The sequence below is a fragment of the Hydra viridissima genome, unplaced genomic scaffold (genome assembly GCF_058129835.1).
Source record: "Hydra viridissima isolate aposymbiotic clone 2 unplaced genomic scaffold, HvirCarnegie_v1 scaffold_7, whole genome shotgun sequence".
Taxonomy (NCBI): Eukaryota; Metazoa; Cnidaria; class Hydrozoa; order Anthoathecata; family Hydridae; genus Hydra; species Hydra viridissima.
Window position 1 is genome coordinate 1145904 of NW_028324306.1, and position 144179 is coordinate 1290082.

At 29.5% G+C, this 144179-nt stretch overlaps 13 protein-coding genes and 2 long non-coding RNA genes across 28 annotated transcripts; 7 read left to right on the top strand and 8 right to left on the bottom strand.

The window, feature by feature from the left end:
• Positions 1 to 249: 249 nt before the first annotated feature.
• LOC145184301 (protein sidekick-1-like) lies at positions 250 to 35095 on the bottom strand. 2 transcript variants are annotated; one of them, XM_090092165.1, is made up of 36 exons: positions 34922 to 35095; positions 34254 to 34366; positions 33853 to 34146; positions 33369 to 33671; positions 33141 to 33249; positions 31654 to 31868; positions 31224 to 31493; positions 30831 to 30967; positions 26779 to 26914; positions 26419 to 26697; positions 26237 to 26338; positions 25246 to 25440; positions 25015 to 25085; positions 21820 to 22051; positions 20987 to 21102; positions 19010 to 19208; positions 17542 to 17653; positions 14144 to 14319; positions 13588 to 13911; positions 13321 to 13391; positions 12640 to 12877; positions 12268 to 12383; positions 11687 to 11873; positions 11309 to 11602; positions 10284 to 10604; positions 10135 to 10205; positions 8467 to 8695; positions 6902 to 7017; positions 6406 to 6652; positions 6001 to 6285; positions 5346 to 5471; positions 3319 to 3498; positions 3103 to 3237; positions 2892 to 3003; positions 2176 to 2415; positions 250 to 1849 (listed from the first exon to the last, which is right to left on the bottom strand). In XM_090092165.1, exons 2-36 carry the CDS (start codon positions 34297 to 34299, stop codon positions 1042 to 1044), a joined length of 7092 nt encoding a protein of 2363 aa, XP_089948291.1. In that variant the 5' UTR covers positions 34300 to 34366; positions 34922 to 35095; the 3' UTR covers positions 250 to 1041. The 2 variants fall into 2 exon arrangements, with proteins under 2 accessions (XP_089948291.1, XP_089948290.1); XM_090092164.1 differs by lacking the exon at positions 34922 to 35095 and having other exon boundaries at positions 34254 to 34390.
• On the top strand, positions 34947 to 38312 carry LOC149885524 (AP-3 complex subunit sigma-1-like). Its single transcript, XM_090092166.1, has 6 exons — positions 34947 to 35274; positions 36291 to 36382; positions 36564 to 36675; positions 37231 to 37302; positions 37401 to 37508; positions 37594 to 38312. Exons 1-6 carry the CDS (start codon positions 35206 to 35208, stop codon positions 37711 to 37713), a joined length of 573 nt encoding a protein of 190 aa, XP_089948292.1. The 5' UTR covers positions 34947 to 35205; the 3' UTR covers positions 37714 to 38312.
• Positions 38313 to 42851: 4539 nt separating this feature from the next.
• Positions 42852 to 46188, bottom strand: LOC149885525 (uncharacterized). 3 transcript variants are annotated; one of them, XM_090093878.1, is made up of 7 exons: positions 46125 to 46188; positions 45492 to 45791; positions 45076 to 45111; positions 44152 to 44825; positions 43629 to 43950; positions 43385 to 43536; positions 42852 to 43159 (listed from the first exon to the last, which is right to left on the bottom strand). In XM_090093878.1, the coding sequence occupies exons 2-7, from the start codon at positions 45787 to 45789 to the stop codon at positions 42962 to 42964; spliced, it is 1680 nt and encodes a 559-aa protein (XP_089950004.1). In that variant the 5' UTR covers positions 45790 to 45791; positions 46125 to 46188; the 3' UTR covers positions 42852 to 42961. The 3 variants fall into 3 exon arrangements, with proteins under 3 accessions (XP_089950004.1, XP_089950003.1, XP_089950002.1); XM_090093877.1 differs by lacking the exon at positions 46125 to 46188 and adding an exon at positions 45880 to 46122; XM_090093876.1 differs by lacking the exon at positions 46125 to 46188 and having other exon boundaries at positions 45492 to 46094.
• A 10559-nt stretch (positions 46189 to 56747) lies between these two features.
• On the top strand, positions 56748 to 57221 carry LOC149885526 (uncharacterized). Its single transcript, XM_090093347.1, has one exon. The coding sequence runs from the start codon at positions 56748 to 56750 to the stop codon at positions 57219 to 57221; it is 474 nt and encodes a 157-aa protein (XP_089949473.1).
• Positions 57222 to 59481: 2260 nt separating this feature from the next.
• LOC145189486 (uncharacterized) lies at positions 59482 to 62268 on the top strand. The gene is made up of 3 exons (XM_090094012.1): positions 59482 to 59682; positions 59981 to 61988; positions 62073 to 62268. The coding sequence occupies exons 2-3, from the start codon at positions 60720 to 60722 to the stop codon at positions 62193 to 62195; spliced, it is 1392 nt and encodes a 463-aa protein (XP_089950138.1). The 5' UTR covers positions 59482 to 59682; positions 59981 to 60719; the 3' UTR covers positions 62196 to 62268.
• Positions 62269 to 65054: 2786 nt separating this feature from the next.
• On the bottom strand, positions 65055 to 74196 carry LOC145184461 (uncharacterized). Of its 4 annotated transcripts, none has more exons than XM_090092537.1 (7): positions 74181 to 74196; positions 72790 to 73089; positions 70397 to 70432; positions 69447 to 70120; positions 69053 to 69374; positions 68814 to 68959; positions 65055 to 67199 (listed from the first exon to the last, which is right to left on the bottom strand). In XM_090092537.1, exons 2-7 carry the CDS (start codon positions 73085 to 73087, stop codon positions 66978 to 66980), a joined length of 1698 nt encoding a protein of 565 aa, XP_089948663.1. In that variant the 5' UTR covers positions 73088 to 73089; positions 74181 to 74196; the 3' UTR covers positions 65055 to 66977. The 4 variants fall into 4 exon arrangements, with proteins under 4 accessions (XP_089948663.1, XP_089948660.1, XP_089948661.1 ...); XM_090092534.1 differs by lacking the exon at positions 74181 to 74196 and adding an exon at positions 73579 to 73722; XM_090092535.1 differs by lacking the exon at positions 74181 to 74196 and adding an exon at positions 73502 to 73628.
• Positions 74197 to 75256: 1060 nt separating this feature from the next.
• Positions 75257 to 78582, top strand: LOC149885527 (uncharacterized). The gene is made up of 2 exons (XR_016453990.1): positions 75257 to 75411; positions 78308 to 78582. It is a non-coding gene; the product is annotated as an uncharacterized LOC149885527 (long non-coding RNA).
• An 827-nt stretch (positions 78583 to 79409) lies between these two features.
• Positions 79410 to 80449, bottom strand: LOC149885528 (uncharacterized). Its single transcript, XM_090093744.1, has 2 exons — positions 79673 to 80449; positions 79410 to 79581 (listed from the first exon to the last, which is right to left on the bottom strand). Exons 1-2 carry the CDS (start codon positions 80406 to 80408, stop codon positions 79433 to 79435), a joined length of 885 nt encoding a protein of 294 aa, XP_089949870.1. The 5' UTR covers positions 80409 to 80449; the 3' UTR covers positions 79410 to 79432.
• Positions 80450 to 80621: 172 nt separating this feature from the next.
• LOC149885529 (uncharacterized) lies at positions 80622 to 81658 on the top strand. Its single transcript, XM_090093736.1, has 2 exons — positions 80622 to 81395; positions 81487 to 81658. Exons 1-2 carry the CDS (start codon positions 80660 to 80662, stop codon positions 81633 to 81635), a joined length of 885 nt encoding a protein of 294 aa, XP_089949862.1. The 5' UTR covers positions 80622 to 80659; the 3' UTR covers positions 81636 to 81658.
• Positions 81659 to 85447: 3789 nt separating this feature from the next.
• Positions 85448 to 95169, bottom strand: LOC145184007 (intraflagellar transport protein 56-like). 2 transcript variants are annotated; one of them, XM_090092539.1, is made up of 21 exons: positions 94358 to 95169; positions 94116 to 94184; positions 93424 to 93555; positions 92633 to 92725; positions 91746 to 91860; positions 91086 to 91135; positions 90938 to 91000; positions 90295 to 90377; positions 89963 to 90032; positions 89762 to 89799; positions 89434 to 89497; positions 88964 to 89038; positions 88709 to 88789; positions 88573 to 88594; positions 88378 to 88487; positions 88224 to 88287; positions 87191 to 87363; positions 86701 to 86770; positions 86316 to 86422; positions 86028 to 86161; positions 85448 to 85890 (listed from the first exon to the last, which is right to left on the bottom strand). In XM_090092539.1, exons 2-21 carry the CDS (start codon positions 94116 to 94118, stop codon positions 85776 to 85778), a joined length of 1662 nt encoding a protein of 553 aa, XP_089948665.1. In that variant the 5' UTR covers positions 94119 to 94184; positions 94358 to 95169; the 3' UTR covers positions 85448 to 85775. The 2 variants fall into 2 exon arrangements, with proteins under 2 accessions (XP_089948665.1, XP_089948664.1); XM_090092538.1 differs by lacking the exon at positions 94358 to 95169 and having other exon boundaries at positions 94116 to 94191.
• On the bottom strand, positions 94283 to 95154 carry LOC145184008 (AN1-type zinc finger protein 1-like). Its single transcript, XM_080059542.2, has one exon. It carries the CDS (start codon positions 95152 to 95154, stop codon positions 94399 to 94401), a length of 756 nt encoding a protein of 251 aa, XP_079915668.2. The 3' UTR covers positions 94283 to 94398.
• An 11962-nt stretch (positions 95170 to 107131) lies between the features above and the next one.
• LOC145183895 (uncharacterized) lies at positions 107132 to 121272 on the top strand. Of its 6 annotated transcripts, none has more exons than XM_090092801.1 (10): positions 109940 to 110023; positions 110211 to 110423; positions 113137 to 113463; positions 117923 to 117976; positions 118120 to 118213; positions 118339 to 118428; positions 118532 to 118700; positions 119312 to 119694; positions 120249 to 120472; positions 120606 to 121272. In XM_090092801.1, exons 3-10 carry the CDS (start codon positions 113296 to 113298, stop codon positions 120852 to 120854), a joined length of 1431 nt encoding a protein of 476 aa, XP_089948927.1. In that variant the 5' UTR covers positions 109940 to 110023; positions 110211 to 110423; positions 113137 to 113295; the 3' UTR covers positions 120855 to 121272. The 6 variants fall into 6 exon arrangements, with proteins under 6 accessions (XP_089948928.1, XP_089948927.1, XP_089948926.1 ...); XM_090092800.1 differs by having other exon boundaries at positions 109940 to 109977; XM_090092799.1 differs by having other exon boundaries at positions 109951 to 110155; positions 110287 to 110423.
• LOC149885530 (uncharacterized) lies at positions 116467 to 117037 on the bottom strand. Of its 2 annotated transcripts, none has more exons than XR_016454060.1 (2): positions 116909 to 117037; positions 116467 to 116612 (listed from the first exon to the last, which is right to left on the bottom strand). It is a non-coding gene; the product is annotated as an uncharacterized LOC149885530 (long non-coding RNA). The 2 variants fall into 2 exon arrangements; XR_016454061.1 differs by having other exon boundaries at positions 116846 to 116970.
• Positions 121273 to 122874: 1602 nt separating the features above from the next.
• On the bottom strand, positions 122875 to 132602 carry LOC145184709 (cytokine receptor-like factor 3). Its single transcript, XM_090093151.1, has 8 exons — positions 132405 to 132602; positions 132139 to 132200; positions 131684 to 131928; positions 129387 to 129471; positions 128999 to 129170; positions 127192 to 127453; positions 123927 to 124081; positions 122875 to 123829 (listed from the first exon to the last, which is right to left on the bottom strand). The coding sequence occupies exons 2-8, from the start codon at positions 132198 to 132200 to the stop codon at positions 123485 to 123487; spliced, it is 1326 nt and encodes a 441-aa protein (XP_089949277.1). The 5' UTR covers positions 132405 to 132602; the 3' UTR covers positions 122875 to 123484.
• Positions 132603 to 132674: 72 nt separating this feature from the next.
• Positions 132675 to 135585, top strand: LOC149885531 (uncharacterized). The gene has a single exon (XM_090093150.1). It carries the CDS (start codon positions 132820 to 132822, stop codon positions 135277 to 135279), a length of 2460 nt encoding a protein of 819 aa, XP_089949276.1. The 5' UTR covers positions 132675 to 132819; the 3' UTR covers positions 135280 to 135585.
• The last annotated feature ends 8594 nt before the right edge of the window (positions 135586 to 144179 follow it).

Here is a 144179-nt window from a genome sequence, read left to right on the forward strand (position 1 = left end):
ATTAACTGGTAAAATCATCCAAAAGCACGAATATTGAAAAAGTGACACGTGAAAGACAGAAAAGGTTAAATAAGGAATAGGGCACTGTTTTGTGGACAGATAAATTTTAATATGATTTTTTGGGTCTAACCACGTTCATCACCAGCGTTATCGAATATTTTATTTCGTTGTTACCCAGGAGTATATTGAGGCAGAGCAATTACGAATTCATTAAGGTGACGCAAAATTTCAGTGAAGACACATTTACAATTTTAATCACTCGTTTGTATTTCAATTTTAATTGTATTTCGACATAAAGAAAAAGAATGTAAAAGAGATAATTGATAATTAAAAAAATATCATTATACAGGTTTTTCCCAGAACTTTTTCGTTAAAAACAGGAAAATGTTTTTAAATACAGACAAAAAAAAGCTCTCGAGCATCAAATAAATACGAAATAAAAGCTTTAAAAATACTTTACAAAAATAAAACAACACCCAGTTTAAGACGTTGCAAAAATATTATGACATATTTGTTAAATAAAATATAGTAAAAATTATCTGCCTCCAAAATATGAAATATAAAAATAACCCCCACAAATCGTCTTAAAAACTACCGACAGAAAGATAATAGGCAAGAGAAAAAAATCTATTTATTTGCAATTGGGTATTTATAATAGTAAAAAAATAATTCTAAATTTATATCCGTAAAAAAAAATTATCAATATGAAAATCACGTTATAAAAATAAAATAGAAAATCATTAATCAAACAACCGATCAATTAATAAAATGTCAGTTAAAGGGTTCGAAATAAAGTTTGATCAAAACTCTTGAGATAGTTAATGCCTTCTCTAGAGATTTCTAACATCTAGAAAATAGCATGAAGCACTTGAGCGCGAAATAAATTCTTAGTTAATTTGATGTACCTCAGAAAACTTATCTACATGACCAACGAGGTATTAAGTTTTTGATTTTTTTATCTCTTGTAACTCTAAGACATAACTCGTACATCACAACGTTCGTCATTATCAATCAACAAGGATCAATTCAATATAATAGACTCTAGACTAGCGTGGTATCAGGTGAAACTCCGTCCATTTCATCTTCTGGTAATTCATTGTTGAATCTGTTTTGAGGCATTGAATTCCCTGAACTATATGAACGAGATGCAGGGGAAAATCGGGGTTCAGGAGAAAACCGAGTATCATTATGTTTATCGTTTAAAGGATACCCCCTGTCAGGATTAACTTGAGAGTTCTTTTGGCTAGGTTGATAATTTTCAGGATAACCTCTGCTAGGCCCATTGTATGGAGGAGTATTAACATTGGAAGATAGAGTATGGTTTGAACTACTTGAACGATCACTCCATCTGAACGGTTTAGGTAAAACAGGGGGCTTTACGGGATAACCCATCTCAGAAGCAAACTCGTCTTCGTCTACTTGAGAAGGTGTATATGCAGGAGGCGCTGAATTGAAATCATACGGCGGAGGAGCATTACTAGGATAAGACGAATCTAATTTTGAGTCCAACTCCATTGCAAGCTCACGTTTTGTTTTCTCACGTTCAAATACATCTTGGAAACTCTCCTTATCGTCAGAACCACCTAATGTAGCCCTCAAAAAACTTGATTGTCTAGTAATAGGATTCTCAGGACTCCTAGGATTTCCATGGATGTCAGGTTGAGATCTACTTAATTCTGGTTCAAACGGTTTTTTTGCAGGTCTTCGAGTTCTAGCTGTATCAGGTTGGTAAATTGGATTGTTTTCCTCAGCTAACATTGGTTCAGAACGAGCAAGTTTTTTTTGTTCGGTTAAGTCTGGTCGTCCAGGACGCCCTCTAGGTCGATTTAAAACCTCTTCTGATCCCCTTCTAAATGATAAATTAATTTAGCAACTAACTTCAATTAAAGGTTTATTTATATGAAGAAAGGCTAACCTTCCATATTAAAACTACAGCATTTGAACTATTTATTTAGAAAAAAAAGTGTTATAAACTCACTGTAACCGACAGGAAAACATAAGTAAGGCATTTTATACGAACTATCGTATAAAATGCCTTATTTAAACTTAAAGAATGGAGGCATAAAATTTTGAGACATTTTAAGAGTGTAGCAAATTTATTCTAAAAAATTTTTATAAACTCATTTTTTAGTTTTATTATTCGTTGGATTATTTACTTATTTTATTAACTAATACCGATTTTTTCCTTTTGACGCGTTTTCCTTGGGTCTGTTATTGAATTCTGATAGAATTTGTTTTTTTGTCATCTTGTCCATAGAATCACTCCAGTTTTTGTGATTTGGATCATTGGAGTAATGATTTGCTATTGAAGTGTCAGGATGAGGAGATTGAAGAGGCTGTTGTGAATCACTGTCACTATCTTGAGATTTGTGAACAGACTTTGCAATACTATTCATTGATGATCTCATAGTATCACTGAAAAATTAAACAGTAGAGTCAATTTATACAATAGTAATTAAAGTAAAATAATTGACTAAAATGAACACTACCTACTTTTTAATAAGCCTCAATGTTTGATTTTTGGTTTTTAACAAACAATTACAAATAATAACCATCTTCTATATCAGTCTTTAGAGATAACTTGAATTTTCTGAAACTTATCATGCGTTTAAAACTACAAAGCTTTTTGTTGAGGCTTGTTACAAAAAATAACTTAAATGGTTTTAAACAATAAGCTATTCTACACAATGTTTAAGGGTAGAAACAGCATAACATAAAGTATGTGCGATTTAGCTTTTTTTCTGGATTTTTATAGCTTTGATTGTCTATATATATAAATTATTTTAAGTTAAATTTATTTCGAATGACTAATATAGAAACTTTTTTTTATTCTTTTCTACTCAATAAAAACTTACAAATTCAGAATTAAAACTATAACAAATATTTTAAACCTTTTTTTGGATGGTACCAAAGTACTAGGTGTATTTAAGAGCCTCTGGTTGCTCTCATCTTGAACTAAAGACATCTCAAAACTGCTCATTTTCTGACCAGATTTGGATGTTTCTAAATTTATTATGAATTAGCATTAAAAAAGAAATATAGAAAAAGAATTAAAATATTACTCAAAATTATATATACATATATTTCATAATTCATACTTACTGTATTTTTTTCGGTTTTTGCGACAGAAACAACAACAAATAGTAATAAGAATTATTACAAGCAACACAAAGATTACAATTACGAATATGAACCAGATTTCTTTGTAGAACGGCTTGTTTCCCCCTAGGCTTTTAACTAAAACATAAATTTATAGAATTTACTAAAAAAATTAATGTTGATAAAATATTGTAAAAAAAATATGCATTTTTTTCTAACCTATAGTTATTGGTTTTGATGGGTCGCTGAAAGGTGAAGTACCCAGAGAGGTGGTAGACTGGACACGAAATCTGTATATCTTTTCCTGCTTTAGACCAATCATAGAATATACTACAGCTGTTCCATCATATCGCAACTGATCAGGTGTAACTTGTTTAAAGTCAGTCCACTCTCCATTATCTAAAAAAAAAAAAAAAGATAAATAAATAAAAAAGTACATCAATTTATAAAATCATAAATTTTAAATAACATTACTCTTAAGCTGTTTTCCACAAGAAATTTTGAGTCCACCTAAAGCCATTTTTATCAGATATACTAAGGATTATAAAACTTTGAGTAACAAGCAATTTTCAAATTATGAAAAAAGAAATATAAAGCCATCTAGAGAAACTTTTGTTTTGTTGAAGGTGAGCTTTATGATCACATGATCTAATTACAATCATGATTACAGTTAGAATATTTCATAACAAAAAAAATTCAAAGAAACCCATAGTAAGGACAGGAAATTAGATAGAGATGCCATAGATTTTTCATTACACATTAAAATTAGAGGTGATATAGATTTTTCAATGTGGCTTAGAAAATGTTATCTAAATTAAGAGTTATATACAAAGCAAGCTTAAGTCAGAGGTAGGGGAGAACCTTAATAAATGGGACGATTATTGAATGGGACAAACTCAGATTCTTATACAAGCATCGATGTAAGGATATTCAAATTCCTGTAACAAAGAGTGATAGAAACAAGAACTCAACTGACAGACTCATTCATCCTATTGCTCTATGACCATAATGACAATGGATGTTATTGTGTTTTCGAATGTAAAAAGTAATTTTTAAAAATGTTTTTTTTTTCTGATTTTGCAGCAATTTTTGAAATTATGGAAAATAAAATTCCATGCTTAAATAGATAGCAGTCTCTAGTACTACAGTGAGTAAAACATTCAAGCTTAATTAATGGTGTTTTTGGTGTGACTAATCATTTTTGGATAAAGTGATGCGCATATTGAATGGGACAAAATACTACCTATTGAAAGAATTTAACAAAGTATTATTTACAGCTCAGCAGAGGGATGCTGCAGTCCCTTACTTTTATCCCCATATGTAATGGGTATTATTTACACACTTTTATACTGCAACATTTTACTTAAATAAAAATAACTAAATATAATATTCTAAAATGAGAAAGTTCTGCTTTGATTGAAATTTAATTAGAGTTAAAATGTTTAAAGTTAAAAATATTTTTTGTGTAGTCTTTATGTATGTATCTATATATTTAACTACATTTACAATTAATAAACTAATTTGAAAAATGATTGAATTAAATACCTTTATTTTTAATTCTTTTATGTTTGTCCCATGCAATGAGACATACTTAATGAATGGGACAAATGTCATGCTCCAATAAAACTCTCTTTTTACCAATAGCCAAATGCAAATCCAATTTTTTTGTTTTACTATATCATTGAGCAAGAGTCGGTGGTTATCAAACATATTTAAATATATATATTAAACAATTTTATCTACGTTTAAAAAGCATTTTGCAAAAACTGTCCCATTCATTGAGGTTTTCCCCTAGATATATTGTGATCAAAGTATGGCTGGATATTCTAATAAGAGCCGATTCGCCTAGACTGGTGTTGTAACCATTGTCCATCTTTTATCAATGATAACAACTGGCCATCCATCCTGAACTGATCTCTTTTCCTTGGAATTAACGTATTAAAGAAACTTTAGAACAAAAACACCAAACAACAGTTGTTTGCTTGTGAGGCCTTATTCTTACTTAAGATATTTGTTTGATGCAAGTGGTAAGAAATTTAAACTATTATTTTCACACACACACTTTTTTCTTTCTTAATCAGTAAAACTTATTTCTAAATTCTGAATTTTTTAAGCAAAAAAATTGTGAAAAATTTTATCAGTAATCTTCCTTTTTTTTTTAAACTCTTTAAGAACATTTTTATAGTTTTACAGTTCTTTTTTACTAAAATAATTATGCAACAAAGGTAACAAACATCACTGCAAACCTAAGCTGTACTGAAGATTAAATCTGTCAACCGGCAAATTTCCACTGTCTCCTTCTTGCCATTTCAGTATCAACAGCCCTGGTTCATTTTTATAAACTTCAGGAGCATCAGGAGCTTTTGGAGGACCTTGTTAAAAATCAAAAAAATTTAAATAAAATAAAAACAATTTATCAGGAAGTTTTAGACATTAAGAAAACCTTGAAAGAGATTTAATGTGTATGGCAAATAAATAAGAAACTATTTTTTTAATAAGTGAACTAGGTTTTTTTTTCATTCCAGTAATTATTTGGTAAAGAAGTTAATTCCTTTGACCAAAAATTCTTAGATAACTTTTTTTCCCTGTGAAAACTCAAAGATAAAAATTTATTATCAAAACTAACTGCTCAGCCTGATTTTAAATCAAAATTTAAAAATCAAAATAAAAGTAAAAGCCTTTAATCAAATCATTATAAGTTTTTTTTTTTCAGAAAAAAATTTTAAAAGCCATTTTTAAAAATAAAAATATCAGCCTTTTTTTGGTTGCTACCAACAACAGGTTCAAAGCAATAGAATAACTAATAAATAATAAACAGTTTTGAATATAACTAATATACTTAGATAAAAAACATAAATGTAATTAATTTAAAAAAAAATTATTTGGATTTTTGATACTCACTAGGAGAGCCTTTTGTATAAAACTCGATTGTTGCTTTCTGACCATAACCAACTTCTGTCTTAGCAGATAATGACAAAAGATAAGGGGTCAATGAACGTAAATTTGAAATACGAATTCGTCTAGTCTCTTTTGAATACTCAATTGGGGGCAAAGCAAGTCCATATTTCTCCTTGTATTCTACTCGATAGCTAAGCACTCTGCCGTTTGGCTCACAGGGTGAAGCAAAATCAACATCAACCAAACTTGTGTATATTCTTTGAGACAAGAGGTATGGAGGTCCAGGAACTAATTTGAAACCATATCACTTTACTTAATATGTGTGTTGTGCTGTGTGTATTTGCATGTGCATGTGTAAACATAAGTAAGTATATTAAATGTAATTTTTAAATACTTGATAACTCTTACCATCAGCAGGAGTTGTAAACTGGATAGAATTACTTTTAGGACCATCTCCAAATGAATTATATACTCGAACTGTCAAAGCATAATTAGTGTACTTTCGCAAATTTTTAATTGTGGCTTCATTTGAGAAAGCTCCAACAAGATGTGTTATTACAACAGGAACATCTGTACATACTGCATCTAAAGACCGCTTTATACGCTGCTTTACACTTCTCCGACGACGCTTTGGATCAATTCGGACAGATTCAATCTAAATACAGAAAATTTTTCTTAATATTGAAATACATATTAAATAGAACAATTTAAAGTTTATGAGACTATAAGAAGTATTGATGACCAATAAATAAATATTTATAGACCAGTAAATACCAACAAATTTAAATAATTTAAACTGCAATCATTTTAGAGCAAGGAATATTTTAAAATGTAATATTTGAGTTTAATATTAATTCTATAAAAGAAAAATTTGAAAAACATCTAAATGATTAATATTCAGTACCTTGAAGCCTTGCAAAAAACCTCTGATTGAATCAGGTTCAGGAGGTTCCCATGTTACTCTAATTATACTAGCACCTTGAAAGCTTACTTTGACATTTCGAGGAGCTTCAGTAGGTGCTAAAGTGGAAATTGTTTTAAGTATTGCAAGTATACTAAAGATGTATTAAATTCTGCCTTACATCAATTGAAAACCTATGTCAGTTTAAAAAACTCATAAATTCTATAAATCCATTCTAATAAAAATAAAAATTTCAGAGCTTTTCCAAGCAACAATAATTTTCAAGAATAACAATTAACTAGTTAAAGGACAGAACTTTTGAAAAATTCACTTAACGCCAAAATGCATACTTAAATATCATATGCAGCAACAGCCTAGTTTGTTCTGTTTCTACATAATTAATTACTAAATAATTATTCTTAATTATGCAGTAACATCATAATTACCCACAAAAACTGTTGATCCTGTTTTAGTGCTAACATCATTTGATAGCAGCTGCCATTACAGAATACCCAAGACTAATATTTTATTTGTAACTTAAAATATGTAAATTCATCCTAATCATCAACGCTAATTCACTGGAAACTTAAACTTTTTTAAGTAAATACACCAAAGGAGCTCAATGCTCTGGTTATAAACCTTTTCATACGCCATTTTGCTTTTTCTGACAAAAAAATATGAGAAATAGAGGTAAGCGTCCAGTTATTTTTACCTAAATGTGACAACACTTTCAATTATTTCAGTAATGAAAATACTCTATGTTCTAGACAGTTATGTAATATAGGAGATTATATTCTCACTACATTTAGCTTTATAGCTTTTTATTTTATCACTTTTATATTGCAAGTTAGAATTAGGAGTTTGATCCCCAAAGCTTTCATTTTTAACAGTAAAACTACCATTCCTTACCATAACAATTTTTTTATTTTTGATATTTGTGAAAGATGCCAACATTATAAATATAAACTTGAAAGATGATAACACCATAGCAGTTTTTTTATTTTTGATATTTGTGAAAGATGCTAACACTGTAAATATAAACTTAAAAGATGATAACACCATAAATATATTTGTTATCATGTGTAATTAAAATGTAATTTTATGGCTTTAAAACAATAACAACAATAAAGGAGTAAAAAAGAAAACATTAACAACAACAACGAAAAAATCTGTGAGAAATTTTAGTTAAAAGATGCAAAACAAGCATGTAATTAGGAAGGTACAACCTTCAAGAAAAGTTAGTTTATTACTAGTTTAGAAAGAAGGTACAACTGTCAGGAAATGATAAGTTTTTTACTAGTTTATAAAAGTTTCCTAATCAATAGAGTGCTACTAATATAATAACAAAAAAGAAATTATATTATTAAGTCTTAACTTTTTTTATCAATAGATCACTGCAATACTAATACAATGACAAAAAAGAAATGCATTTATATTATTAAATCTTAACTTTTTTAAAAAAATCATTCATAACTTTCAATATTCAATTCAATCAGGTGATTGAATTCTTCTCATTTTAGTTTTACAGTGTAAAAGTAAGATTTCTATGTGAATAATTGAATTTTTACCAGCTTCTCCTGTTCTCCATTGATACACTGGTGTCCAAATTCCAGAATTTCGGTCTGTAAATGCACCAATACTTACATCATATGCTTGGAAGACTTTAAGATTACTTAACTTGGCATAAAGCTGTAAGCTGTTTACACCAATCTCTTTTGCTTCACCAACACCACCTACCTCATAGTATCGCACTCGATAACCACGTAACTCTTGCAATAAAGTTGATGAGGCTGGTGGCTAACAAAAAAAATCATATTAAATACAATACATTTAAAAAAATAACAAACAAAATAGTAATTTACAGTTTTAAAAAAATCTCTTTTAGATTAATTACAGGGGTTGGACAAAATAATAGCAACACCAGCTTAAAAAAAAGCAAAATTTTCAAATGTCTATGAAATCTTCAAAATTAAGAGTTTTTGTAGCTTACTAGTTAACTATTCATGAACTTTATCATGTTGTTTTAAAATCTTAGTTTATTTTCAAACATAACAAGTAATAAATAAAAAGTAGTTAGCATAATGAAAAAGTTGTTAGATTTAAAAAGAGGACAAATTGTTGGTGCTTGTATGGCAGGCACTAGTGCTACAGAAACAACAGAATTTCTTAGAGTTTCAAGAAGCACTATCTCAAGAGTAATGTCTACATTTAAACATGAGGAAAAAGCTTTCAGAATAGGACCATTGAACACGAACATGTGTTGTGAAAGAAAATCATTAAACAAGCTCCTAGAAAGCAAAGCTAAATGAATATCTTGAAAATCCAGTGTCTACCAAACCCTGTTTTCATAGAAGAGCTGTTATAAGAAAACTTTTGCTTTCAAAGTGGTGATAAAAGCTTCAAAATTGGTTATTAGAGAAAAGGAAGAATTACATTTTCTCTAATGAAGCATTCTTTATCTTATTTTCTACCATTATGTAAGTATGTGGAGACAACCAAAAGACATGTATAACCTAAATTGCCTTCTCCTAACTGCCATGGAGGAGAATCTGTGATGATTTGGTTCGCTATATCACAGATATTGGCCTGCCCAATAGTTTCTCTTCATAGGAGACTAAAAAGCTAAGATTATTTTAATATTTTATCAGACCACATTCATCCTATGGTCTTGGTACTGTTTCCAGAAGGAAATGCAATTTTTCAAGATGATAATGCCCCAATTCATACTGCTAAAATGATCACTACTTGGCATGAGGAGTATTCTGTGGAAGTTGAACATCCTGACCTTTATGATACATTTTAGAAAAGCAAGTAAGAAATATAATTGAACATTTATGGTGCATTTTAGAAAAACAAGTAAGAAGCCAGTTTCCACCACAATTGTCACTAAATGAATAAGGGCTGTTTTTTTAGAAGAATAAAATAAAAATTCCCGTGGAAAAATACCAAACTTGTATGAAAGCATACCAAGAGGAATTAAAGCTGTAATTGCTACCAATGGCAGACCAGTGTCCTGTTAAAATTAATTTTTTAAAAACTTTTCAGCATTTCTTATTACTTTGTCCAACCGCTGTATACAATCATAGAATATCCAACAAAAAAGAAAATAAAATCACTTCCCATACTCTATACAATGAAAATAACAGTTTATTAAGAAACTTTAGGAAAAAAAAAAAAGAGCTTCTCAACTAAGCAACTGCAGCATTTAACTGAATTATCGTAGAAATCATGATTACCTCCCATATTAGGTCAATAGATGTTGGTGTCTTCCCTATTACACGAACTTTAGTAGGACCACCAGGTGTATCTATAAAAAGTAAGGACTGTCATGCAAAACTGAGTAGTAAAAACTTCAGTTAAAACAGTGGTTAAAGAAAACACTTACCAGGATTTGGTGTATTGACTTGTTTTGAAACATCACTCCAAGGACTATCACCTACATCATTGATGGCTTTTACGCGAAATTGGTAAGAACTTGCTGGAGTTAATTTGTCAACATCAACATTAAAGATAGATGCTGGTAAATTTATGGTTGGTGGTATTCCAAACTGAAATGTCTTCCAAGTGCCAGAATCTTTCATGTATTGAAGATTGTAGGTCCTTATGGGTGAGTTTCCATCAAATCGTGGCTGCCAACTGACTGTAACTGATTCTGTACGCACATCAGATTGTGGTATATAAAGTATAACAGGGCTGTCAGGACTAACTAAGATAAAAGAAAAAAAATTTTCTCAAGAGAAAAATTATCAACAAAACAAAAAATTTGTTTCTTTTGGCTATGATTATATACGGCTGTGATTAAAGGCAAAAGGAGGACATAGTAGATATTAAGAGTTTTTTATGAAGTTTGACATTAAATAGTTTGTTATTGTTCCATATTTTTGTGTAAAATACATGTGTTTTAATAAGTTTATAATATAGAACTACAAACTTAAATATTAGAGAAGAATTCTCCGGGATTTTTTGAAAAAATGTAAGTGGTCTAAAACATATTCACAGTACAAACGAAAACTCATCACCAAAAAAAAACTAAAATGAAAACCCATCACCAAAAAAAAAACAACTAAAAAGACGATTTATTTTGTTCAAATCGATAACAACTATTGCTAACAACTAAACAACTAACAACAATATATTAAAAAAATATAATAAAATACAAACAATACAACATGTATATACGTTTTTGTTTCTTATCACTTTTTATTAAACTTATTATTATTGACATCTATTTTGTTAATAGTAATGAGAAATTTAATAAAAATAAATAAAAAATTTTATTCAAATATCAGATAAATAATTAAAAGTTTAAATTGTCCTAAAGTTTAAATTATTGTCTTTAACTTTTATAAACTAGTTTTCTTTAAAAAATAAAATGAATATTCACATATTATAAGTATATAAAAACCTTACATCGCTCTGCTGTAATAAGCACTTTTTCAACAGCAGGTTCACCCCACCCAACTGCAGTTCTTGCTTTGATTTCAAAAGTATAGTATGAATTGTAAATGAGTCCAGCAATCCGAGCTGTTCTTGGTGCCTCTTGTTGGTCATTTTTATATACTACCCATTTATCTTCTTTAATTTGGCGATATCTCACATCATAAGCAAGAATAATACCATTAGGACACAAAGGTTCTTCCCATGTTAATTGTGCAAAGTTGTAAGTAACCACTGGAAATCTGACATCACGTGGCTTACCAGGAACTACATATATCACATATTTAACAACAACAATTAGAATACCTTCTTATAAATAGTGCTTAGAAACTGAATGAAAATAGCTCTCACCCCCCTCTAGTGTTCGCACAGTAACAGGACTTCCTTTGAAATTTCCCCCAACTTTAGTATATGCCATTAACTGAAACTCATAATCAACAAACCCTATTAACTTATCAATAGTACCACTGAGAGTGAGGTTACCCGGAAAATCTTTAAAAAGTTCTGTCTCAGGTTGTTTTTTAAGCATGTAAAATACCTAGAAAAAAAAAAAGTTAATTTAAATACAAACCAAATACAAAAACAAAATACAAAAAACAAAATGAAAAAAGTTTCAACTAAGTCCTTAATAAACCAAGAGTTATTTACATTTTTAATATTACAAATATGCCTTTAAAATTTCAAAATTTTAGAATTGCTTTACTACTATATATGTTTTCTCTTTATTACTAAATAGAATATGAAATTCATTTTTCAAAATTTCAAAATTTTGATATTTTAAGGATATAATAATTGTGGATATTTCAGGATATGATAATTCTTTCATTTGATAAGTGATTTAAATTATTTCTACAAAATGCTTATTAAAGGCTTAAAGATTTACAATTATAGGTCTTTTTAATAAATTTATTGTCTAATTTTACAATACTTACTTTATACCCAAGTATATTTCCATTCCTTTGATATAGAGGGACAGGTTCCCATGTTAATTGTACAGTTGAAGAACTAATTGCTTTTGCAACAACATTACCAGGTGCTCCAGCAGGATCTAAAATCCTATCTCAACTTACAAATTAACATCAAAATTCATAAAGTTTAGAAACTATTAGCAAAAACAATGCTAAAAATTCTGCTGATAAAATACAGTTCCAAAAAAAGTATTTAAAGAAAATATAGAGGTTTAAAACAGCATGCTTTTAAAACAGCACATTTATTACTTTACTAATTTACAAACAGCTTGTTTTAAAAGAAGCACAAACTAAAAAATACCAAATTTTAAAAGCAGCACATTTTAAAGAACTTACAGTCTTCTGAAGTCATAAAAAAGACTGGAGTACTCCATGGTCCAAACCCTTTATCATTAAAAAGACGTATTGTGATATTGTACATAAGAAACTTCTGCAGCCCTTTAGCAATGTAGGATCTAGCTTGAGTGTCGTAATATTCAATTACTGGAAATTGTATTTCAGGCTCTATGAATTTTGGTTTGATGATAAACTGATACTTAATTGAGCCACTGTTCCACGATTCAGCTTCAGGTGGCTTTAAATAATTAAAAAGGTTTTAAAACAAAAAAAAGCTTAAAAATTCAATTTGAAATTGAATGAAATAATATTTATTTTTTGTTTATTTTTTCATGGTTAGTGTTTAAAGTTGAGTTTCATAAAGTTGAAAATTAAGAGAAGTTTACATAAAAAATTTTCATTTAGGTACAAATTGGTTTTGTGATGGTCAACATTTTCTCAACAAAATGTTAACAAAACTAGTTTATTTAACAAATAGGACCAAAGTTAAATACCTAGAAAGTTGTAAGAGGCAAAAATGCTTTGACCACTTGTGTCAGTATTTATTACTTTAATTTAATTATTTTACATATGACCATATTGTAAAATAATTAAAGTAATTAAAGAAATTAACATTAACTAAATACAATAATGTTTTAAATGATGTATTAGATAACTATAAACTAAATTGAAGACGCTTACATCCCACTCAATTAAAAGTGTTTGCCTTTCAGGGGCAGATGCCCATACTTTGGTTGGAGGCTTAGATGGAACTATATTAAAAAAAACAAACAAACCAAGAATGGTAGTTTAAAACTTTCCCAGAAAAAAAACCTATATTTATTTTCATTTTACAAAAAAGAAAAAAAAAAAATCATGAATATTTTCTAATTATAGATGGGTGCATTCAAAAATAAAATTTTAAAAAAGTGTGTAATGTATACATATCTAAACAGTTGTACAACTTACCACCTTCACTGGTTGTAATATCAGGAGATACATCACTATAAGCAGATGGCCCAACAATATTGAACCCCTGCATACGAAAACGATAAGTTGTACTGGGTTTAAGTCCTGGTATATTTGCAGGATTTTCAAGAATTTTTGTCAAATTACGTATTAAACGCCAAACAGGAGGAGAACTTGGATTGATATGATAAGCTGTGTCATTGTTATATTCAATCAAGTAGTATAAAAAAACAGCTCGACCACTGTCTCCAGGGGTCCATCCTAGTGATATGTTGTTTCCCCATATTCCATATGCTTTTAAATTTGAAGGAGCACTTGGTAGTGCTTAAAATTAAACAAATGAAAATTTACTTAATTACAACAGTTATGAGAGAAGAACTTGTTAGTTTTATTAAAAATATAAAAACTTAAAATTTTATTTAAACTTTTCTTCTACAATCAGGAAGAAATATATTTTTATATTATAAGGATATTACATATTTTTATACTATAAAGAAGAAACACTTTATTTTCTGTTCCTTAGAGAGAAAATAAAACAAGTACATCTTCCACACACCAGGTAATTCTATGGTTTCAACTGATGCGCTAACAAAACTTCCAATTCCTTGTGAGGTAAAAGCAGCAACGCTCACTTCATACCTTGTACGTGGAAGTAAAGGTCTTACAACTGCACCAAGTGCAATCGGCAGCTCATCAAATTCTGACCATTGTCCAAAGCCATACATTCGATACCTTTAAAAATTGAATTAATTTTTATAAGTTACCAAAAATCATTAAATCATTTCTAAGTTTTCTTATCAATGTCAATATAAAAAAAGCAATCATTTTAAGTCTCTTAACTTTGTACAAGGTGTGAAAACTTTGTACAAAGTTTTGATGCCGTTATCGCGACGTTATAACAACATCGTAATAAGTCGGTTGACATCGCCGATGAAAACCCAAAATGTAATGCTTAAGTTAAAAAGAAAATGAAGACTTCAGTGCTAAAGTTACTTAAAGGGTGCGTAAAAAGTCATAAGAAATTTTGTTTCAAATGCTCTTTTTTTTTTAAGCTTACAAAAAATGGAGAGCAGTGGGTTCCACCACCGCTAACCATTTTTTTTTTTTTTAAATGTTTTGTTCAACTACTCTAAATGTAAAAATGATCATTTTAAAAAAAAACTATTAAAAAGCTAATTTCCACAAGTATGAAGCCTGCAGATGTTGCAAATGTTTTAAGCAGTAGTTCAGCACATGTTTACATGCTGAAAAACAAGTTAGATGACAAATGTAGACCTCAGAAGCACCCTGGAGGATGCCCATGAACTACTTGAACTCCTGTTTTGATTAAAAGTATCAATTCAATAATAAAAAATGACCAGGAAAGCAGAAGTGAGGGTATCATCAGGAAAATCATCAAAAATAACCTTAAAGTAAAGTTAAGGGTAAGAACAAGACATCACCTGATTACAGACTCAATAAAATTTCAAGATTGCAAATATCAAAAACTTTTCAACCTGTTCATAACAGTGAAGAATAAGGTTCCTGACAATACTGCCAAAAAAGTTCAAAAGTTGCTATCAACAAATATGCATGGATTCTGGTCAAAAGAAAAGTGGCCTCCAAGCAGTCCTAACTTGAATCCCTTAGACTGTACCATATAGGACAAAATTGAGTCTAAGGTTTGTGCCATCTCTCATCCAAATTTTAAATCTCTGAAAGTTGCTATAAAGAAGCATTAGTCTAAAATGAAAGAGTCCTACATCAAAAAAATGTACTTTAGGTTCAGAAACTGCTTGGAGGCAAGAATTGCTGTCTAAGGTGGGCATATTAAATGATTGTCTTACTAAAGGATAAATAAAAATATTTTATTTATAAAAATTTTCCTTTTTATCATGTTTTAGAACAATAAAAAACTTGATTTTATAAAAGCCAAATATTTTTTTTATGAGCTTCTGCACACCCTGTAAGTCACAAAATACCTATTGAGATAATGAAAATTCAAACTAACACTGAAACCAGGCAGGTAAAACCATTTCAATTGAGTTGTTTGCTTTTGTATAAGTGGGTCTAATAAATATATATGGGCATATTTTAGCTATAAAGCCAAGAATTGTATAAAGGCTAGTTTATTTTTAGACTTAAGTATTTTTTGTCTTCATTCAGTACTTAGGTACTTTTTGCACCAAAATTCATCACTGGACTGAAGCAATTTTTCAATAACATCTTTCTTTTTGGGCATATCTGTAGCAGTTGGTTTTTTCTTTTAAATAATGTGGTTACTAGCATCATATTTGATATTCTTTAACTTTTTAAATCTAAATTAGTGTTGCAAAACAAAACACTGAATTCTTAATAACTTTATTCATATTCTGAATACAAATATAAAAAAACAACTTTTCAACAACCCCAGTGTCACTACTACCCTCAGGGTCTTTCCCTTTGATGTAATCATAAAATGTGGCTTCAACTTGCATATTTACATGATTTATAAGTTTTCTTATGTCATTAGCTTTCAGTCTTTACAGACAGGAAATTAACGTATGTCTTATTTTGCTTGATATATAAAATGGTAGACAGTTTCTTCCCCATTTCAATGTAGGCACTAAATCTGAAAAGTCATATATCATCATATTTCTGGTGAGGGGTTCCTTGATTCTTTCAGACTTAGCCCCCTCTGAATTCACCGATGCCAGTGATGGGTTTTAAGAGGGGATCAAATGCTTTTTTTAAAGTCAAGGATTTTAATAACAGGAGTCCTGTCTTCCATCATGGTGTGTGTACACAACATCAAAAGGGCTATATAGATCTGTCCCCTTAACAAGGCAAACTCACTGCAAAGAGAGAATGCTGTCGTATGGCATTCAGCAATGCATTTTATCTATAGTCATTACAAAATATGAAAAGCTATTCTTTATCTCTCATCTTCAACAAATTTTACCAAACATTTGCAACAACTTTCCACAACGAAAGGTTCATTTAATGGCCTTAACTTGTTACCATAAGATGTGTGGCCTTCTCTTGAAAAGATATAGTTTTTGTTATTATTAATTTTATAATTTTGAATTTAGTAATAAAAAATGTTAATAAAAAAAATATTAACAAATAATAAAGACAAAACTGCAATATGTAAAATCAAAATAATAATAATCATAAGTTAGGATAACTGTTATATGTTTTTTGATTAAACTTAATACTTTTACTAGATCTAATTTAATACTTAAATAATTTTAAAAAGAACTATAGACCTAATACTAATTAAGTAGCAAGATCTAAACAAGGCAAAAGTGCAATATTGTAATATAAAATCATGATACTAATAATCATGATGAGTTAGGATAATACTAAGTAACAAGATTTAAACATTAATTAAAAAATATATAAGATTATTACTAGCAGTCTAATAGTAGCCTAACAGTAACTGCCTAAATATCCTAGATCTAAAAGGTACTAATGATGTAGAAGATCTGTCGATGTAGAATAATGAAGAATGAATGATGTAGAAGATTTCTTTCTGATTGGACTTGTAGAAAACCTAGGTCTTTTTTTTTTTTTTTTTTTTAATTTAAATACAATAGCTTAAAACTAAAATTATAAATGAAACTAATTGTTTACCTCTAATTTTAGCATATTTGATTTGATTTCTTCTCCGTTTTGATTGATCAAATAGAGTAAAATGATTGGATTAGTGAATTTAAGAATTTTTAGCAATGAAACACAGGACTTAATTACATTTTGTTCACATAAGTTGGTGTTTCTATTTTTTGCCTTGCTTAGAAAGGGGACTTAGGTATGTAATTAAGCTTCCATATTTATACAGAAAAGTAATAATGCCTGTTTGGTTTGATTTTAACCAAAATGTGGCTTCAGTACTTTTAGCACTAAGGTCTTCAATTAAATCCAACATTTTTTTTTAAGGGGGCAAAAAATAATAAAAACAAATGTAAGAAATGATAATCATTAATAAACCCAGACTTGATCTTATATCCTTTGAGTTCGCCAGCTGACTCTTTAGGCAGCTTCCAGCTAACAGTGAAAGCATCAGAATAAATCCCTGACACCATGAGATCACGAACAGCATCTGGCACTAAAATTTAAAATAATCTATAATTAAGTAACATTTTCATAAGCTTGATTACTAATTTTTTGTGGCTAAAAATCTATTTATATCTATAAAGAAAATCCTTTTAAAGATAACAAGAGCTATTTTTGGACCTTTTAAGAGCGCTAACTAAGAAATTATTTAAATTTTTTTCCTCTTCATGTCAAATTCATGATTTTTTTGTTGAAAGTATGTAAAGAAAAAAAAACAGGTCGAGTAAATCGGTTTACTTATATTTCAACCTTGAAAGACTGCCTTTTGTCATCAACTGCAAAATTTTATGGAAGTGGGCAAATAAATTTTTTAAAAAGATGGAGCTTCGACACACACTGTGATTCTGTAAAAAAAAAAGGCTCACAAAAAAAAGGATAAACTTGATACCCTGCCAGATCATCAGATCTCAATCCAATTGAAAACATTTTTGGGGTTGGATGGATGTTCAAATGATCAAAAGTAAAATAGCCTGCGTGAAGCATTTAAATTTAAGCTTGTGGAAGTGGAAGTCTAAAACTTAGTACCAATTGAAATTTGCATGAAGCTAATCAAGCCAATGCAAAATAGAATGAGATCTGCTAGTGGTGACATTGATCGAGATGCTTTTGCTTAAAAGCAAATGGAGGATATTTTCATTACTAATTTTCTTTTTTTATCTTTAAAAACATTTAGTGCGCTTAAATTTATTTGTTATTTCTTTTATTTGGGATATTGCACCAGATTATCATTATAATCATTATTGTTGTATTTCTAAATTTTTTTTTGCCTTAGTTGTAAACATATCTTCTAAATAAAGAATTAAGAAAAAGTTAAAGAACTTTTAGTTTTTTATTTCATCTATCTATACCATATGTAAAAATTTGTCCTATTTTTTTTTTCATATTATTGCTTCAAAAAAAAAAAAAAAACACTAGGTGAAGCCAGACTTTTAACTTAACAAAAAAAGTATTTTTAAATACACAAAAATTACTTACTGAGCCCCTCATGGTAAGAGAAAAAATGTAGAAAACAAATTAAAATGAACTTTATTTTTTAAGTGTTGATGTCCTAAGGGTGTATTATATTAAGGGTGTCCTAAGGGTGTAATATATTAAGGGTGGTGAACTATACTGATTATGATTGTTTAGTTTTTTTTTTGTTTTTTTTTTTTGCATTTTTCAGGCCTTGACAGCTCTAATCAAGCTACTTAAATTGTCTTGGATGAACAATTGGAGTGACTCACTTTCATAATTACTATTACTGAAGCATATATTTGTATGTATTAATGAAACATCATATGTTTGGTCCACTGGCTGGCTTTTCAGACCAAGTTTTCATTACAGACCTTTATAGAAAAAAAAGACATACCTCCTTCACTTGTTTTAAACTGCACTGCTGAACTACCAGGGCTTGAGCCACCTGATGTGGCAACAGCAACAGCCAAAGTGTACTCAGTATTGGGTTTCAGATTTGGCAAGATAAAAGTTTGTTGGTATAAAGAAGACGGATCGTATGTTGTTTGATATTCTTGTAGGTCTTGCGGACGTCCAGGAGGCCAAGTTCTAGCCTAAAGTCAATAGTAAAACAAAAAAGGTGCGAAAAAGATTTTTAAAAGTAAATTTTACAATTTTTTTTAAAAAAATATTTGATTTGTGTAATTGTTTTCTCCATATTTAACCTTTTTATTATAACACTAATAAATTTATAAGAAGCAATATAACAACTATTTGGTCTAGGAACTAATTCATGCGCTTTTTAATTGAAAATTGAAGGTTTATTTCAAAAACTAAATGGATGAATACATTAATGAAAATAGTGTCCATCGCTAGCCACTACTTTTGCCCATCTTTCCGGCAATTTACAAATTCCGTGTCGAAAAAATGCTTCATCCTTAGAAGTGATCCAATCAGAGACCCATTTTTCGATATTTTCTGAAGAAGTGAAGCGCTGTCCAATCAAATTGTTATTCATGCAATCGAACAAGTAGTAGTCAGAAGGAGCAATGTCCGGAGAATACGGGGAGTGGGGTAACACTTCCCATCCAACATTTTCCAAATAGTTTTTGACAGGTTTTGCGACATGTGGTCAATTGTTATCATGCTGAAAAATGAGTTTATCATGTCTGTTACCCCAATCTGGTCATTTTATGACCAGAGCTTGCTTCAAATGCATTAATTGTCGTCGATAACATTCTTCATTAATAGTTTCACAGGTGTCAGAAGCTCATGGTACACCACACCTTTCGTATCCCACCATATACACAGCATAACCTTTGCACAGTGAATTTTCCGTTTGGGTTGAGATAGACCTGGTTCACCTGGCTTTACCCAGGCCTTTTTTCGTTTAGGATTCTTGTAATAAATCCATTTCTCATCACCAGTAACGATTCGATGCAAAAATCCCTTTCTTTTCTGTCTTTCAAGCAGCAATTCACAAATGGTCTTTCTTCTTTCCACGTCTCTGTCTTTCAATTCATGTGGAACCCAGTGAGACATTTTTTGAATCATACCCATGGCTTTGAGGCGTCTGGAAACTGTTGATTGTTCAACTCCTAACAATTTTGTAAGGCCCTCTTGCGTTTGACAAGAATCCTGATCAAGCAATGCTGCCAATTCTGCATCTTCAAATTTTTTCGGTTTGTCCTGGTCGCTCTTGGTCTTCCAAACAAAAATCACCACTTTTAAACCGTGCAAACCACTTCTGACACGTTCGCTCAGCTAGAGCATGGTCACCATAAACTTCAACCAAAATACGATGACTTTCGGTAGCACTTTTCTTCATGTTAAAGTAATGAAGAAGAATCCCCCGCAAAAACACTTTATCAGGAACAAAAATCGACATTATCAGTTAAATTAAAAATAGTGTTGTTTACGCTTAAATCAAATGATTTATAATGAAAATGATGCGCAATAACAGTGATCTTCGCACACATGCGTGGCTAAACGAAATGCTGAGACAATAAGCTAGTTTCGTAATCCCTTGTCAAACCGCACGAATTAATTCCTAGACCAAATAATAAACACTAATAAATTTATAAGAATATAATAACTAATATGTAGTTATTGAAAGATTATTTGTTTTTTATAAGCATAAACTTTATGTAAAAAGAACTTTTAAAAAAGTTTTAATCCAAAAAAAGAATTTTTAATTCAACATAAATATGTGCATTATCTACCTACTACAGATATATACTGAGTTGCAAATTACATTTGCATTTAAAAGCACATGATCAATAGAGACATACTTCTTTTTAAAAAAAAAAAAAAAAAATTTATTGTTTCCAAAAAAAAACTTTCCAAAAAACATCTGATTTGCTACTCATTACAGCTAGTAAAATCATCTTACATATATCACAGTCAATTGTCCATTCCATAGCTGCTGAGGAGGTGATGTAAAACTAACAGAAATGCTTGTAGCAGTTAATACAGATACTGAAACATTGGTAGGAGGAGCAGATGGAACTAAATACAAAAAAGTGCTGAAAAAACTTGCAATAGAAATAAAATGTCTTAGTTTTGTAAGACATATTCTTATTAATCCACATTTATAATGAAAAATCATATTAAAAAAAAAACAAACAAAAAACGATTAGAGTATTAATTAAAATTACTAAACTAATGAATTCTCTAACACTTATAAAAACTTTTTTGATGCAAGCATAAATAACTGGATCTAAGTTTATCCTATAATGTATTTAGGCAGTAATATAAAATCAATTATTGTAAGCTTAAATTTTAATTCTTTAATTTAAAAATATTTAAAAACAAAAAGCTCTCCTTTTGTAAATCAAAAATTTTTTGATCAACTTCTTCATAAAACTTGCTCAAGAGATTTTGTTTTTTTAGATGAAAAAAAAAGGTTTGTACTGAAAGACAAGGATAAAGCTTTTTGCTTTCACAACAATGTTATATGATGAAAAAAGAAACAACATTGAAAATCTGAGGTTAAGGTTTTATTAATTATCAAACTCATGCTTTTGCTACTTTTTGCTACGTTGTGAAAGAGTATAATACTTTCTTCCAGGAAATAAAATTTTCAAAGATTTTGGTGACAACGCCTTTATCCGCTCACTCTATCAGTTGTAATGAGCAGCCTTAAAAACCTTCTGCTTGAGGGAGTTTGAGGAAGAAGATAAAAAATTTTCTGAAAAAATTGTGATATCAAATTTTATTCCTTACTTCCTTGCTGTGTATCAACACTCAGAACAGCACTCCATGGTCCTGTACCAGCTCTATTATAAGCGGCTACTTTAAGTTCATAGCGTGTAAATAATGGTAGACCAGACATCGTATAAGTTATTGAAGTGCTACCTTTGACATCTATGTTGGTAAAATCCATGCCATAACCTGCCAGTCTGTAACCAATATAAAAACCTAACAGTTCTCCATTATGGGATGTTGGTGGTGGAATCTTAAACAAAACATTTGAAATAAAATTAAGCAGTTTAAAGTCTTTTCACTAAAACACATTTTAGTTCAAATGTGTTTCTGTATTTACAATTAGACAGAAACTTTTACAGAGAACTGCAAGTAGAAAAAGTAACATTTTTTTTCCCCCATAAAGACCTCAACACTTAAAGACATTTATAAAGTAAGAAAAATGTACCAGTGCCAAAGGTTAAATATAAAAATTTTAACAGCGCTAGAAGATATAAAATTTTAACTTAAATTTAATACTTACAGTTGGATTTGGCTTTTACAAGAATTGTTTAACATGTTTAATTGACTTTAGGCATGTTGCATATCCGTTACAAAACTTTGAGTAGCAGTATTTTACTATAAACTTATGTTTTGGTAATTGAATTTGACCCATTGGATTTTATTTGACCAATACTCTTCCTGATATGATATAGCCAACCCTTTTATACTGAGTAATCAAGGCAAGCAGAAACACTGAAAATATAGTTTTGATATGTGGTTGTTTCATGTCTCACATGTGTAAATGTTCAATATTTTTTCTTTAGATTCATAGAATATAAATGATTATCTTTGTGATGAACTTTTATGATTAAAATGATTATCTATTTAATGGATTTTTGTTTAAAATGCCAATAACTTTTATTTGCAATCCAAACAAAATTGTATAGCACAAGTTTGACTTTAATTATAAAACTCTTTGAGAGGATTGCAGCAGAAAAGAAGACAATATAAAATCAACACTGTTAACACTGAATTTCTACAAATGTGATGTACCATACCTATGTTTCATCACATTGTACACTATGTACTTATGTAACATACCTATATTGCTTTCAACAATAAAATCATATTCAATAAATTATAGATTATTCAAGCTCATTTAAGATAACTTCATTACAGGTTTGGTAACTTCAAAAAGCATTAAACCAAAATCATGAGTTCCAAACTTGTACAAGCCCACTTTTTGATAGTATATGAGTTATGGTCATATATCTACTCATGTACTTCTATGATACGAGAAGAAAAATTCTTAAACCTCTAACTGTAAACCATTTTTTCAAACCAATTAGAATGTGAATACTACAAATCCATTAGCTTTATTTAGACTTGTACTGCTTTAATTCTCAAATTTGTTTTCTATTTATCTTTAATTTTTTTTCTATTTATATTTAATTTGTTTTCTATTTATCTTGAACATCACTCATAATACAATAACCTGATAGGAAAATGTGGAAATTTCATTTGAAAAGTAAAATAAAGAATATGGAAATAAAGAGTGGGATTCTGCCTAAAACTTAAATATTTAACAAAAGTTTAACCTAAAACTTCTTACTAGTTAAAGGAAAACATAAAATGTTAATTATTTGTAATATACAACTTTCTTTATTAAATGTTAACACAATAAACTAATAAAAACATCTTGTTTTTGTATCTGTTAATACTAAATATGTAAGTTTAATATCATTGAAAAAGTAATTACTGAAAAGTTTAAAAGCAAAAGTAACATTTAAAGAAAAAAAATAATTGTAAAATGATGATGAAATCTTGTATCAAGATTGAAATAAAATGATTTTAATTTCTTATTAACTTTTTTAAAATCTTGTTTAGTTCCAAAATTACATCATTTTCAAAATGGTTCTCTACATAGAGACTTTAGATTTTAGTAGATATAGGAAATATTGGTTTCTTTCAACCTTTTTTTTATAGAAAAAGTTGTAGCAATACAGAATCCATTTTTTTCAGAGTTACAAAAATAAGAAAAAAATGTTTTTTCTTGAAATCTATCTTGATGGAGTTGTGCTGTTTTGGAATGCAAAGCTTCAATTGCTATCATTGTAATCATTTCAGAAAACTTCTCTTTAAGTTGTTAAAAATGACTGATATTTTGAATGCCTAACTCTTGACATTAATGACTCAAACTGTAATCTAAATTTTCAAAAGATAAGTTAAAAGAGAGCAATTATTTAAAGATTATAAATTTTCAAAAGATAAGTTAAAAGAGAGCAATTATTTAAAGATTATAAATTTTCAAAAGATAAGTTAAAAGAGAGCAATTATTTAAAGATTATAAATTTTCAAAAGATAAGTTAAAAGAGAGCAATTATTTAAAGATTATAAATTTTCAAAAGATAAGTTAAAAGAGAGCAATTATTTAAAGATTATAGGAAGTCGTATGAAAAAAATTTAACATGTGTATTTGTTAAAGCCCAAATGAAAATTAAGCTTCAATTGCTGTTAGGGATTAATTCCTTATATTCTACGAGGATTTTTTGACCCAGAAATAATGATACAAAGAACGCAATACTGTAATACCTTTTCTGTTCATTATTCATTTAAAAGTAAGAACACTGAACTTCTTTGTTGTTGTGTTTTGTATAACATTAGAAAACAACAAGCCAAAAACAAACAAAAAACCTTATTTTTTTAGAAAAGAAACCTGAATATATATGGGTAAAACTCATGCAGTAGTTTGTAAACATCTGTTTGTGTACTATCCAATTGTAAAAAAATATCATTGCCATCTTTTTATCATAATTTTAAATATTTCAAAGGTCTGCATCTGAAAACTTTCAAACCCAAATAAAAATTAAGTACTAAACACAAAATTAATAAACCCTATGTATAATATATGGGTAAAACTCATGCAGTAGTTTGTAAGCATCTGTTTGTGTACTATCCAACTGTAAAAAAACATTGCCATCCTTTTATCATAACTTTTAATATTTCAAAGGTCTGCATCTGAAAACTTTTAAATAAAATCCATTTAAGTCACATCAACAAAATAGTGAATACCTATTCAAATGTAGCTAGAGTGCACAAGGAAGTCATAAGCACACTTGGTACAAGAATTGGGTATATTGAATAATTAAAAAATAACAAAGTAAGATTAGACAAAAAGTGTTTATACAATTCTTCTCTTTTCTCTCTACAAAAATACTTTAGAAAAAAAATTACCATCCAAACTAGAGTTACAGAATCTGTCCCAATTGATAATACACGAAACCCATCCGGAGCCATTGAAGGAGCTAAAAATAAAAGATAATAAAGATTTTTATAGAAGGAAAATATTATTTTATTTTTTTTCCATAGATATAATTGTGATTAATTACATTTTTAAATTTTCAAATTAGAAATTTAAAATTTTCAAATGTTGAAATTTTCAAAGATAAAAAAGTAATAAATAACCAAGAGCTTGAGTTTCAATCCAGTTTGTTGGTTCACTGTCTTGACTTTTGCCAAATTTATTCAATGCTGCTATTTTAAACCTGTACTTTGCTCCAGCAAGCAAGCCATTAACTGTGAATGAAGTATTTGTTGCTTGCGGTTGAGCAACAAGAAAGAAATTATCCATGGTAAAATTTTTCATGAATAATTGATATCCTAAAAAAAACATTACTTAATCAAGCAACATTCTTTTAACAATTAAGCTGTTCTTAATTTTATAAACTTAACTTTTATGTTAATTATTGTAGCGCCAATAATTGTTGCCATGGTTGACTATGTAAAGGATATAATGAAAGGATTGATGTAATTAAATAATTATCTTAAAACTCATTTTAGTTTAGTTTAGATACACTACAGACTTTGTTGATGAATTTTTATACTGTTTTTCAGGTAAAACAAAAAAATTTAAAAAGACATTTAACCCTTTCATGCGCTGGGTTGTTTTATAACAACAAATTTAACTAAACTTCCCCAATTCAAATGGTGCATTCTAACCAATTGAAAACAATATTATTTTAAAAATGAGAGTTGAAAAAGGCTGCAGAAAAGTCTACTTAAACATTTCATAGCACCACTGTCATTTTGTAGATGATTTTTTATGGGTTATATTAGTTATGAAAAAATAATTGGTGCATGAAAGGGTTAAATCATTATTAGGATTGATCTAAAGCCATTTTTGAACAAAGCAATTAGAATAAAAAAAAATTAAATATTAATTAAATTTTGTTTCTATATAAATGGCTGAAGAGTAACAAATTAAGAAAGTATTTCTTAAAGACCTTTAACCTTGAAGAAAATATATTTTAATTTGTTATGCTGTTTTTACTAGATAATCCACAGTAAGATAAATTTATATAAAACTATGATAGAAATATGTTTAAAATACATAAATAGAACAAGAGGATTAAACACAAAGAACTATATATTTATATGCAAAGTATAAAATTATTACCTGTTAATGGACTTCCTCCATCTGATGGTGCATCCCAAGCTATTTTAATAAAATAAGGTTGCGTTTCCAGAACACGAGGTGATGAGGGCATATATGGAACATCTACAATAACAAAATTAATAAGTCTGACAAGAAATCTAAAAAGAAAAATTCTTGAAATAGTTTTTCAAAAAATTACTTACTCACAAGCACCAATGATGTAAACACACTTAGGTTTCCTCCAAGAGAAAATACATGGCAAGAGAAGATAATACCAGTATCAATGTCTTGTGCTAACGTGATCATCAGACTACCATCATCTCTAACAACATAGCGTGAACCTTTAACTATTAGATTATTGGACCGCCACTCACGAGTGTAGTTTATATTTGGGTCATGCACCACAGTGCATGGAAGACGCACATCTGCTCCTCTGATAGCATAAGTTTCCAAGGAAGGCTGTTCAGTAATTCTTGTTGGAACTAAAAAAAAAAAAAAATTTAAAATTATATTGGAGCATTTTTATTTTAAAAAAAAAAACCATTTTATATATTTGATCTTACCCATAACAATAACTCTACAAGACTTCCTGGATGAACCAGCTAAATTATCAGCGACACATGTATAAACATTACCATTCGAATCAAGCTTGTTTATGATTAATGAACCATTTGGTAGAAATGCATAATTTGAGTTTGGCTAAAAAATTATTAGCAGAAAAAAAAAAGGTTTTAAAACACTTTCACACTTTTAGGGCAGGGTTAAAACATTTAATCAACATACTCACAGCCAATAATATGTTGAATACCTAGACTGCATTTAATACCTGTTCATTAGGTAACTTAATTAGAGCAAGTAGAGTGGTGAGCAATATGGGTAACTTTTAAGTATTTTTCTCAATTGGTTTTTTTACTTAATTAGAGCTTTTATAGTTAAAATATACATCATTTGAATTATAAACTAATAGATTAAGTGAAAACAAACGCAGTATTGAACAGATATTTTATTACTAAATATTTAGATTTTCTGTTTGATAGAAATTATTTGTGCTAATAATTATCAAATCTTAACTAGCAATAAAAACTGAGTTCATAAGGTTAACTTTTACTGATAAACTGATTTGTTACTGATTTATTTATTGATAAATATTTATGATACACTGATTTTTATCAGAGATAAGATTCGTTTTATGAAACATTCTTGCACTGTGAGTTATTACTGATAAATATCAGACTAATAATATATATAATACAGCCAATTGATGGTTGGATATGTTGATATAAAAAAGATAAAATTCTGAAGACTATCTAAGAATTGCATCTAATTTAGTCACTCACTGATATGATTAATTCCTGATTCAAGAATGCATAAACAAACATTTTATAAAACTATAACTTTAAGCAATTTTATCAAAGTTTAAAATTTATTTATAATAGAGACAAAATTGAATTGTTTTGCTAATGAATGCCTATCAGAGAAAACTCCATTTAAAATCCAGAATTTGAAAGAAAAAAAGTCGAGCAAAGATTGCTTTTTAGGAATGGTAACTGTCAATACTATTGAGAAAAAGTTGCCATTGTGGTTATCTGTGAAACCAAGATGTATTAAAAATATTAGGCATTAACCATATTGAAACATCAAAAAAAAAGTAGGATGCTTTCTTATTTGAGCCAAAATGACCAAATAGTTCAAAACAATATCTTTCTACAGCTATATGTGGGGGATAAAACAGTGGCTAGGTAAATTAAATAGTGGCTAGGTAATTTAAATACAGCATTGTAATAGCTGGTCTGTTTCATACCCAGAGCTAGGGCGCCCTTTTGAATTGAGAGATCACTCATTTTCACGAGTTACTCAGACACTCTTTCGACTGCCTTTTCTGTCATAGCTGAGTGAGGCCGGCCCGATCTCTCTCGATCATGAACGCTGCCTGTTTCACTGAACTTGTCAACCAATTTTAGAATTGCCAGCTTGGAGGGTGGCTGCATGCCAAGCTGTTTTCTCCACTCTGGTTGAACTTGCTTAGAACTCTCGAATTTGGCATAGAAAAGAACAACTTTAATTCTCTCTTCAAGAGATAGTTGGTAGCTCATTTTTTTTCTGAAACTAAATTTCCTAGAATCAAGCTTTAAAACATATATTAATATTTAAATGGATAAATTATTACAATGAGGAGAAATATTTAATCAAAGACATAAACTGACTTAAAACCCTGTATTGGTATATGTTTGCTGAAACTCATTTATTTGAATGGTAAACAATGCCAAAATGGTAATTTGTTATTTTGATAAGACCTAATCTTGCTACTATTTAATTTCCAAAAACCCAGGTATGATTGACAAGATTTTCTGTTTGGATGAGAGCCAGTTTACTTTGAATGGAGTTATAAATTGTCACAATAGCTGCTACTGGGGCTACTCTAACCCATATGAAATATTCCAGGTCGGCACATCTAAAGAAGGACTTATGGTGGTGTGGAATGACTTCAGGTGGACTTATTGGACCATACTTCTTCAATGGTTCTGTCACTGACCAGTCCTATCTGGAAATGTTTAAGAAAAATGTATGGCTATAAGTTAAACAGCGTTGTCTCTACTTTCAACAGGATGGAGCACCTTCCCACTATTCACTTTTAGTGAGAAAGTGGCTCAATCAGAAGTTCACTGGTCATTGAATCGACAGACAAGGCCCTATTAAGTGGCCTGCGCATTCTCCTGACCTAACTTCTTCAGACTTTTTCCTCTGGGGCTACTTAAAGGATATAGTATATAGGGACAAACCCTCTACACTTGCTGAGCTACGCAGCTAAATTGAGCAAGCCTGTGTGGAGCTATAGCCATTAATGTGCGAGAAAGTATGCAGAAGGGTATCTGATCGATTGAAACTCTGCATAACGGCAGAAGGAGCTCATTTCAAAATTTTTCTCTAATTGTATATACTATTGATTCTATTCTACTTTAAAATAAAATACATACAAACCAATTATCTTATTTCTTTATTTAACTATATTTCATCAACCAACTTTACGAACACCCTGTATGTTAGAATTGATGGCTAAATCACACAGTTTCCTTATAAAGGGCTAAGAAGTCCTACAGATGAATAAACAGCACCATATAAGAATTTTAGGTTTGTACTTGATATTGTTTGATGTTGCTTTATGTTTATTAGTGCAGAAGCTGTCATTTTCACCCAAGTAACAATTGGCTAAAATAAACTATTTTGATAAATCATCCAAAACAATCTCTCTGGTTTTGGAAAAATGGAGACTCTTTCCAACATAAACCATGTATTTTCTCTCTCTGTCAGCATACTTAGAAAATTTTGTTTTTAGATTTATAAAATATTGTAATTGTTAATGGTATTAAATTTTTTTTTTTTTTTTTTTTTTTTTTTAAATTGTATTGAGAAGTCTCAATATGGATACTTTTTATTTAGTTTCACCCTGTGTTTCATTCACTTAATATTTTTTTTTAAAAAAAGTTTTCTAATAGAATTGCTGTTTCAATATTTTCTACAATGAAAGCTTACAACTTTTAATTAATGAGGAAATTAAAAAATTACTATTTTGTTTCCATATAAATAAAAATATACCAAAATATATATTTTTTACTTTTTTAAATAAATAAATCATAAATTCTTTAATTTTGGAATTTTTTTCAATGAATCTGTCATCTAGCATTTGTCCAAAACAAGAATTAACAATGCTTTTCAAGAGCCTGAAAGTTTCAACAAAGCCCATAGCTTGATATGCGCAGGATTTTTTAAATCTAAAGTATGTCACCTTTCTCCAACAGGTAGCTACACTCAGCCCCTGCAAATTGACAACCATTAAATGGTTGCATGTGAGTGTTTAGCTTTGTAGACCACTCCTCTTGCTTCACTGTAGAAGATCCTTGAAAAGATTGTTAATAGACTCTCAACTTACTCTGGACTTAATCCCGCCAGTTTTGCTTTATCTAGAAAGATAAAGCAAAACTGGCGGAATCAAGTCCAGAGTAAGTTGAGAGTCTTCAGCCATGATCAAAGAAGCTGGATCTTGTTATTTAACTCCTTGGCTTTTTTTTGATCCTAAAGCAAAAACCTGCTGTTTTCAAATATCCAAATGTTCTTGAGACTCCTCTGGTAGAAAGATTTTTTAAGTCAATGTCATACCAACAGCAAGGGAGTTTGTTTGAATGTAATTGAATTGCACACAAAAGGTTGGCAAATTTAAGAACATAAGAGTTTTACCTAACCTTGTTTGTGTTGATCAAATCCAGCAATGCATTAATGTTCTTAGCTGTGTTAGGCATTTTTGAACATTAGATTGTGAAAAACAAAATAAAAGTTAATTGCTTACAACAGATTTGTAAACAGATTTGAAAACAAACTGGATAATCCATTTTTAAAATTAATAAATTAATAAAAAGGGCATGAGATAAGAAGGGTTAAAATTGTAAATGTAATAATCATGTAGCAATACATTTTTTATTGAAATTTGAATATTTATTCAACTGCAAGTGGATGGTATTTTTTGCTTCATTTATATCTTTCACTTATAAAAATATTTATATAGATATTAGTAATAATAAAATTGCAAGTTATAAAGTTACTAAAACAAAAAAACACTTACAAAATTGATGCGAGAACTATTTATGAGCCAGTAAATTTCAGGCTTTGGGGCCCCAATAACAACACATGGAATCTCAATATTAGTATCAAACCCAATATAGATATCATTGAAACTGCTTATAATAGTTGCACTGAAATCTTTAAAAAAATAAATTAAAAACAACATAAGTGAAGTATATCTAATTTTTTCTTTTAATAGTAAAAAAATTACGTACTTATGCATCAGATTACTTTTATATTTGTCTGATGAAAAAATAAAAGTTTAAGACTTCATTTAGCACCAACAAAGAAAAATCATTTTCAAAGATCAACTACCTACATCTTTATTATAACTAGCATAATGAGTACAATAGTAAATTAAAAAACTGTTGTTAAGAAACGAAATGCTGTTTACTTTGCACATCAACTCGAGCTTGAGCAAACTCAATTCTTTTTATATTACTTGCTGCGCATTGGTACAAACCATTATCTTCCCAATTCAATTTGTTTAAAAGTAAAGTGTTATTAGGAAGTATGACATGCTTGCCAACAACAGAGATGGGAATCCCATTTCGATACCATGTATGATTGATACTTGGAAAGCCTTGACCAACACAATTTAGTGATGTTTGGTTGTCTGTATATGCAGTAACATCTAAAGGCCTAACTAAATACTCAGGAATGCCTGCAACAAAATAAAAATAACAAATATAACTAGCAGTTATTAGGAAATAAAATTGAAGTTTAAAATAGTTTAAAGATCTTTTCATTACTAAGCATTTAAATGTTTCCATTAAAACAGGATTTTTTTTTTTTCCTTCTCTTTTTTTCAATTTCAAACTTACTATAAACATCTAGAAAAATTTCTTTTTCATTTAGCATATTTAAGTTGTTAAAGATTGAGCATTTAAATTTTCCATTGTCATCTTTATATGTTGGAGACTTTATTGTCAGTCTTCTTCCAGAGTCAGTAAGTGTATACTTAGAACTAGTAGGAACTTGTTTGGATGTTCCATCTTCATTTACTTTACTCCAGATTAACTGTACACGTTCTAAAGGTCTAAAATTAGAAATACTGGCAATAGTGACATGAAATATCTTGCTTAAGGAACTAAACTATTACTAAATGATTTGAAAATGAAAATCTTTATTTTTAACTATGCAGCAGGTATATTAATAATCTCTGAAAATATTTCATTCATAAACAGTTATAACTTTGTTAAACTAAAAAATTGGTTAAAGCTTATTGTAAATATGACATGGAACTAGTTGTTCCGCAAAAAATATTTGTAGAAATAAAATTTTGCATTTTATTTTAACTGGTTTTCTTCAAAAAAATATAGCAATTAATGTGCACATTAATTTTGAAATAACAATATTTATAGCAAACGTTATTACTTAATAAGGTTTTCATTAAGTAAGGTTTAAAATTATTTAACATTCTAAATTAAAAGAACAGCTGCAAAAAACAAAAAATGATAAGCTTTTTTTTGTGTTTGTTTAAACTACTAATAAAATGCTGCATTATGTTAAATGTATCATAATTAGTAATGCGGAAAAAACTTTGCTGTTTAAGAATGAGCTCTTTACATGCTTTTTTTAAAAAAGAATGCTTATTTTACACTTTTAACACACAGGTGCACAGGTGCAATGCTTATTTTACACTTTTAACACACAGGTGTGAGCGGGTGCATATGTGTGCATGTCTTAAAATTTAGGTAGGGACAAACTATACAAGTTTAAAAAAAGTAACTAAACAGATGAAATGAGGTAGATTAAAACTTTATAAACATTTTCTTTTTGAACTATAAAAGAGATGCAAAAAGTAATTATTGTAATGATGGGGAAAACTAGGTTTATAAATTTGGAGATTCTGAGTCAGAATCTGAGAGCACATGATTTGAATTGGATTTCATTATGTTGGGGTTGAGTGAATGCCTAATCTCTATTAAATTGAGGCTCTTGGTCTGTCTAATGTAGTTTCAATTGATTAATATCACTATTAATGGATACTTCTTTAAGAAAATAACATATTTTGTTTCACAGAGGCATTTAAGATTGCCTGTCATATGAGCAAGTTCTGCATTTCAAATTAAACAAGTTTGCTTGCTTTCTTTTTTACTAAATGCAAATGTTTTTGCCCAATCTTCATAAAATCATTACTTGTCATCAACTTTTCCTTTAGCATTTATTTTATCCATTTAGAGACTATAAGTTTTGCAATAAATTTTAGATAAACTAAATATAATAACGCTTTTTATAAGAGTTGCATACAGCCTTAATTTGGTTATCCCTGTTATAGATTGAAAAACCCTCATAAAAAAACACCTACAATCCATTGATGAAACATTCAAGGGTGACTGAAGAAGTTTCACCTTCGACAGCATTTTGTTTTTTTGATACATAAACAATTTCTGCAGTATTTTTTGCAGTAGCTGCACCTATATAAAAAAAATTAATTTCATGTTGAACAGAAATACAACATTTTAAGATCGTTGTTAAAAAATACTTGACAAAAAAAATAATTTAATACTGAAAATAAGTCTAATTTTTTACTTACCAAATATATTCAATGCAACAGTTTTAACTAATTGACTGGCAAATTGTACATTCTGATTTTGCAGAAAAGTATTTTCTAAACTGATTGTGTATGTAGCACTATCAGAAAAATCAAGATTTGATATAAATAATTCACCATCATTACTTATGCTTATTCTTGATGATTCTGCCAATGCAGCACCATTTTTTCTCCAAATATACTTTGGTTTCGGTTGACAATCAACATTAGGTACAGCACCATAAAAATACTCATAGTTTTGTTTGGAAACACTTTCAATTGATGGATTAATGACTCTTTCAAAATCTTTAAAAAAAAAAAATTTTACAAAATTGCAAAAAAAAAAAAAAAAAAATGTAATATTCATTATTTTAATAAATGGTTACATTACGCAGATAAGGGTTAGAAACTAGAAGTAATTTTTATTCATTAATTTCTTTTCATCTGTTTTAACAAGAATAATTAAACAAATACAATCACCACTTACAAGCAATAATTATTTGGCGCTTCTGTGAAACTACACCTCCTAAATCATTCCTTGCAACACATTGGTAACTTCCAGCATCACTTTTTTGAGTACGACCAATTTGCAAATCACCATTTGATCGTAAAGTATTAACATCCAAATTGACAAGTTTATCATTAATTAACCAATTTACAATTTTGGGAGTTGGATTGCCTGTTGCACTACATGGTAGAAGAACTGAATCACCAAGTGCCACTGTAGTCTCCTCCTTTGGTAGAACAGTGAACACAGGAGGAGATAGCTGACTTTTAAAACCTTAAATTAAAAGGAACATAACTTCTATACACAAACTTGCACTAATGATGTGCACAAAAATATACACACAAACAAAAATAAACAATTGTAAAAAGCTTGTTAATGACCTTGGAAATTAATAAGTAATAGTAGCAAAGTTCCTTTGATTTGCATTTTGAAGAGAAAGTTATTGAATAGCTGTATATGAAATATAAATCCACATAGTTTGTTTCATTGAATTCTAAACAATGAAATGAAAAAGCTCTTTTTGAATTTATTGGAATAACTCAGAATTCTCATTTGATTTACTGAATTACTTTAGCAACAAAAGCGTATAAGAATGTAATTCATATTATACTATAATTCATTCATCTATTATATTAGTTTATATTATGATGTAAGATTTTCTATTACTTATATCATGTATAAATTATGATATTCTATGTGTTATTATTTATATAATTATTATTATTACATTCATTATTGTATATTTATTATTGTTTTATTTACACTGTTATCTACTCTAAGTATCATTATTTATATTAAACACAATAGACTATATAAAAGTTATTACTGTATTATCTTTAGTTCAAGTTATTCTTACTAAATAATATATCAATGAAAATTAATTGAATTATCTATGAAAAATAAAAAAATTGAGAGGTTAAATTAATTTATGCATAAACGTATAAAGCATAAACTGTTCAAAATATAATAATATAATATTTTGATCAAGCAAAGCGATTTCCCGTTTATCAGCAGATTCTTCGAAGGATCCCAACATTAAAATCATCACCTTGCGCATTTATAGACTACGATCCGCCAAAACAGGACTTAACATGTTCCGTACACAAAAAAAACCATTTAAGAATCAAACCTAAATAAAAAATTATGATGGGTTAAGAGTTAAAGAAAACTTTTGTGTGATGTGCTGGTTGCAACGAAACTCTGTTTTTTTGTTAAACTCTTTGAATTGACCGCACAACAAACTTGTTATCGCGTACAGTTATAATTTGAAAAAAGGTTGTAACTTTTAATTACCCGAGAAAATTTGTATCTAGCTATTTTAAATCATTACTGATGATTAAGGCAATCTTAGTTTTCAACAACCATGGAAAGCCAAGAATGATCAAGTTTTTTACGCATTATGTAAGCTTTTTTCTTGATTTGCCAATTAAATTTAAAGAAAGCATTGTCGTATCATAAATGCGATTCGATTTCAGTTTATTCTATCTTGTTTTAGGTAGTAAATAAAACAAAACTAAAATAAACTAATTGTTATCTTAGTTTAAAAAGCTTACAAATACAACCAAAGCATTTTGAAATTTTTGAAGATTAAATGTAAAATCTTACTGGAATTATGTATATATATATATAAATATATATAATATATATATATATATATATATATATATATATATATATATATATATATATATATAATTATTATTATTATTATTATTATTATTATTATTATTATTATTACATAAACTATATAATTAGCTTGGTTTATATTACATTACTTAAAGTTTCACGCAATAGCGATCATCAGATGTTATAACATATAACAAGATAACATCTGATGATCGCTATTGCATGAAACTTTAAGTAATGTAATATAAACCAAGCTAATTATATAGTTTATGTAATAATAATAATATATTCGCTCTACTTATTCTACGCTGTATTGAGCACTCTTACTGGAAGTATTAACATAATTTTTACAATACTATATATATATATATATATATATATATATATATATATATATATATATATATATATATATATATATATATATATATATATATATATATATATATATATATATATATATATATATATATATATATATATATATATATGTAAGAGATTGGTGTCTATAATCCTAGACGTTATGCTCATACATACATACATACATACATACATACATACATACATACATACATACATACATACATACATACATACATACATACATACATACATACACACACACACATACATACATACATACATACATACATACATACACACACACACACACACACACACACACACACACACACACACATACATACATACATACATACATACATACATACATACATACATACATACATACATCAATAGTATAAAAACTAATAATTAAATGTATATTTTAGAAAGAGGATGTTCAACAACAAATTATTCGAGAATCATTTCACTTAGTTTCAAGAAGAGATGATGCAGTTTGTAATTTTTTAGAAGGAGGAACGTAAGTTGCCTTTTTTTTTTTCTTTTTTTTTTTTTCATATTTTTAAGAGTTTAAATCTCACTGATCCTCTGTCAAATTTTTTTCTTCAAAAAAAAAAAAAAAGAAAAAAAAAAGAAAAAATTGATGCAAAATAAAAGAAATAATTAGATATAAAAGTAGTAAAGATCATGTATTGCTTTAGTGCTTTGGGTGGTTCTGATTCTCGCCTGATATATAGACATTATGCTACCTTGTATTTTGTTTTTTGTGTTGACTCCTCTGAAAGTGAGCTAGGAATACTGGATCTTATACAGGTAATATCTTAAGTATATATAAGTTGTGAAATATTTTTTTAGCAGTATGGTTACATTTATAATTGCACAATTGTAGTATTGTACCAAAAATGATGAATTGAAATACTAAGTCAGCTAGATCTTAAGCACCTAATCATCATAGTATGGTAATGTCCTTTCTTTACACATGCATTCAAATAAAATTTGTATGCTCAGCATATCGGTCAATGCTGCTGTTACAAAAATAGTTGGTTGATTTCATGTTCATGTTATCATGAGATGTTCATTTTTTATAGGATCAGCAATAATTTGGATCTTGATCAGCAATAATTTGGGGTTGTGAAATAAATTATGAGAATTATAGTCCTGTTTTTTTTGGTTTCAAATAAAAATAATTTATTGTTGCTTTAACTTAACCAATTAAAATTGTGTATTTCACAATACAATTTTTTTATTTATACAATATTTACATTAATATTTACATTAATATTTACTTATTATTCAATAAAGAAGAAAAAAATAACTTAACATAACTTTTTTTATTTGTCTGATTAAAAACAAAAACATTTTTTAAAGGTCTTTGTGGAAACACTCGATCGTTGTTTTGAAAATGTGTGTGAATTGGATTTAATTTTTCATGTTGACAAGGTGATGAATTTATTTTTGCGCTTTTTAGAACTGTGTGAGTTTGCACACATAAATAATTTCAATGTTTATTAAATACATTTTTAAATTTCTTTGTAAAGGTACAATACATCTTACAAGAGATTGTTATGGGAGGAATGGTGTTAGAAACAAATATGACAGAGATACTCAGTCACATAGAGGCACAAAACAAGTTAGAAAAGCAAGAGGTATTTTTTATATACTGGGCTTTTACTTGTAATAGTTGATTTTTATTTAATTCAACAATGTTAAATCTTGTTTTTCTTATTACAGGCAGGTTTATCAGGTGGTACAACAAAAGCTTTTAATGCTGTTAAAAATATGAGTCCTAACCTACCAAAAAATTTGAACCTACCGAATATATCATTACCTCACATATCATTCAATAGATAGCTAGTTTTTGAAGAATTATTTTGTATTTGTTGTTGTTATGTTGGCTGCTTTTTTAAGTTTTTTTATTTTGTTTTACTTTTTCATTTGAATTCAATGATTATAAACTGACATTAAAATTTTATTTTCTTTAAAAACACAAAAGTTGTTAGGCTAATAAATTATCAGTTAATTTCTGGAATTTTGATTTTGTAACAATTTTTACTATCTTTATGTTTGTTGATGAAGAATTGCTCTTCATAACCTAATATTTGACAAAAACTGCCTTTAAAGAGTTCAAACGGTAAAGTAAGTCGAATTTTTTTTTTCATCTTTCTTCGATTTGTTGGTTTCAGTAACATAATTGATCAAATTACCTATAAATCAGGTTGATGGTAAGGCGTTAACTCGCCAAGAAATTGAATACTTTGCAAGGACCTAAAGAAACAAAAAGAGATTTAATTTTTTCTTCGCTTTGCTTGACATTTTAGAAATGTCCACATTTGGCAACGTACACTATCAGGGGCTTGTATATGGTGGCTCTTGATTATTGGGAGCTTGTAAATCTATGATCTATATCAAAAAGAGTTTTATATTACGGAATAAATAGATATCAAATTTAATAGACACGTATTTCTTTGCGTGTTCATGTTTGACTTGGTTTTTTTCTACTCTGTTCGGGACTGGTTTTTATTGACAAAATTTGTCCCTTATAGAGCAGAAAAGCGCTTTATTTATGTCGGTAAGAAGCAGGCTGAAAATGGCGCTTACGCTCAACTAATACGTAATAACCATGCCGCAATAGAAAAAGCCAAAGAATCGAGGGTGTCAGAAACATAAGTTCCGTGAAACTTACTGTAACTTATTTTTAAAATTTAAATTTTCATACATGTTCGTAGTCTCGTATATCATGGTGTGGTCCTTTATAAAATATTATGGACAAGATCCTGAATGATAGCGCAGAGTAAACTTCCAAACAAAAAAAAAAGATGAGATCCTGATATTTGTTTTTGCCAACACGTTGTAGATTACAAAAAAACACGCACTTAATGCTCCGACGATATGCGACTTTGATTAAAATTTATATTGACTATTTCTCTATCGCAGGTGTAGCTTTTTCGAAAAACATTTCTATACGCAAGTAATCGTGTCATGCCTAGAGCACACACACACACACACACACACACACCCCAAATCGAGGAAAAAACGCGTTAAATGTTTTGCGGTTAAAATATAATCTTGATAAATTTATCTCATGTAAACACTTCCGAAAAAATCTTCTGTGAATGATTGGCTGATTATGCTATTAATTTTCTCAAAAGCGCCATCATGGACTTCAATTATTAACTATAGAATAGAATTTTATTGGTAATTTGCAACACAGAGTTTGTTTGTAAGAGAAGTTCAAGAGCATGGATTAAAAGTTCCAAAAAAATCATTGAATTAATAGAGGCTTATTTTTAGTTGGTTGTAACAAGCAAGGTTTCTTCAGGAACTTACTTCCCCATTTAGGAAAGGTTTTATTGGTAACATTTTTTTGCTTTGGTCTTGCTCTTGTTTTGTCATTGTTTGGTTTCTGTAAGAGTGTTCTGAGGAATATAGTTTAGGAACCTTCCCTAACCCCCTAATCTCCTTAGGGATTTTCTTTTTCATAATTGGAACAATTTCTTTTTCTTGTTGTATTGGTATGACATAACCATACATCATCTTTGCCAACCTGCTCCTCTGGCCTATATGTAAGAATTCTAGGCTTTGTATTCAAAGATTCAGTGTAAGCTAAACAATACCATGTTTATATTCCGGGTTTCAGTCTGCAAATACTGCAAACTTTGTATGAATTTATTAATGCTAGGCGGTGCATAGTAACCTGCTCTAAATCCTTTTAGCACATCCCCATTTTTTTTTTTTTAATTATCAGAAAATATTTCCTCATTCGAAAAACTTAAAAAACAACTTTTTTCTTTTGGGATCTGGAGTGAAATTACCTATTTTTAGGGACCTAGGAATTTTACTATTCATGATACCTATCTTGAGAAGCTAAGAGGCATGGAGCATACTTAAATTTTTAGTATGTTGAACTTGTATCAAATGACTTGTATCGATGACTTGGATAAAATTAGAATAATTTAAGCCAACCGTATCTCGCCCAAACCCCTCTGAACTACGTCTCATTAAAATCATAAATCTTTTTTTTTGTTGCTGTTGTTCTTTCATAAACATTGATCAAAATTCATTAAACAGATTTTAAATTTCATCCAAAGATCTCTTTTCGTTAAAGAATTAAGAACGCGTAAATTTTTAAAGTACCCATTTTACCCCCTAAAATAATTTTAATTGATCTTCAGTTTTTAACACCTGTTAATTCATTTCGATGCGTATTAAGTATTAAGAGATCAAAAAGAGGCAAAAAGAAAATGCTGGATGAACTAAAAAAAAAGGTTTGTGTTTTTGTAAGTAACAAAAAAATTTATTACTTTTACAGAAAAACACCAAGCAAACATAAGACATGTTTTTGACTTTGAAAAAGACCTACGGACGTCTAAATAACGTCTTGTTTAATATAGTACAAAAAAAAAGTGAAAACTTTAGAAACAATTTAAAGTTGTACTGACGCCTCCCTGCATTGTTCGATTTGATCATTTTTCAAGTTAAAATACTTTAAAAAAGGTCTCTCTAATACTGAAGTTTAAAGATTTGTAATTTTCCATGCAAATTATTTTTTTACTAAAGTAAAATACAATGAAAAGTTGCCTTTAGCTATCTACAATTAGCAACCGCTGGCCGTTAGCAAAAATATAGACCTGAATACCGGAGTTATCAAAGGTAGAAAATACAATTGTTTTGTAACTGAAAATGAAAAAATGGAAAAAAACATTGGCTCCGACGGTTGTCGGGCAAACCTGTTTACTTAGGATCTAAAGATATTTCGAACAAACCAGTAGAAAAAATTGTCATGATTTTATATGGATAAATGAAGCAAACTTCATTTAAAACTTTATACCAAATAAGATTTCGCTGCTTTAAAAAATTCTTCTGAAAAAAGTTTAAAGCAAGTTTTTTGATAAAATTTCTTCGTGATTTTCTAAGCAACGACAGTATTATTGAGATTACTTAGATTCGTAATATTAAAAAACGGTTACTACAAGCCCTTTTCAGCTTTTTTTTTTTATGTGTTATTAAAATAGATCAAAATACATCCACAGATTACAAATTTTATCAAAAAGATTTTTTTCATTTAAAAGTTACGATTATTGTGGGTGATTTTCAGGGAGCAAATGGGGAGAATCGCTATGAGTTATTTCAGGGGGCATGTAAAAACTTTATACGATCATAAATCTTGAACGATAAGAGATTTTTTGATGAAATTTGAAGTCTGTCGATAACTTTGATCGAGATTATGATAGAACAACAAAAAAAAAAAATTATGATTTTAGGAGACGTAGTTCTTGGAAAGGAGAACTATGGTCGGGGTGGGATTGAGTTAGCTCCAATTACCCTATTGAATATCAATTATCCTCATTTGACACCAGTGTCAACATACTAGAAGTTCGAGTATGCCTTTGTCATTTAGCTACCATGAACAACGAAACTCCTGGGCACTCCCCTTAAAATAAGTAGTTTTAACCCGAGCTCCCTATGAAAAAAAATTGCTTTTAGATTTTTTTGAATGAAGAAATATTTTCTGACGATAATAATAAAATTTGTTCCTATGCAATGTAAGTAAATGAAAAATAGACGCTCAATGAACAAACATGGTGCATTTGAAGTTATGATTTAAAGCAACTATAGGATGGTTGTTTATCTTTTATTCTTTACAAAAAAGCATGCTCAACATGGACTTCTTCCTATGCTTTATCCAGTAAAAAAAAAATCATTATGTTGTACTATACGTTGTTTACTGCTAAGTCGAACACCCAAAGAATGAGTCACATCGTGGAAGGTTCAAAAAGACCATACTGACTAAAAGATTTTTTTACTTCATCGTTTAGGATGATAATAAAGATAAAGATCCATTAGTTAAATTACGGCATCCATTATCGAGAAATCGTTTATAAGACTTACACTAAAAAATATTTATTGCATTTCGCCAGCATTCGTCAACTGCTATTGAAGTTCCTAATACCTAACTTGATTTACGGCGAGGACTAATTTTATTTTATCGGTCAACTTGGTCTTAAATGGTCCTTAAGAAGTCGCATATTTATTTTATCGGTCAACTCGGTCTTAAATGGTCCTTAAGAAGTCGCATACTCAATTTATTTGAAAAAATACCCATTCCACATGCTTTATTTAACTTTAAAATCATATAAATATTTTAAATAAACTTGTTGATAAAAAAAAAACATTATTATGTAAGAAATATTAAAAAACCTTTACAATTTCTTGCTACACATGTTTTTTTCTTTTTCCAACAACCTGAATAGGTGAGCTAATTAGAATTTAAACACTGATTTCAAGCTGGATTTACTACCTCTCCAATACGTCTAGTGATGATTGACAATTTCGGAAGTGTTGCAAAAAATGATACTGGTATGCAATAGAGTTTATTTCACATTAACCCCCCCCCCCCGCCCTTCCCAAGTTTTTCGTAATTTTGATAGGACTTGAAATGAAGTAAATTTTTCAAGTCTAAGAGACAGAAACATCAGCATTTTTCTTGTAAAATGTTTTTTTTTTTTAAAAAAAATTCTTTGTTCCTGGCTTAGATGTTTGTAGTATAAATATTAAAAAAAACACAGTATCATAGAGTTTGAGACAACTTTTGTTAAATAGTTGATAAACAGCACAATAAAAAGGGCAGAGAATATATAAAGAAGCTATATTTGCATCATTCCCCCCCCCCTTCCCCAGGCGACAGCCTTCTTATAACTTTTCCAGTCTCCACAAAAGATATGAAAAAAAAAAAAAAAAAAGTTTATGAAATTCAGCTGCATCAATATGAAGCAGCTGAATTTCATAAACTTTTATTATGTTCATCCTGCTTGAATAGGAAAGAGCAAAGATGAAAGTTTGTTGAGCATTGAATCTTTCTCTACATCCAACTCTCTCTCTCTCTCTCTCTCTCTCACTCTGTCTCTATCTCTGTCTCTATCTCTGTCTCTGTCTCTGTCTCTGTTTCTGTCTGTGTCTCTCTCTGTTATTCTTATATAATTTAAATTATATACTTTGCGTAGTTTATTATCTATCTATTATTACATACCATAATATATTAATTCATGTCATTCATATACTCATTAAATTGTTGACATTTATAAAAGATATTGTTTCTGGTTTAATAGCGTTCTAACTTTTTTTTGTTTAAATTTACAGTTCTTCGATTCGATGGATTTTCGTCAGTTTCATGATGCTCGTTGCTATTTAAAAATGCAGAATCAAACAAGGATATTGTCATCAGTGAGGCCGCTGCTGCCGATTGATGTTCCTGCAACATTTCATGTGGTTGAGCATGGTGTTTTTCTGAAGTAAGTTGCTGGCAAAGCAAGTTATTTAAAAAAGTAGTTTAAAAAAAAAACAAAAAAACTTTTCACTTAAAAGAAAATACGTTTAGAATGAAGTTACTAATTAAAAAAGTTAATGCTAAATTAATGCTACGTTTATGCTAATTTATGCTAATTAATGCTAAACTTTTAATTCTTTTCTTGATACAGACTTTTCTGATATTTTTTTTTTTTTTCTTTAAAATAATTTAATTTACCTCGGTGTTCACACTGGTTTTGCTTTCGATCTTTAGTTTCATGAGATTCTTTAGGAGATCTTCGGATTTGTCTTCAGATCTTCTGAACTCATTTGAAGATTTCAATGAACTAATTTCGATTAATTTTGCTTCTAATTCATCTCGGAGTTTTTCTTTGAAACGAGACAGAAGTCAATGCTTAAGTACTTCAATGATCAAATATATAAAAATGAGTTCTCACACTAATATATTTAAACTGTGATACCTAGTTCTCCGTTGAGATCTCTATTTTTTTTCTCATACTGAGTAGATATTTTAATCTGTCTTTGTACGATCTCTTCCTTCAAATCGTGTAGCTCTTTGTTATGTTTGCGCAACTCGTCTCTTTCTTCCTGCATTCGATCTCGATCGCTGATTGCCTGCTGACGCTCTGACAAAAAAAATGCTTTTTCATCTTTGTGCGTTTCAATTTCTTGATTAAGCCGATTTATCTTTCGTTCAAGACTGTTGATTTTGTTACTCTGCTCTTCGTTCGTTTGTTGCAAGTTCCTTACTTCATTTTCGAATTGATAATAGCTCATTAACACCTAAGAAGATTGACCCAGCTAACACAAAACGTTCAAGAAACGTTCGTAGAACGTTAGAAACGGTCGGGCACGTTCTAAGAACGTTCTAAGAACATTTCTAACGTTCTTCGAACGTACTTGAACGTTTTGTGTTAGCTGGGGATGCAAGAAAGCATAAGGGAGAGACTATCAAGTAGAATTTTGAAATTAAACGAAATTTACCTGGTCTTTCATTTCAGCTTCGCTAAATCTTTCTTTTTGAGCGATTTCCTGTTGCAACTTCAACTCTGACATCTTCATTGTCAATTCTTCCACTTTTTTTTCTGCTGCTTCTTTATCCTCAACGACTTGATAAAGTTTGAATTTAAGCGAATAGACCTCTCGCTTGCAATCTGCAGCAGCCTTTAAACCATCGCTGTTTTGATCCACTTGCAATGATAGACGCTTTGATTCTAAGCGTTTAAAGTCATATTTAATAGCGAGATCTCTAATTTGACTCATGAGATCTTCGTTCTTTTTCAGTAGTTCGTCGTTTTGACTCGAGGCTTGCTCGTTTTTTTCCATGATTGTAATTAAGCGTGCTTGCAACATTATTATTTCGTTACTTTTTTCAGCGTTTTCTTTTAATAAGTCTTGAAAATGATTTACATAAATTTGTGACAAATCAATGCTGAGTGGCCTTTTCTTTTGAGCAATTTGCTCCTTCAAATCGTGGATCATTTTTTCCTTTGAAAGCAATTGCTGTTTTAACTCGACAACTTGGGTCTCTAAAACGGATTTTTCTCTTATTGCTTTGGAAATCATGTATGCTCTAGTGCGACCTTTCTCTTCGAGATTTGTCACCTCTTTCAGAAGATAATCTCGATCATGATCAAGAAGAGCTCTGCTTGATAAAACTGAAAAAAAAGGGTTGACTTCTTAAATTAGGTCTAATATTAGTATGGAACCAATGTAAGTCTTTTTTTCTTGAGGCTTCTAAAGTAGTTTTGAAAATAATGTAGGCCTTGTGAAACATAAAACTTTAATTCGATGAACTCATTATAATGGTTATTATCTTTTCTCTTCACGTAGACACCCTGTATTTTTCCCAATCCCCCATGCTATTTTTCAATCAGATTGTATGTTAAAGCATAAAAACGTTCTTACCTGGCGTCATAGGAGACACACTTTCTGATGAAAACCCTAAAAGTTAAACCATGAAACTTATAAAAATCGAAAAAGAAACTTAACAAAATTTTTCTAGTGTAACGTGTTTACATCTATACAACTTTTGTTTCCTACATTGTAAAGATATGTATACAAATATATGTAATTTACTATTTTTATGCTGTTAAAAAAGGTGTTTTTGTTACTATGTTCTTATGAGGTATTAAGTCTCGGGTATCGTTTATGCTTGTTACTTCATTGTGCGATTGTTAAGATTTTTATCTAAATAATTTACTATATTTATTCTGTTAAAAAAGATGTTTTGTTACTATGTTCTTAGAGATATTAGGCCCCGGGTACCATTTATGCTCCTTACGTCATAAGTTTTTAAGCTTAACAGTGGTATTTTAACTTACGTTGCTTCAAAGGCTTTTTCCCGGTGAAGACTTCGTATAAGTGTTCGTGTTCGTATTCTAGTGCTTGAAGAAAGAATTGAAAAGCACGGGGACCTCGCGTTGCTAAAACGTCGAGAAACTTGGAGCATTTTTGTTGCCGACTCGGACCAGCATTTAGAATTATTTCGCAATCTTCGTCGTCAAGCACCGACTGACTTCGTAAGAAAGTAAATAAAAACTGCCGATCAAGATCCAGACATTGAATGGCTTCAACACGATGCTTTTCCAGCAGAAGCCTGTAATCTAATTCTTCATCCATGACTAAATAAGAAAAAGAGTTTGTTTTGTTTTTTTTATCTTTTTTGTTCATCACTTTGCAAATATCCCATGAAAAGAAATATAAAATAACTTTTATTTCTATATAAAACCATAAGCAGACACGTCAGCAGATATTTTCCAAGCGTAAAAAAGAATCAAAAGAGATCATTTAAATATTCGTAAAATCGTAGCGAGATTTCGTAGCGATGCCAGCAGTAAAATTCAATTTGAATTTTTCTTCCAGATTTTGTTTACGTTCTTGAAAAATACTTCGATATAAAGATGTAAGGAATAACGATACAAGTAATACAAGGAAATTAAAAATTCATGATTTACTCGCTTGACTTGTTTTACTGTAGGTAATTGATCGCCTTACTTATTTGTATAAATGGTGCTGGCCACGGGGATATAATCAACTCTTGTTTAATCCTAACAAACGTCGTGTTGTTTATTGTAACAAATCTCGATAAATGGTGTACATTGACATGTTAATCGTATTTGATTAAAAAAATAAACAAGTCGGTGTAAATGGAGACTTATTAACTTGTATTTGGTTACCGAATATTAATCATTAAAAACAAAACTTCTTCAATCCAAAAATAAATCTTGATTTTGTCAACTCAATTGATCCTTGTAGAATGGAAATAGTTTAAAATATTTAGTTAGTTAAGAGACTGGCAAGCAAAACCATATGGGACCCAAACTGGATGTCAAACGGGAACCGTTTGGGATTTGGCCGTGGGATTTACACGGGAACAATACGGGCAGAATAAAAAAAAAAACGAAAAATCTTTCGGCTGCTTTTTTCTTTTCCCCGTATTGACCCCAGATTTCTCCCGTTGTTTTATGTTTTAAATAGATTTAGTTTATAGATTTTTTTTTTAGTTTCATTATATGTAACTTTCATTTTAATGTTTATTTAAAAAGATTGTTTATAATGTAAAATTATAAACAATCTTTATAAATAAACATTAAAAATCAATGTTTATTTTTTTCATTTTAAATAAGTTAAATGAACATTTAAATTTTGGTATTGAAATATATTTTTATATTTGGTATTGAAAAGTACCACATCATCAGGTCAAAACTGAGCTTGCTCAATAAACGAAACGAGCTAACATCAAAGTGCCGCCATGAAAATAGATTTTTTATAAAAAACTTTAATCCTGTGAAACTTCAAGAAAAGTTATATAAACCAAACTAATTATTTAGTTTGAAGTATAATAATAATAATAATGATAATAATAATAATAATAGTAATAATAATAATAATAGTAGTAATAATAATAATAATAATAATAATAATAATAATAATAATAATAATAATAATAATAATAATAATAATAATAATAATAATAACAATAATAATAATAATAATAATAATAATAATAATAATAATAATAATAATAATAATAATAATAATAATAACAATAATAATAATAATAATAATAATAATAATAATAATAATAATAATAATAATAATAATAGTAATAATAATAATATAAAGTTTTATACAATTTAGTTTTTTACATATATCGGAAACTAAATTGTATAAAAACTTAAATGTTGTAGAACAATAGGTATATTATAAATTTTTTATTTCTTTTTTAACAACTTTAGTCACTTGAATTGAATACTTGTGATATTTTAACCATTGTCTTTTGATATTACAGTAGACATTACTGATAGTTTTATATACAAATTATATATACGAATTATATGTATAATATAAATATATGCATATGCACCTTTTTTTTACTCTGGGGAGAATCCAGAAGCGGATTTATGTTTTATTTCCTTGGAAAAGGTGGTGGGAAGGAGAGCTTACGAATTTTGGGGACGCCACCAAAGTTTGAGAAGCTAATAAAATTTAACTAATCTAAATAATTCAGTGGTTGCCGTCAGCCGGTAAATGGTACCGTCAGCCGGTAAATGGTACCGTCAGGTAAATATGAATGACGGTTTAACTTTACTTTTGTTATATACATTTAGATTCTTGCATGCAAAGCACCATATGATTTTTTTTTTTCAATTGACAAATTGTGTAATAGTAATCTATCAATAGGATATTTAAATAAAAATGGCATTAATAATATGGTATTTTTTTTTACGATATTTTATATGCTACTTTATATTATCTCTTTAACATGGAACTTATAAGTTCTAAATTAAAATGTTTAGTTGCAAATAAATTCTTTTGTGAGAAGGAAATCCCCCAATTCCTGGTTGCACTGTTGAAACAGAATTTATAATTATTTGGCAAATAAACTTCTTTCTTCGTGAAATCATTAAAGTAAAACGATTTGTTGATTTTAAATCAATGTATATAAAATCAATGTACGGATTGATGTAATATTCCATAAGGCCGGGACGATAGACAAGGAGAGGGTGACAAGGAGGGACAGGGCCCGGGCGATAAATAAGGAGGGACAGGCCCCAGGCGATAAACAGGGAAAGTTAGACAAGGAGAGCGTTGTCAACTATGCTGTTTATGAGAGGTAAGCCAAGCATGAGCGCCTTTATATCTTACGGCACCGAAGGCTAATGAATAGATGTGGGAAAGACCCCAAACCCATAAAGAACAAGTTGAACAAGAAACCCGTATTTTTCAAGAACCGAGTAGAACTAGATCTGTGAGTATCAAAAATCTTGAAAAAGCAAACCTAAAACTATAAAAATTTGAAATCATAAAAACTTAATAAAACTTAAGAGTTAACAACTTAACTGTACTTATTACTGCGATAACTAAGCTCCTAAATTTTTTACTTCACAAAATTGTTAATGTTTTTTATCATTCATTTAATCAGTTTATTGGTCTCTGAGCAAGTGGAAAGTTCTTTTCCGCAAAAAGTTTCTGTTATAAAACTGCACCAAACAATGCGCAGGCTACGGATTCATTTAGTAGGTAAAGAAACCAAGCTTTTACCTAAACTTAACCTACTTTTTTATATTTAACATTATAATTTTTTTTAAATTTTGCGGCGCAATTTTAACCTAGTCGGAGGGTTAGGCGGAGGGGGGAGGGTAACAACTACCAACCACATTTTTAGTTTTTATTTTGCTTTGTCATTTGCTCTTTGGTTATCAGGGTTCTATTCAAAAGACCAATTTTATTGACCAATCTTATTGTTTTAAAGGCGCAGCTAGAGGGGCAGAAGACATTTCTTGTATACTAAATTTAAGTGCTTTTATTGAAACAGAGGTTAAAACCTCTGTTGCAAAGTGATCTCATATCAAAACTAGTTTCTCTAATTTTCTTAGATAATCGAGCTCTCTTTTAGTATACTTTTGTCTGTTAAAGAAAGCGATAATATTCAGTCCTCAAAAACATTTGGATTGAAGAAGTGTTCTGGTTAAGCAAAAGCATGAAAGACATTTGCTAGAGTGGTTTTTTTTTAATACGTATTTAAAAAATAGCAAACTACTTGAAAAAGTGTCAAAACTCTTCCTGGAATCTGTCTAAGCATGTCTGAATCTCTTGATTATAATAAACTTATATTTCTTTGAAAAATCCAACAAGAAATGTTACAAAAACGATCTTTTGAGAATTTCTTATTAATTCCATTAACATCTGCTTTTCCCTAAGTGACTTTCTGTAGAAAATTACAAAAATCTATTAATTATTATTTGATTATTTTTTTTTTTTTTTTTTTTAATTTTTTCTTATCATATCATTTAATCTGGAATCTCCTGATGATGATCGGAGATGAGTTTTTATTTGTTTTAATGTTGAGAATGATCTTTCTGAAAGTGTGTTATCACTAAATAAATAAATGTACTTAAAATGGAAACATTCTTCAACTAATCTTCAATAAATACGTTCTTCAACTAATCTTGATTCTAAATCAAATTTTTGCATTGGATAATGCATTTTCTCAAATTATCGGTTCGTCGTAACTTTCCAAATCAAATAAAAAAACAGATTTCCTTTACTTTATTTCCGCTAAATGTATATTTACATTTAAATAAAAAATATTAGCACGAAACTCCTTTCTTCACAGTGTGCATATGAATATCACAATATATGTTGAAGTTCATAAATTGCTTATTCCTCATAATGATTTTTGTAAATTCAAAATTTTCCTTTAATATTTCTCCATCCGTTTAGTGATAATTAAATATTTCTATATCCAACGCTCCGTTTTCTTGTTAGTTGAAACACTAAAGTGTTGTTAAACACTAGTTTAACACGTTTTTAGAAGATTTGAAAATAAATATGTAAAATAATGCAATCAAGCATTTCTAATCGCTGAAAATAAAAATTAATGAGTTTCGTTACCACTTTCGTCTAAAGTTTCAAGTTTCCGCTTAGTAAAGAAACTGACAAAAAAGAAAAAAAAAAAAATAATGCATATAAAATGTAGAGTAAAATGGGGTCAAATGAAATAGTTAAGAATTTTAATGAATTTTTTTTTAAGAGAAAAAAGTTTTTAATTTTTTTTTTTTTCAAAGTTGTAGAGGAATTTGAGTTGTATTTAAATATATACAAATCAAGTAAAAAAAGTTTTTAGTTTTTTAAGAAACTTTATTTAATTGAAAAAAAAAAAATTATTTCATTCTACCCCACATTCGGGGAGAATGAAATACGCAAATCTATATGTAATTAAAACAACACTTGATTAAAAAAAAACAAAAAGCAACCAATAATAACAATTAAAAAAACAACCCATATTAACAATTAAAAAAACAACCTAATAAAAAAAACTTTATGCTTGTAATGATGTTGAGTCGTAGAGAGGTACTAGAGGCTGAGCTGAGTTGTCACTTTTGCAGCACTTTTTGGTGCAATAAAACTCAGCGCCTTTAACATATCGCTTTGATATGCATTTTTGACAAAGCCAAACCTTGCATTTAGAATTTTCACACTGGTACCATTCTATATTTTGACTTGTTGAAGCTTCGCCTAAAACTTTACGGCACTTTTTACACTTGACTTGGTTTGTAGCTATTAATGCTGTTGGAGTCGCTGTTGTTGCTTGGTTTACTTGCGGCTCGTCATTAAAGCTAAGCTTGCGTTGTTTTTTAGCTTGCTTTGCTGCTTTTTTGCTCTCAGCATCTTTCAATCTCTCGAGTATTTCAGGTTTATTGAGACACTCCCCTTCGAACCTTGGTGCGTCTACATTTTTTCGTTTTTTTGTGTCAACGAGTTGAATGCGAAACTTTTGTCTAGGCCACTTAAGCACCAATCTTTGTACAGACATTTTTTAGATTTTTTGGAGCAGGACGATTACCAGCACCATCGATGCAATTTCCAACTGTATAGTGGATTTTTTTCGAGCGGCTCTGAGTACTGAACCATTGCTTATGGCTCTAATGCTCAACTTATGACTCCACCAGTTTATAAAAAACTTATACCAATCTCTCCCTGGTGTACCATTAGAATACAAATAAGATTGACCTTGATGTTGCAAATAGTCGGTAACTAGTGTGATGATGTCATTATAAGTTCTTCCAAAGCCCCAATTGGATAATTTGATGAGCGTATCTACCAAATTGATTCAAGTTGATGCGACAATCTCGTGTTTGAACCAATCCCAATTGTTTCACCTATGCCGTGGACACGCCTGTGAAGAGTTGCTACTGGTATGTTGAATGATTGAGCAGTTTTGTTAAATGAAAATTCACTGCTTTGTACTTTGGCCAGAGCAAGCGTAACTTGCTCTTCGGTGTATGGTTTTTCTTTTTTCTTTGAGAGCAACTTGTTTTGAGGCATATTTTATATTAGAATAGATTTAATAATAATCGATTTAAAATTTATCCACAAAATTTACAGAGATTGATTGGTCACTTGAGATTTAATTAATAAAAGCCGCATTTAACAAGTGAGCAATTCGCGTATTTCATTTAACCCCACATGTATCCGTTTTCGTTTTTATCTCATAACTTTTTTCCCTGAATAGCAAATATAATTTTGAAAAAAGATTCTTGACCAGCTTAAAAAGTTTTACCAGAATACTTATTAAGTTCGATGATATCAAATTTAGTTTCCGAGAGTTTTATGTCCATTTTTCATATCATATCGCTTTTGAAGACTTAACAAATTATAAAAAAAACTTTTCTTTAAAAATTAAAGTTTAATATCATCTTATTCAGAAAAAAACTCTTTACAACAAAATCAAAAAATATTTGCAAAAAGTTTATTCAATAATTAATTAAGAGCAAAAGAATAAGCGTATTCATAACTATTTCATTCTGCCCTCTACTTCATTCTACCCTGTTTTACTATATACCATTGTAAACTTCTATATATTTTCATAAATACTTTTAATTATAAATTTTAGGTCTCTTCTATTAAAATAGATAAATCATTTAGGATATAATATGAGCAACTAAAGAATAGAGTTTAGAAAAAATGTTTGGTATGAAATAGAAAACAGCCAAAGAGGTATAAGGTAGACGTATAGCTCTACTAAATGCAGTCTACTACCGTAGCAATTGAAGTAACTAGTATGTCAAGCTAACGGGAAATCCGGGAATACCGCAATTAACGCAGTAATTCCGTCAGGGTAGGAAAACATGATACCGCCGGAACGGTAATTACGGGCATAATAGTACTGCGGTTAGAGAAAAACAGATCTTAGTTATTTCAACGGTAATGATATTCAACTTTACGCACAAATTTTGACGCGCCTTCTTATTAAATTGCTTTAACTAAACTCCAAGCCCCAAATATATATTTTGCGATCTTCATATAGCACGTTGACCGACGTGTCAGCTCCTGGTGGCCAGCACCAAGGTATTCCAATTGGGCCGCGTCGGCTACCATTGACCAACTAGACGTACCTGACTTTAGCTTCCCACTGTGCCCGTCGGGCATGCGTTATCTATAATACTTTAACATTGGCGCCACGTCGACCACCGGCGGCTGACGCATCAAAAATCCCACCTCAAAAATATCTCAAAACAAGTGAAATAATTGAAAAACAAGTGAAATAAAGAATAATAATTTCGACCTTTTTTTTTATAAATCATTTTAAATAAAATTTATTTTTTATAAAAACACATCAAACCTAAAAACGTGAAAACAATTTCTGGACATTTTAAGAAAATCCTTTTGGCGGTCTCTGTGTTAAATATTTAGTTTTATATCTTTGATAAAGTCTCCATTTTTATCATTTTTTATCTTTATTATTTTTTTACTTTCCGTCATAGGCGAAGGCAACGAGAGCTGTTTGCTGTTTTGTATTATTAAATTTGATAAGTTAGTATGTATATTTAGTTAGAACTTTTAACAATTTTTCTTTACATAAACAGGAAGACATATGAGTAAATTATCGTTAAGCAAACTTATTTCAAAAAACAATGACGGTATAAGTTACGTCGAGAATCCGGGAGCCAGCGATGTATGGCCGTCTTTCTTAAAAGTGAATGTGGACAACGCACAGTGACTCAAAACAACAAAAAAATGCCAATAAACCGCTTACAACTTTTTTGAAAATACCGTGTCCTTTTTTTAATAATGATAAATTACAATGATTATTTATTTAAAACAGTTTTTTTGTAAGACTTATATTTTGTATTTTATGGCTAAAAGAAGCTAAAAATTTTAATATTATTTTCAATGAAATCTGAAAAATGAGAGATTTTTACTTTGTAAAAATGGAGACTTTTTAATCTAAATAAAAATCTATATTTACTTTTTTGATAATATTTTAACTTTATATATTTCAAATACATTGAAAAAAAAAATATTAGAAGAATTCACCCAACAGTGATTGCAAAAGTAAACGGTGAAAAAGCAAGAATAATGTTGGATACGGGTGCTGGAAGTACCTATATATATACGAACTTGATAACAAAACTAAAACTGAAACCTACACGAAATGAATATAAAAGTATTGAACAGCTCTATGGAAGAGTGGACAAGCGTGTAGAAATATATAACTTTACGCTAGAATCAACAACGATACTGGAACTTCGCATCAAAGTCGAATGCACCAATGCAGAAAAGGAAACACTCACCTTTTTACCCAATCCGATGATCAAAGATGTTAAGAAGCATTTCGCAAACTTGAGGAGATTGAAATTTAGCGATGATGAAGGGAGTGACGAACTTCAACCTGTTCACATCATACTCGGTGCGGCTGATTATCAGCGAATAAAAACCACAGAACCGGTAGTTCTTGGAAAAAATCCGGATAAAGATCCAGGAGCCGAATTAACTATATTGGGATGAACTCTTTCTAGAAGACGAACGCAATTAAGTTCTGGTATTGAGAAAAGTTTCTTATTGAACACTGGTCGTGATGAGCTCGAGTAAATGTGTAGTTTAGAAGTACTTGGATTATCAGAAACAAGCAGCGAGTCAATGTTCCACCAAGACTTCAGTGAAAAACTGCATCAAACCGACGAAGGTTACTATGAAACCAAAATGCCATGAAAAAAGGGTTGTTGAACTGCCAAACAACAGAAATCTGGCTCTTAAAAGAATGGGAAGTGTAACGACTTGATTGAAAAAACTTAAAAATCTAGAATAGTACAATGATAACATGATGGAACAGATCTATGATGGAATATTGGAAATGGCACCAGAAAAATCTACGGGAGAAATTATTCACTATGTTTCTCATCAAGCGGTAATCAAAGAAAATGTCGAGTCAACGAAAATGAGAATTGTTTGGCTAGGAAAAGCTAGGAAAGACGCTCAACCACCTTCATTAAACGACTGTCTAGAAGTGGGACCAGCGCTGCCTTAATATTTGACATGCTCATTCGAAATCGGATGAATAAACTCTGCATTTTAGCTGACGTTTTAGCTGAGGCGTTTCTACAAGTTTTAATACACGAAATGGATAGAGACACACAACGCTTAATTTGATATAAGGACTTAAAGAAAATGGAATTAACGGAGTTTCGATTTGCAAGGTTGATTTTTGGTTCAAGTTCAAGTCCTTACATTCTCGGTGCCACCATTAAAAAGCATATATCAAAATACAAGGACATTTATCCAAAAACGGGGCTTGCTTTGGAAGAAGATACTCGATGATATACAAGCAGGTGGAGAAACAGAAGAGGAACTTATCAGGTTTAAAAATGAATCAACGCAAATCTTAATGGAAGCTGGTTTCTAGCTACACAAATGGCATAGCAACGTAAGCAAATTGGAAAGCGACGCTGAGGCTAAATCAACAAAATTACTTGGGATTCCTTGGAACAAAGAAACGGATCAACTATCGATTGACTTTACTGCTTGCATGAAAATGCTATCCGCTATCAACAGTATCTTTGACGTGGGATTTAGTGCACCTGTTTTAATCACTGGAAAAATACTATACAGTGGACTATGCTTGTTAAAACTCGGATGTGATCAACAAATTCCAAATGGACTTTCAGAAGAATGGAAGACCTGGATCAAGGCAATAAGAATTAAAAGAACTATTTCAATTCCGCGGAGCGTTCTGTCAATGAAAAAACAATTGAAATGGAGCTCCATGGATTTTAAGACACAAGTAAATCAGCAGTATGTGCATGCGTCTACATTAAAGTGACCCATCAATATTCAAAAACGAGCAACCTACTTGTAGCAAAAGCGCGGATTGCACCAAGGGATCTTAATATTCCTAGACTGGAGCTGGTAGCGGCGCATACCTTAAGCAAGTTAATGAATCATGTTAGGAAGACATTAAACAAGTATAATGTTATTGAAGTATATCATTGGGTTGACAGTACTGCGGTACTTTACTGGTTAAAAGAAAGGGGGAGTTGGTCACAGTTTGTCAAGAACCGAGTTAAACAGATCTTATTGAATGGAGAAGTAAAATGGTTTTATGTCCCAACAAAAGAAAACCCAAGTGATCTTGGAACAAGAAGAGTGAGTCTTGAGAAATTATTAAACTTATGGCTTAATGGACCTACATGGTTGAAACACAAAGAAAATTGGCCAATCCAACCAGAAATAATCGAAGCGCTGTACGCATCATGTGAAAATATTAGTGTGAAAAAGAATTTCAGTATGGCAACAAAAGAAATAGCGGGACATCACATATATAAAGAAATGTTGGGTAAACACAAGTATTGGAAGATCATATGAATATCATCTTTCATAAAAAGGTCTATTTACAATTGTCGGAATAAAGAAAAAGTAACAGGACCACTGAAAGCTGAAGAGATGATAGAAGCGGAGTTAATGAACATCAAATTACAACAAGAAGCTGTTGCAAAAAAGTCCGATGTGGAACTTAAACAGGATGAAAAACAGCTTCGGAGATGTCTCGGAAAAGTCTCTGGGTATAATCCAATATTTGTACCAAAAGGATTTCAACTAACTCTAAGAATTATTGAGCATCATCGCGCGAAAACGTTACACGGGGGAATAGGAGATATCATCAGTAGCATAAGAGAAAGATTTTGGATACCAAATTTGAGAGTTGCCGTAAAAAAGATCATTCGTGAATGCAATTATGTAAGAGATATAGAGTGAAACCGCTGTTACCGCCATCGAGAGCAATGTTAACACGCTTTAGCACTAAAGATAACGAACCGTTTACGATTACTGGTGTTGATTTTGCCGGTCCGCTAAAATATAAAGCGGCAGAAAAGTTGGTTGAAAAATGTTATGTTGCACTGTTTACTTGCGCATGTACAAGAGCTGTCTACCTTAGACTTTTTCATGATCTATCGGCAGGAGAATTTCAGAGAATTTTAAAGGAGTTTAAAATTCTCTGAAATTTAATATCAGAGAATTTTAAAGGAGTTAAAATTCTCTGATATTAAATTTTTTATTTCAGAGAATTTTAAAGGAGTTTAAAATTCTCTGAAATAAAATCTGCAAGAAAAGGACCACCACAAATGATGATTAGTGATAGTGCAAGGACATTTGTGGCGACGGAAAAGTGGTTACTTACACTTAGAAAGGATGAAAATCTCGCAAATTATCTTGCTACTCATACCATAAAATGGGAGTTTAATTTATCAAGAGCGCCGTGGTAGGGAGGTTTGTTTGAAAGACTAATCGGAATAATGAAGAAAAGTTTGTCAAAAACAATCGGTAAAAACATGCTAAGTTTCTTTGAATTGGAGGAAGTATTGTTGGATGTGGAAGGCGCAATTAAAAATAGGTTACTTTGTTACCAAGGTGACCAATTCGATAATCAAGTATTAAAGCCAAATGTATTAATGAGGGGAAGACCTGCATTTTTGCTTGAAGAAGATATTGATTTAATAGTATGGGGCGATTGCGCACAACGGAGAGTCAAGTTTGTAAAAACTTGTAAGAATCACTTAAGGAAAAGATGGATGAACGAGTACGTGCACGCGATGGAAGAACGACAACAAGCAAGGAAAAAGAGAGGCAATTTGAAACTCCCAGGTGTTGGAAGCATGGTGCTCATTAAAGACGATGTGAAGGACAAGACACTTCTCAACATCGGACGAATTGAAAACAACATTAAAGGGAAAGATGGAGTTATTCGTGGCTTTAAAATACGCCTGTGAAATGGTTATGTAATTGAATGACCAATTCAGTTGGTGTGTGACTTGGAAATGGATTGTGAGGCAGGAAGCGGAATCGAATCGGACGAGAATTTGGAAACCAGAGCTGAAGAGGACACCTTGAAAAAACAGAAAAGAGACTGGCGAAATTGGATGCAAGATAAAAGATCAATTGCATCATGGAAGACAAGATGGATGAAAGTTGATTAAACCCGAAGTCTCAGCTTTAGTCAGGAGGGTGTCGTGAATAACGTCTTCAAGATGTAATTAGCGTATATGAAGGTGTTCATGTTTGTAGGTGCTAATGTGTGTAGGTGTTAATGTTTATAGGTGCTAATGTGTGTAGGTGTTAATGTATGTAATTGTTAATGCATTAATTGTGTCAGAAAGACGCGATTGTAAAAATGTATAAAAAGAGAGTGTATTTTGTAAAATGCATGATTCGCAGTCAGATGAAAAAAATATTATCAATTTCATAAAGAAAAGTGGCTCTTTAGTGTCTCAGGGAAAGTCTAAAAAATTCCCCACAAGACAGACGATGATTGAAACGTTAATAAAGTTTAGAACTGAAGAATATAATATTTTAGGAAATGTTGTATATATGTGAAGCAGTATCTAAAAAGATATTGTAAATAATTGTTGTGCTTGATTTTTTCTCTGAAATTTAAAGTATTTTATGGACCGACAACTTTTGGCCTACAGGCCGGCTATTTGACAGCAGTGCTTTCATATATGTAGTAAAATTAAAGAATAGGTAGGTATCTTAGACGCTACTATACTTTCACACACACACAAACACACACACAGACACACACACATGAATTCACACTGGATAACTTGCTATAATTTAGATCCAAGTGAAAAAAGTGACTGAAAAGTAATCCAAAATCTTTTCACAGTAAGTAGGCCCCATGATTGCTTTTAATTTTGATTTCGCTCGACGCTATATTGCTTCCACATGGCTTGTAGTAACTCCTGTGTTAGGATAAACAAAAGTTCTACACTTGACGGTGTCATGCTCATATTCTAAGACTGGTAAGTTATTTTAAGTACCCCACGTGTCACTCCACACAATTGAACCAGGACGAATCCATCGTTGTATTATAGGAAGCAATGTAGCGGTATCACGATTCATAACAGGTTCCTTCCATCCAAATATTCAGTGTTGAGGAACTAATCGGGCAACTTCGTATTTCCTCCTAGAAAATAAAGTTAATCATTTTCTACAATACATTCTGGTCCACCAATTTGTTCTGGAATATTTATAAAATGTGACACACAAATGTCTTGGAAAAACTGAATCCAGTCAACAAACGAATGATTGCTGCCTTATCTCAGTTCGTGTTTGACATCTTCTGAAGACATTACTCGGCTTGAGCCAGCGCTTCTATACCATATATATAACCTGCCACAATTCCAAGTGTGAGCTTTCAAAAAAGCTCCCTAACTGATACCAAAAGTTCTTCGGTAACTCTTAATGGGACATCTCCAAACTACTTCATCCACTGCTCGCACATAATTTTGCTGTGTACGAGTGAGAGGGGAAAAAATGAGAAAAATTATAAACATCACCTTAAACGTCAATAAAATATTTTCTCTTACCCCCTCTAACTTCTTTTTGGACCACGTGGCCTGTAAAAACCATTTTCATTTTTAAAATCTTCTTTTTCTCTTTTACTCTTTTTTTCCAAGAATCTCTTTTTTTTTTGTTTTAAATCTTCCTCAATAAATTCTCTTTGTTTTCTCGTAAAATTCTTCTCATAAAATTCTCTGATAAATCTCCAAAAACTCTTCTCATAAACTTCTCCCTTTGACGAGATTCTCCTTAAAAATCTCCACTAATAAAATTCTCTCATCTGGAGAATTTCTCAAAATCTCTTAAAACTTTTTCCTAAAAAAAAAACCAGAATAAAAACTTTACTAATCAAACTAATATTGCTTTATCAGCGAAGTTACGATTTTACATTTCTCTTCGTTATTTTGCGAAAACAATATTAAACTTTTATAGTGTGACTTATTTATTTTTCACTTAACTGCACATGAGTTGTGCAGTAGGGCATCCCGTACTTTTCAAAAAACATATTTTTTCATTATAAAATCTTGGCCCCAAGTATTTTTTTGCCTGAACATATATATATTTTAGTTCAGTTTAAAAAAAGTTGATTTTAAAAAGTCTTCATTTGCAAAAATTGGTCTTTTGTTGACCAAAAATATAACTTAATACAAAAAGAGATTTTTTTGCGGAAACAACCAAAAGCCCAAGAAACTTCTTGATAAAATATCAAACACAAAGGAATGTTTCGGGAATATAAATTATTTTGAATATTTGTTTTAAAGCATTTTTCAATATTTTATTTTACTTTTCAGTCGTATTGTCATATAGTCGTGATATAAAATATATAATAAGCAATGAGTGGTATAAAAACAAGAAAAAAAGCAAGCACAGTAATGTCCGACTTAATAGGTAATAAAATTGTTGTGAATATAATATTTTCTATATATTATTAATATTATTTTAGTAATATTACTAAAATAATATTTGTAATACAAAGATAATATTATATTCACGACAATTATATCATATGTTATTAATTTATTTTCTTACTATTATCATTAGTATTGAATCATGAATATATTTTCTTGTATAAAGTTTTATCATCAACAACATTATGAACAGTAACCATTTTATCAACAATAATAATAAGAGTAACAATAATAATTAATTAAAAACTATATATAGTATGATAATATTTTATCTCCAGGAAAAGGAAGAGACTTTATTCCATCTGAGCTACCAACTCTTGGTGCTGTTCTTCGTAAAGCTATACTGCTTAAAGAGTTGTCAGAAAAGAAGATATATCTTGGATGATTTGATTAGGGAGACAAGATTGGAAGTTGTTAATCAATGGAAAAAAGCAAATTCAGATTTTTCTTCTCCAGTAATATTTACAGATAAGTCCATTGACAGAAAGATCAAAAAAAGTTATTGTGATGTTCAGGATATTTGCCGAAAAAGATTAACCAAAAAGGAAAAAATTAACAACATAATGGATTCTATGTCACGACTGTTTGATATAACTAAATGTAAATGTGAAATTCTTTACTGTAATGAATCAAGTTGTCTGGGATGTGAGAGAAAAGTTCATATTAACTGTAAATGTGAAAAATCAGCAAGGATTCCCTTGATAGAGTTAGAGTTTATTCAATCACAAAGAAACAAAAAGGGGGACAAAGCTCAAGTTATGATAGGATCAAAAGATTATAAAGAGGTTAAAAGGAAGCGAAAAGCAATAAAAGCGAGGATATTAAATTAAAGAGAAATTATATGAAGATACAAATACAGCTATTGCTGCAATTAGGTATGAAGTTTCAAACACTGCTGCTGCTGCTGCTATTGCTTCAGGGTTTTTAAAAGATTTGGTGGAGGCTAAAATTGTCCCAGAATCAGCTATTTATTTGTTATTAGACAAAAACAAAGTGCATAGAGCCAAAGATAAAGTTATGTCAGAGTGTCAGAATATTGGAGAAAATAGATTTAAGTGTGAAGATATTTCTTGCATTCTTTTTGATGGAAGAAGTGACAAAACAAATGTATTGACATTTAATGATGAAACTAAAAAATTTTATCCTTCAGTTCAAAAGGAAAATCACTATACTTTAACTGATGAATATGGTAAATATCTTCATCATTTAACCAAAGAAGAAATACCCAAAAAATCAAAAATTAAACCTGCTGAACATATTGCAAATAAAATATTTCAGTGGTGTAATTTGCATGGGGTAAAAGATAGCTTAAAATTCATTGGTTGTGATAGCACGGCGACAAATACAGGTCATATTGGAGGTGTTATCCATTATTTAGAAACTAGATTAGAAAGAAAATTAGGATGGCTAATATGTTCTCTTCACACAAATGAACTTTGTATTCGACATTTAATAGAAGAGCTTGATGGTAAGACAACCTCAAAGACAGGATTTTCTGGACCCTTTGGGAAGTTGCTTACAAAGATTACTGAAATGGAAAGAAATTACAGTTTTAAGCCAATATCCATAGGTCCTGGTCTAATTGAACTTCCTGAAGAATTAGTAAAAGAGTTATCTTCAGATCAGAAATATGCCTATAAAATATGCCAGACAGTAATTAATGGAACTCTTACTGAAGATTTGGCTAACCAAAAACCAGGTACTTTAGTCCATTCAAGGTGGCTCAATACAGGTTCTTCCTTGCTTTTATTGTGGGTAAGCAAGCATGGGTTAGAGGGGGATGACCTAAAAAATCTAGAGTTAATTGTTAAGTTTCTTGTATCAGTTTACTTCCCTATGTGGTTCCAAATTAAAGTGAAGCATAGTTGGATAGAAGGGCCACGACACATCTTGAACCAACTCACCCTAATAAAACTTCAAGATGAACTTGTACAAATGATTATTGAAAAGTGTGTGAGATCTTCTGCATGGAATTCTCATTCCGAAATTTTATTGCAAACATTACTCTGCAGCGAAAATAAAATTGAAAGAGAATTTGCTGTTAATAAAATTCTGGAAATTAGAAAAAATTTGGAAATGGGAAATCTAGCTACCAGAACATACAAGCTTCCTTATTTAAACTTGGATGCAACCATATTAACAGAGCTTATAACATGGGAAGAGGCTTATGAACCCATCTTAACCTGTAAAATGAACATAAGTGAGCTAGAAATGATTGTGGATTGTCCTATGGTAGTTCCGTATTTCCCTGTTCACACACAAGGAGTTGAGAGGGCAGTTAAAGAGGTAAAGGGTTTTTCCTTATACTTAATAATATGTTAATCAATAGAAACTTTCAAAAAATCTTCTTAAAACGTGTTTTTTTTTAAGGTAACTGCAGCTTCTGAAACAGTGTTTGGTTTTGAGAGGCGCGATGGATTTATTCAAGCTAGAGCAGAAAATAGAGCAATAATTCCTCGTTTTAACAGCAAGCAGGACCTCATTTTAGTTTAACTTATATTTTTTACCATTTTTAGTATCTCTGATGTAATATATTAGAAAGATAGAGTTATAAGTTTCATTTCAACTTTAACTTGTGTTCATTTGTGTTTTTGCTTTTATGGTGTAAAACAAGCACTTAAGAAATTTTTTATAGGCAAAGGAGGAGGGGGGGCGTGTGCATTACTTCTAAATTTTAAAACTGTTCTCTATTTACTTTAATGAAAAAATGTTAAAACATAAAAACAAAAATTTTCACCGTCTATATGGGATGTTCTTAGACATATGTGATTTTTGGTCCCCCTCCCCAGTTCAATCAAATTTTGAAAAATTAAGGTCTGTTTTTGCAAATGATGCATTTATTCTGGTAAAAAAAATTTTGTATTTTCTTAATATGTGTACCTAATGGCAAAAAAATCCTTAGGGCCAACTTTTTTAACAAATATTGAAAAGTACGGGATGCCCTATTGTGCAGTTGACCGTTTTTTTCTTTTATCGAATGCAACGTATATTCAACTTGAAATATATATTTAGCTTGATGTCTAACTTCACAAAAGTTCTATAAGAAAAATTAGAGCATGTTTTTTAAGTTTTTAATGCCGGTAGCCTTTTTATTTAAACTGACAATGATTTATTTTTGTTTTGCTTTTATTTATCATTGCGTCATTTCAGGCTGGCAAATCAAACCTGACTGGCAAAAAATTTGCTTCACTGCGGAAGCGCGAGTTAGAAATCTAGTTAATATATATCATTGATCGAATGTTATATTTTTGAGTCGGATAAAACTTAAAGGTGATTTTTTTAAGTTTTCTCATTATTCCTGCTCACACAAGGTACGAATCATACGTTAGAATTGATTGATACTAATAGCAAACTGCTTGCATCTCTCCTTGCATCAAAGTATTGTTGAGTTCAAGTTGTTCATGAATCGTGCTCCAATCTGTGCAAAAGAAATAGTGTCGTATTTATGCATAGTTGGTATTCGAGAAGGCATATTTTAAAGGAAAAAATAGTATGAAAAAGTCGTTCGACGTGGGAAATCATAAAGAAAGAACAGCAAGAGGAATATGCAGTATGCTTTTATTATGGATTTATTTGTAAATTATTTTGAAATTTTTTCTTTTATCTGTACGAACCAATAATCAATTTAAACTCATTAAAATAAATTAAATTACTTGATAGATAAAATATATTGAAAAATATATACATTTGTTTATAAGTTTTTTTGCTAAATTTACTTAAAATATTTATATATTGGGATAAGTGGGTTTTGAAAGATAGTCACAGTTTTTATTTTTTATTTTTTTGTTGATGTATGAACCGTGTCATTTTTGCTTAACGTTAAAAAAATCTTTTTATTAAAAAAAAAGGCGAGTATTTGTGTTTTAATGAGAATTTTTTCATCTTTCAACTGAGAATTAGAGTGCTTAGAATCGGTCAAAAATTCAAGTAGATACCATTTTCTTTCATTTTATACAACGAATTTTCACAATCTGCAATGTAAAAAAAAAAAAAGCAGGGGAGGGGTGAAAAAGTGCAGTGGCATCGTTTTTTTTTTGTGTGTCTAGTAGCTAGACAGCTTTTTTTCAGCTTTAGAAAGCCTGTTTGGCTTATTCCATGTACGATTTTTATCAGATTTTTTTCCAAGTCTTGTTTTCATATTGGCAATTTTTTTAGCCAATATCTTAACATCGCTGTTTATGCCTGTTGATTGAACAAAAGGTCTTACATACCCAAGTAGCAGCGCTCGTAGGGGTCAGTGCCGGCTACGCCAGTTCTGATGATCTATTTACGGGCCATTAAAGTTCTATGAATGGCATGCCGGAGCCGATATGAGCCATTGTTGTACCGTGAAAGATTCACCAGAGCTGGTTTTCCATATAGCAACTCCCATGTGGTCCGTTTGCGGCATCCCAGTCCTGGATATCCAATAACGGGCCGCTATATTTACACAGATGGAACGCCAGAGCTGGCTAGCCACAACTGAACCACTGCTCGAAAACATAACTGAATTGCGTTAACGGCAATTTTTTTGAAGCAAGTTTTGGACTCTCAAGATGGCGACGGAATCAAACGAACGCTTATTTGAAAATTATAAAACTGATTTTATTGAAGTTTTACATCTTGAGTTCAAATATTGATAAATATAAAAGTTTCAAATAAAAAAAATGTTTTTTTTTGTTTAACATAACATTTTTTTCGCAAAAATATTTACATAAATTCCAAATATAAATATATATTTTTTGGTTAACAAAACATATTCTTACAATAACTTGTTGCATGTTACCTTTTCTTTTTTTCGTTGTTTTTAATAAGTATGATAAAATAAGATACAAGTTCTCAGTAAGACTAAGTATATTTTTTATTTTTAGTTTGTTTAAATTTAATTTGTTAAATAGCAGTGAAGAAAAAGTCAAAATTTTAAATTTAGACCAAAGAAACCTAATTATTATATAGGTCTAAAATGATAATTGCTAACCAACTTACAACTGTTGGGAGCTGCCAACATAGTAATTTATTATATGCTTGTTCAAAAATCTTAAATTTCAAATAATAGTAAGTATAACAGTATATAATATTAATAAAAAAGTATAGTAGATGATTTAAATGTTTCTTTATTCAAAAATTTATTATATAATACATTATGAAAAAATTTAAGGTCTTCTTACATGCATTTATATCTTAAACTAGAAGGGATTATTCTTAAAATTTAAGGAATAGTTATTAACATTTAAAGATATAAACTTATATGTATCATACGTTTTTTGATAACATACATAATATATATTTTATTCTTAATATTATGTTTAGTAACAAGTAATGTGTTGTATTCAACTACAAAGGATGACATATATTCACAGGAGCATTAAAAGAAAATGGTCCAACCAAAGATACATCCGAAAGTGACATCCAAAAAGCTGTTGTTCACTATTTGGCAGGAGATACTGATTGTAACAGTGACAGAAAACAAAGAGCCATAGAAAGTCTGCTCAGATAAATAGCTTTAAACATTGTTAAATACCAATCGTTGTTAGTATGGTTGCTATAACTGCTACCTGGTATAAATTATGTACACGGATTGATTTTACATTTTAGGTCTAAATGTTTCTTAAAGGGATTTTGATGATGATGTAAATAATTTATCAATGATAATAAAAAAAATTGTAAAATAAGTAGCCCCTTATAAAACATTTCTGAAGAAATTTAAATCTATAAAAATCACATCTTTTTGATATTTTTATATAATAATCTATATTATATATTATAATAATGTCATATTTTATATTATACATATTATTAATAATTTACTTTATATATTACATAATAGTTTAGTCAAAAATAATTTGTTTTTGTTAACGAATTCTTCTTTATAAGATTTATAAATAGAATTTGTTTGTTGAATTAGGTTTTATTTTGATGAAGCAATTTATATTCATTTTGTTTTGAATTTACAAATCGAAAAGAGTGATTTAACTTAATGGTATTATCTCTATTCAATAAGGAACATTTAAATGGCAGGCTTTAATAATTTAATTAAAATAAATTAATAATCTAAAACTTTGTTTTCACATTTGAGTAATATGTACATGCAATATATAAAATTGATGAAGAGGAACGTTGTAATAATAGTGATTTACTGTTTTTGGCCCGTCACTGATTCGGCTCTGGTGAATCTATGGGCTTGCATAGGACCTTTTAGCTTTTACCAGTGATAGGCCGTTGAAACACCAGAGCCTGCAATGGCTAGCCAGCCCTGGGCCCCATAATTAAGCAAATGTGCATGGTGGCACTGCGCTAGGTCTGGCAAGCCAGGCCCGGCCCTGTTCCGCTGCCAGAACCGGACTGTTGTCGGGCCATACATACGTTGCTACTTGGGTAGTTTAACTACATAGTTTTAACTACTTTAACAGCTTTTCCTTTATTTTAAAATCAGCAACTTGACATTCTGAAAAAGCATCAGTAGTTCACATAAAATTTTGATAAACGATTCTTCTTCATTTTCTTTTACATCAGAGAAATCAGTTATAGCCATGTTTCAATTTCCCGCGAAAAAAATAAAAAAGGTTCCTATTGGTAGAAATGGAGCTTTTACTCAAAATCAAAAGAAATTATCGAAGAACTAAAGCAAGACTTAATTTGCAGATTTTTGAGCACTTGCTTTTGTTATGAGTGTTTACTAATAGGGTTTTACTTTTAGTTAGAACAAATGGTTTTGAGCAATTGCTTATTTTTTATTCACCCTGATTATCAACCACTAATTTTTTAAGTTGTTTTTACACTCCATCTCTGATGTTATGCATCCCATTTAGTGCGTCACTGTTGTTGCTTAGAATAATTTACAGAATAATTAGAGAACTACAATTAACCTACAAACTCTGATTTGTTTGGTTTAAGGTGGTTGGTTCGGGTAGCTAACATGGACTTAGTAAAAAACAGATGAATGTTTTTCAAGTAAAACATCTTCGGTTAGCGTAAAAATTGACCAGCAAAGGCTTCATGAGTAAAATCACCGCACGTTTTATTTTATAAATTTTAGTAATGTTTTTTTTTAAAAAAAAAAAAAGAACCAAAACTTAAAAAGTGGAAAACTCTCTCTGTGTGTCTCTCTCTCTGTCTCTCTCTATTCTCTCTCTCTCTCTCTCTCTCTCTCTGTTATTATAGTTAATATGTAATTTTTTTTTAATATATTGTGCCTAGTTTATGATCTTTCATTACATATCTTTCATAAACTATTTAAATGTTAACGTTTTTTTTAAAAAAATATTTCAGAAATCGTAAATGTTTCAGCTTCATTCTCTAAGAGCGTACCAACTTTTTCTTTGGACTCGATGAACTTTCTTTATCTTCATCATTGCCGTTGCTATTTAAAAATGTCAAATAAGAATGAAATAAGGAAATCGTCTTCAATGAGGTCTCTGCTGCTGATTTAAGTACCTTACTCGGTTGAGCGTATTCATTTTCTATAGAAGGTTGCTGGCAAAACTTTAAATGATTCAGAAATTTAACGCTCGCGGGTAACTGAAGAAAGTTCGGAAAGAAAGCTGTTATTAATATTACCCCTTCCCTCAAAAAAAAAAAAAAAAGTTTTCGTTCAAAAAATTAATTGCTGAAAATGAGCGTGTTTTGTTTATTACGTTAAAACTTTAATTCTTTTCTTGATGTGAGGGGTGTTTCATTTTGCGCGGATTTTTAACAATAAATAAAATATAGATGGTGCACTGAATTCGTCTGGGTTTTTTTACATTTAAGAAGTGTGATGTTTGACATTCATAAAAACGGCTTCCTACATGATGCAATAACGCGTTCAAAATGTTGAATAATTTTATGAAAATCAGCGGTCTGTCCATAGCGTTTTTAGAAACTTGTCAATTTTATAGTTTACGTAATCATTCATCAAAAAGCACTGTTTGTCGAATTAGCCCAGCAAGCACACAACGTTGAAACAACGTTGAAACAACGTTGAAATAACGTTAATCGACGTTGATCAAGGTTATTTCAACGTTGTTTCAACGTTGTGTGCTTGCTGGGATTAAAAAATTCAAGAGACCAGTTCGGCGTAAGATCAAAAAACAAAAAAATACAGTCACAGCTGTCGGTCACAAGAAAATTTGGTTCGTGAGAGTATTGCTGAGGACCATCATGTGTCTATTGTACGACATTCACAACAAGTTGAACTCAACAAAAATGGCGTGTTTTACACAAGATGTCCATAATGTGTCCATTGGACGATATTCACAACAAATGTATCAACGAAATGGCGCATTTTACACAAGAAATTAGCTCTGAAGGCATAGAAGGTTTAATAAGCACAGAAATTAAAGCCATTAGATCATTTCAAATGTCTTTCATTTGCCAATTTTATCAACGAACAAACAGCTAAAAAATATTTTCACGAAATCATGTTTTCCGATGAGGATGAGAATTCCGATGAGACTCCGATGAGAAACTTGGTGGCTTTGTTAACAAACAAAATTAACATATCTGGGGTGAGGAAAACCAACGAAAAATTCGTATGAAACCTATACATCCTAAACGAGTCACTACTTGGTATGCATTATGGTCTTGTGGTGTAATTGGACTCTTTGAAAATACTGCTGGCGAAGCTGTAACTGTAAAAGGTGATCGATATCGTTAGATGATACCCGAAGTTTTGTGACCTGAAGTAATGAATATTGATCTAGAGGACATTTGGTTTCAACAGGATGGCGTTACACCTTAGCTTGGTGATGAAATAATCACTTTATTGCATACCAAGTTTCCTGGACGTGTTATTAGCAGAAATGGTGATGTTAATTGGTCACCAAGATCATGTAAGTTATCACCGATCTGTAAGAATAATTTACAGCCGATTCCTGAACAGTGAGCCTCAATTTATGTCAAAATGTCACTAATAGTTTTAACAAAAGAATGGACAATTGAGAAGCTGTAAGAGGAGATTATTTGGCAGATATTACATTTCTTACACAATCGTCAAAACAGAAACTTTAATTACCAGTAAAAAGTTTTTGAAAATGATTAGAAGTTGTGTCTTAAAAAAAAAAAACGCGCAATTTGAAACACAAATTTTTTTCAATTTTCCAAGTTTTTTTTATCATTTTTTATTTTAATTTATTTATAAATATTTCATTTTACCTCACTATTCTCGCAATTTGAGCATTCGAACTTTTGTTGCAAGAGATTCTTTGGGAGATCTTCGGATTTGTCTTCAGATCTTCTGAACTCAGATTTCAATGAACTAATTTCGTTTAATTTTGCTTCTAATTCATCTCGGAGTTTTTCTTTAAAACGAGACAGAAATCAATATTTAAGTGCTTCAATGGTTAATTATTTAAAAATGAGTTCTCAAAACTAACATATTAAAACAGTGATACCTAATTCTCCATTGAGATCTCTATTATTTTTCTCATACTGAGTAGATATTTTAATCTGTCTTTGTACGATCTCTTCCTTCAAGTCATGAAGCTCTTTGTTATGTTTGCGTAACTCGTCTCTTTCTTCCTGCATTCGATCTCGATCGCTGATTGCCTGCTGACGCTCTGACAAAAAGTATGCTTTTTCTTCTTTGTGGGTTTCAATTTCTTGATTAAGCCGATTTATCTTTCGTTCTAGACTGTTGATTTTGTTACTCTGCTCTTCGTTCGTTTGTTGCAAGTTCCTTATTTCTTCGTTGAATCGATAATAGTTCATAGATACCTAAGAAGATTGATGCACGAAATCATGAGGAAGAGACTAATAAGTAGAATGTTGAAGTTAAACGAAATTTACCTGGTCTTTCATCTCAGCTTCGCTAAATCTTTCTTTTTGAGCGATTTCCTGTTGCAACTTCAACTCTGACATCTTCATTGTCAATTCTTCCACTTTTTTTTCTGCTGCTTCTTTATCCTCGACAATTTGATTAAGCTTGAATTTAAGCGAATAGACCTCTCGCTTGCAATCTGCAGCAGCCTTTAAACCATCACTGTTTTGATCCACTTGCAATGATAGACGCTTTGATTCTAAGCGTTTAAAGTCATATTTAATAGCGAGATCTCTAATTTGACTCATGAGATCTTCGTTCTTTTTCAGTAGTTCGTCGTTATGACTCGAGGCTTGCTCATTTTTTTCCATGATTGTAATTAAGCGTGCTTGCAACATTATTATTTCGTTACTTTTTTCAGCGTTTTCTCTTAATAAGTCTTGAAAATGATTTACATAAGTTTGTGACAAATCAACAGTGAGTGGCTTTTTCTTTTGCGCGATTTGCTCCTTCAAATCGTGGATTATTTTTTCCTTTGAAAGTAATTCCTGTTTTAACTCGACAACTTGGGTCTCTAAAACGAATTTTTCTGCCATTGCTTTGGAAATCATGTATGCTCTACTGCGACTTTGCTCTTCGAGTTTTGTCACCTCTTTCAGAAGATAATCTCGATCATGATCAAGAAGAGCTTTGTTTGATAAAACTGAAAAAAAAAAGGGTTGACTTCTTAAATTAGGTCTAATATTAGTATGGAACCAATGTAAGTCTTTATTTTCTTCCAAAGTAATTTTGAGTATAATTTTGGCTTTGTAAAATATAAACTTTATGAAGCTTTGTAAAATATAATCTTTATGAAGCTTTGTAGGGAAAAACTTTAATTCAATTAAATAATTATTAAGGAAAGTTATTTTTCTCTTCAGCCGTTAACCATGGCTGTTTTTAAATCAAACTGAATGTTAAAGCATAAAAAAGTTCTTACCTGGCGTCACAGGAGACATACTTTTTGATGAAAACCCTAAAAGTTTAACCATGAAACTTGTGAAAATCGGAAAAGAAACTTAAAGACAGAGTTTTTCTTGTGTAACGTGTTTACATCTATACATTTTGTTTCCTACACTTTTTAGATTTTTTAAATTGAGAGGTGGAGCCTTTAGTTTTTCTCTTTTTTTTTCTCTTAGTTTTTCTTCATTTGCAGCGGTTTCTTTACTGTCAGTCAACATAACCTAATTTTTCAGACTTTTGGCAAATATCAACTTTGATCATTTTTGAGGAATAATTTTGATTAATATATTAAAATGTATCAATAAATTCTCTCTATGTATTTTTGCAATTAAAGTTTGCAATTAAAAACATAAATTGAGTTTGCAATTAAAAACATAAATTGAGTTTGCAATTAAAAACAGTTGGATTAGCTTAAAAGGTTTTCACAACAAATTATATGTATATTTATATAGCAAATTATATAAATATAAATACATACATACATACATATATATATATATATATATATATATATATATATATATATATATATATATATATATATATATATATATATATATATATATGGAAAATTTTTTTTTTCTTCAAAATTATCTTTGAAACAAACAAATTAATAGGATTAAAAGCGTATTAAATGTCTTAATTAATTGATTCTTATCGATTGGTATATAATTAGAACTCGTTAGGTTAACCAGTCTTGAGTAATTATTAATTCAATTAGAACATACCTCTATTTGTAATGTAGCAAAAATATAGAGTCAACTAAAATTTAACGACTTAAGTTGAAATATCTCAACGAAATGTTTTCCGAGCGATCTAAAATTTGGTGGTTGATTTCTTCCGAACCATATTAACGTTCTTGCGAAAATAAAATTAAGTTATCAATTTTATATATTGAGTTATTCGCATTGGAAATTATTTGGTAAAGTAAAAAGACATAAATGGGCAGAAAAGCTGTTTCAGACAACGTGCGATGGCAAATTGTTGGTCTGCTAAAAGATAAAACAAAAAGCCAACGAGAAATAGTTCGAATGTGCAATCTTTCGCTTAAATGTGTACAGACAACGTTGAAAAACCACGAGCTACATAATGATGTCAAAGATTTACCAAGGCTTGGTAGGCCTTTAAAGCTAACTTCAAGAAACTAAAGTTATCTCTATCGAAAGGTTAGACAAGACCCTAAAATTTCTTACCGCGAACTTGCTGAAGGGTTCACAAATACGCCTGGTAACGTTAGTGTTAGTAGATGGACTGCACGAAGATGCCTAAATAAGAAAGACTTAGATTGCTATATCGCTGCTCGAAAACCACTTTTGCGTGTCTCAAATCGCCTAAAAAGATTTAAGTGGTGTAGAGTAAGACTTCACTGGTCTGTAGATGACTGGGTGAAAGTCAATTTAAGCGACGAATCTAATTTTGAGGTGATAAATCGCAAGTCAAGATTAATCATCAAGAGGCTGGCTGGTGAAAAGTTCAAAGAGCGTTTTTGTGTACCAAGGATACAAGGTGGAGGAGGATCAGTCGGAATATGCGGATGATTCTCCCATAAAGGAACAGAGTCATACAACATTTTTAACAGCAGAATTAACCAGTACAACTACAAAGAGACCCTCAAAACCTTTGCCAAAAGCCAGAGCTTTTTACGGAAGACGACAATAATGGATTTTTCAGCACGATGGCGCAACGGCTCACACTGCATCTCGGTTAAAGAGTGGCTTGATCGGAAAAACATTACAGTCATGCCTTGGCCAGCTCGTTCTCCAGATCTCAATCCCATCGAGAACATTTGGGGTTGGATAAACAAAGAGAGCATAGCCAGTGTTGCGCAATTACAGCAGGCCTTAGAAAAGCTTTAGAAAGAATTTCCAAGAGAATTATGCATCCGACTAGTTGAATCCTAAACGTGTTCCTGCATGTGTGATCCTAGACGTGTTCCTGCATGTGTGAAAGTTCGTGGTGCGCATACAAAATACTAAAATCCACCCTGACTCTATATTTTTGCTCTGTTTTTTGTTGTTTTTTTTAACGGTTGTATACATTTCTCATAAAAAAATATTAAAATTTTTTTTTTTGAAAAAATATTTTTTACTATTTTGTTTGTAATACCACTGTTAGCAAAATTTAAAAGAATTAAAATTATTAACTTTTTTGCTTGCTCTAAATTTTAAAAAAAAGCATTAAAAAAATCATATTAAAAATCAACTGACTCTAAATTTATGCAACCCACTGTATACATATAAATAATTTACTATTTTTATGTTGTTAAAAAAGATGTTTTGTTACTATGTTCTTAAAATTATTAGGCCCCGGGTACCATTTATGCTCGTTACGTCATAGATTTTTAAGCTTAATAGTAGTATTTTTACTTACGTTGCTTTAACGGCTTTTTCCCAGTGAGGACTTCGTATAAGTGTTCGTGTTCGTATTCTAGCGCTTGAAGAAAGAATTGAAAAGCACGGGGACCTCGCGTTGCTAAAACGTCGAGAAACTTGGAGCATTTTTGTTGCCGACTCGGACCAGCATTTAGAATTATTTCGCAATCTTCGTCGTCAAGCACCGACTGACTTCGTAAGAAAGTAAATAAAAACTGCCGATCAAGATCCAGACATTGAATGGCTTCAACACGATGCTTTTCCAGCAGAAGCCTGTAATCTAATTCTTCATCCATAACTAAATAAGAAAAAGAGCTTGTGTTTTTTTATCTTTTTGTTCATCACTTTGTAAAAATCCAATGAAAAGAAATATAAAATAACTTTTATTTCTTCATAAAAACAGATACGTCAGTAGCAGATAATTCCCAAGCGTAAAAAAAGAATAAAAAAAAAAACTTTTTTAAACGGCAAGCGAGTAACATTGGTAGAACTTGTAAAATTTAATTCGAACTTTTGTTCCAGATTTCGTTTACACTCTTGGAAACTACTTTGAAACAAAAATAAATCTTGGTTATACCATCCAACTCAAATCTTTTCTTAAAAAAAAAATACAAAATTTTTGAGAAGACTAAGCTCATAAACTTTCAATTTCAAACTTCGTCTGACATCTTTCAAAAGTAATACAAGGAAATTAAAAATTGATGATTTACTCGCTTGACTTATTTTGCTGTAGATAATTGACCGACCGACTTTATTATTTAAGTGAAACCGGTCACATGAATATTACCAATTCATGCTTTTCCATCAATTAATACCGTGTTGTTAGTGCAATGCAAATTTCGATTAAAAGTTTATATTGACATTCCAAACCCCTATGATTAAAAAAGTAAACATACTGGTATAACAAAGTAAATATGACGGAGACTTGGTGTAAATGGAGACTTATCAACATATATTTTTTTGGCTAGAAAATGTGATTTACTAATGAAACTTCTTCGATACAAAAACTTAATCTTCAACTAAATATATAAATTCTATAAAATTACAAGTATCATAGTTTACAACTATAGTCTATAAATATTTACATTCTTTAACTAATCTTGATTGTAAATTTCAAATCAAATTTATTTGCATTTATTTGCAAATAAATCAAATTTATTTGCATTAGGTAATATTTTCTATAATTATCATTTTCTCAAGTTATTGGCTTTTTGTCGCAACTTTCTAATTGAAATAAAAATTTAAATTTCCTTTTCTTTATTTCCGCTAAAAAATGTATATTTACATTTAAATGAGAAATATTAGCATTAAACTCCTTTTATCACAGTGTGTATCTGAATATCATAATATATATGAATATCACAATATATGTTGAAGTTCATAAATTACTTATTCCTCATAATGATTTTTGTAAATTTTCCTATAATATTTCTCCATCCGTTCAGTGATAATTAAGTATTTCTATATCCAACGCTCCGTTTTATTATTAGTTGAAACACGTGTAAAACACTAGTTTAACACGTTTTAGTACGTTTGTAAGTAAATTATGAAGTGATGCAATCAAGCATTTCTAATCGCTGAAAATAAAAATTGATGAGTTTCGTTTCCACTTTTCGTCGAACGTTTCGTCGAAAGTTTCGTCTAAATTTTCAAGTTTCTGCTTTGTAAAGAAACTGACAAAAAAACAAAAAAAGTTTATGAATTTTTATAAAATGTATACAATTTTAATCTTCTACATATTTTCATAAATATTTTCATAAATATTTTCATTATTAATTTTCATAAATATTTTCGTTATTAGTTTTCATAAATATTTTCATTATTAATTTTCATAAATATTTTCGTTATTAGTTTTCATAAATATTTTCATTATTAATTTTCATAAATATTTTCGTTATTAGTTTTCATAAATATTTTCATTATTTAAGGGTCTCTTTAATCAAAACAGATAATCAATTTAAGGGTCTCTTTAATCAAAACAGATAAATCACTTGGGATATAATATGAGCAACTAAACAATAGATTTTGGAAAAAATGTTTGGTATGAAATAGAAAACAGCCAAAGAGGTTTTGGGTGGAGCTATACTGAATACTGTATATCACCATGGTAACCGAAGTGACCACAGCAACTGCAATAGTCAATATTAATATCAATATATTTCATGTTAGTAAGAATGTTACAGAAATACAGGTCATTGCAAATAGTGATCTACAAATAAAGGGCAGCGACCTAAATAAGATAAAGAAAAACCGCAAAATAAGATAAAGATTAAAGAAAAAACATTTGAAAAAGACTTATATCACATAATATAAGTAGAACTTCACAAGAACTCTTATGTTGCATTCATCACACAAACTTTTAAAAGAGATAAGATATAGGTCAAATAGTTAAGATTATGTATTTACATGCACATTTAATACATATATACAAACAAAAACTTATAAGACGTACATATACGCAAAGGAAAAAGTTGCTAAGGTAAAGAATGAAGTCAAACAAACTTTTTAGGTAGAAATGATGAAGTGACTTCAAAAACTTGTTCAAAAACAGATTTTTAGACTGTGGGATAAAATCTGTTTTTAAAGTGTTCTGAAGAGTGTTTCAAGAAAGTATACACTGGTATGTAATGGAATTTTTTCTATGTTTAGTTGTTTGTTTTAGTGAGATAGCGGGAGTTGTTATAAGAGACCAATATTATACATTAACTGGATATCTAACTCGCGCTTCCACAGTGAAGCAAATTTTTTGCCACCCAGGTTTGTTTTGCCAGCATGAAATGACGCAATTATAAATCAAAGCAAAACAAAAATGAATTATTGTCAATTTACATAACGACTACCGGCATTAAAAACTTTAAAAACTCGCTTCACTTTTTTTAACAGAATTTTTGTGAAGTTAGACATCTAGTGAATATATATCATTGTAAGCGACTGATCTTAGGTTATGCCCATACGTTTTCCTAGTATTAAAATAGTTAAAAGTTAACGTAGTTTCGAACTATAGACTTTTGAACTAACTTGTCTTGCTGTTGTGATAGATGAGATAACGTCGTTCAAAACACACGTAAATGAGTCTCAATTTAAGCCGTTCCAACGGCATATTAGCGGTTTATCAACAACTAGATATCCTTTTTTTAGAATTTTATTACCTCAAGTAAATATAAAATTGGTTGATCAAAAACATAACTCCTCTTCTTGAAAAATTCAGCTTAGACAAAAAAAAAATTTATTTTGATGGGATTTCAACTTTGACTTGCTCAATGGCTTCTTTTCTTTTTCAAGGACAGCAATTTAATTTTTTCTACATGTAGAATACGAAATGCTTTCAAATTCCTTTTTTGGATATTTAATATTTATATCTATTCTTGATTAAATATTTTTGGAGCCGCGATAAGTATCACTCTTCCTTAACAAAAAATGTTATTGCTGGACAAATTTACGTCATTTACTTATGGGTTGAAAATGAAACATTTTTATCTGGTCTGGATTATTTAATTTTTATCTGGTCTGGATTATTTAATTTTTTAAAACGGACATTTTTTAAAGAATAAAACTGTTTCTTCACTAAACATAAAAACCAAAAATAAATTCTTAAGCAAAATTGAAATAAAAATGAACTCAGCATCGAATCAAAAGATGTTTTCAAAAAATAAAAATTATGCAAAAAAATAAAATTAGGTCGTAGAGTAGAGGTGCGGGAATCTCCAATAAAATGAAGAGATGGAAAGTTGATAAAAAAAATTTAAATAACTTTTTGTGTATTGTCATGCAAGCATCCCATTGATGCAAACAAGCTAGACGTTCTCCTGTCAATCAAAACTGTTCTTATTGTACTACTGTTGTAGAAAGCACAGGAGAGCAGGAAAAAGGTGTGAAGAACTATCTTGAACATTTCTTCAGAAAATTTTTGTGGAAACTTACAAATGAAAATATGACCAGGAGGCTGCTGTGCAGTTCCAAATAAGTTATGGCTCCAAGGGAGTTTCTGGACCTCCCTTGATAGGCGTGCAGCCCTTCCCTGTGTTTTTCCTTATATATTGTAAAAAAATTTTAATTTATGGTTTTTAAAGATTAGATAAGAAAGATGTTGTTACATAAATATAATTTAGTGTTATAACACCCTGGATGAACACCACCGATATGTGTATTATGGCGTCCACCAGAGTCCAGCATAGTTTTGCCAGTCATTGTAAAAATGTTAAGCATGATAGGCTTTGGGATGAGGATGTCAAATTGTAATATTTAAAAGTAGAAAATATTGGTGCTTAAGCATTTGTTGATGGGTTAAAAATGAAATTGACACCTAATCATTTTTCATAATAAAATTAGAACCAGATTGTTAAAAGAATTTTTGGTCCTATTTTATTTGCATTAAGTGGGTATAAGATAAACATGCTTACTTTTCTAAACATGACCTCACAGTTTATCCATATTATTCTTTAAAAAATTCAAATGGTTTTGACGTGTAAGTGAAAATAGTTGTATTTATGAATCTTGTGGTTATTTATTAAAATTAGCGCAGAATCTCTGCACTAAACCTAAAGAGACGTACTTCATAAAATTTTTTAATGATTTAAAAAAAAAAACATTAAGTTATTTATCCTTGGTGATGGTCTTAGCCTAGAGTGCCATTAGGAATATTTAGTTGCATACTTCAATTTAAAAAGACCCTGAAGAAATGGAAGTACTAGAACAATATTTCCTCCTGTTGCATTAGAAAGGAGGCCAACATGATAACTGAAAAGCCTCGTTCGGCTAGCTTCTTCTAATGAAGCAAGGGCTACCTCGTTTGACATCATCTTCAGTAAAATTTTGACGGTATTTCTCGCTGTTTGCGATCTGTTTCATCAGCGTTTTAGATTAATGCTAACGGCAATCTATTTAAAAACTCTTGGCATATAATAAAAATAATCTGATTTTCAATATTTCGTCGATATATAAAATCACTTTCTGTTGTAACTTAAAGCAATTTTTAAAGTCTTCAAAGAGTTCAACAGAAAGCGATTTTTTGAATTTTTTGAATAAAAATTGAAGAAATTTTGAAAATCAGAAAAGTTTTTTTGTTTACCAAGATTACTTGGGATTATATGGGATTATATGGGATTATATGGGATTGCTACCGAATATAGTGATATTTTCTAGTTTTAACAACCTTATCGCTACTGTTTGCTATACTTTCATCAATGACTCATTCTCTTTTTTTGCAGGAATTTTATGTTATCAACTCAGCAAAAAAAGTTCAATAACTTATAATAGCAAAGAAAAGTTTTACTCCATGTAGAAGAGCACAAAAAAATCTATGTAGGAGAGCACGAAATAAGTTTGGCCAAGAACTTTCATTCATGAATAAAAAACATTCATGAATAAAAAACTTTCATTCATGAATAAAAGAATGTTTGACAAGATTACCTAAAGATAATTATAATACTCATATAAAATTACATTATAAATGAAGAAGATTATAAATAATTCTTTGACACTAAAATTATTTACGTTTGTTTTATTAAAAAAAATAGATTGCTTGTCAACATTAATCTAAAACGCTGGTGAAATGGATCGCAGAACAGCGAGAAATGCCGTCAAAGATTACACTAAAGATGATGTCAAACGAAGTAGCCCTTGCTGCATTAGAAGAGTCTAGCCGAACGTGGTTTTTTAATTACTTTGTTGGCCTCCTCTCTAATATAATTGAAAGAAATATTCTTTTTGTATTTACGTTTCTTTAAACTTAATGAGTTACAATATCATGGCGATGTTTTTATGAAAAACGACAAAAATGCTCTTTTATTGATTTTGTGTGTTTTGCAACCAGCTTTTGTGTATATTGATATGTCCCATTCATAAATTGTCTTTTCATTGCAACTCTCTCCTAATTCTTAAACTAAAAACCAGCTTATCCTGTTTTGAAGTTACTTCTTTACAACCTTTTCGACCATCGAATAACTTTTGTAGTAGGGGAGACCGGGGCTAGGTGGCTACAGTTTTAGTTTTTGAGCTCTGTGCATTTCTGAGTGAACTTTTTTGAGGATATCAAATTGTAGTTCAAAAGAATTTCTTCACTTTTAAAATGGAACTTAGAAAGAACTACACACGGGTACCCTGAAGGTGACTTAAGACCTTATATCATATCCCATAAATTATTTTTTTTTAATTTTGAAAGTAGTCCAATTGTACATTCCAAACTGTCAACATTTAAATCCTTTTATGGTAGCTTTTCGAGAAAACTTAGTTACAATACTTGTTTAATCTAGAGATTATTACCCCTCTGACTCATACTAAGACCCCTGAGAGTGGATCAAATGGCTATATAAAATTTGTTTGGTTATTTGTGCTATTGTATTGACACTTTATGGATCGGATTTAGAAATAATTTCTGATAACAACTTGGGTTTTCTAGTTTGAATTTAGACTAACTTATAATGTTTTAAAAGTTTGTTTTTGTTATTGAAGAGGATAAGATAAATTTACAGGAATAGAGTGGTTTTATAGAATGATCTTGGAACTTGGGATAAAAAATTCTAAGTAAAATAGTTTTTTTTCTAAAAAAGAAATATTTACTAAAGCATAAATACTACATTTAACTAAAGTTATAAAATATATATATACATACATACACGCTTTGTTTATATGTATCCCTTTAACTATAAATGCCTTGTGTTGTACACGCAGACAGCTCTTCGCAAGACTTCATTGAAATTAGCGTTGTGTTGTCCTACCTTTCGTATTTCGCTAAATTGTTTGAAGTCTTGATGAACTGATTCCAATGATTGCTCAGTCCAATATCTTAAACCTTTGGAAATATTGAAGATTAATACTTTTATATGTACTTTTATATTTACTTTTATATGTAAAAACCTAAAATGTTTTAAATATACACTTACCAAACTTTCCTCCTTTCATTATAATAAACTCTTCAACATGATGCTCCACAATATGAACTTTAGGTGTAATGTTTGTACCAATATCTCTAAAACTTTTTGAAAATCTTTTAATATATTCAGAGTAGTTTGGATTTAATGTTTTCCCAAAACACCCATGAACAACATTGCTAAAGTCTCTCAAAGCTTTCATATGCTTTCCACCAACAATATTGTGCTCATTCAAATAGATTTGAAAACGATCAAGTTTTCTTAGAAACTTGTTGGATCCATTTCCCTCTAACCTGTGTTTACCTTGATAAGGTACTCTGGCAAGATTAATTGTAGATAAATAACTATTTACAAAATGAAATCCTTCATTAGTGCTCTCAAACAAGTTTTTTTCAATTAATTTGAGAAGTTTGTCTACTATGCCTAGCAAAATATATAAGCCTGGTATATTGACAATTGATAAGATCTTCATTGTTACATTTCCAGTCAATAAAGGAGGATTAACTACGTTACTAAAATATTTAGCTTTTGCAATGTTTCCTCCAGCAGCCATCCATTTGTTATACCACTCGCACAAAGAAGTTAGAGAATATGACTCAGCTCTCAGCATACTAGGTGATTCTGTTTCACAAAATGGACAAGGATGCTTTGAAGCTGCTGACTGCTTTCCAACCATCAGCAGAAGAACCTTTAGATCTTCTGAAATAGAGTAATCCAGAGAGTTAAGTTTTAATTTATCCAACAACATTTTTATGTTTGCATAATTTTCATCAATAGAGGGTAATACAGCCAAAACTAAAGATTTATTTACACTAGTAAACTTAAATTGAATACATAGTAATTCATTTAAAGTAAGTAATTAATTTGAAAATATAAAAATTATTTATTTTTTATTTTTTTTTTAAATTACTATGTATTCAATTTAAGTTTACTAGTGTAAATAAATCTTTAGTTTTGGCTGTATTACCCTCTATTGATGAAAATTATGCAAACATAAAAATGTTGTTGGATAAATTAAAACTTAACTCTCTGGATTACTCTATTTCAGAAGATCTAAAGGTTCTTCTGCTGATGGTTGGAAAGCAGTCAGCAGCTTCAAAGCATCCTTGTCCATTTTGTGAAACAGAATCACCTAGTATGCTGAGAGCTGAGTCATATTCTCTAACTTCTTTGTGCGAGTGGTATAACAAATGGATGGCTGCTGGAGGAAACATTGCAAAAGCTAAATATTTTAGTAACGTAGTTAATCCTCCTTTATTGACTGGAAATGTAACAATGAAGATCTTATCAATTGTCAATATACCAGGCTTATATATTTTGCTAGGCATAGTAGACAAACTTCTCAAATTAATTGAAAAAAACTTGTTTGAGAGCACTAATGAAGGATTTCATTTTGTAAATAGTTATTTATCTACAATTAATCTTGCCAGAGTACCTTATCAAGGTAAACACAGGTTAGAGGGAAATGGATCCAACAAGTTTCTAAGAAAACTTGATCGTTTTCAAATCTATTTGAATGAGCACAATATTGTTGGTGGAAAGCATATGAAAGCTTTGAGAGACTTTAGCAATGTTGTTCATGGGTGTTTTGGGAAAACATTAAATCCAAACTACTCTGAATATATTAAAAGATTTTCAAAAAGTTTTAGAGATATTGGTACAAACATTACACCTAAAGTTCATATTGTGGAGCATCATGTTGAAGAGTTTATTATAATGAAAGGAGGAAAGTTTGGTAAGTGTATATTTAAAACATTTTAGGTTTTTACATATAAAAGTAAATATAAAAGTACATATAAAAGTATTAATCTTCAATATTTCCAAAGGTTTAAGATATTGGACTGAGCAATCATTGGAATCAGTTCATCAAGACTTCAAACAATTTAGCGAAATACGAAAGGTAGGACAACACAACGCTAATTTCAATGAAGTCTTGCGAAGAGCTGTCTGCGTGTACAACACAAGGCATTTATAGTTAAAGGGATACATATAAACAAAGCGTGTATGTATGTATATATATATTTTATAACTTTAGTTAAATGTAGTATTTATGCTTTAGTAAATATTTCTTTTTTAGAAAAAAAACTATTTTACTTAGAATTTTTTATCCCAAGTTCCAAGATCATTCTATAAAACCACTCTATTCCTGTAAATTTATCTTATCCTCTTCAATAACAAAAACAAACTTTTAAAACATTATAAGTTAGTCTAAATTCAAACTAGAAAACCCAAGTTGTTATCAGAAATTATTTCTAAATCCGATCCATAAAGTGTCAATACAATAGCACAAATAACCAAACAAATTTTATATAGCCATTTGATCCACTCTCAGGGGTCTTAGTATGAGTCAGAGGGGTAATAATCTCTAGATTAAACAAGTATTGTAACTAAGTTTTCTCGAAAAGCTACCATAAAAGGATTTAAATGTTGACAGTTTGGAATGTACAATTGGACTACTTTCAAAATTAAAAAAAAATAATTTATGGGATATGATATAAGGTCTTAAGTCACCTTCAGGGTACCCGTGTACAGTATTGTGAAAAATTTAAGAACCACCAAAAAAACAAATCATAATTTATTTTTATTTTTAAATTTTTATTTAACCGAATATATTTTTCTGGTAGAAAAACAATAATAATAATAAATTTTAGAAAATAGACAAATAAGATAAAAAATAATAATAATGATAAAAATTTTTAAACAAATAAAAAATATATATTTAAAGTTTTATAGGTAATTTTTGTTTAAAAAAAATTGTGAAAAAGTTAAGAACCACAGAACAAAAAACGGTAATTTTTACTTAATACCGCGTAACTCTACCATGAATTTTTAAGCACTCATTTACACGATTTGGAATTGGTCTGTTAAATTCTCTAAGTTATGTTTGGGAACATTTCCAAGTATTGCTGGTAAAATATTGCGCAACTCCTCAAGGCTCCTAGGTGCTTTCTTGGCAATCTCTTTATCAAGCCAACTCCAAAAATTTTAAATGCAATTTAGATCAGGGGTATTTAGTGGCCAAGTTAGACGCTCAATATTTTTGCTTTCGAACCATTCAGAGACAATTTTAGCCCTTTGACATGGCGCATTGTCTTGCTTGAAAATGAACGGAACGCTCTGCTCAAGTGCATCAATTGACGGTAACAAGTTGTTATTTAAAATATCGACGTAATAAATAGAGTTGAGTCGACCATTAAATAATTTAAACATGCCGAGACCATCATATGTCATGTAGCACATTATTCCAAGCGACCCGCTACCTTGTGTTTTTTCTTTGAACGATACAATCGAGATAATATTTTTCTGAAGGCTGCCTGCGAATCATAATTCGCTTTTTTCGGTTTCCTCCATTTTTGTTTAAAACAAATCTTGACGTAGACGATAATTCGTCTGACTTTTTTTCCCGTGAACTTTGGGAAGTCTGACGAGAAAACTTTGGTTATTTAAAAAAAAGAATAATGGCGAAATATAATTACGGTTCGCATGTTTAAGGACGGGGGTAATAAACTTTTTAAAAATCAACTATTTTCAACCAATTATCAACCATTTTGCCGAATATAAATATACGTCGAATATATTTTGTAAACCCGTATTTTGAACTTTCAAATTAATGTTTTTCACAGCCTCTTCGTCGGCAAACAAAACAATCTATGCCATTGCTGAGAGCTATTAAAGCTTCTTTTTGGTAATCCTTTAAAGACTTAATAAAAAATAAATCACAAACTATTTTAAAAGCATACTCTAAATTATCCTTTTCGTTTGTCATATTGCTTCTGAATAGCACTGACAATTTAATTAACTAAATTTTGGCACAACCTTTAATTAACCCCCCGAAACTTTACGATATTTCATTAAGATCAAAGAAAAGCCGCAGGAACATATTTGTTCCGGTAGATGAAAAATTGCATTAGCGCAAAAACCAAAGTTTTCTCGTCTGACTTCCCAAAGTTCACGGGAAAAAAAAGTCAGACGAATTATCGTCTATCTTTGACGCTTCGGCAAAATTCTTTTCGTTTTTTTATATGTTGTTTGGTAAGTCGCGGTTTTAGAACAGCTTTTTTCCATAACATATTGTTAGCTAATAGTTTCCTACGCACAAATGATGCCGATGCTTAACGTCCATTTGAAAGCTTCCATTCCCTTCTTAATTCATGCGACGGCATGGTTCGATTTTTTTTCGCCAACCTGATTAAAAGGCGATCATTATTGGGTGTCGTCAAACGCGGTCTTCCAGAACGATGACGATCAACGTAAGATTTCGTCTCTTTGAATCTTTTGATGATTGTTATTTTTCCAATATCACGAGTGGATTTACCTTCCTGGTGAAAATCCACCACTTTTACACGATCTTCATAGGTAATAGCTTTTCTGCTCATTTTTTCAAAAGAAAAGAATTTTTTTTGTTTGAAATTAAATACTTTTTTTGAAAGTATTTTTAAAAAAATAATTTTTTTCAAATTCCTTTATTGGTTTTTTGGTAATGACTCAGGTCATTAATAGAATATTTAAACAAAGAAGGTAAAAATAAATTTAAAAAGACGTTTCCGCCGCATTTAGCACCAAAAATTCTTTGTGTTTCTTAACTTTTTTCACACAAAAAATATTTTATAAAATTAACACAATATTTAATCCTTATTTTTATAGGTTCTATTAACTAATTTTCCCAAAAAAAAATTTTCTTTTTTCTCGTGTTCTATTTAATATGTTTGAAAAAAAAGACTATTTTATTATCTTTAGAATAAAAATTAATTAAATTTATTTGAAAAAAATATTTTTTTTATTTAGTGGTTCTTAACTTTTTCACAATACTGTATGTTATCTATAACTTTAAAGGCCGTTGCTACTTGAAGCGCAATGCGCTCTATGCAGCCATATGCTACTCGGAGCGCAATACTTTGTACGTATGCGCTAAATTTTGTTAATGTTAACCCTAACCCTATCCCTATCCCTATCCCTTACCCTTACCCTAACCGCCTATCCAACCAGCCTTATTGTGAAATATAAATCGCACTGTTATAATAAAAAAATTGCGCATGCGTGTACAATATTGCGCTCTGAGAAGCTTATGGCTATGTAGAGCGCATTGCGCTCTACGAAGATATTTCGAACTTTAAAAGTACTTTACATTTCTTTAAACTTAATGAGTTACAATATCATTGCAATGTTTTTATGGAAAAACTTTAAAATTTCCTTTTTTTAGAAACCGATAAATGATATCAGCCCATGATTTTGCGAAGAGCTGGATCTTTAGGGAATTGAAACAATCCCAGACTTGATATTTTGATTTTCGTAAAGAGCACTTTTAGATTGAAGTACACAGCAATTGGATCTTCTACCACCTGAATGTAGTTCGTTGGTCTCGTTATGTGGTTTTTGTTTGACAGTTATTTGTGAAGTTTTTTTTATCATCACTTATAATGTCAAGCTTTTATGATAAAAAAAAAAGTCATTACTAAACTAAAAGTTGTTTGTCTACATTTGACACTGACCTCCTTGTTATCATGCCGCGGCAACATTACGCTATTGTAATTCCGAAAACGTTTATTGATGTTATGGCTCATTTCAGACAAAATGCTCATGATGGGCTTTGTCAAAAGAAGAATAATTTTAAAAACCAAACCATCCACAAAAATGATACTCATCATCCTAACTGTCGTATAATACTCTTTATGATTCGTTAAGATGGCATTTAGGTGTATCTTTGATACGTTAGTTGGTGAAAGGTCATACAAAACATAAAAATATTTCACCAAAATATTTTAAAGAAACCACAGAAAAATCACATTATCAATAAATTATATTTATTTACAACGGCTGCAATATATTTACATTAGTAGAAATATTACATCATAAAAGCAACATGCATAAGCTCAAACATATTTATGTTGTATAAAATAATATATTAATCTTATTTTTAGTTTTAAAATCCAGAGATATCTTACAAAAGATGAGATAAAAAACGTGATAATCAGATAAGCATCTTATATTGGTATAAAGTAATCTGACAGCTAAGATTAACATAAGTAATCTGACAGATTAACATTGGAAGCAATATTATGGAAACGCTGTTACTTGTGATTTCCGTTTTACTATCGAAATCTTATTCTACTGATATTCATGAGATGAGAATTCGATTGTCCTTTGCCCATTTCTTCATGGTGCGAAGGATATACTCCACCTGGGGATTTGCAGTATTTCGAAGAAGCTGCAGCACATCTCGCAACGTCTCTCTGTAGAAAAATAAAAAATGCATCAAATAAACATGTAAAACGCTTTAAAACGTCATTTTTAATCATCTTTCGTCACTAGATCTTTTTCTCGAAAAGTTTTATATTTCGATTGCGCAAATGGAAATTCAAAAACTGACCTTGGTTCATGACCAGCGATGATCATCTGAAAAATCCCAACACACGCCCCTCTCTTTCCTTCCCAATATTCAGGATTAGGATCGAGTCTCTCCAACACATCAAAAGCTTTCGCAGAATAGTAAAATTGGCCCATCTAAAAGAAATAGCTTTCGATAAATTCAACATTTTCAAACAAATGCTATTGAAATATTATTCCACATGAGGTTCGACGTAAAGATAATTCAAAATGAAATTGAAACAAACTTCTTTTTTTTATCATTTTCACCCATCGTAAGAAACTTAAATACCTTATAACAATCATTCGCTATTAACTGCAAAAGACTAAAAGATTCAGCTGACGTTTCCATTTTCAAGTAAAGCTCCCATGCCAGTCGGGCTTTACGATTCATCACGTCTGTTAAAAAAAACAATCATTAAGTTTTTCCCTTCTGGCTCCGTTTACACAGGCTTTATGTTTTCTAGTAAAAAGTAATTCATAGGGAACAAACCAAATAAGAACCCTAACAATATATTAAATCAAAATTAAGTTAAAATATTTTATGGAATTTATCTATTGTCGAGAGTCAATTTGTTTATTCAATTGTTCTTTAAGGCGTCTAAAAATTTATTTATTAAAAAAAAAAAAAAGATCCATATTCTAAAATCTCAATGAACTTTCAAAAAATGACTTACAAATTCGTGCCAACCAGCTTATGTACACATAATCATTTTTCAGTTTTTCGTTCTGAATTAGAAGCATGGTCTAAACAAGAGATTTTATCGGTAAGTTTTATAAAAGTTACGAATTTATCGGTTTACACGGTAACTCTTTGGTGGTTACAAAATTTTTTAATTATTTTATTAATAAGACTTTGATAATCGCTTAAGTTTCAGTTCTTACACCTCTTTTTTAAAAATCTTAAATATAAATTTGCATTGCAACACTCTTATGTTGCTGCTTAGAAAATCTTGTTTAAAATGTTGTCAAATGAGATTACAGTGGTTTTTGTAACTCTTTTATCGGGTGGTTTGTTAGTAAATGCATTAGAACAACTTGAAAAAGTGTTTAACGGAAGACTCTTCAGAGCATAGGTATTATATTTACAAAACTTGAAATTAAAATTTTAACAATATAAACTTTGTAATTTTGTTTATATTAGCAACAAAAAGATAATTTTCAAACCTCTTCAGCTTCTTTGTAATTTCCTACAGCAGCTTTTGCTTGAGCGTAGTTGAAGTTGAAAGAATCATCATTGTAAAAATAACTTTTGATGGAGTTGAAGTATATTAACACATCTTCAAACTGTCTCAGTAAGAAAAAACAAGAAGCCATACACTGTCGACCATGTATAGTATCTAATTGAAATGACAAACACTGTTTTTTGATATTTTGTTAAGAATTGAAAAAAATTTCTTCACTTTTAAAATAAGAATGTTTATATAAAAAAAAATTGTCCATTGAAAGCTTTTTCTTATTTTTCTGATAACAGATTGATACTGCAAAAAAAAATCTTTGGTGATGCGCGAAGTCTTTGATGATGCTTGAAACCTTTATCGCTTGATGTAACCATTTATCAAACTATTTTCAATATCTTTAAAAAACTGAGAGTACAAATCAAGTGATAATTAGAAGAAGGAATATTGAATTTGGCAGTTTAAACGTAAATCCTTAACCTATTTTCTGCAACATGTTCACAAGCATTACTGTGTTGAAAAATAAACTTGCCATGTTTTTTGCCAAATTCTAGTCATTTTTGCTTCAGTGTTTGACCGATTTTTAACATTTACTGTCCACAAAGCATGTTCCACCAGCTTTTTCCAGGTTCCACCAACTTAAGATAAACTACACCCTTTTACATACCAAATAGCAGCATTACTTTGAAATTATAGAAATCCAGCTTTTGTCTATGTGGCAGTAACTATGGTAGTTTTGTCTCTCCTATCTTTGTCTCTCCTATCTCAGGGTTTTTGTTCTTAGGATTATTGTAATGCATCCACTTTTCATAGCACAATTCAAAGCAAAAACCATTTCCTTTGCCATTTGATACTTTCAATTCATTAAGAAAGTTGTGAAAAGAGTTGGTACCATGTTAAAGTAAATTGAAAGTACTTTCAAATGTATTAAAAATGTTTCAGAGGCATGTTATTATAAAAACTTAAGAAGCATGTTATGATAAAAGTTTAGAACATTTTAAAAAAGCCAGAAACAAGCATACCACATTCACTGGCTGAACCTCCGACAAGTTGAAAGTATTGTTGAGCAATTTTTAAGTGTTCTCTCTAAAATAAAAGTCTCCCATTTGAACAAAAAGAAATTTATAATCTGCTTAAATAAAAAAGAGTAACAAATATCTTTTTGTAACATCTTACCGAACCTTGATCCTGTCCCAAAGTTGCATTAACAACTCCTTTTAATATATATTCATTTGGAGACATTGGCTCAACATCTTTCACAAGGTTATATGCTTCAGTTATGTCATCTAAAAGATAAAAAGAAATGCAAGATAAAGAATGCCTGGATTTAAAAGAGCAGTTTAAAAAAAATATGTACTAAAATTTAATTACCTTGTCTTAAGTAGTAGATGACCTGAAAATAAGCTTTCAGATTTCAAACCAAATATCAAATCAAAAACAAATACAATTATAACAAATGAACAAATCAAAACTATTTTATATTTATTAATACCAACCAAAAACTTACCAAATTCAACCTTGCTTCAGGCAAAGCATCAAGTAAGGGTGGAAGAACTTGCAATGCACTTTCACCATTCCTGAACACAACCTGAAAAAAAAAACATTTTAAAAGGCATGGAAGAAGGATATTGAATATAAAAAAGAAGATTGTAGAAGGCTGCAATAATGATTTTGAAGACTAAAATTTATTATGCAATTGTGTATTAAATCCAGGTAACACATTTATTGTCATATTTTATAAATATTCAAACTATTAACTTACCATATTATGCTTGATAATATCTTTTGCATAAGTAAATGATGGACTAACTATTTCTTGAAGCGATTTTAAATCAGTCTAAAAAATTCAAAGTTAACAGTAAAACAGAAAACTAAAGTTTTTAATAGCTACTAATTTACAAAAACCATTGAGCTTCTTTAATGAGATAGCTACAATTAAAAGTGAGCTCATGTATTGAAAAAGCATGTTAGAATTCCTTGGCTGTGTCTAACAAACATTGAAATAGGTTATTAATATGCAAACAGTAACATGTATGAAAGAATATTTACTGGGTGTTTTTTTCTTTCTTTTTTTTTTTTAGTGAAAATTGTCACAAATTCATAGTTTTTGCTGATAACTGTCTAAATTTTTAAGTTATGAAAATAGAACTCCAAAATTTCATATATCAACATAATACGGCACATATCACCATAACACGGCACAAAAAAGTAAAGGGACTTTCAGACAAATACCTCAGCAGCTTTTCCATTGTACAGCTTAAAATGGTTGCATGCTTTTAAATTTATTGCAATTGCACTAAAAAGCAAATTATAAAATTTCTAATGAACTTTGTGCTGCAGATTTAACTCTAGTAAAAAACAAGTTTGAAGATAGAAAACTTTTTCTTTCTAGAACTAAATAAATGCAAGATTCATAATAATGTTTTTTTACAGGAGTAAAATAATGTTATGCTAAATGTTAAAAATAAAGCCTTTTCCTGACATATTTCTTTTCTAAGCTTCAAGTCTTCAAATCTCCTAGTTAACAAGATCTATATTCTACTGAAATTATTAATCATACCTGTCAGGGAAATGCTGAAGATACACTGATAATACCTCCTGGAATGAAAAAAAAAAATTGTAAACACATTAAATAATTCAATACTAATCTTAGAGGTTTTGCTGTGTTTTGATTTGCTGTGAGCTTACAAATTTATTCTCATTTTTGTAAACCTAAAACATTTTATATTTCAGAAAAATAACAAAGGAATTTAAAAACAACCTGCGATACATCAAAGTAATCGAGTTTGTAATAGCACAGCGCTACATAAACATTTAATGCAAAGTATTCCCTAAACATTAAAAACAAATTTAGTACAAAAAAAATTAGTGGTGAGTGAAGTGGGTAAGAAATATTTTAAAGTTTTGATTTAAAAGAACATGATTATAAACCATAAAAAATAATAACTACATAAAAATTCAAAACAAATTTAGTACAAAAATGAAAGGTGAGTGAAGTGGGTAAGAAATATTTTAAAGTTTTAATTTAAAAGTACATGATTATAAACCATAAAAAATAATAACTACATAAAAATATAGCCTTAAAAAACTAACCTGTTATCTAACAGGATTCTTTTGTAAATATCAATGGCTTCTTGAAAATGACTTCGCAGATAATGTATGGAAGCAAGGCTTAACTGTAAATATTAAAAACATTAAGTCACCAGAATTACAAATTTCAAACATAAAAGCATTTTATAGCAGAAATATAGAAAATAAGAGGGTTACATTATTTGCATTTTTGCCAAAATCAAATGCAAAATTATCCCTTAATTAAATACAGTTTTTTAACAAACAAAAAAAAAAGTACAACAGATGATGTGATACTAATATTGAGAAGCTTTTAGTTGTTATTGTGGTTAGATCTTAAGTTTTTTTTCTGTGGAAACAAATTAACAAAGTATTAGTGCATGTAAGATAATATTCCTGTTGAAAACTGCTTGAAATTGCAAGCAAGGAGACCTGAATAAACATGAGATTGCATAAAAGAATTTGAAAAAATGTTAGAAAAAAAAAAAACACTAATTTTGCAAATTTAAACTTTTTTAATGTGAATTTTTTAAACATTTTTTTTAAAACTTTTTATTACGCCACTGCATTTATAGTGTAGATTTTATGATTGTGTGGTAAATGTAAAGCTAATATTATGAGCAACTAGTTTAGACTTTGATGATAGAAATCTGAAGAGGAGACAAACCTGGTCTTCAATAATATCTTGTAACTGTGAATGATGATTCATTAGGTTGCTTTCATCATTGAACTAAAGGCAATAAAAAACTCTTTAAAAAACGATGCATGCATGTGAGTTATTTTTGAATGAAGAAACTGAAACTATTTGAGCATACTTTATGAGATAAATGGAATGCTAATCGATTCGAAAGCTCTGTCTTCTTAGCTGAAACAAGAAAAACTTATTTAAAAAAATAAAGGAAATGCAAGTTATGAATAAGGTTCTGTCTTCTCTACTGAAACAAAAAAAATAAATTTTAACTTTAACTAATTAAAATCATTATCAGAGCATATACTATTTACTTAAATTTAACAAAATAATATCAAATTTACATATAAAATAAATATTTTATGATTTAAAAAAAATTTTTTTTTGATGTATAGAAAACAACTTTTATAAATATTGCTGATGTTGGGAACACAAACTCCACAAAATATCAAGCAAGCAAACAGTCATAAATTCTATACATTAAGTACAAGTTTATTAAATTTATCTAAAACATTCAAATTGTAAAAGTAAAATACAAGTTATATAGTATATACATGTCATATATTATAGACAATAAAAGCCATTATAAAAATGCAGGTCATTTATTATATATATACATAAATCATATGTTAAATACAATACATTAGTTAATACAAAAAGAATTATTACAAAAACATTGTAATAATGCTTTTAACACAACAATAAAGCATATAGTAATAGGACATAAAATAAACAATGATGAAATAACAATGATTACAATAATTACAAAATGAAGTAATAACCATACTGTTTGATAGTGCCTGTTGAGCTTCTTTGTACATTCCTAACATGAAATAGCAACAAGCCAAATTGCAGAAAACATCTTGTTGATGGGGTTTTTTCTTCAAAATAGCCTGATACTCCTTTTCCGAAAAAATTATTTCTGATAGAAAAACTTACACAAATTCGAGTATAAAATGGTAACATTTAGAAATGAATTTTAAGTAATATCAATTCAATCAACAGAATAATATAAACTGACTAAAAAAATATTTATTTTTATTATCATATAAAATTTTATTTCATTTTTTATAGATTGTATACTACCATCACAAAATTCAACAACATCACTTATACTTAAATTATAACAATTGATAAAGTAGGAGACAAAATATTAAACAAATGTTAAATATTGTCTGACTAAAAAGGGTATTAATACCCTTTAATAATTTAATACCCTTAAAAAGGGTATTAATACATTTTGTATATTTGATTCCATTCTTTTTCCATGCATTTAAATCCAGAAACTATGTTTGATTTGAATGTAAGCACTAATTCCCTTTTTAGTACCCTTATATTAACTTTAATTAAAAACAATATAAGGGTACTAAAAAGGGAATTAGTGCTTACATTCTAATCAAACATAGTTTCTGGATTTAAATGCATGGAAAAAGAATGGAATCAAATATACAAAATGTTTTCAAAATCAAAGAGCAAAGAGAAAAAAGCAAGATTGTTCAATTATTTAAAAAAAAAAAAAAAAAAAAAAAAAAAAAATGGAGTTCGACTGAACTTTTGACCGAACTTTTGAATAGGAGTTTTGATAATAAAATACCCACTAATTTTAGTGCCATAGTAAAATTATTGAATTGATTTATATTTCACTAGGAAAAAAAGAAAACAAGAAAAAAATACTTTCATAGCTTTTTCATATTCTCCCAAATGAAACAATGAGTATGCAATCCACAATCCAATTTCATCACTTTCTTTACCAGCTTGTCTAGTAAACTAAACATTTAACAGAATGTTAAAATTTGCTGTTTTTATATAGCTACTATATACATCATTAACTTTAAATAGTACTTATACAAATAAACAAAACTTTGCACTTTCTATATTTCTTATGTCACCCGTTAGAGAATGAAGCATGATATTGTGTATTGGAAGATTAGTAAACATGAATTTCTTATCTAAGTGTTAATCATTATAATTTATCAAACAATTCTTTTCTTTTCTAAAAAAACTCCTTCTTTTTATTTTAAAGGGTTTAGTGATTTTGATTCAAACATTTTTTTTACCATGAAAAAAAAAAATTTTAATCTATAAAACTGCAAAAAAAACCTGATCAAACATTTCAATGAACTTAATTTCATTCAACTCATGAAATTTTGAGCAGCGATTCAAATAAAAAATAGATACTAAGTACTATATTCTTTTTATTGGATCCAAAAAGTTTAAGCTGAGTTTAAATTATAATGCATGTGATCAGAAGAGTATTATTCTTTGACCACCATCATACCATCATGGTTTAAAAGGTGTTTATTCCAATAAACAGAAAATCTAGCATTTGTTAAAACTGTCTTGTAAGGAATGCTAAAGACTACTGACAAACTTTACTGGATTGTTAAATACAAAAATGGAACTTAAAATTAATATAGTGATTTTGATTAAAAAAATATTTTTCTTACAAGTATAAAGAAACTTACTTCAAGTAAAGTGACAGCTCCAGTGTAATCTCTTTTCTGTAAAAATTCTTCTAATTTTGGGAGCTTTTTCTTCTTTTTAGTTTCTTTCTGTGCATTATCAACTGCAATTGAAGGTTTTTGCCTTTGAAGCATCTATAAGTTTACAAGTTGCAAAGTTATTTAAAAAAAATACAAATTGATAAACTTATTTATAATCAATTGTTAAAATATAAAATCAAGTGTTAAAATAGCAATCAAATCATAAAAAAAACCTGAAACCTGAAACAATAATTTAGGTATTTATGAACTATGTGGTGTTATATATATGTGTATATATATATATATATATATATATATATATATATATATATATATATATATATATATATATATATATATATATATATATATATATAACAATATTTGGAAAAAATCAAAAAAATTACTTAAGCCCTTAATGTGCATTTTTTAAAAAAAAAAAATTTTCTGAATTATATCTTTGAAATTATATTTTTGAGCAATTTTTATTGTACTATTTATTTGTTGTCATTATTTGTTGATTAGTGATTATTATAGCACACAAAAAGTATCAACACTCAAGTTAACTTGAGTGTGTGCATTTCTGCAAATTAAACTAACTCAAGTTAATTCAGGGGTGTGAGCTAAGTAGTTATACACAATTATAAGAGATAATATTAGAAAAATCACCATACCATTTTTGAAAATTCCTTTTTTTTTTTTTGAATTACCAAAACAAGAATGATTAGCTAATATTTTAAGATCTAAAAAGCAACCAATAAAAATGCATATGTCATCTTTCTTTAGAAATAAAACTAATTCTCCGGCTGATAAATACTTTTTTTTTGAATAAAATAAAAAATAAAAGTTTAAAAAATGTTATATTTTTTTACGAAATTCACATGAGCTTATATATATGTTAATGTCTTTTATATACCAAGCTTTAGTTTGCAAGTTTCTTCAATTTTTTTTCATCTGTTAAATGTATTTTAAAGAGAAATTTCCGAACAATTCAAGATGATGATTTTTGATTGCATCTTCTAAAGAAATGTTTAAAGGAATTTCTTTACCATCAAGTGAAAATACTTTTAGTTTCTTTGAGAAAGCTAACTGATTTTCATTTTTTAAATTGAAATGAGCTGCTGATTGATCGAGAACCATCCCCATTAAATGCTCTTTGTTAAAAAACATAGGCTTAAATTGATTTTGGTAACTAACATTAACGTAAATTCTATTTGAGAAAGGAACAGAATCATTCCCAACAGATTTCATTTTCATTTTCATCTGAAGTACTTTTGTTGATGTTTTAGAAGATTTCTTTGCTAAATTAGATAATATTCTTGTTGAAAGATCATTTTTTGGATGCTCAGTCCCTTGAGTTGTTTTCAGTGAATTTAATTGTTTCAAGTGCGCTCGTTCACCAAAGCCTTCACAACAATGATCCTCTGGCAAACGATGTTTAAGGCATGTTGGCTGCTCACATTTGTCACAAACTATGTTAGTTAGTTCCCGTATAAAGCATTTATCAACAAAACAGTCATATCCAGTTATGATCGAGTCTACAGCAAATATTTCCTTGACAGATGTATTGGAAAAATTGACACACTTATGCTGATCAGCTGTAGAATGCAACTTACAGAACAGCATGTTGCACTTATGACATCTAATCGGGAGAAAGTCTAACTGATTGCATTCTTTGTACGAGCAATGAGCACCAATATTTAACTCTGTCATTTAAATTTTCCTCAATCAAAAAAGGTTTTCAGATTTACTACCCTTAAACCTATTACCTTTGTCAATCAACCAACCATTTTTAAAAAATACATTCAGATCAAATATACATAAAAATTAAAAATTATTCCCACAAAAATAAAAAAATAATTAATTCACAAAGAAATTTACATTAAATTATAATAAATCAATATTGTTTATTAGTATTTTAAACAATATTTAAATATAAATTATAAGACCATTATAAAATGGTTATGTATATAAATATATATGTGATATATATACAAACACACATTTATGAGTCCCAAAAAAGCATGTCTTGCCTTCTAAAATATATCTCTGTGGCGCAATAACGCAATTTATAAAATTAAAGTACATTTTAAAAGGTTCTATAGTTCACCCAAAGATTTTAATTTAAACAAATCTGGATATTAAACCATTGCATAACAATAGAAAGTTATTTAGCATAACTCTATATCCATTTACTAATAGGGAATAAGTAATTTTAAAATTTTGTATGATTTTAATTAAATGCTGATTCAAAAAAATATTAGAAGTAGAAGCAATAATTGGTTGATGTGATTATATTTCTGGTACTCTATTTCCTTCAGATGATACAGAGAAAAGTTTTTTTTGTCTTCATCATCTTCTCCCAGTTCAGGTTAAGTCTAAACTGAGTTATTTAATCAGAAGAAACTATGAGAAAAGAATGTAAAAAATCAACCAAATCAAAATCAATATAACAAGAAATAATCTAATGCATTTGGAATCAGCCATGCAAACAGTTATTATTTGATCTTAGAATAAAAACAGGCAATTGTTAAAGTAATAAAGAGCTTGCAACTCAAGGAGGAGATTAGTTTAGAAAAGAGTTAGTAACAGTTGAGACATCATTTTGCATCCAACAAAGTTGAATGATTATCAAGAAGTTGAAGTTCAGGATCTCAGGATTAAAAGTGAGAATGAAGAATCTGATATGGATTTCCTATCATCTTGGTGTATTCCAATATGTGGACCAACCAAAATAACGCAAACATACTATGATGGCATCTCCAAAGATTGCCACAGTGATCAACAGATTAAATAGAAACAGTCATAAATCTACCATGACTCCAGTTTTCTTGCATGAAAATTGTTGTTTTCGTGATCTAATATAATAATCTCTTTTATCTTATTTTATTACTCTCTATACAGAAAACTCTGCCATTGACAAGTTGATGAATGATTAAAGGAAAAATACAAAATTAAATAAATTATTCATTGGATTGATAGTTCTTACCATGTCACTGAAGAAGTGCTAATATCTGTTAGAAGAACTGTATAACAATTGTCTCAAACATACACTAGATGAGAAGTACTATAGAGCAAAGTTGAAAAGGTCTGTTTTGTCATGGGGATTTTTGAAACAATTCAGAATAGATAATTTATCTTAAAATTAGAATAATTAATAAGTATAATCTACCAATCTTTAACACTCCAATGAGGGATTCCATCAAGAGTAATTATGAGCATAACTATTTTTACAAAGATTGCTAGGAGTTTCTCTCTAATTACATCAACAGTAATGAAAGTAGTAATGAAAGTTCAAGCTAAATTAGGAAGATTGGTTATTTGTGCATCAGTGATAGCTAAAGCAATTTATACATAGAAGAAAGAATTATTGTAAGAGAATAATAAAAACATTTTATGTGACATTACATGAGCTCAAAGACATTTTTGTTATCTTGTTCTACACTCAGTGATGGTTTACAATACAAGACTCATGGTATTAGAATCCAGAGCAAGAAACAGTGCTGAAGAATTATTTGTCTTTTGCACATTTTTTGAGACAGCAAATATCAACTCCAAGTTTTTTTACAATTCCAGTAGACCTATTTTTTTTTTAGTTTTAAGTTAACAGAACTAGTCACTACTTCTTGAATGCTGTTAAAAGTTTTATTGCTTATAACTAACTGCTTAGATGTGCTTTTTAAATTTTACAAGAAAAAAGATTCAATCAAGAATCTTACATTTTAAAGAACTTTAAAAGAATTTTAAAAAGAATTTTAAATGAATTTTAAATTTTGGAATCATAGAATTAAGCTTTAATTTTCATCTTTTTTTAAGAAATTTTTATTAGATTTACATTAGAAATAAACTTTTAGGTTAGTATTAAACTATAGAAAAAAAACTTTAAACTATTTTTGATTAAGAACTTCTTGAGAAAACTTCAAAGCCATTTATGGTTCACTAAATCTCATTCAAATGTGCAGAAACTTATCACAAGTTATCTTTCTGCTATAGAGATATTGTTAAAAGGAAAAACATTGCACACGTGTATGTATGTATGTATGTATGTATGTATGTATGTATGTATGTATGTATGTATGTATGTATGTATGTATGTATGTATGTATGTATGTATGTATTACAGTGCCGCTCATTAAAGATTATTAGCATTTTTTTCTCCTCTAGCTCTGCTCTGATCTATATGGTTAATGTATGAGTGACTTAGTTTGTTCTCCATGTGAAAGTTAGTATGCAACTTTCAAAGCAGAGACGACTGCATACAAAGATTATTATCTTAATTCAGATAATTTTTTGTTTTTTGTTATGCAACATCGAAATAAAACATATTGTTTCTGAGAGCTAAACAATGTATTAGATCTTAATCGATAGAAAACTCGAATCCTAATACATAAAAAAGTAGAAAAAAACCTTATAGAGGGTACAGGATTAGATTTTCAAGTAAATTTTATTCCTGAAAACATTTTTGGTCTCTCTATAGCTGAAAAATTTAGTTTTAAAACCACCAACTGTTACACCAAAAAAATAACTTTTCTAAATTAACATCCAGAAAGATAACTCTGGTTAGATCGTAAATATGTTTCATATGTAAGGCACAGCTCACAAAGTTGTAACAGAATTTGAACCATTTTTAACTAGATAAACACCATTAATTTACGCAAATATCTATGGATACAACTAAATATCGAGGCAAGTGTAATCCTTAGAGATAATCAAGTCAAATGTAATTCATTAGAGTTTAAACCAGAGGTGTGCAGTTTGGTTAACTGGTTATCTTTAACCGACAAAATGACGGAGAAAGTCTTAACTGGTTAACCTCAAAAATGATCATAGTTAACCAAGTTAACTACTTTAACCGCTATGTATGCAGTTAACCGGTTAAAGGTATGTGCGCACGGATAACTAAATGAAATGCTTGTAATTTAAAAATAATAACGCATTTTTAACCCCGAATTCTTGTTTAGATTTATTCATTCTAAATTTATATCATGAAAGAAACCAAAAGAAAAACTGTTTTCCATCAATATGCAAACATAAAAAGCAAGACGAGAATTGTTAGGCACTTAAAGGAGAAATTGGCATATTAATTAATGTAACATGAGGACTTAGTGGGGACAAGAGAATTATCACTTGGCTATCTTGACTTGATCATTTGCATAAAAAGGGGACGTTATAAAAGAGATCAGTTCAATTATTATTCAATTGGCAATAAATTGCAGTGGAGAAATCCGGAAAGGTACTCAATGAAACGATGTGAAGAGCCGTGGTGGTCTGCAAGTAGGCCATCCTAAGGTTTATGAAGTTGTTGGTCAGTTACAGTTATCCAATTATTATTATTTAAAACGTTTAAAATATCTTACCATCATTTCGCGCTGGACTTGATTCGGTGACTGTAGCGGAAGTTGCCTTGGACAAAGGTCATCATATTGACTAATTCGGGTGCAAATTGTGAACGTTGTGCCGAAACCTTGTTTCCGGCGGAACTAAAAACTCTTTCTGACGGTGCCGAGGTGGCCACGAAGGATAGCACAATTTTGGCAATTTGACTAAGCCTCGGGAATGCTGATTCGTGTTCTTTCCACCAAGTCAGGAGATCCAATCTCTCTGCTTCTTCTTTCGTGGGATTTGACAGGGCAAGGTAGCTGTTGATTTCGTGGGTGATGTCTCGATCGGTAGCAGAGTCTTGTGCATCTGAGCGAGGTCTCTTTGCGTGACGTTTCGTGAAAAAAGAGCTGTACCCGGTCTTCTCTTTTGACTTTGCTGCACTAGTTTGAGGGACAGGCAAGCGTTCTTCAGTTGAATCTGATGAATGACTGGAGGATCCATCTTGTTGTAATTTGAAAACAGCATTGAAATGATCAATTGCCTCCATAAATTCTGGAAGGGTGTCAATAACGGATGAATCTCCCTTCAAACGGTAATCCAAAGCAGATGCCAGCTTGAAAATCAGATTTTGAGGAAACCGTCGATGAAGGGCAGAGGAAACTTTCGACTTCAGTTCTTCTAAGCCAAAGTCTTCTTCGGTACGATTCGAATCGTCTATTGGAAGCCCCAAGTATCCAACTTCTTGGTCGTGATCAAAACCACAATGTCATCATTTTCAATATTCAGCTGGGAACGATCATTGCGCTGGGTTCGCTCTGCAGGCCGGCATACTTGAATCAATTCGTCAACAGCTGGGGTTACTAGCGATAGCGTTGGGTAATGTTCACCTTGCAAAGCGTCGGTAGCGGTTTTGAATGGTTCGAGAAATTCGAGAATCTGAAGAATGCCTTGCTTCTCTCTCTTCGTAAACATAAGATCTTGAAAGTCGGTTCCCATCAAGAGTTCATCAAGAACGACAAAATTCTCTTTCACGGATTGCAGCATAATGTAGAAAGAATTTCATCGAGTGGGGCAGGGCAGCTTCAACGAATTAGCCTTGCGAGGCTCACCTGGAATTAAAGTTTAAATAACTAGGTTTCAGTCTTGAAACTAGCAATGAAAAAATGATATTTATTACATACCCGTCTTTGAAAGGTTCAACTGATCGTCCACCAATTCGTAGTAGTTGTGATCCTCCATCAAAATCCCAGACGTATCTCGCTCCGGTTCGTCATCGTAATTGCCTTCTTTGCCAAGCAAAGCTCTTCTCTCGAGCCAGAATTTCCTTCTGCTTCTTTTCAACATCACATTTCCGATACTTGAAATGTTGTATCCCCTTCTTACTTTTCTTGATTAATCCGTCGAAACTTTTCACCTTCTCTATTCCATCCGCCATGAGGCACAAGTTGATGTTGTGTCCAAAACAAGTGAAATGGACGACCTCCATTAGGTTCAGAGCGGCCAGGATGTTTGTACCATTGTCGGACACCCAAGCTGACTTGTCCAAAGGAATCCCCCATTCTGTAGATAGTCTTCTTAGTTCAGCAGCAATATTCATCGCGGTGTGTCTTTCAGAAAACTGCTTGGCCGCCAAAACAAAGCTGCATTGCTTCCAGTTTGCATCAATGAAATGTACAGCAAGCCCAACATAGTAGAGTCGCCGATAATTATCGACCCACATTTCAGTAGTGAGACAGTAAAATTGAGCTTGTTTCAGGTCTTCTTTTACCATTCGATGCAGCTGCTCGTACTGCTCGGGGATCAGGCTTCGAGTGAAAGTGGTTCGATGAGGAAGTTGATAGCGAGGTTCGAATTCTGACAGCATGTTCTTGAATCCCGGTCCCTCCACGACATTTGGAGGAACGCCATCCCAAGTGATGAAATCGCGGACTGCATGGTCCAGCACTTTCTGATGATTGGGTTGTAAATGTTTCGCCCGTCTGCTCGCAAACATATGATTTGCATATGATCCATCCTTCCTGTTCGTGGAAGTGGTTCCATACTTCAGCCTTTTTTGCTCTCTTTCGAGACTTCCTTTCTTCTTTTTGTTTGGCACAAGAGTTGTCAGTGACCGTAACCTGATCTTGTGTGGTTTCATTTTCAGAGTTGTTTTCCTTATTTGAGTTGTGTTGGTGGTCTACTTCTTCAGTCTCAAAATGAATATCACCATCCATAGCCTCGCTCTCTTTATCTTACTGTTTATACCGTGGATTCCTTGAATATCATAGAGAAAAGTCTTTCGTATTCAGGACTGTCATTCAGCAATACATACATAAGTTTTCACATCATAAAAGGCCTTAAAATCTCATTAAATTAAAACACTCATACTACAATAGAATGTGATTAAAATACCTGTTCTGTGTGTTGTTCAGCACATTTGTTATAAAAACACTCCTCAATTACTCAACAATAATTTAACGAGCACGCCGCTTTAACAGTTTTCCTAGTTTTTCCTCAAAATGCGTCTGCTAAAAAAGCGGTTAACCGCGTTAACCGCGTTAACTGGTATATTTTTGTTGTTATATCGATAATATAGTTAAAGTGGTTAACTGCGGTTAACCCGGTTAATTTTGGACCCTCGACGGTTGGTTAAAGTGGTCAATTGACTGGTTAACCGGTAGTTAACTGGTTAGATTAACCATTTTGCACACCTCTGGTTTAAACCAATGGACCTTTCCCATAAATCGGCAAAAGCACAATGCATTGTGGTAGTTGTATTCATTTAAATCAAAGCAAATATTAAAAAGCGTAATAAATTTTATTGTATTCCCATAAAATGAATACAACTACCACAATGCATTGCGCTTTTGCCGATTTATGGGAAAGGTCCATTCAGAAGAATGCAGGAAGAATGTGAGGAGGATTATTATTATTATTATTATTATTATTATCATTATTATTATTATTATTATTATTATTATCATTATTATTATTATTATTATTATTATTATCATTATTATTATTATTATTATTATTATTATTATTATTATTATTATTATTATTATTATTATTATTATTATTATCATTATTATTATTATTATTATTATTATTATCATTATTATTATTATTATTATTATTATTATTATTATTATTATTATTATTATTATTATTATTATTATTATTATCATTATTATTATTATTATTATTATTATTATCATTATTATTATTATTATTATTATTATTATTATTATTATTATTATTATTATTATTACTATTATTATTATTATTATTATTATTATTATTATTATTATTATTATTATTATTATTATTATTATTATTATTATTATTATTATTATTTATATTATTATTATTATTATTATCATTATTATTATTATTATTATTATTATTATTATCATTATTATTATTATTATTATTATTATTATTATTATTATTATTATTATTATTATTATTATTATTATTATTATTATTATTATTATTATTATTATTATTATTATTACTATTATTATTATTATTATTATTATTATTATTATTATCATTATTATTATTATTATTATTATTATTATTATTATTATTATTATTATTATTATTATTATTATTATTATTATTATTATTACTATTATTATTATTATTATTATTATTATTATTATTATTATTATTATTATTATTATTATTATTATTATTATTATTATTATTATTATTATTATTATTATTATTATTATTATTATTATTATTATTCATAATGATAATAATAATAATAATAATAATAATAATAATAATAATAATAATAATAATAATAATAATAATAATAATAATAATCCTCCTCACATTCTTGTGAAATTGTGACCGAACATCATAATGATAATAATAATAATAATAATAATAATAATAATAATAATAATAATAATAATAAAAATAATAATAATAATAATAATAATAATAATAATAATAATAATAATATTATTATTATTATTATTATTATTATTATTATTATTATTATTATTATTATTATTATTATTATTATTATTATTATTATTATTATTATTATTATTATTATTATTATTATTATTATTATTATTATTATTATTATTATTATTATTATTATTATCATTATGATGTTCGGTCACAATTTCCAATTGTAAAGCACGGTGGAAGAAGTGCGATGGTTTGGGGAATTTTCTATGCACAATGAGTCGGTCCATTTGTTGAGATCGACAGAAATATTTATGATCCGCTTGTTGAGATCAACGGAAATATGATCAACCCTGCTATTTACAAAGCCATTTTAGAAAAAAAGTTCTATCATATGCTCAAGAAATATTACCGCAGAACTGGAGATTTCAGCAGGATAACGACCCCAAACACATCCAAGTTGTTAAAACAGTGGTTTTCTGCATCAAGTTGTGAGAGTTTTAAGTAGGCTCAATTACTAAAGTTGATTGCAATAGGTCACGATATTTAAAAAAAAAGATTACTTTTGTTCAAAATGGAGGTGGAGGGGGAAAGGGGGATTAAGATTCTCGGCATCGTCAGCACTGTATTATGTTATGTAACAAACGCAGCTCGAATATTTTCGAAAAAACCTTCTCATTTTGGATAAAACTTTATAGAACTATGAATATCGCATATTATTCTTAGTTTATTTTTTACAATCTTACAGTAACTCTCTGCTTGGTGGTGTATGAGGTTCAGCAAAGGTTTGAGCTACAGTTAGGTAACGCATCTTTTCTTATTGTTTTCTAGTAGCAACCTTACAGCACAGAAGCACCATTTCAAATTCCTAACTTAGAACTTGGCTATGAGATATTTCTTTTAACTAAAATATCTTTGTTGTTTTTGATTGTGGTCTTTGAATTAGCCTTTGTGTATTCATATGAAATATTCACGAACTTTGTGATGATCCAACATCATTACGATTGTTAAAGTTTAATTCCAAAAATATCTCCGGTTTCATCAACTGAAGGTGAGTTTCCACTCATCCGTTTTAGCTCAGGGAAAGATTGAAAGATATGGTGATTCTTCATGTGAGATAATTTCTTCAAAGCTGAGATTTTTTAATCAAAATGTAATAAATTAGGCAGGGAATCATAATTCAGTTATATTTAAAATAAACTGTTTTATTTTCGTTAGGTGGATGTTTTTCTTTTTTGTAATTATAAAAAAAAAGTACCATAGAAGTATTTTGATCAGATATGCGCCATAAGAATTAATAACTTGCAGTTTGTATAGAAAATATGCAAAGTTGTAAAATCTTTGTAAATTGTTATTTATTGATAATTTTAACTCTCTGCCAAATATTCTTTTTGCTATTTTATTGTTTGAGAAAATGATAATAGCTGGATTTATTTTCAAAATAATTGCGGTTTTGGTTTGATATTGGTATTTTAAGTTCTGTCTAAAATGTTATGCATTTCTAAACAACACTCTAACACAAATGGAGCTTCTAAAAGACATAAGCTGATGTTGTTTTTTGACATCATTACGTATTTGTTGCAGTTAGCATAGACTATAGTTCTTTTTTACAAAACCTTATACATGAAATGGAATCTTTTTTTTATTATTCATATTAAAGTTTTATTAGCCAGAAGAAATATTGCCAAACAGACAGTTAAATATTGTACAACAGACAGCTAAAGGTATGAATAAAAATGACAGGAGTGTCACATTCCTCAACAAAGTGCATCCTGAGCCCTTCTCTCACAAATGAGTTTAATTCGATTTTTTGGTGTGTATCTTGTTTTGCTTTAGTTAAAAATATGCACAAAAAAAGGATGTTGGGTGTACTCCGTGTCTGATTTGTTTTATTTCAAAGTTATTAATTCAGAAAAGTTACTTTTTTTTTAGATAAAATTATGATTTTTTACTTCATCATTATTTAGTCACTATTATTTAGTATGAAGCAATAATATTTTCTTTAAAGATAAAGGTTGCTGACAAAAGGTTGGTACAGAAAAGAAATTTTTAATAACAATCTGTAAACACCTACAAAAGTAAAAACACTCAAAAAAAATTTCTTTTTTTTTTTTTAGATTTCCAAATTTACTAAGAATAACTTATCCTTTGAACATTGGGATACCTGATGTTGTTGGCATGTAAAAGTTTAATATCATAAGTTTACATTAAGTTAAGAGTTGCTTGCTTGGTCGCGCGAGATCTCTCATGGCAGCTTGTAACTATAATTTTCGAGTTTCCAAATTTTGATTACTTTCGAATTATGAAAGAGTCCTGAAAATCTCTACCGAATTTTGGTTATCAGTTGTATATATCAATTTAACAGAGGACTGTTGGTCTTTGGGTTGGAGGAGGGGAGAAAGTATATACCAATTTAACAGAGGACTGTTGGTCTTAGGGTTGAATGAGGGGGAGAAAGTAGGAGTTTAACTACTCAAAACATTTTTTTGCAAATTAAATGAATCTCATTAGAGACCATTATTAAAAAAAAAATGCTATTTAAAGAATAAATCCTTGCTTTCTTTTCTTTTTATAATGCGCTAGAATTACTTAGGTCTTGGTTGCATTATCTTCAGAGAATATAGCTATTCAATTCAATCTGATTGTGTCATGGTATACTTTTAATAGGTTTTTTAAAATCCGTAAATATGCAAAATGACCTTTTACTTACGCACTTAATTATACTAAAGGTCAAAAAAATAAACAGCTGTAGTAAAGTTCTGAAGGCAAAGATCCTTTTTCAGGGAGTGATTGGAGGTTCCGGGGGAGCCGCTGTAAATTAAAAAGGTTTAGCATTGTGATGAAAGATAGGTTGATACACTTTTAGTAGAAAAACGTTTGCCATATTATTTTTATGCTCAAACAACTGAAAAAGTTGTTTAATTGTAATAAAAATAATCAATTTATTTATAAATAATCAATTTATTTATAAATAATCAATTTCAAGTCATTAAGATCAAAAGAACGCTTTTTATTTCTTTCTCCAAAAAAAAAACAAAAAAAAAAAAAAAAACAGTTAATTTCCTCGTCACCCTGTAATAAATGTAGGTTAATGTACCAAAAGAAATGAACTGGAACACACAAGTATAAAAAAAAAAGTTAAAAATATGAAATAAATAATGGAAATTTTTGTAAACACCATTTATGAATAAGTATTGATACGATAACAACGATGGAGAAAACTTCATTCTAATCTTGTTCATGGGTAATTCAATTTGTAACGAAAGATCTTTTATAACAAGATCCTTATCTGGCTCTTGCTCTTTTTTTAAAAAAAAAAAAAAATTCTTTAACTTTATCGAAAGGAATATGTCTTCGCTTAGAAACTTTGATATGGAACCGTTTATTGACCAAATATATTTAGACACATTTTTTTAAAACTATTCTTAAAGTATTTCAAACGAAGTTCAATTCTAAAAATAGTATAACTAATAATGTTATTAATTTATTATTAATTCGATTTTTGTTGAAGATTTTTTTGATTAAAAGAAATCGTTGTCGCCTAAAACAACTAACGAAGTTCCCGCTGAGCCAATCTAACGAAGAAAAAAAGCTAACGAAGGCAATTATACGAGAAAAGTTAATCATAAATTTTCAAAAGTATGAGAATTGCTGTTTGTATAGTCAAATAAGTGGAAAAAATTATTATTGAAAGTTGTAAAAGGGCGGGGGGGGCCGAGGAGAAGGGGGAGAGGAGAGGGGAAGAGGAGGAGGGGGAACAGAGAAGAGGAGGGAGCGGAGTTCTAATTTCTATTTTTGATCAACTAGCAATATTATGACATATTTAGAAGCCACAAATCTTTCTTTGTTTGTTCTTATTGGGTGTTTTAGAAACCACCTTTGCTGTTGGTAAGTATTAAGTGCTCTCTTGTTTTATAAAAAGTTCACTTTTTTAAAAACATTATTCAAATGTTATGGAAACCGTATAGAAAAATCTCCTTCGTATCACCAATGAATTAAGTTAATGGTAACAAAGAAACATGTATATAACTGTCACTATGGTTACAAAAACTTCTTTATCAAAGAGCGATTGAAACTTTTAGGTATGACAAAGATAAATATATAATTATAAATTGTATAATTAAATTGTCGCTCAAGGAATATGATTTGGGAAACCCTCTGCTCCAAGATTAAAATTGATATGCAATTATGAATAACAAACACCGATTAAAGCCCTTTAAAGAACACCACCGGGACTTCGAGATTTTATAAGATTGCATTTCCTCGCTTTGTTAGAACAACAGCGCCATGCCTTCTATCTTGAAAAAGTTACTAATTAATAATAGATTACTGAATTTCTAACTGGTTTTTTTTATCTAGAAATTTAAAAACTTATACAAAAACCACGTGGTATTTAGTCTCATTTTAACGCTATCTTTGTTTATAAGCAAATCCTGAACTTGTATTAAAGAAAAAATTTGTGTGCTAAACGAACCTAGAATAGTTTTGTTGGGGCTGAGATTCTCTTCGTGATGTAACCATTCAAAGGTATTTTTTACCCAAACAATTGTTATTCTCATTCATTTGTATAATTTTATAGCCTTTGTCTCTCTCGGTAGTAGTTGAAGCAGCAACGGAAAAGAGCTGTAGTAGAAAATGGGGCTGTTTGCTTTTTTTTTATGAAAACTTATAAATAGAAATCTCCAATCAGAGTAAAGATATTTAGTTCAGGCGCGAAAGATACATGCTTTAGTCAGGCGCATCGGTTTTAGGATATTAATCTGAGTTCGAAATTCTTCCGGTTTGTTTGAATATTTAAGACTTTTCATTCTTTTTATTTCCGTTTCGAGTTTTTTTGGCAGTAAAGTTGTGACGAAGAAAGCCAATTGAACAAAGTTTAATTACGTCATCATTATCCAATTTAATGACGTCATTTCAATACTTTTATCAGAGTAAACACGCAGTGTTTTCACCTGTTCTATGTATAATTTTTTGTAATTGCAATTAAATTTCTTATGAACTTTGTTTATCGTGATTTACTGCGATAAAAGCTTTATGACCTCGATTACATGATAGATGAAAATATCCGCCCACTAATTTCTGGGAAGAAAAGTTATCAAACCCTAATCAAAATACCGTTATCAATTTTAAAGCAATTTTGGAAAAACCTGAAGAAATAAAACCCCGGTTTTGAAAGTTTAGAATCAGATCAATCAGAAAACTTTTGAAATGTTCAGGGGGTAATCTCATGGATAAAGTTACTCATGAATGCAGTTTTATTTAACAATTTTTATTCAAATGTTGTGAAAAGTATTTTAAAGTTACATTTAAAGAGGGTGAATGTTGTTTCAAAAAACTGCTGAAAATAACAAAGGGCATTTTCTCGTCTTTGAAGGTTTGTTAACTCAGTTCGTAAGAATTGCATTCTGTAAAACAACAAAAATAAATCTTACGACCCCCTCCACCTTTCTCTTCATCCTATTTTAGGAGGTTTTAACTCTTAATTAAACTCTTTGTAATTCTATAAAAGTGTGGAACACAAAACACACTTCCAGAACTGAAGAATTTTCTTTTCAAATTTACGCGAAGAGCTGCAGCACTAACAAAATAAAACATTTTGGTTCTTGCATTAATTTTGAATAATTACTAATAAATGTCATTTAGAGTTTAAAATCTGTGCATAAAACATCATCTTAAAATCCGTTGATAAAGTATTACATAAGAGCTTAAAATCTATTGATAAAATATAATATAGAGTTTAGAATTTGTTCATAGAATATCAAATAGTGGTTAAAATCTGTTCATAAATTGTTATTTACGTTCACAAATGACTCTCTTGAGCACTATATTTCGAACCTGTCCGGTTCATTATCGAACCTGTCCGGTTCATTATAAATGTCAGAAATTAATTAACGCAGTAATTGCTTCAAACTTGATATTTGTATAACTCGCGATAAAAAAATATATAACTCAGTAAGATTGCTTTAGGAATGAAAGTTGAGTCTTAACAAGCCCAATACGATATAATTTTTCAAAAAAGTTTTTCTCAAACTTAATTTTTCAAGAAAGTTTTGATGTTCATAACAATAAATTTATGTTTTTTTAACAATCTTTAAAAAAAAATTTTTTTTTTTTTTTTTTTAAATCGAATTGTTTTTTTTTATTTGATTTTTCTTTCTTCTTCTTCTTCTTTCGACAAGAAGCCAAACTTAAAAAAAGGCGATTTCTCAAAATTTACTACTCAAGTAACTTTGGCTTTTTTATTGATTGTTCGCCAACGTAATTAACTTTAATCATTTCCCCTAATATTTATCTAACTCGATTATTCAAAACTATGAAGTATTGCAATTGAGTTTTAAAAGCTTATTTAAAGGTAAGCAGTTGAAACGGCATTGATTTTTAAGTATTTAAATGCAAAGCGTGTAACTGAGATTTATTCTAAAACTGATGAGAGGCGCTATTGCGTTGGATTTAAACAAATGGTCTTTTAAGTGGTTTTGTTTTTTAAGTTACTTAAAGAGAGAATAAACGAGTATTATTTATTACATTTATTACTATAGTGTGTTAAGGTGCAAATTAACAACGTTGTACAAGATTTTTTGAAAAAAAAAACTTTACATGAATATATAATTTATGCAAATACAAATATAAATAGCATAAAAGAGGAATAAAAGTTTATGTTTCAGCGTCTTAAATTTGCTATACTTACGTGTTTTAAAAATCATAGAACGTAGTATTACGATACTGGAGGTTACGTTAATTCAGGTAAGTACTTTTTGTTTTTCCTGTATATTTTTAGAACTTAAGATCGTTATTGCCACGTCGAATGAAATATTAATACAAAAAAAAAAAAAAAAAAAAAAAACGAATGAATTTTGTTAAAATGTCTTTTTCACCTCGCAGGTGTTTTTAAGCAAACATATTTAAGTTGTTTCTGCAAATATTGAAAAAAGAAATCGTAGAATATGTTAAGTATTCCAGAGAGAAAGAAAGATTTATGGCGATGTCGTAATGAAGGAATGCGAAAAAACTGGTTTTAAAAGCATAATAAACTGCGGAGAAAGTTAAATTTGAAGTTTGTTTAATAATTTGTGAAGTTTTATACAACGAACCGATTGCTTTCAAAATGAGATAAAAATTTAAACTGTAGATCTAAACGTGATAATATCATTATTAGGGAGATAAAGCTTGGATAAGTTACCCTAACCATAGTTAAAAATAACTTAATAAATAAACGTGCAATGCAAGGTAATTACCGTTACTTTGTTCGGGATTATTTATTTTTTTTAATGTTTTAACAAACGAACGATTCCAAATGTCACGAAGGTGTTGATTCGAAAAATTTTTTCACAGATGGTCCTAATATTTTGACGTAGTGTCAATAAATTTTTTGAAATACAAAAACTTTTGTTTTCTCCCAATATAAAAATTAGTTATAAATGAAATCTGAGCACAAGTCGTGTAAATTTTCGTTTAAATAATTCGAAAACGCTTTGGCAGTTGAGTCAGTGTTCACAATTCCATGATCATTTTTATAGTTTATATGTTTGCTTATTTAGTGTAAAAGTTGCTAGTGTTGTTGAACATGACAGTGTCGTTAACTTACGTCAGTGACGCAAATTTTGTACATTATAGAAGTTTTTTTGGCTGATATCATTCAAGCGAAACGAAACGTTTCTGTGGTTCACATAAACATACTCCACTACCTTTACATTCAAGATGGAAGATAACAGTCAATATGCGAAAAAACACCAAACATAAGGAAATATACGGTATTTACTCAAAATTGACTAGGTTGTCATCTTTCCAAATTGTTAAAAATAAAAGTTAATTACATATTTTTACGTTATATATCTATAACATTAACAAATAAAAATGTAGGTGAATTTAGAAATTTAGCTATTTCATTAAATCTCAAAACAATCTTCGAAAACTACAACAAATTATAACAGCCTAAAAATTCCTTCTTTAAAGAAATTGAATACAAAAACAAGTAACACACGAACGCAGCAGGCTAATCAACTTTTTAATGCTAATACAATGTAGTTCAAAATTTATTTTTGTTTTTTACACTTTTTCCCATAATGATATCAATAGAATAAAACTGTCAGTCTCGCTTAATATTATTTCAAAGACTAAAAAAAATCTTCAATAACTGTTGAAAACACCGGAAAAATGATATTTAGCGAGAAGGTATAACGGTATCTGTATGTTCAGACTCAGTGTGAAACTAAGTCACGACTCAGTGCATGTCTTATATCAGTATCAATAAGATTCAATCCGTCTATATAGCGCTTTTAAAAATTCTGGCTTGGAGGCTAATCCGCGGAAATTGTCGCTCTCTAACGCAGAGTTAGCTAATAGACTGTGTGATCTTGTCTTTCCTTTAAAAAAGCGCGTTTGTAGAGGTATCAACAGAATTAAAGATAGCAGTGATACGTCAAAGGATTGCCTTCAATGTTACAGAGTCTTATTATTCCAACATGTTTTAAAGCTTCTCCACTTATGATCGGTGAAAGATTTTTTGAAGCTGGATTAGAAAATAAAATACATGCGAAAAAACAAAAAGCCGTGCAATCTGCTGTTTTATTTGAAGAGATTGAAATTGAAAAATTAAAATGAAGTTTCAATATAGTATATAAATATACCTTTAAAATATTTCAATTTTAATATGTCTGCTTATAAAGTAGAAGGAAAGATCGTCTTTAGCAGGCAATCCTTATTGTTGAAAGGCTTCATGTTTGAATGGTTCGTATTTGAGTGGCTCACTTGAACGCAACTTGTAAAGTTATACTATTGTTGTAGGTAATGTAAAAAAAGATTTTATGGATACTCAGTTTTTAGCAAAAGTAGAGCTGTATAAAAGTACCTGTAATTTTTCTCATACCAAATTAAAATAAAAAAACGTCTAAGTTTAGTGAAAGCTATGTACTGTGTTTTCCCCTAAAGGTAATGAAATAGGAAATCAAAATGAATATATTGCATTTTTATGAATCATATATTTTTGATTTTCTTCTTATATTTCAAGGTTTATAAAAAGGTTTTTTAGTTTGTTTAAAAATTATGGCTTTAAAAAGTTAGTAAATTTAGAAAAGAGGTGGATTTGAACAATGACTATTTTATCTATTACAAACTGCTAACTAAATGCGTTGAAATCCTCGGTATAAAGTAGCATAAATCCTCATTAATTACTTTAAAAAAAAAAAAAAAAAAAAAAATTAATATTACTAGAAAACATGGCTTTCAGATATATTGTCCAAATAATATTTTTATACTTATTCACTTAGACATGCTTAATTGTTCAAAAAAAAATTTTATTTGGAATACATTGTATAAATAAAATTTAAAAAAAGAAAATATCACTTTGGTACCAAAAAATATTATACTTCATTGACAAAGTATTTATAAGACATTTCTGTTCAGCATTCAAAGGAGAGAAAAACCGGTTCTATATAAATATATGATACTCAGTACTGATTACATATTACTACAAGAAAGTTATGTATGTATATATGAATTGTATTGTATTGTATTGGATTGTAATGTATTGTAAGTAATGTAGTAAGAGTAGCTTGAAAAATATTTCATTTTTAAAGAAACTATTTTAATTTAAAATTTTTGTATACGAGAGTACAAGGTTGATGATCCATTTAATTAAACCTTTTATAGTATATGAACGATAGGATATGAAAAAAAAAAAAAAGGAAAAACGCTTTTTTTTTTTTTTTGTTTTAGCTAAAGGAAATTTTTTTTTTTTTAATCTAAAGGCTTCCTTAAAATCGAAGTTGGAAAAAGAGTTTGAATTTTTTTTTTTTATCTTTTTAAGTATAAAGTTTGATTTTTTTTTAAATTGTTTAATAATTTTCTTTACATTGCATTTTTAAAATGTTGATTCTATAAAAGCAGTCTTTGTAGTTTACAGTGCTTTTTTTGCTGTCAGAAGTGTTAACCTTCGGTTAGTCTTGCTACTGTTCACTGAGAGGCTCTAGGAACAAATTTATAATCAAAATGAAATTAGTTTCCATGCTTGTTAGTTAAATTATTTCTCCGTATTTCATAATTTACACTACAAAACATTTTTAAAAGAATGGAAATGCTTTTTCAATTCAGTGCTTAAGGAATTAGGGTGGACATTTTTACAATTTTAAAGTAAATAATTTTATTAGACTTTTTTTACTTAATTACCGTTTGGTAATTTTTTTTATTCTTTCGATCTAATTGTTTTGCTTTTTTATTATGTTGTTGGATAATTATGGGAAAAAAAAATCTTATCAAACTTTAAGAAATTTTCATTTTGATTATGCTTCGCCCATGTATTCTTTTTTTCGGCCGGAAATCGACAGTAGCTAAAGCAAAAGCTTGTAAATTCCAATCAAGCAATTAAGATTTAAGTTAACCAATCAAGAAAATTTTAGTAACATTTTTTCGAGGTTCTAGTGAAATTTATTGTAAAAATTTTTTTTTATAAAAAAATTGTTTTTTAAGGGCAAAAAAAAATAAAGCTTAACAAAAAAACCATTTTAAAGACGGACCAAACGAAGTGCCATTTACTACACATGAAAGTTACGCGTATAAATCAACGAACTGTGGCAAAAAAAGAGATTTATCTGTAGAAAAATCAAATGCTGTGTTCGTTGTAAATTAATGTCTATAATACTCGTACGAATCGTTTTGATAATGGCGTTTGGTATACAATATTTGCTGCTGAAAACAATATACATTTCACTTTGCTTAATTTTCCTTATGAATTCAACAAGAGCTACGAAGAAAGCATGCAAGAAAGTGTGCGAAAGTGAATTCGATTCATTAAAGGTACATTCTTTACACTTTTTTTTTTTTTTTTTGGTTGATATCTTAAGCATAAAAGCTGGAATGTTGATTAAATAATAGTGTTCAACAATATTCATATCTTTTTGCTTAATGTAAATTAGAATTTACAATCTGGTCTTAATCACGGATATAAATTTTAGTACGGACGCTTACAAATTAATAATTACTCAACTATATGGTCTTAATCACGGATATAAATTTTAGTACGGACGCTTACAAATAATTACTTAACTATATTAAACATCGAAACAGTTGAAGAACTCAGGAAAACAATTTTGTTGCTAAAATATTAGATTTTTAAAGTTGGGCTTTAATCAAGATTTTCTTCCATTATTTATTAATTTTTGTCTTTCAAAATTTTCTCATAGGCTAGACCATATTTTTTACTTTAGACTTGATTTAGAGCAAATCTATATTTCATTATCCATAAGGCAGGGGGGGGTGATAACTTAAAGGTTTTAAAATATGTGACTCCCGTTTATTGACTTACGAAAAGTTTATGCAATGTAAAGTAATATTTGATAAACTAGCGTCTAGATTATTTTGACCTTAAATATACTTTAAAATAAAAATGAGCTGAAACTAGACATCCCAGATCTAATTGTCGTCTACGTTTATAACGTAAATAATTAAACTTCATTTTGTTTTTCTAATTTCTTATGCAAACCAAATACGTTGTTATTAACCGTTTTAAAAGTAGGTTATTTAAGTTGAAATACATTTTTGATTTTTAAAACAATATGTTTAAGTTAATATTTGAATAATTTTTAAATAGGACGTTTTCATTTTGTTTAACAATTCATATAAATTTTTTGTCTGATACAGTCAACTTGACGTTTTTATACTTATCTTAAAAAATGACGTTTCGTCATAAAATAACTTTATGTGACAGACGTGAACACTACTTCACTTGTTTTCAAGCGCTTTACTGTGGCCGGGTGTGGAATATCCAATGGAAGGTTACGTTGTTAATTTTTTAAAATAACCGGGTATCTGATGGAATGGGAAAACCCAATTTGCTTTAACCAATATACAATGCTTTTTAATTTGCAAAAAAAAAATGATTCAAAATCTTTTTCAATTAGAGGTATATTAATAAATAGAATAACAGAAATAACCTCGTAAAAGGCCAGCATAGGTCGTCAGTCTAAAGATTAAATCTTCAGACAAGGCAAATTTTGACGTGCAGTAAAGTAATATTGACGCAATCGTAGCGACGTTCATGTTGAACATATTTAAAAGGATATAAAAAACTGCTAAAGCAAATGTCCTCATTATAGTTATATTATCTCATTATTATAGTTACATTATCTCATCAATATGTTAATCATAATCGTCGTCATCAAAAGGAAAGTTTCAAAGTTAAAAGCGATGTTTCTCGTTGTTAATAATGAGGTTTTATCCAAAAATAGTGATAATAATAAGTTTATCCAAAAGTAGCGATTAATGATAATGATACTGAGAAGATGACCAATGTTGATAATAATTCTATGAAGAACGTGAATGATATTTATAATCATTCTGAGATGGTGGTAATGAAAGAAATTAATATAAAGATAAAAAGAGTGGTATTTATAGAGGAGCATGGTAAAAAGATCAAAATAAAATATAAAAAAGCATATAGACTCAGACTGTTTATAAAAAAGCATATAGACTCAGACTGTTTATAAAAAGGCATATAGACTCAGACTGTTTATAAAAAGTATATAGGCTCAGACTTAGAACGACCAAAAAATCATTTACATATGCGTCAACAAAAGTACAACTAAAACTTTAAATGGCTTTTTATATTTTTGTTGACTTTTTTCATTTTTTATAAGCTGCATGTATTTTTTAAATTTCTTTGAAAGTTACATTTTCAATAAAAATATTATTTTCAATAAAAATATTTTATTAATTCATAAGGGAAAAATATGATTAATTTATAACAATACTTGATGTTTCTTCTTAAATATGAAATCTGGATATTTCTTAAAGTTGGATCTTCTAGTCTGTAGAATTAATGTCTCATTTTATAATAGGTTTATTCGACCTTTAGATGCTATAAAGATAAGTCTGTTAAATCTGGATGCTATAATGTGTCTTTTAACACTTGACGCACGAGCGAGTGTCAGATGATTTATAGTTTCTTATAATGGTAAACATTTGGTTGGCATCAGAACCCATCAAATAAAAAACAAAATAAAATTCGATAACACGAAAACAAAATAAATCAAGATTCAAATCAAGTTAAAATTTAGTCAAACTCAATTACTTTAAAACTTAAAACGAACTACATAGCCAACCCGACTAATCTTCCACAAATCTTTTGAGTATTTATTTTCACGCTACTTATAGGCATTTTTACCAAGTTGTTTTCAGTTCTGTATATGAGCGCATTAGATAGCTTTATCAATAATGTTTAACGCTCTTATACGCCAATTAAAACCATTTCTAACCTCAAATCTATTCATGTTAAAATATGAATAGATTTGAGGTTAAAAATGGAGGAGGGGTAGGGGGAGGGGGAGGGGAAGAAGGCTATAGTTTTAGATTGAGACTAATATCTTTGTTTTTGTAAATTTGCTTCACAGGAAGTCTCCCTTAGCTGAGCATAGTTTTGCATTAGTATCAACTAATATGGCCTCAAAAGAACTTGTCCATATATTTTTTTCAAGTTTGGTTTGACTTATTTAGCTCTTGTTCATATGAATGAAAACTTTAAAAAAAGAAAAGGTTTTAATGGAAATGGGACGTCCGATTTTGATCAAAATAAGAGGAAAAAATAACTTGACGCAAAATCATTCAAATTAGACATCCGCAAAAAAAAGTTACCCAATTTTTTTTAAATCAAAAAAACAACGATCAAGTTCTTGATATTTTCAAATCTACAAATAAAACTGTCGTTGGTTTTTCAAACGTATAGAAGTTTGTGAAATTTGGTTTTGCACAAATTTAATACAAGTGTTTAGGTGAAATCTATATAGATACAAAAAAAAACCATCATAACAAAATAAAATATTGACGAAAAGTAAATCCTATACAGTAATCGTTTAGCGCAGTAGAAACCCAATAAAGAAACATGATGTTAGCGATGCTATAAACGTTAGGTTAGGTTCGTGTGCTTTGTGATTTCGAATAATGGCAGTTTCCTAAGTTAAAAAAAAAAGGAGCATTCGACGGTAAGAATGTCTTTGAAACAACCCTGCGAATATTATACACTACCCTAAGTAATACAATGTTTTCAGCAGCCAGACAAAAATTAATAATATATAAATTCGTATTTGAAGAACAAGCACTTTCATTAGTGATAAATACTTCGTATACCTTTACATTTACATATACATAATTCAAACGCGGTTTTTACATGAATAAAAAAGCTCACATTAGTTAATGCTTTCATAAATAAAGAATTAAACGAACTTCTATGCGTCATTTTCATGGATACCTTTAAGAGATTTTTCTTTCTTTGCACGCTTCCTGCTTCATGTAGAAAAGCTTTTGATACTGGGTTGTTTTTTTTTTTATAACTATATTGCATAAAATCTGAAATGTAGCTTCTTAGCATAGGTTAATTATCGCAAGTTATTAAATTTCGTAATAGTTACGAAGAGTTCACATCAAAGAGCAAATTAAAATGAGCTTAGAAATCCCTATTGAAGAAACGATAAAAATCTTGATCCGTTTACAGTTAGATATAATTTAATTGCAACTCTTCGTAATCCTGTGTGTTGTGCGTTTTATGAATAATACAACTCAGTAAGAGCTCAATAATTTAGTTCAGTTTTTTTGTCAACGTTATTTTTTTACAAGTGAAAAAGATATCTTTCTGGTGCTCCGACGGATTCAGCGGATAAGAAAATAAATTAAACTGTTCATATATCTAACAACAAAGTTTGACTTTTAATCAATTGCGTGTCCTCTACATGGAAACATAAACTCAAAAGTAGTAGTTATAGCTAATGAGAAAAAAATGGCAATGATGTTAGTGATGACGATAAAACTGTTATTCTTAGTTGCTTTTACTACGCCTCTCCCTGCCGTTAGAAAAATTATTGAGAGAAGTCAGATTGATAATGCTGAAAATATCGTTGATAGAAGTCGGATTGAGAAATCGCCTTTGAAAATCAAAAATTCAGAAAAAAATAAAAAAATAAATTTCAAATACGAACTTAAAGTAAGTAGGATTCTTTTCGTGATAAGTCGAAAGTTTTATAGCGTTTCATTGGTTAAATGTACTACTCCCGTTCTGTACATCAGTTTATTGTGCTACTCCCGTTCTGTACACGATAAACACCATCTTTCTAGTAAGCACGCGCACTCAAAAAATAGTTTTTAAAAAATGGCGGAATTTTAGATGGATTTTTCGTTTTCTGAAGCTCATATTATATTAAAAAACAAAGAGTTAACTTATGGAATTAGTTTGCTTGCAAAGTAAAATAAAATTTATTTTCCTTTTTAGCTTCGCATTAAAAATCTGGAGGAAAAAATTGAACGCTTACAGCAAGATTCCGAGGTTAGAAACTCAGTTTTATAAAAAACTTTTAAACACATTGATGATGTTTATTATAAATATTAAATTAATATGCATGCAAAGAACTCTAGAAATAGTTTGACCATAGCTGTTTCATTTAGTTTGACATTAGTTATTTCATTTAGGGAAAAAACTGGATTGGTTTTCCTAAACTCCCAAAATGCACTGCCGGCGAATATATAACTTCAGACGGAACAAACCTGTTTTGCATTCGTTTAGGTAGCTTCTTGAATATAAAAATTTTCAAACTACTGTAGATAAATATGAATTATGCAAAAAGGAAAAAAAATTTTAAAAATGTTTTTCACTTTACTTTTGTTAATATTCATTACCTTTATATATAGGTAATTACGGGAAACCATTCGAAGAAACCCCTTCAACTAAAGATATTTCTCCAATTGATGTCAACAAAGATAAAAAAACAAGACCGGAAGGTAAAATTTGACTGTAAAAACCACGATTCTTATTGAAGCTTTTTGTCTTGTTTTGCAATGAAAATTTTTGATACACTATCTGAGTTTATGTATACTCTTATAGTACCGGACTATTTGCCGAAGGTGACTCAGTTTTACGAGACTCGCAAAATACAATCTTTGTATACGGATACGTGGGACTTGCATTCCTTTCAATGGCAAGGAAACACCTATCTTGGAGTATCTCAATTGAGCGGAAAAACCTTCACGCTCTTTGAATGGGCAGAGAACGCGTAAGCAAATTTATTTTCCTTAACTTAAAATCTCACTAAAAAACCTTCACGCTCTTTGAATGGGCAGAGAACGCGTAAGCAAATTTATTTTCCTTAACTTAAAATCTCACTAAAAGTTAATCATTTTTTAAAAAAAAGGAAAAAAATAATGCGTAAATAGTCATAATTCAACACACTGTATAAATATGAATATTTAAATGGAGATACTATCGCAAGAATTATCTTACTACATGCGTCAACCGTTACTTTTGCATTGCTTTAGAACAAATTAATTCGTAAAAAAAAAAATTTAATGTAGCAGCAATTTTATCTATAAGTTGAGGTCTTATGAGGTTTTTATCGTTAGCCGTTATATTTAAGCTCTTTTTAATTCTTTAATTCATAAAAAAAACAAGTTTATCTGATGTAATTAAATTTCTGTTTTTTTTTTGGTGTGTGCGAAAATATTTTAAAAAGTATATTAACTTTTTACTATTAAAGACAGAATCTAAACGTCATCATTTTCAAACTTTTATTCTTTACAACAAATTTTTCCGGCTTTTCTCTTTTTTTTGCAAAGTTTCTTTTTGTTTTTTCAAAACATTTTACCAAAGAAAACATATTTTTTTTAGCTTTGTGGAAAAGTCTATATTAACTGTTCCGCTGGCCCGAAAGTGGACCTCTTTTGAATGGATGGGAGAGTTGTATATTGTGATTGCTTGCAATGCCATGAGAAATAAAGAACAACCAGGCTACTCGTTCATTTATAAAATGTCCTCGTCTTATAATAAAGACATTCAACTTTTTCAAAGATTGGAGATAGCAACAGCATTCAGTGTGACGACTATACAACAAGATGGACATATTTTCATTGCTTTTGTTTCTATTTACGGTCGCACCTCCTCAATATTCACGTGGAAATCGGGTGGGTTTGTTGAACATAGTACAATTGAAGTTACTGGAACGGACATCGAAGCATTCCATATCGATAACCGTGTATTTCTATCAATCGTTGGTAAGGGTTTTTAAAGGTTTAATTTTATTTTACAAAGTGTGAAAAGCTCACGCTTATATAACGCATCATAGCAAAAAGAGTTATAATTATATCGTCTCAAAATATTGCTCGAGCAAATAATTTATTGACAGTTTCTTTAAATAATTCTTAATTCTTACGGCTCCTCTTTGGTGACACAAAACAAAAATAAAGTCTTCTGCCATTTAAAAGTGCGAAACATTTTCCTCTCAAACATTTTACATATAGTTCTCACCCTTATTGTCACCAATCAATATAATATGTCAATATAAAATATATCAATATAGCATGTATGAATATAACATGAATATAATGCATCATATTTATACATATACATACATAAATGTAATGCATCATGTATATATATATATATATATATATATATATATATATATATATATATATATATATATATATATATATATATATATATATATTCATATGTATACTTGTTATATTACAACTTTAGATATCTGAGTTTTTATTTTTAATGCTAGTTAAATTAGATATGTGAATTAAAATTTAATTTCTCTAAGGAACAACAAGCAAAGATCCGTGTACGTACTTGTACGAATATAAAGATGGCAACTTTGTTCCGTTTACCAACCTTCCCATGGAAATTCGACCGTATGGTGTGACGTATGTCAAGGCGGGCAATGATCACTTTTTGGCGGTTGCGCAATTTGATTCTGCACTATCCGTCATTTTTAAATGGAACGGAAAGACGTTTGAGGAATGGCAAAAAGTTGCATCGTGCAAGGTACGTGTAAATGCACTTTTAGTAAATTTAAAAAAAACCATATAGCTAACTCAAATGCAACAAAGATGTAACTATTATGTAAAATTATTGTAAAGCTTAAAATTTTCGACTTCTAAAATTTACTTCCTTTCAGGCAAGAGACTTTGCAACAATCACAACGAGTAACAAATTTGGAAATTTTACTTACTTGGCAGTTATAAACTATGATTGTAGTCCAGTTATTTATGTCTATGACGTTGCTACAACGACATTCGTTAAACTTCAAAAAACAGAATCCAATTGGTCACGAGATATGGAGTTTCTGCGTATGCCAAATGACGAAGTTTATTTGGCAGTTTCGTCGATGCAAGAAACAACCATATATACTGGTTCCACAACGTGATTTCAAAACGTTTAGATGCCCCACGAAGAAAATCTAGAAGAGATTATTTCCAGATTGAGAACGGAAAAATCATATGCGAATAAACGCCATGTACCGGAATCACAAAATCATGAGCGATACTTATGAAAAAAGGCGGCTCTTAAAACAGCTTAATTATAGACAAGATGCTAAGAACTGCAATTAAATCATAAAAAGGAAAACAGAAACGCTAAAATATTACACAACTTCCAAAGAGTGTAAAAGCGCAAAATTCTTAAAAGGTGCTCTCATATTGAGGGTAGTAAATTTTAAAAAGGATTTTAAACTCCATTTAAATATTCTTGTAAATATAGTAAACGGAATTTTAATGGTTTTATACCGAACTGAATTTTTATCGTTCGCGTGTTCGTATGTTTAAGTGAATGATGTCATGATGTCATTTTTTTTTTTTTTTCTTTTTTTTTAAAAACGTTTCATAGCAGTAAAATTTCATGTAAAAGAGTTCAAAAAAAAGAAAATGCTCCATGTTTGTTAATAAGTAATTATGGTATTAAAACTATTTAGATAAAAACATCTGAAAATTTTGTAAGAACCAGGTCTTTGTTAACAACATTCTCAAAAGATAAGATCAAAACTCCACATTACACAAATTGTAGAGAAAGTAAATTTAAAAAAATGAATTTTTAATACCTGGCATGAGTGTGACGTAACATACAAAAAAAAAAGTGTTCGGTATGACAATATTTTTTGAAAAATACGTTAACCGATATAATTGAGAAGCAGTTCTGCACCAATGATATATTATATATACTAGATGTCTAACTTGCGGGATTTTATTGGACGAAAAGTGAAGCCGCTTTATTTGTTTACAAATTTAATCCGCCATTTGTAATAAGGGCAAGAGCTATATATGACGTGCGAAATAAAAGTAAAAATGAATGTTGAGAGCATCTAAATTTCTCAATAACTTAAAGACACTTCGAAAACTCGTTTTAATAATGACTTAAATAAGTAAAAAATAATTGCTGCAAAGAACCGAGTGCTTCGATGTAGTAAACTTCTCACGTTTTAATGCGATAGTCCACTTTTTGCGAAATTCTTAGTTAAGAACTGGAAATCTGTGAAAAAATGTCACTTCCTGATGACATTTTTTCACAGATTTTAATTTGGAGTTTTATCTTAGATTTGGAGAATGCTTTTCCTTTCATGTATCTTTTAGAACAGCCATACGCAGCTCTTGAATTCACTATACTAATGTTAAGTTTTAAAATGTCATATAGGTAGATAAGCTTTTTGCCCGAATTAGAAATGGCTTCCACGGCTTCACTTTTCGGACCGAAGTTAGACATCAAGTATATTCAATATATCATTATTCTGCGCAATCTCTTTAAAGGGTTGAAACAAAGCAATATACGTTTATATTTTATTCGTTTATTACTCGTTTTTAACGGAAAACAAAAACAGATGCGTAATTTTTAGTTTAGTTGACCACAGTATCGAGGGTTGAAATCATGACGCAATATATATTTAATCTGCAAGCGGAATTATGAAGAAAAAAATATCATTAAGTTAAAATACTTCGTAAACTTCATACAGCGAGATAAAAAACGAGATAAAAAACAAGGAATGTTGATCTACTTAGTTGTTTTATTATTTTCGCATTTTTTTTCTTTTTCGAATCGCATAATAACTTTTTTCTTTTTCGAATCGCATAATAAAATTTTATTCTATGCAAATCTGTTTAAAAGATTTTTAAATATCTCAAACTATTCTCTGACTTGAATTTTTTTTCTCGGTTGACCTGAGACTCATGCAACTAATACCCCATTCACACCAACAAAACCGAGTTTTAATAACACTCGCTTTTAAAACGGTGTTTTATTTAGCTACCGTTTTTTGAAACTCATTTATTTGAAACATGGTTTTAAAAAAGCAGTGTGAACGGAAAAATGCCTCACAAGTTTAAATAACCACGATTAAAACAAGTTTTATTTTTGGTGTGAATGGGGTATAAGGGAACTAACTCAATAAAAACCACAGGTTATAAAGATTTCTCAGTCTTCTTTTAAACCTCAGGTGATAAGTTACATAGGAAAGGAAAATGCTTTTTAATAAGTATAAAAACTAAAGTTTGTACAACTTTTGTACACTTGTGCACTAATCGAGCTAAACTAATTGCTATCTAAATAAGTATAGACATCACATTCTAACATATTTTTGACGAACTTAAGGTTCTAAGAAAAAGCCACCTAGTTTTTAAAAAAATTTCTCTAACATGTTCTGTTAAACTCCTTAATCACAAACCTAACCCCAAATCGAAATCTCAACTTTAACTAGGAATTTCTTCATCAGGGAGGCTATTTCCTTAAAGCTATAAATACACATAAAGAAATATTTATGCTCGGAAAGGAGTTTTCAAAAACACACAAATTGGATACACCCTTAAAACTGCTATTACTGATGTTTTCAATGACAAGATCAACCATACAAAAGAAATTGTGGCAATTTTAAAGCTGTTGATGTACGTATTTTTTTACAAAAAAAAAAAAAAGTTTGATAAATAAAAAGTTATAACCCAAAACTACTTTTCGAACAATAACTTCAGTTTAGAGTTTTTCATTTTATGTATATAAACCTTTAAAAAATCTCAGTTATGCCACGCTGACCTGCCAACCTGTATGTTCAAAACCACATACGAAATACAAAGCGTCATAATGTTCTGATTGAGTGCTCCAATCGAATGTAACTTCTTTGTCATCTATTGATATTGTAACGCGCAACTTACCAGAGCTTAAACGGGAAGCATGGCATAGCATGACACTGCTACGCTTCAGTGCAGGAAGTTTCGTTACCATAGGTAATCCATTTACGAATATTGTGCCTCTTGTGTTCATGACGGCAGTATTTGGCGAGTTTGTGAGCTGTTTGAATATCTGCTTGTTGTGAGACATAAATCCAATACCATCATTAATACTGCTCTCCCCGGCCTCTTCTATCTAAGTTAACATAAAATGCCTAGTAGATTAGAAAAAATCAACTATTAAAAAACTAACACATAAAAAAAAAAAACGTAAATTACAAAATAAATCTTACTTTAAACTGTATATGTTGACCCAAAATGTAACTTGCAACTTTGGAACGCAAAATATGAGAGCTCTCTGGAAATATTTTGGTGGTGGTTCGACCTTTGTTGCTCAGTTGATAAAGCTGCAAGTTATTTTCTGTAATACAATCTTCTTCACGCCAAACTAGTTAATAATAATAACAAATAATAACAAATATTTTTCCTATTTTTATTTTTAACATATTTTTATATTTAATATCTTATTTGATTATATCTGTTATCATTAATAATAATAACAAATGTAATCAAATAAGATATTAAATATAAAAATATGTTAAAAGAAAAAATAAGAAAATAACACAATCAACAACAACATCGCCACCATAAACTTTTAGCTGTTTCTAACAAATTTTGTAGTTTTCATCTCGAAACCGAGGCCATTTTTAATCATGATCATTTTTGTAGATTCGCTGACGAATTTTTAGAAAGATTGGATGGTTTAAAAAGATCGATATTTTCTTGTTTTTTATTCATGTTTAACAAAGTAGTTTTAAATTCATTTTAAATGAAGTGAACAAAATTAGTTTTGATTTATAAAGTTCTTTAACAAGATTGTTATAGCATAATCAATAGTTATTTAATTACTTACACCCAGGGTGGGTGTAAATAGTGAACAATTGATTATACTGTAATAATCTTGTAAAAAAAGATTTTATTACACAGCCATCTTTTTTATCCTTAACCCTATGTGGACAAAATTAAAAAATTTTTTTTAAAAAAAAATTGTTAATATTTTGAAAAAATTTAAGAAAGTTTTTTTTTTTTGATATAAATTATTTCTAAAAAATGATTATTGTCATTTATAATTATTGTCATTTATAATTATTGTCATTTATAATTATTGTCATATATAATTATTGTCATTTATAATTATTGTCATTTATAATTATTGTCATTTATAATTATTGTCATTTATAATTATTGTCATTTGGCAGCATTGGTCTAAAATGGGGAATTTTTAAAGACCAGGTTTAGAAGTACACTTTCATTTTTTTTTGTTGCCATAGGGTAACAAGGGCCATAAAAGGCTAAGATTAAATGATACGTTGGAAATAGTGATTTTATGGACTATATTTTTTTTAAAAAAGTTACTTTTTTTAATGCTTTGTTGATGGCTAACAATGGAGTTTTGAAAACAAATGAAACAAAACCAGTTTTGATTTAAAAAGTTTAAAAATGGAAGCAAAAAGAACTGAAGTATCAATTTTTATCCATGCATGTTTACCTAAAAAAGAAATGATCAGAAGTGATCTTGATCAGAAGTGATCTCAAGTGTTTAAAAGTATAGTTCATAGGGTAAAAAAAACAGTGGCAATAATTGGAAACAAAAAAGTTGATAAGAAGTCCACAGATTGACAAAAGAAACAAGTTGAAAAGGACCCTATCTAAAGACTGCCAAATTGTTTGAAGATACCATAACCTGTGTCATCAACAGAATTGAAGATTACCATAAACTGTGTCATAAACAGAGGAAATGATCATTTTATTGTTCAGAGAGGTGACAATCCCCCACCTGTATGTCATATAAAGCATCCTCAGTCAATAATGATCTTAGGTGTTATTGCTTCAAATAGTGATAAGTGTCCAACCCTCTATGTTAAGGAGGAAAGAAAAGTGAATACAGAAGTTTATATCAGCTTTTTGAAAAAGCATGTGGTACCATGGCTCAAGAAGACCTTTCCAGACAGGAAATATTTGGTCCAACCAAATAGAGTTCCAAGTAATGAGGCCAAAAAGATCCAGCAATTTAAAAAAGATAATACTGCCAATTTTTGGGTCTAAGATTCTTGACCTTCTTTCACGCCAAATTTGAATCCACTTGAATATTCAACCTGGAGTATTGTGGAGAGCTAGGCATGCAAAGTCCACTCAAATCTCAAGTTTCTCAAGTCATGCATCAAGTCATGCAACACCTTGAAACTCTATGTAAAAGGGAATATCTCATCAGTACTTGCCAGGCCTTCCATCAATTTCTAGAAAAAAATGGAGATTTAATAAATCCTTAAGGAAAGCTTTTATCTAGAATTTTTTCTTTCATAAATATTATTCAGAAGTGAGACCCCGAAAAATAACTTAAATGACTTGGTTTGTGATTTGAATTTATCCAAAGAATTACCAGAGCTGCTGCTGTCAAGCTTTGGTAAAAAGAATTTACTTCCAGATGTTAGATTTTTTTATTGCAACAGAGACAACATTTTGTAACAGAATTTCAGTGAAGAGCAATCTAAGTATTGCATTAATATTGAGTTTTATTCAAGAAAGACTCAATTATATTGAGTCTTTCTTGAATAAAATGGATGTGAAAAACTACTACTCTGCTACTGGAGAGTGTTCTTTAACAGTTCAAGTTTGTTCTCCTACAATGAGTTTGGAAATGAGTTTGGCTCACTCAGTAAAAGCACTAAAATCTAATGAAAGTGTGACACCTATTTGCAACTGATATTATATGATCAGCATGAGAATTATATGCATAGCTTTAAAGAAGGTTTGTTTACTGCTTAAGCATCAAAATGGATACACAAAACATCCATATTTCCTTTATTTAAGGAACTTTCTATAAATGAAATTAAAGCAACAGCAGTGGTATCTTTTTGTAAAAGTTGTAAAGTTCCATGGAAGCATTAAGCAAAAATGTTACATTTACATAACTCAAAACTATAATTTAAAGTTTTAATTTCATTGGTTGTAATATTAGTTTTAAAATAACTTTTTTCTTTTGCTACATAGAAAATTTTTCTGAAAACTTTGGTGGTTTATAAACAAAGGGAAAGATTTCATCACTATATCAAAACAATGGGGAAGCATTACCAACTTGAATAAAAAAAAAGATGGCTGATTTTTTTTTTTCACTTGAAAAGAAATTGCATTAATGTTCTTCATAAAAAGTTTTACAAAAGAAAATTTTTACATAAAAATCAAATTTGACTTTTTGTCAAATCATCTTCCAAATCATCTAGAAAAAAGCTTGATGTAGACATGATATATGGATTCAGCACCTCAGAAATTTTATAAGAAAGCTAAAATGGGCAAGATCTATTTTTGTGACAGCCAGTGTAACAAATTAGATGAGCAAGATAATGTAAAACTATACAAAATACCAAAATAAGTAATTAATGTAAATCATATTACACAAACTGTAAATAGTTATTTGACCACACATTGATATGATAAGAAATAACAAACCCTCCACAAAACTATATAAATTTTTAACTGTGTCACAGTATCAAAACTCACCATGAGGTGAAAGAGTAGTGCAAGCTTTTTTTGTCATACTCCATGGCCCATAAACTCCAGCACCTGCAATAGTATGCTGACACACACGAAAAGAATAAGTCTTGTATGGTTCAGCAAAAGTGAAAGTAAACTGCATCTCATCACCTTCATATATACTATGAAACATCCCATCTTGACTTCCACCATCTTCATAAACTTGCAATATATATTCTGTAATGCAACTATTATCTGTTGCTATTGATTCACATTCTGAGGATTCTTGCTGCAAAAGTTTGAGACTTAAAATCTTACATTCAAAAATAAAAATTAAACAAAAGCATTTTAAATAAATATCATAAAGTAATATTATAGTCAAACAACAAGCAATAAGTTTTTTTATTTTATTGAGCAGAAATTTTCTGTAAAGCGTAATCCCACATCAAAAGCATGCAACCCTTGAATACTTTTTAGTTACAATTTTTATTATTATTATTATTATTATTATTATTACTATTATTATTATTATTATTATTATTATTATTATTATTATTATTATTATTATTATTACTATTATTATTATTATTATTATTATTATTATTATTATTATTATTATTATTATTATTATTATTATTATTATTATTATTATTATTATTATTATTATTATTATTATTATTATTATTATTATTACTATTATTATTATTATTATTATTATTATTATTATTATTATTATTATTATTATTATTATTATTATTATTATTATTATTATTATTATTATTATTATCATCATTATTATTATTATTATTATTATTATTATTATCATTATTATTGTTGTTGTTGTTGTTGTTGTTGTTGTTGTTGTTGTTTATTATCATCATTATTGCTATTATTTACTTGAATATCCTTTATATTTAAGCTATATTTAAATATAAAGAAAAGCACTCTATGAAATATGAAAACCAAAAAAATATTTCAGAAATTTGTTTAGACTATTTTTGAGGATTCAAAAAAATATACCCTTTATCTGTGTTTTATGTTATAAAGAAAAAAACAAGTTTAAACAGAAGATCATTTTGTTTTATGTTAAAAGAAACTTTTTAGATTATGATGCCTGTTTTGTAGAAATTCAGAAACTTTTATCTAAGTATTTTTATCTGATTATATCTTTGATAGAAGTGGATATAAGTAAAAAAAAAACTATAAGAAAAACTTTTGCCATTATCAGGTAAATTTTTTTTGCAAGCAGAATGGTTTTTTTTTTTTTTGTTTTTTTTTGTTTTTTTTTTCAAAAAAACCTAAAGTTTACAATAACTAATATTTAGGAGTAGATGCAATTATTAAGTTCTGCAAATCAAAAATCCAAATTTTTAAATTAAAAAGGGCATGCTTTTCACATTCAAGTAACAAAACAAAATATTTTTTTTATATAAAAAAAAAATCCCAGATACCAGATTTTGATCAGCAAAAAACTATGACTTTTTTTATTATGCATACATTTTAAATCAGCTTAAGACATTTTAGCTAAATTTACTTAACTTTTAAATGACTTTTTTGCAAGTATTCAATATCAAAAGTTTTAACTTTTTAAACTGTAGATATGCATTTTTAGTATTTTTATTTTGAACCTTTACACCCAAAGTTCCCTCAAAGTATCAACAATTTATTTCTTAAGTATTCTAGAACTAAAAAAGGTAGCAAAATAACAGCAGAAATGGGAAAACTAGTAGTCATGGGGTGGTGATAAAGTAAATAAAAGAACCAAATGTTACTTTAACATCGGTTATCTTTACAAACAACTACCCTAAAAAAAATCCATAAATTTCAACTTTACCTCATCCCAACGAACTATGATGGCGCCTGGTCTCTCAACACATTCAACTATCTGAACACTTCCTGTCATACTTAATTTTAGTAGTTCAGCAGCTTGATCCTCAATGTTATTAAGTGCAGAATCTTCCAATTTTGATGAGAATGACAATGAGACAATTGGCATTTCAGATGATCTATTTTAAAAATACTATTATTGAAAGTTATGTTAAGTTTTTATCTACATGTTGATGTTATTCTTAACAATATTATAATTGTTTTTAGATTATATGCATACATACATACATACATACATACATACATACATACATACATACATACATACATACATACATACATACATACATACATACATACATACATACATACATACATACATACATACAACTTACACTTTGCCAATATCAGCGAGAGCATGACATATGTAATCAATTTTTGCTTCGTCATCTTTTTCTTTTACAACTTTAATTTTTTTTGCTGCAAATAAAGAGGAAATATACATATATACATATAATACAGAGTTTTATGACCAAAGAAACATTAAATTCATAAAAAAAAGGATATTTTTTAATAGGTCAAAGATTTCTTTTTTCGCAATATATTTTTTGGAAAGAGGCTTGGAATGTTGGCATAAAAGCTGAGCAGTTTTGGACAATTGAAAGTGAAATACTTTCTAAAACAAATACATAATATATAAATGTAGAAAAATATATATCTAAAGATTTCCTTACTTCTTTATTTAATAATTCTTGATTTACAAAGAATTGTTATGCCATTCTACTTATATCCTACTATATAACAATCTCTCTTAATCAATAATCTCCTTTTTAAATTGTTTTTCATATACCAAATGCACCAAAAAATGACAATTAGACTGAAAGCAAATGCTACAACTGTTGGTAAGATTTTACCAGCAAGAAAAAGATTCTTTTTAACTAAATTTTAAAACATTTCTAGAACAGAAAATGCTTTTAAAATGACAAAGATTTTACATCTTCCAATTAATCTCAAACCATTTCAAAAAACTGTTTAAAAAAATATAGCATTGCTCAATAGCAATCCAAAACCAAGTTTTTAAGTTTTCATAGTAGTAAATCCAATATTAAAAAAATGACACTTTCTTACTGCAAATGGATACAGCTAAGAAATCAACCTATAAAATTAAAACCTAAACTTTTAATCAAAACTTTTCTTTCAGTAGCTGTACCTTTGACAACTAACTTTTACTCAAATATTCAGAAAACTTACTCAAATATTCAGAAAACTTACTCAAATATTCAGAAAAGCCTTTTCAAATCCAATCTACATTCTTTATTGACTGTATTTTTTTATGTAAGAAAAGCTGTAATAAATACTACTGTGATAAATTACAATATATTTTAGTACAAATTGTACTATTTAAAATTAAAACTGTAAAAAATGCTTTTTCACCCACAATATTATTCCTTTTTTGTGTTTACAATACTTTTTTTATAATATGAATGGGGTTTGTTAAAACTGTTTTACAATTCTAATATCTTTCCATTTATTAGATAATTTTAAACTTGTTCTATTTGTAAATGGGTACGATATTCCATTCTGATTTATTTTAGCAATCTCCATTAAAAAATATCCAATTCAAACCATACTTGTTGATTTTTGTTTTATCAGACTATTGTCGCATTAGCATTTACAATGCAATCACATCTCAGAAAAACAGTTCAATCAACCTTATCTCGATTAGGTAAAGGCTTTATACAACCTTAATATCTAATTAAAAATCTATGACAAATCTATGATTTCCTTATTTATAGAGTTCAATGATGATATCTCTATTTTGTAGCAAACAAAGTAACTTATGAAACTTGTAGCATACCATCTTAATTGAAAAAATTTAATTTTAACCTGTGCAATGACCAATCATTTTCTTGAAAAAAGTCATTCACTTTCCTAAAAACTATTTATCATGTTATATATGTGATGCTTGGCAACAGTTATTTTTGGTTTTTGTGAATTTAGATTGACATTCAGGATGCTTTTACCTTTTAGAAACAGTGCTATCACAGAAAAAAGATTTTACCTAGTAGTGGTATAATCTCTGATAGTTGTTTACCTTACACTAATATCCCAAATGTTTCAAATTTTAATTACACTTATGATGTTATTGTTCATCAAAATAACTGGGTGTTCTAAAATGATTCAATTGTGCTCACTCAGCTTTTTAAGAACACATAGATGTAATCAAAATTTACTTAAAACATTTTGTTTCATTTTTAAAAATATCTACAGTATTACATTTAAAATATTAAAATATTTTAAATGTAATACTGTAATAATAATTCCATTTAATAACTATTAAAATGATAAACTTAAAAAATATATATATATTTAAAGAATTGTTTAAATAACTTATTAACACAATTAAAACAATCATTTTGATTTATCAAAGCTTCTTACTCCCATATTACCTTATGGGAACTTTTTTTTTTCCTTTATTAAGTTTGAATGTCAATTTAAGATGATTTTTTTAATCTTTATTTTCTATTTCTTTTTTTGAAATATGACAATTAATTAAACCATTACCATAGATGTTTGTGTTTATAACAGCATATATGGTATGTTTATATACTATTACTTCATTTACTTTAGCAATTAGTTTACTAATCATCAAAGTTTAACACAACTATTTTTAAACACCTTTTGAACTAACCTTCATTGATTAAAGAATTTAGAGTTGCAATATCTTTTTGAAAAACAATCTCTGCTTCATTTAAATGCTGAAAATCTTTTGCAACAGCTTCATCAATTGTTTGGCACAGTTCATTTAACTTGTTATTTAGAGTACGACTAATGGACGCTTCAATAAGGGTAACATGGTTAGTCAGAGATTTCTTGATGGCTTCAGAAGAAATTTGTACTGCATAACCTGTTTTTCGATACTCTAACAGTTTATTACTAAAAAGAAAATAAATAATAAAATGAATGTATGTTTGTGTTAGTATGTTCAGAGGTATAAGGCTATGTTCTATAAAAATTAACTCTTAAAACCAGATTTCTTCACTTTTTATGAGTAAGTGGTTATTTTTAATCATATCTAGATTAGTTTATAGAACATGTACCACTTACATTTTTAAAAAATGTTATACTAATGTAATACTAACTTACTTTAAAAATGACAGTCGATTCTCGCAACGATCAATCAAATCATTTAACTTTGCATCTGTCATCTATAAATTACATGCATGGTATTAATAAAACTGTTTTGTCACTGAGGTATAAACAATTCTAGTAAAGTAATAAATATGCCTAAAAAGAAACACCAGAAGCGAACAAAACCCAAGAATAAATTTTAAATAGATTTTTGCTTGCACTAATTTAGTAGTTATAAATAATTATTTTAATTATTTTTAATTGACAGAGATAACAAATACTTTATATATAGATGTTTACGTCTGTGTACGTATTTATGTGTTTAAGAACCCAATTTCCCACGCAATAGAAATTGTTTGATCTTTACACGACGTGTTAGGAATTAGGTAAACAAAAAATATAACCCTCCTTCCCATTTGCAAAAAGCATGGCCTTCTATAATAACAGGCCTTGACATCACGCAAAAAAGTTGTTTGACTGAAGGCCGATTTATAATACTCCTTTTACATTTTGATTTTTTACTTTAAGCGAAGTCTGCATTGCGCCTTTTTTTTGTAATTTATGAAATTCTATTGGTTAATAAGTTATATAAAGCAACTTTAGGACGTAACAGCTAACTGTAAACTGTAATAACAAACAGTTTATAAGGTTGTATTAATATTGTCGAATTAATAAGTTATTTTACCAGTTTAAAAAATGCCTTTAAAATGTTGTGTACCGCTCTGCAAGTCGAACTATCACTCAACTGAAACGAAAATCTCGATTTATAAGTTTCCAAAGGATCCAGAGGAAAGGAAAAGATGGAGTGATGCAATCCCAAGAGCAAATTTTATTGTCACTGACTACACAGCAGTATGTCGACTGCATTGGCCAGATGATGCACCTTTTGTAACTAAATATGGAAAACAACGACCGTTAAACTCACCATCTATCTTTAAAAAAATACCATCAAGTTGTTTACCAACACCACCAAACAAAGCACGAAAAACCATGGCAGCAAGCGGATTTCGAAATGTTTTACCAGATGAGTTAAATGTCTTTCTAAAAGATGATACACTTGTATTTGATGATATTCAATCTATGTTCATTAATAGCAATGATTGTATTGTTTTTCAGCTCAATGAAAAAAGTTTACACATACAGTCAAAAATTTTCAAACTTGGTGTTCCTTTATTTCTTATGGAAATTTTTGATGATTTTTCGTTTGTTGCTTATCACAATGGCACCACTTGTAATATTTCATCTTTAACTACAAACAGGTTAACATTAATAAAAACAAAATCTGCTTTATTTGAAGCAATTAGATTTTTAAAGTCTAAAGAAAGTTCTCACCAGTCTAATGTTCTATTTGAGCACCTTAGTGCCATGAGAAAGGTTAATGTAGGTGAAATTTTATATACCCCAGATATTATATGTAGGGCATATGAATATTTTGCAATGCGACGAAGTTTGTATGACCGTTTGTGCATTGACTACAAGTTGCCAAGTATTCGAACTCTAACACGGCTGACCTCAAAAATTAGCTCAATGGATGACTTAAACTTCATAAACAGTATTCTTATGAATACAGATCCAATGAAAAGAACTTGTATTCTTTTAATTGATGAAGTATATGTTAAAGCTTCACTTCTTTATCAAAGAGGTACTTTGTTTGGTCATGCAGTAAATCACCCTGAAAAGTTGGCTACAACAATTTTATCATTTATGATAAAATGTCTTTTTGGAGGTCCAGAATTTATATGTAGAGCTCAACCTGTTGCAACTCTTTCAGCTGAATTTCAATTTGCACAATGTCAACCAATTGTTGATACAATAAATAATATTGATAATGGTAGGGCATTAGCAATAATAACTGATGGTAACCGAATAAATCAGCGATTTTTTAAAACATTTAAAACAGTTGAAAGTAAAACATGGTTATCAACATCAGGTACATTTTTATTATATGATTATGTGCATCTTTTAAAATCTATACGAAACAATTGGTTAACAGAAAAGACTGGTCAGCTTCAATTTTTGCATAATGGAGCACTTTTCTTGGCTAAGTGGAGTGATTTAGAAATGTTATATAAAGCTGAGTGCAATAGTCTTTTTAAACTTTCTAGACTTACAGCTAAATCAGTTTATCCAAAACCAATAGAGAGACAGTCTGTAAAGTTGTGTTTGTGTGTTTTTTGTGAAGAAACAGTTGCTGCTTTTAGAACACACCCAGACATTGAAAATAAAGCTTTTGAAAGTACTGCCATATTTATAGAAAAAGTTATTTCTTTTTGGAGTGTTGTCAATGTCAAAGTACCTGGTGCTAGCATTCGCTTTAGAAATGAATTGTGTGGTGAAATCCACTCAGTTGATGATCCACAGTTACAAATACTACATGAAACTGCTGAACTGTCAAATTTTATGAAGCCTTCTGGTAAACGAGTCAAACAGCTTTCACAAGATACCAGTATAGCAATTGCACATACATGCTATGGCTTAATTGATTTAGTGAAAACGTTGTTAAGTAATGGAGCCAAATATGTTTTGTTAGGTTGGTTTTCAACAGATCCAATTGAAAAAGCTTTTTCTAAGCTTCGACAGGGATCAGGAGGGACCTATTTTGTAAATGCTAAATCTGTAATTGAAAAAATACATATTCAACATACCAAATTGTCTTTAAAACTAGATATTGTTGTAGATGGCATTGATGGTCATACTTGTGACATATGTTGCAGAGATACTTCTACTGATGAAAAAGAATTGCTGGATAATTTGCATAATCTTGAAAGCTCAGTTAATCAGTCAACATTAATAGCTATAGTTTACATGGCTGGCTATGTGCAAAAAAGTGAAATAAAAATTTATGATGATACAACAAATTATTATTACAAATATGGAAATTATCTGAATAGTCTAAACAGGGGTGGACTTCAAATCCCTACTGATACTCTTGTCCAATGGTCATTATTTTGCTTTCTATTTTTTCAAGGTGCCACTGGGCCTTTTTGCAGGACTTTTTGTATTACTCAGTTTCAGTTTATAGCAGCTAAGTATGGACTTAAAATAACAAAAAAGCAATGCAGAGTATATTCCAATATTTTGCTAAAGAATCATGCACTTATCACCACTCCTAGTAGTAACAGAGAGTCAAGGATGAAAATACTGAAGTTATCGTAATTTTTGTGAATTTTTAGTTTTAAATTTTTAAAATTTTTTTGTTACACTTTTTATCTTCTTTTTTTTTAAAGCTTATATATGTATATACACACACACACACACACACACACACACACACACACACACACACACACACACACACACACACACACACACACACACACACACAACACACATAAAAAGATTGTTTTTGTTGGATGGATTTTTTGTTGATCATTTTCATCGTTATATTTAAGTTTTTAGTTATCCATACTTTTTGTTAATTACAGAATTGTATTTAAAGAAAATAATTACCAACGGGTTTTATTTTTTTTTATGTTTTTAGTCTTCAAATCGTGTTAATTATAACATTGTTATTATTCTGGCAACGCGAAATACCGTAAAATATATCGATTTTTGAACTGCTGTTATTTTTTCTCTAATAATTTTATTTTTGTTAGAAATTTATATGAGAAAACAACCACTCTAACATTAATTTGCCTTTATAAAACGTGTATCGATTTAAGTAACAAAATTTTTAATCGGCCTTCAGTTTTTGCGGCCTCTTGCGCGATGTCAAGGCCTGTTATTATAGATGGCCATGGCAAAAAGTAATACTTAACAAATTTATCGTGGCCGGTAATTTAGTTCTAAACAATAATCTTTCAGACAATAGAGTAAACTCGGGTATGTAAACGAAAAAATAATAATAACGTGAACGGATTAGCAATTTCGTTTGATATGCATTATTCAATGCTGAAATAAAAAATCTTTAAAAAGGTTAGGCACCGTATAAGTAAAGAATTTTCTGCTCCATGTAAAGGTGTAAAAGTTATTTTATAAAATATATTTCTATCTTAGCAAACTTTAAAATCCTCGCCTTAGTAAATAAAATAGCATTTTTTTAAAAAAATATATACTTCAAACTTAAGAAACAAAAATTAAGTTTTGTTATACTAAAATGGCAGTTTTGTAAAAAATTTGATGACTATCAAGGCTCTCTTTTCAAAATTGAATTTGCTTCGGAAAAAAGCTCTGAGGAAAAATCTGGGGAAAAGTAAACATGCTTATTGCTCTTATGTATAAAGATGAACGCGACTAAATTAATTATAAACTGAGCTGAAACGTAAACAATTATAATAGCCTTTGCTATCAACCTAAAAACTTTTTAAACAAAAATGATTCGTACTTTTGTGCATTCATACATTTGTAAAACACAAACAACTTGTAGTGAAAAACTATTGCAACTTGCAGTAGAACAAATAAAAAAAGATGAAATATTACACAAAAAAAGTTTTAGAGACATTCAACATACCAAAGGCAACTCTTCGTTAGCATGTGATCAACAAAATCTAATCACTTAGTAGAGGCACAGCAACAGTATTAGTTTCAGTGTTTTAACTTGTTTTTATTTTAGTACTTATCAGTTTAGCAGATTGGGAATTCGGTAGAACGTTCGAAGATGCTATAGCAATTGTTGGTCGTTATTTAGTATTTATAAATCTAACTCATCTGTTTCCACCAGACGGTTTCCATCAGAACGTGAATGGTATCAAGTTTTTACAAAACGACAGTGTCATAAATTAGGCGTCAACAGACAATATTTCGCCACTCAGGGCTTCTTCTTGTTCCAAAGACAAGAGAAAAATTTGTTTCAATACACTTCAAAAACAATTTCATGACGCATATATCAATAACTTCATATATCAACACTTCGTGCAATTTGTAGAATATTGACGAAATTGGATTTTAAGGCAATCATGGCAAACAGTATTCAATTTGAAAGTGTGGTAAGTGCAAATCCTGTACAATAACAAAAAAGATACTCAACCTTGAAGAGCGGAATAGATGTCTCAGCCAGAAGATTTACGAAATCAACCATACAAGATGTCCGCAACAAGATGTTTTAAAAAACGATTACGTCTTTGATAATTGTTGATTTGTTCAAACCAATTGTATATATTAACTAGATATCTAACCTGCGCTTCCGCAGTGAAGCAAGTTCTTTGCCAGCCAGGTTTGTTTTGCCAGACTAAAATGACGCAATGATAAATAAAAGCAAAACAAAAATGAATTATTTTCAGTTTAAATAAAACGGCTACCGGTATTAATAATTTTAAAAACTTGCTTTACTTTTTCTTAGTTAGACATCTAGTTAATACATATGATTGGTTCAAAAATAGTTGAAAGACGGACTTACTCGAGACAACTTTATAAAGATGTCTCAAAATAAACCTGCAATAAAAGCGCAACTTTTTTTCAACATTTGATTTTATTCCGGCAAATTTTCCTCCACTAGGTTTCAGACTTCCAATTAGGTTTCAGATATTTTTTAAGATCATTTGTGAGTAATCAATAAAAGGTTCGATTATTGCTACCTCTTTCAGTAATATTTTTTAAAACAATTGAAGTTTAACTAAAATCTTGACTACTCAGTAACACAACCACCTGGTAATGCAGGTGGTAGTTAATTTTTAATCTTGCAATATGTTACGGCATTTAGCATATAAAGCAACTAAAAATACTTCGTTATTGTTAAGCTGCAAAAGAGTAATCCATCAGTAAAATGTTGAAATGAAAATGACATTCGTGAGAATTTTAACAACTACAATTGTTAAATTATTGACAATATATTTTTTGATATTACTTAACATTAGTTGTTAATGTTTTAATTATACGAACTGTTTTTAATTATGCAATTGTTTTAAACTATACGAATTGTTTTTAGGCATATAAAGCAGGGCTTTAAACAATGTTTATTAGAAAAAAATTTCTGAACAAACAACTTTTCTGAACTCTTGTTATGCAATAAACTCTTATGCAGTCGCTACAAACATTATGAATTTGTCAAAATCATGTTTGAAATTTTGTCAGTTGGACAGAAAGAACTTTTTCTTCTTTAAGTTCATATTCTTCAAGAATCTTTTCTACTAAGACCTGGAGAAATTCGCTGGTGTGATTAGCTTTGCTGTCTTTTTCTGCCAATATCTTGGTAGCTACTTCTTTTTTTTCAAAAAAAAAGTCAGACATTGATGGCAAAATAGTTCACTCTGTTAAAAAACACAAAACGTCCCTTGAGAGATTTATTAAGTTCTTCTTTTTGCTTAACAGCTTCTTCAATCACTAATTTTCTAATACTCTCTCTTCAGAGAAACAAATTTAATTGAATACTTATAGTCTTTCTGTTTGTGGAGCAGCTCGTTGCTGCTTGGTGGTGGCACGCCTAGCTTTCTACTACGAATTTGTAGCACAGTGTCAGACAATTTAAGCCATGAGTTGGGGGATCATGAAGTTATCTAGTTTAAGGGATGGTAGAGGAGAGCGCAAAGGAGGTGATTTATGATTCTCAGTAATAAGCAGCAAAATACCCTATTGCTTATCACTGTTTTAAAGGCCTTAAAATAACATGTCAAACTCCTTGTCCTCCAGTTATTGCAAATTATAATTTCCATAGTGTCTAGATTTCCTACAGCTTTTAGAGTATACTGTGACCAGTAGCTTTGTAACAACTGGAGGGCTGGAGTTTGATACTTGTGCTTTAGACTGACAGAACATAAAATATTTTGATGAATACCATCAATAAAATCCTTATGAAATTTATGAAGCTTTGAAAGATTTTTTTTAAACTGGAGTCGGAGTAGGTACAATTTTTTCGACTCCGACTCCAGCCGAAATGAGCTCCGACTCCGACTCCGACTCCACGACTCCGACTCCAAAGCCCTGATATAAAAGAACATTTAAAAGAATAAATCAACATTTCTGAAAAACAAATAAGTAGCACTGATCTTCAGTTTTATTACTTTAAAGTGCACGATAATGACAATGATGACAAATTAGACGGAATCGAACTTGCCAAGGCTCATTTTCACGACGATTTTAACGTTTCGATTAAAAGTTTAACGATTAAAAGTTTCGAGGAAATAATTCAGGGAAAAATGAAACGCCCTGATGAAATTACGCGCCGCTCAAATAACTTAATTTATATTCACTTCTTTATTCGTAATTTTGTTATTGTTTTTTTTTTGTTTTTTCTATATGAATGTTTTATTTTTGTATATGTTTTGTATATGTTTTTCAAAACGATTTATAGTTGATTTAAAAAACAGCGAGATCACATTCAGTTGGTAGCAAAATCCAGATAGTCTTTCGTTTGTAATTTTGAATATTTTTTATAAAATACTTATAATTTTCACAAATTATTGGATTGAGCTGTAAACCAGGCGGTGTTTTAGTTTCATTTGAATCCAAATCTACTTCTCTCAGGGGCAGCTGTCTTTTGGTGCTTGCTTGTTTTCTGCAGGAACCTTAACAAATAGCGCTGTTGTTTAGCCATAAATGTGGATACTTTATTGCAACAGACTTAAAAGAAACTTTCGTTTAGATGCTTAATTTGTCCATTGCGTTTATTAGCTTTACCGGATGTTTTACCCAGAGTTTAAATTATAAATGAGTACGGATCGGTATAATATTACATATGGCCAGAACGGTAGAAAATGAGCGGATGAAGTCTTATCAAGTATACTTTTTATGCTTTAATTTTTTTTCCCTCGTAGCTTATCGAAATTACATTTTAACTTTCTATTTTTGGCTGCTGCAGCAAGTGTTGCACTCACCCAAGTGTTGATGACCGACGCTATTGGAGTCTTAGGTTTTTTATAATACGTCAACCGTTTGATAATAAAAACAAATTTCCAATACAAAAAAAGTTCATTCTTTAAAAATAATATTTACCAAAAACATTTTCTGTTAGCGTATTTTGGCTTTTAGTGTTTGATTAAATAATGCCGATGATAAAACTTATTCCAAATACAAATTGGTTACAACAAGACAATCAGATAAAAAGAAGATAAACAAGACAATCAGATAAAAGCGAGATAAACAAGACAATCAGATAAAAACGAGATAAACAAGACAATCAGATTAAAAAGAGAAAAACAAGACAATCAGATAAAAACGAAATAAAATTCCATCAATAACTTTACCAAACCAGTAAACAGTATATAAACTATAAATAAAAAAATGAAAATAACAACAACGAAATAGAACGTAAAGAAAAGACCAGAGTATAAATTGGAAAAAAACAGAATGGGGTAAGAGTTTAAGATATAAAGATATTGGTTTTGCTCACTGATCTCTATAATAACTGGATGGCGCATCTCTAATATCAAAACTGACGCCAAAATCGCCATATTGGAAAGCCCCAGAACGCTGAAATCTGATATGTGCGATAAAGCGATAAAGCGATAAGCCAAAAAACAGAACTTAAAGTTTACGGTATTAAAATTTTTGGGGCTTTCCAATATGGCGGTTTTGGCGTCAAAAAATAAGAAGTTTTGCTCGGAGTTGCGCTATCCAGTTATTATAGAGATCAGTGGTTTTGCTTCAAATTCAATTATTAAAAAAAAGATTTTTTTGTTTGTTTTAATTTTATAGAGAATTTTTTATACTAAAAGATGAATAAATATTGAGAAATAATATTTCGAAAAATCGATTTTTTGATTCCTTCTCTAATTGGGGAAATTTTGATAACAATAAAAATATTTAGAAAATAAAGTTAAATCAATCAAAAATAAAATGAAAACTAATCTTTATTAAAAACTAAATATACAAAAAAAACAACGACTATTTGTTAGTTTGTTAAATTGATTTGTATCTTGACCAGAGGTAGGTTCTTGACATTTTTTTATGCAAAAAAAACTCTTCACCAATTTTGTAGTAAACACGATTGAAAAATCCAAGAATTGCGACTAGAAACTTCACGTTACGTCACCAAATGTTGTTTTGAATTGGAAATGCTTTTTCCGAAACTCTTTTGATACGTTTATGCAGGAGTCACTAGTGTTGTTGTTTTTTGTCGTTTGATGCTGATAATTATCAGCTGAAGGTGTAGACTGGAATGAAGATGATCAAACAGGCTGAGATGGAACTTGAAATGGTTGAAAAAATTTTAATTTTGATTGAGCAATTTTGTAAGTATCAAGTGGAAACAAACCAGTGTTTTGAAACCCAGGGGGTAATTGTATTAAAATAAAGCAGCTTCATCAATAAGTTTGTAATTGATCTAATTATGATTGGTCATGTTATGATTATGATTGGTTAGTGATAATCTATGTCATGATTGGTTAGTGATGGTCTATGTTATGATTATGATTGGTTAGTGATGGTCTAAAGAAGCAGATTTAAGAGGTTTCTGTTTGTGTTTTGCTTTGACATTTTTTTGAAGAAAAACTTCCGATACTGCTTATAGTGCTTATTCCGAGCCTCCCCTGATACTAACGTAATAGGAATATTCATACTTGCAATAACTCTGGCACTAAGAACCAATATTTTATGAACTGATCCGAGCCTATAATACCAACATATTCTTCTACTAATAGTTTAGCAGTATCAGTACAATATTTTGATTAAAACTCGATACTTGCTTGACAAGACTTAAAAAAAATCTAAAACCTGGTAATCAAATTTTTGTTTAGTCCGTTTATACCAGCAGCTAGTTCATCATTTTGGAAAAAGTTTCTGGCCGTATTCCCATCATTAGTAGGTCCAGCACCTCCTGGTCGCAACTTGTCTTTATAAAGAGATCTTTGACATATTCCTCTTAGATTTTCTTCTCTCTGTTGTCAAATTCTGTTCTGTAACTCCCTCAATTTATTCACAGTTTTTTCAAAGCGAATCTGTATGTATATGCATGTATATGTATGTACATGTATATGTAATGTATGAAATATGCAAAAAGCATTAAAAAAAATCTAACCCAAACGTGCAATGTTGAAAGTTCAAACGCGAGCTTGTCAGATTCAATTGGTCTTTTCAGGCAAGCATTGATTTTATTTATTTCAGTTGGGTTGGTTTTACAAATGAAGCAAATGTTTGAGAAGATGTCTCAGCGATTGCGCTACAAAATTTACAGTCTATCAAAGTGAAGATCACTTGATGAAACATCAAAGTTGTCGGCCATCTTCTAAGTTAACTGCTATAGAATATAAATGATCGATTTGTGACTCTATACTATATTTTGTTTTATCAAATTTTAAAACAAATGGGCCAATTGTTTTAGAAAATGAGTTCTGCATCATTCATAATATGAATCGGGACCATCGAGCTAAAGAAAATGCTATTGTTGTACTTATTTGTCGGTTCGTCACAACCATGTTACAAACAGTATTCACTATTCCAAATGCTGCCATCAAATCCCCATTTGTAATAGATTTTTAAATTTGTCACATAGCCTGCTAAGTAAAGTACCTGCACCAGTCTAAAAATATATTCAAGCAGGTAATGTATAATTGTCTTGGAATTTTCAAAAGGTCATGGAGTTTTCAGCAGGATTGCAGTTCTTTTCAGTCTCAACTTTATAATACGGTGGAATGTGTCGTAGCCATTTTCCCATTAATAATCTCCGATTAAGGTGGTCCTATACTAATAAAACCAAAATTTTAAAAATACACTCATATTTTATGATTTTCATATAAGAAATAGTGTTTTATATTAAAAGCACAGTAAAGGAAAAAAAAATAAAAAAATTTTTTTTTTGGTCAAAATTTTGGGTCCATGAACCCTAAAAATGGACTAAGCGCTGCGATAAACAGCCTGTAAACTAATAATGGTATGATCATGAAATTTTCACAGCTTTTTAATATCAGATGATTACACTCACCCTGCCAAAATCAAATAATTTAACAAACTATTGAAGTTTTTGTAAGAAAACAGGCTTAAGGCCTAAAAAAAAGCCCTGAAAAGGCTTAGAACCTAGACCTTATTTTTAGAACCAGTTAACTAACATTAATTCTTTTGGTAAGGTGAATGTGCATATATATAATAAACAACTCCTGAAAATTTCAACACAATCAGACAAACCAATCTCAAGATATTTATCGCAGCGTGCTTAAAACTCACATATTGAGAAAAACAATTATAAAGATTTTTAATGAAAAAAAATTTTTTCAATATATAAAAAGGTCAAAAAATTATTGAAAAACAAAACGACTTGAGCATTATTGAAAACACAGAAAAAAAAAAAAGTGAAAACTCTGATATTTGAAAAACAGTTAACCAAAATAGAATTATTCAATGAAAAAAAGCTTGAATATAAAAAGATAATATACAATAACTACGTTCTTAATTCCCATGATGTACAGGCATTGCATATTTTTGAAAGAACTCGATAGTCAACACATTTCCCTGAGTCACTAGCAATAACAGTAACAACACCATTAAGTGAGGAATGACCCCTTTTTTGCCAAGTTCCATCACAGGAAACAACTACATCAGCTAATACATTAATATCAAAATCATTTGGTTGGATATTGTTGTTAAGATATCGAAATTCATTTGCTGCATTTTTCATTTTCACATCAGCTACACTTTGGTATATCATATGAATTTTATCTTGAATATCATTAAATGCTTTTATGTTCATTGGAGGAGGTAAGTTCATTAGACCACAAAATTTTTCCAAACCAGAATGACCTTTTCCTATCTCTCTTATGGCAACAACAGATCTATAATTTATTTCAAATGGTGACATTCCTGGACCTTGCTTTTCAATCTCTTTGCTAGAATAAAAAGACTGTTTCCAATCGCACGAAGATGTTGTACAAGAAATGTTTAAAAACACAGCCAAGCCTTTCTTTTTTGATAAATCAGTTGAGATTTCAATTGAATTATTATGACATTGAGGACAATGTCCAATCAAAGTAACAATTGATTTTAAAATGTCTGTGTCAATAAGTATAAAGCATGAAGGCAATTTATTTGAATCATTATTTTTTGCATTACTATTTTTACTGCTATGTGATAACTTTTTTGAAGATGTTGATGTCAAGATATTTGATTGAGTTGAGTTAGTGATTTCCAATTTAGAAGTTAAATTGATGCTGACTGTTGATGCTGAGGAAAATTGATTTCCTCTAAAGTACTTT

Bases quoted from the DNA above. Each gene is read 5' to 3' on its own strand.
- LOC145184301 (XM_090092165.1), bottom strand. From the start codon at position 34,299: ATGCAAATCAAAGGAACTTTGCTACTATTACTTATTAATTTCCAAG. The intron at 17,654-19,009 runs GTATGTCTTTTT...TTTAAATTTTAG, and splicing joins GTTTAAAACAAGTGAAGGAG to TGCCAGATGCTGTTCGTGAT. The intron at 5,472-6,000 runs GTGAGTATCAAA...ATTTTTAACAAG, and splicing joins TTATACAAAAGGCTCTCCTA to GTCCTCCAAAAGCTCCTGAT.
- LOC149885524 (XM_090092166.1), top strand. From the start codon at position 35,206: ATGATTAAGGCAATCTTAGTTTTCAACAACCATGGAAAGCCAAGAATG. The intron at 36,383-36,563 runs GTAAGTTGCCTT...GTATTGCTTTAG, and splicing joins AATTTTTTAGAAGGAGGAAC to TGCTTTGGGTGGTTCTGATT. The intron at 37,509-37,593 runs GTATTTTTTATA...TTCTTATTACAG, and splicing joins ACAAGTTAGAAAAGCAAGAG to GCAGGTTTATCAGGTGGTAC.
- LOC149885525 (XM_090093876.1), bottom strand. From the start codon at position 45,840: ATGAACAAAAAAGATAAAAAAAACAAAACAAACTCTTTTTCTTATTTA. The intron at 44,826-45,075 runs GTAAGAACGTTT...CTTTTTTTTCAG, and splicing joins TGTGTCTCCTATGACGCCAG to TTTTATCAAGCAGAGCTCTT. The intron at 43,160-43,384 runs GTAAATTAAATT...TTGCTTTGCCAG, and splicing joins AAACCAGTGTGAACACCGAG to CAACTTACTTCAGAAAAACA.
- LOC149885526 (XM_090093347.1), top strand. From the start codon at position 56,748: ATGAAGAAAAGTTTGTCAAAAACAATCGGTAAAAACATGCTAAGTTTC.
- LOC145189486 (XM_090094012.1), top strand. From the start codon at position 60,720: ATGTCAGAGTGTCAGAATATTGGAGAAAATAGATTTAAGTGTGAAGAT. The intron at 61,989-62,072 runs GTAAAGGGTTTT...TTTTTTTTTAAG, and splicing joins TTGAGAGGGCAGTTAAAGAG to GTAACTGCAGCTTCTGAAAC.
- LOC145184461 (XM_090092533.1), bottom strand. From the start codon at position 73,429: ATGAGCTTAGTCTTCTCAAAAATTTTGTATTTTTTTTTTAAGAAAAGA. The intron at 73,090-73,302 runs GTTCGAATTAAA...TTTCTTATTTAG, and splicing joins AAACGAAATCTGGAACAAAA to TTATGGATGAAGAATTAGAT. The intron at 70,121-70,396 runs GTAAGAACTTTT...TTTTTTTTTCAG, and splicing joins TATGTCTCCTGTGACGCCAG to TTTTATCAAACAAAGCTCTT.
- LOC149885528 (XM_090093744.1), bottom strand. From the start codon at position 80,408: ATGTTGTTGGATAAATTAAAACTTAACTCTCTGGATTACTCTATTTCA. The intron at 79,582-79,672 runs GTAAGTGTATAT...ATATTTCCAAAG, and splicing joins AATGAAAGGAGGAAAGTTTG to GTTTAAGATATTGGACTGAG.
- LOC149885529 (XM_090093736.1), top strand. From the start codon at position 80,660: ATGTTGTTGGATAAATTAAAACTTAACTCTCTGGATTACTCTATTTCA. The intron at 81,396-81,486 runs GTAAGTGTATAT...ATATTTCCAAAG, and splicing joins AATGAAAGGAGGAAAGTTTG to GTTTAAGATATTGGACTGAG.
- LOC145184007 (XM_090092539.1), bottom strand. The intron at 91,136-91,745 runs GTATGGTTATTA...TTCTTGTTTCAG, and splicing joins TCAACAGGCACTATCAAACA to CTAAGAAGACAGAGCTTTCG. The intron at 89,498-89,761 runs GTATGATTAATA...TTTGCTTTTTAG, and splicing joins CTTCAGCATTTCCCTGACAG to TGCAATTGCAATAAATTTAA.
- LOC145184008 (XM_080059542.2), bottom strand. From the start codon at position 95,154: ATGACAGAGTTAAATATTGGTGCTCATTGCTCGTACAAAGAATGCAAT.
- LOC145183895 (XM_090092797.1), top strand. From the start codon at position 117,434: ATGGCAATGATGTTAGTGATGACGATAAAACTGTTATTCTTAGTTGCT. The intron at 118,214-118,338 runs GTAGCTTCTTGA...CTTTATATATAG, and splicing joins CCTGTTTTGCATTCGTTTAG to GTAATTACGGGAAACCATTC. The intron at 120,473-120,605 runs GTACGTGTAAAT...ACTTCCTTTCAG, and splicing joins AAAAAGTTGCATCGTGCAAG to GCAAGAGACTTTGCAACAAT.
- LOC145184709 (XM_090093151.1), bottom strand. From the start codon at position 132,200: ATGACAGATGCAAAGTTAAATGATTTGATTGATCGTTGCGAGAATCGA. The intron at 129,171-129,386 runs GTAAGTTGTATG...TTTTTAAAATAG, and splicing joins CTCGCTGATATTGGCAAAGT to ATCATCTGAAATGCCAATTG. The intron at 123,830-123,926 runs GTAAGATTTATT...ATGTTAACTTAG, and splicing joins GTCAACATATACAGTTTAAA to ATAGAAGAGGCCGGGGAGAG.
- LOC149885531 (XM_090093150.1), top strand. From the start codon at position 132,820: ATGCCTTTAAAATGTTGTGTACCGCTCTGCAAGTCGAACTATCACTCA.